This window comes from Pipra filicauda, unplaced genomic scaffold, assembly GCF_003945595.2.
Source record: "Pipra filicauda isolate LSUMZ 115617 unplaced genomic scaffold, ASM394559v2 scaffold151_size3305965_pilon, whole genome shotgun sequence".
In the NCBI taxonomy this organism is placed as follows: Eukaryota; Metazoa; Chordata; class Aves; order Passeriformes; family Pipridae; genus Pipra; species Pipra filicauda.
In genome coordinates this window covers 461,931-606,109 of record NW_024104007.1, presented here as the reverse complement: position 1 = coordinate 606,109, position 144,179 = coordinate 461,931, and the positions used below count along the sequence as shown (strand labels likewise).

The 144,179-nt window shown below is 43.8% G+C and overlaps 3 protein-coding genes across 11 annotated transcripts; 1 reads left to right on the top strand and 2 right to left on the bottom strand.

The window, feature by feature from the left end:
* The first annotated feature begins 3,506 nt into the window (after nt 1-3,506).
* Nucleotides 3,507-45,967, top strand: AHNAK2 (AHNAK nucleoprotein 2). The gene is given in 9 exon segments (XM_039378975.1): nt 3,507-3,637; nt 29,749-29,825; nt 30,576-30,665; nt 31,438-31,494; nt 32,091-32,232; nt 32,999-33,174; nt 33,983-38,637; nt 38,639-38,781; nt 38,784-45,967. Coding segments are annotated over 5 exon segments (11,292 nt in total). The 5' UTR covers nt 3,507-3,637; nt 29,749-29,825; nt 30,576-30,665; nt 31,438-31,494; nt 32,091-32,096; the 3' UTR covers nt 44,966-45,967.
* Nucleotides 45,968-51,460: 5,493 nt separating this feature from the next.
* PLD4 (phospholipase D family member 4) lies at nt 51,461-66,382 on the bottom strand. The gene is made up of 11 exons (XM_027716600.2): nt 66,308-66,382; nt 63,286-63,375; nt 61,320-61,528; nt 60,460-60,643; nt 58,972-59,092; nt 58,487-58,614; nt 58,118-58,318; nt 57,570-57,709; nt 54,492-54,657; nt 53,385-53,481; nt 51,461-52,094 (listed from the first exon to the last, which is right to left on the bottom strand). Exons 1-11 carry the CDS (start codon nt 66,308-66,310, stop codon nt 51,886-51,888), a joined length of 1,548 nt encoding a protein of 515 aa, XP_027572401.2. The 5' UTR covers nt 66,311-66,382; the 3' UTR covers nt 51,461-51,885.
* Nucleotides 66,383-71,371: 4,989 nt separating this feature from the next.
* CEP170B (centrosomal protein 170B) lies at nt 71,372-130,034 on the bottom strand. 9 transcript variants are annotated; one of them, XM_027716423.2, is made up of 21 exons: nt 129,938-130,034; nt 128,540-128,675; nt 116,607-116,696; nt 113,539-113,617; nt 111,047-111,105; nt 109,626-109,764; nt 101,124-101,225; nt 99,581-100,057; nt 97,300-97,362; nt 95,670-96,433; nt 93,471-93,659; nt 93,166-93,274; nt 89,972-91,744; nt 86,422-86,671; nt 84,037-84,196; nt 80,205-80,243; nt 79,500-79,643; nt 77,926-78,014; nt 77,274-77,367; nt 76,303-76,354; nt 71,372-75,583 (listed from the first exon to the last, which is right to left on the bottom strand). In XM_027716423.2, exons 2-21 carry the CDS (start codon nt 128,642-128,644, stop codon nt 75,348-75,350), a joined length of 5,013 nt encoding a protein of 1,670 aa, XP_027572224.1. In that variant the 5' UTR covers nt 128,645-128,675; nt 129,938-130,034; the 3' UTR covers nt 71,372-75,347. The 9 variants fall into 9 exon arrangements, with proteins under 9 accessions (XP_027572224.1, XP_039234906.1, XP_039234904.1 ...); XM_039378972.1 differs by having other exon boundaries at nt 86,422-86,566; XM_039378970.1 differs by lacking the exon at nt 129,938-130,034 and adding an exon at nt 129,605-129,620.
* Nucleotides 130,035-144,179: the final 14,145 nt, after the last annotated feature.

Below are 144,179 nucleotides of genomic sequence, written 5' to 3'. Positions count from 1 at the left end.
CTTTAGCTGGTCTTCTCTGCAACCTAGTCTTGTCTACTCGTGGAAATTTGTGGCTTCGTAATTTTCCCTCAAATATTTAAAGATTCCTAAGTGCTAAAAAGGAAAAAGAATAGCAATGATCACCCTTGCTACAATAAACTACAGAAATTTGTGTTTCAGAGCATGCTTTAGTATAATCTCAGGGAACATGTTGTCTCTCTCTCTTTAGGCCAAAGAAAACACAAGAAAATTCCTGTTGTTTTTCATCTCGTTTTTCAATTACTAGTAAAGCAGCACACCCTAATGCGTAAGTCTAACATCAGTCCATTCACAGGTCAGGGTGTGAATAACACTAATAAAAAGAAAGCTTGTGTCATTCAATTGTGTGTTCCCAGCCTTACCTGTGAACAGAGTAAAGAAAACTACGTTGTAGTTCAGGGAAGTTGGGAAATGGGGTTAGAGGTGGGATGGAGAAATTTGAGTGGTGCTCCCTGGCAAGGCAGGAGAGCAGAGAGGAACATTCAGTATTGCCGCAGCATAACTCAAAGAGATTTATCTTTTAATATTTAGATGTCTATCAAGAAGAGTAAACACGAGGGCTGTTTGGAGTATGACCACTGAATGAGTCATGTCTCTTGTGCTCCAGTCACTCAGAGAATTGGAAATTATCGTTCTGATAGCATTTTTTTTAATAGCTCAGTAGACAAACAGTGGATTTGATAAATATTTAAAAATAAACCAAGTGAGCATTATGCATTCATATCAGTCAAACAATGTTGAAATGATTTGATAATCACAGAACTGCACCATATTGGCTGACAAGAGGGGAGATTTTAGACTTGAAGCTATGTGAGAGGGTAGATCAACACAGGAGTTGTCTTCACTGGAGTTGGAGCAGCAGGGCACTGCTCAGACACTCAGGTTTACACCTCCAGTTCTGAAACTGGAAAAAAGCCAGTGACAATGAACGTAGATTTCCCAATACCATGAAAAAGAATATAGTCATTTCTTCCAGGTTTATGGAAAAAGCAGTTGGTTTCTCTCAACTTAGGCAGGATTTTGTCTCATGTGGGCTTTAAACATTCTTAAAAGATCGAAGCAACACCCATCCATATATTCAGCAAAGACAGCTGAAATACAGCATTGAATGGGGATGGAGCACACTGCTGCTGTCACCCCAGAGCCTGTGCCCTGCTGAAGTGCTGCTGCTTGGCATGGCTGGCTCTGGAGGGACGAGCCAGATTTCTGCATCCAAATGAGCTGTGTCCACATCAATCCATGATGTAGGTTGCGCTTCTTGTTTTGCATGTCTGTTTCTAAAAATATATGTTGTTTATCAGGATGTCGAAAGGTGGTTCAGAAAGGCTGGACCTTGGTATAGTCCTAAAGACTGGGGATAGACTTCTCTGGGTGGCAGCAGAGCAAGCCAAAAGCTTGCTATTAGAGAGGCCTTGTTCCTGTTCCCAGCCATCTCAGTTTACTTTACTGCTGTTGACCGCACCTCAGGAAGCCTTTATTGCTTCTGGTTGCCTCCATCCTTGAGGCAGCTGCAGGATGTCTCTCTTGAAACATAGTCATGGAGTGGTTTGGGTTGGAAGGTTGGGTTGGAACCCCCCCGACATGGGCAGAGACACCTTCCACTAGACCAGGTTGCTAAAAGCCCCATCCAACATGGTCTTGAACACTTCCTCCTGCCACCTTGAAGAGTCTCACACGCCCTGTGCTGACGCAGTCCCATTACCTCATCTTCCTCCTTTGTAGCCTTACATCCCTGCATTGGCTACAGCCAACCTATTTTTTTTATTTCTTGATGTGGATGCCACACTCACAAGGAGACAGAGGTTGCGTATGAACTGCATAGTGCTTCACAACATATTAATTATATATTATTATCTATATAATATATTGTCACACAATATATGTGATTATATATTATATATTTTATGTGGATACCCAGTAGAATCATAGAATAAATAGACACGATTTATGGTGTTATTCAGTTCATATGCTGACAAACCACATATATTAATTAGATTAAATTATGTATAGTATTTCTAAGTTGTTATATATGTGATCTTCTATAATTAATACATAATGTATAATTACACATTATATGCATACATTAATTGCTCAAATTACAGTATTTTCTTTAATATAAATACTGTAGTTCTGTGAAGACCTGGTTTCATAAAATGCCTGTGTTGAGTACCCACACAGGATGGAAACAGAGCTCTACACTCAGTTTTCCCTCTCAACTTTCCACATGACCTCTGTAGGAACCGTGTGTGCCCATTCTAAAGTTGGGTCCAGAAATCCAACATCTGCAGAATTTCAGGGCCAGCAGCATAAAAATCCCTACCACAGCATCTGCCTCAACGTGAAGTGAGGCTGATCTGTAAACACAGGAGTTTTCCTTTGGCCGGTGTTTTTTACCTGCTCTGGGGTGTTGGCAAAGCGGCCGGAGGGATTGCAGGACACTCCCAGGGCCGCTTATGTGTTGTTTGTATTTTGCACCCTCTCTCACCTCACCTCTATTTGACAGCATGCAAACGAGCAGCCAAATGCCTCTGTGACACACGGAAACCCACACTGAAATCTGTTGCTCTGATTTTTCAAAGCTTCAGGGAGGAGGAGTCAAAGGATCAGTGGAATTCCTTAGAGAGGGAGGAATCAGCTGTATTATAAATTTCTTTCCTATACATGGGGTGGAGAAATAGAAACAGGTGAGAGGAGGGGCTGGGAATTTTCATAAATCCATTTCTGCTGGCGCTAAGCAGCTTTCCTCAAGTGTAGAGTATCAGGACACACAGAGAAGGCAGCACTAAAGCACACTGGCACTCCCGCCCTGCGAGCCACCATAACGCTTCACTTGGTGTAAGGACTGTCAGCTCAGCATTCAGGGATTTTTTTCGGAAAGAATTAAACAGCTGACTGAAAGTGACAAGGAAAAACGAACTTAGAGAGGACACTAGAGCAGCCTTGAAACCCCTTTGAACCGCGCTGTTGTGACAGGCTGACAGGCTGCATCCTGTGTGTGTGCATGCTTGCATGAGAGTTTACTAATACGTATAACGTTAATTACCCGGTTATGTCCTGGAGCGAAGCTGGGAATGAATTTCAGGAAAAGAGATGTTTGTTTTGCGCGGGCGCCCACATCCCATATACTTTCAGTCCCGCGGAAGTTGCCCCGCATCTCCACCCTGTGTACACTCGTGCCTGTGGCTGTAGGCAGTGACCTGGGAGAAGACACGGAGTTTACGGAAACCCGTGTCCCCCCCCATTCCCCAGCATGGAAAGCCTGACCAGCAACAAGCCCAGGGTCTATCCACCGCTCCCGCCTCAGCTGAAGCCGTACAGCTGTTGCCTGACTAGAGAAAGGGATTGGATTTCACAGGCTGTGTAATCTGCGACAGCGCTCTTTGGCTTGAGGAGAGAGCAACGAGCCTCACCCAGGCTTAGCCATCCCCTTTCTGCCCGTAGAGGAACGCCCCGGTCGACATAGAAGGAAAATTGTTTGCTGAATTTCTGCACAGCCCTCCTTCCAATTGCTGGAGAGAGAGGGGGAGTGAGAAAGAGAGAGAGTTTAAGGCAGGCTCTGCACTGGTGTTCTGGGCTATTTCAACTTCAGGGCAACTTTAGAGAACTTCAGTTATTTTTGGTAAGTTTTTTTTTTTGTTCTTAAAAGACAAACCTCTCTCTCTTTCTTTCTTTTAAATCTCTGATGCAGATTGCACAAGTTTGCAATAGATGATGGTCTTTTAAAAATGCAGAGAGATGTGGGTGTGTGCATTTTGCGTCCTTTGATACAGAAACTGGACTTTCTGATTGTAAAGACACAATGTTCCCAGCGGCTAGACTTGATAAGGGAAACCTGAAGGTGTAATGTGTTAAACGATACCACTGGGGGAAAGTGTGCCCACAGCTTCAACCAAGGTGCATCCCACCTGGCGTAAAGCTTTGCCTCTTTCTGGTGTACGGGAAGAGGCGAGATCAGGGATCAACAACTGTGTTCAGCTTGATAAAAAGTTTCTGATCCACGTTTTTTAAAGCAGGGGTTTCAAGCTTGTGCACTAAGCCTCCCAAAGCTCTCAGAGGGATATTGGTTTTCAGTCCTATACACACCCCTCCATTCAGTAATCTCTATTCCAGATCATGCACGCTGTTTTTCTTACTTCCTCTGTCTGTATACTTAACCCATCCGACGATCTCAAAGATAGTGAAACTCTTTTGTAGTGCAAAGAGCCAGTCCTGGTTGTTGCAATGAAACGCAGGGTGCAAATAGCAATTATCTTACAGTAAAGTTGGTTTCTGACGAATATGAGCTTTCTGTTATTTGTTTTCTCCACTAGATATGTTTGGATTTTTATAGTATCTGTGCTTCTACAAGAGGAATTCTGCTTGTGTGGATATTATATCTCAATAGATACCATTCGCAATATATATATCTCAAAGTATACTGACTTGGCACTAGGATCTCTGAATGTTCATGGAATTTGAAACTAAGATTAACCTTGAAGCATTTAAAAAGCAGATCCATAACCTTGTCAGTAGAAGTTGGATCCTGTAAGTGTCCACTGTGAGGCTGCTGAGGCTAGTTCACAAAGTCCTGGGAAATACACAGGGTAAAATTATTCTGTCCACCTGTCTAGGTTCTGTGCCCCATCCATGTACCCTAATATGTTTCCGAACACATGAATACAGGTGATCAGAAGTAAAATTTGTATCTCTAGCCACCTGTAGAGAAAATGAAAAGTATGTTTTCCTAAAGCTTTGATAGAAAAGAGAGAAAACATTACTCACGTGAGAGAAAAGACCAAAAGTTGCTGCTACAACAAAAATAACCATCATTCTTTATAATTTATGACACAAAAAGCACAGAACATTGGAAGGTGACTTGTAAGAGACATAGTACTTAGCTTATGGTCACCTGTTGCATGCATGAGGGAAAACGTCTAAGTATTGACCTGCTATATCTCTTACTACAGTAAAGAGAAACTATAAGAAGTTTTGCATATCCAAGCAAATCAGAAGTAAAGCAGCTTAGAACAGCCAATTTGCTTCCAAAATCTCTCCTAACATAGGTCAAAGGTCCAATATAAAAAAGTTTGAGATGTTTAACAGCATGGTAAAACCTATAATGTCTCAGAATTTACTGGGTTTTATTAGCTATGTTTAAAAACGATAAGTGTGACTGGAACTTTTAATTGCAGAAAACCTATAACAATGGACTTAACAATAACTCTTCAGCAGTAAACTGAAAACTATAAATCCGTGCCAGGCACTCTGCAGTGCTGACATGCTCCATGATGGCTGGAGCTTTTCTGTGGAAGCATGTCGATTTGTTAGCTAAAACTGCATTTTACTATCTTTGGTGTGGCACTCTCGTAAAGTAAACTCTACTATTAGATTATGAGGCTTGTGTAAATCTCTGACTGAATTCGGTTTGACTCTAGTCAGTGCTCGTAAGCAATCCATCGAGGATGGCTGCCTTCCAACCTCCTCTGCAGCGGGTATTAATGTCTTTTCAGTCGGACGGGGCAGCGGTAACTTCTGGCAGTGCCTCGCCAGGGGTTTGGAGATGGCACGTATTCCCTGCTTTTAATTGTCTTGGATCGCTCAATCTGTATTCGCAAAACTATGAGGTCAACGTGCCTCTATTCGCTTTTGGCTGTACTTGAAGCTCATCACTGAAACAAAATCCAACAGTCTGTAATACATGGTTATGGGAATAGCTACGATCTGAGTTAACCTCCTGTTGGCTTCGGTGGGTTCAGTGCCCCGTGCTCAGAGGCACCCTTCTCCAGGAAGCCACACCACGAACTTCCCAGGCAGTTCACTCAACGTTGTCACTGTGAGTGGAGGGAGCAGGGCATACAGCAGCAGGGGTCTTACTGAAGTGTCATGTCCTGTATGAAGCCACAGGAATGTGGCTTTGAAGCTCTGAATATAGAGCTTTGGGTTGGTTTTTTTCCTGAAGCTTTCTACTAGGGCAAAGAAGTCAGTTCATCCTATGCAAATGTGAAACATTGAGGGATTTAAGTAGGATTTTTTTCCCAGGGTTCCTGACATGCGGAGACCTAAATAATCAAAATATAAGGCAGTGTATCTGAAAGGTTTGAAAGCTTATAATCTGATTAAATGTTTTAGTAAATAGATTCAATCTATTTTTTACATCTAGCTATTTTTGCATTCCATAATGTCACTTATGGAACATCAAAATATGCACTGCAGAGTTTTCACCTCTGAAAAAACATCTCACTGTGTTTCTGGGCTCTGTATTGCAGGTTCAATGCAAGCCAGTAAGGCTGCAAAAGTCCTCACCATTAGCCCTGTTCTGAGCAAGAAGGGGCCTGGCACTATGCACCAGCACAGGCAGACCCAGCAAGGGCAAGCATTTGCTTTCAGGCAGTTTGCCATGTCCCTGACCCCCAGCGCACTAAAAAACTTTCCCTGACAACATCAGCTAACAACTACTGCCTTTTCTGCTTCCCTTAGCTGTAACTTCCAGTCTGCCGAGCAGGTTTTTCCCTCCACAGCCAAGTGGTGGAGCAGCACTGAAAGATGTAGGGGATTCAGCTCTGGATGGAGCTAAGATTAAACCTTACCAAGACTAGGTTGCCATCTCTCCACATGCAACAGAAGTCAAGGCAACACTCTTGTGGCAAGAAAGGTCCTTTGGGTGACTCCAGCTGTGTCTAACCATGGTGTGGGAGGATTATGGCTGCACCAAGTGAAATTTGCTAAATCCGTGCTTTCGTTCCTCTCACGCTGGCCTTCAGAGTCAAGGCTGGAATTCCTTATTTTGTATTGGAAAACAAAACTTCAGGCTAGGAGAGGACCTTTCATATACTCAGTACTTCCTACCAACATGTTTACTTCCTGAGAGGAGACTACAGGTAGCCAAGTATCTGAAAGTAACCACTGACTCACTGCAGAGAATGGGTCTACAGTTTTCTGTCAGGGAAGGGGAACCCATGGGTTCACCATCCAAACCTGACCAAATGTGTAGTCCAGAGTGACTGGAACAAGTCAAAATATGTTAAGGTTATTATGCCATGTAAGTAATAAATAAGCCAAGATAATTGATAGAGGACTCATCGGTTAGGGACAGCAGCTCTGCAGGGAGTGAGTCCCAGGCCATGGTAACAGCCCAAATCACAGCAGAATTCCATGAAGCAGGAATGCGAGTGCCTGAAGAAGAGCAGGCACCAAGCCCACTTCATCTGCCCAATAAAGATAGCAGTGTCTTCAGAGGGCAAAGTTATCTGTTTTTCAAAAACACAAACAAGGAGATAAGGTTTATATGATTTCCAAGCCTGCCGATAAATACTCAAGACTCCAAAGTCACAGTAACTGCTCTTCACTGCTGGGCAAATGTTGTTTCTTCTCTGTAGTTAAGAGAACAAACATCACTTGATTTTGATAGTGGTGGTCTGTGCCTGACATTCACGGAGTCAGGGGAGCAGCTCTTATCCATGCAGCCCTCTGATTTTAAATACCTTTCTACCTGCCCACTGACCTCCCAGTTCTTTCCCCTTGAAGAATGGTATATTTGCAGCCTCAGCCAACTGAAAAGCAAAGGTTTCAAGCTGCACATACTTCTTCCCATTTCTACAAGTCCTAGCTAAATAGTCCAATGAGCTATTACACATATAAAATATTCCACCTTGCAATGAGTTCTGAAAGCTCACTCATTTTGTTAGTCCATATATCCCCGTTTTTCCTAAGATTCCCATACTCCATACCAGCCCTAGAAAGCTAATGTCTTTTGGGTTTCCACAGATCCCTTTTTCATTTATTTACTGCATGATTTGTCCCAGCTCTTGGACCTTTGACTGTCAGCCAGGCACAATGCTGTACTTATCCCTCAAAATAAGTACATGAAGGAGCTTTTCCTTGCCTCCTGTATTTCTCTTTTTAGAGTCAAAGAACCAACCATAGAACAATTACTTGGAGGAGTGATTTCCAAAATGGGAATTTCATCCTGAAGAAGAAACTCACAGGACATGCATGCAGGAGCAAAAATTCAATGGGATAGTAACTTTTCTATGCAGCAAGAGCGGCTTTAACCGATGTTTGAATTATATTCTGAAGGGGGGAAATATCTGAATGGGATTAGGTATTGTCACTTTGAAAATTAGAAATCAGCTTTTGGTGAACCTCAAAGAGGATAGCAGCTCTTTCCAATATTAATGATTCTATGTTTCCACATGTGTGGACTTATTGTAAGATGTATAAGATGAAGATCTGTGAAACTATCACGAGAAAGGTAGTGGCTTCAATTGCTGATGTTTCCTGATATGAGATGAGCTTTCCCTATTTCTACTTTTAAAGTCAGCCCAGAGCACATAATTTACAAGAACACAAAAATGTCATTAAGCATTCCCCAAATATTTTCACATATGTCAGAGCTGATCTGATTTATGCTTCAGTGAAAGGTTGCATTGATTTTTATATGAACTGTGTCCTCACACTACTTAAGGTTGACTTTTTCACATAATGGGCTTCATTATGAGAAAAAAATTGTTTGCACAATGAATAAATAGCTCAGACAACTTAGTGCCTAAATAATGAGTAAGGGCCCATTTTGGAGGCAAATGGGGCATTTTCACATGAGAATGATTACATGCAGCACTTGGGTTCAGGTTATGATGCCAACTTACTACTCAGGTTTTCTATGAACAGACTAGAGTGGTCATGATGGGTAATATGTTCTTAGGCTCTGCTATCAGTCCCCTTTTTGGAGCATCGACTATGTAAATGGTGTAAAACAGACTTTGAAAGTTATTTCGCATACAGGTACTTATGAGGGGACATTCCAATGATCTACAGAGCTGAATGGAGGCAGGACCCCACAGAACTGCTATGAAAGGAATAAATTTAGTAATGGCACTGTGATCTTACATCTGTATTGGGATTATATGTTTGCAGTGGATTTAACCACTGCTTCAGTCAGTCTAAGAGCAATCTGTGAATGAAAGGGTTTGGACAGAGATAGTAGGAGAAATCATGTTTTTCTTCTTAAAATTATCCTTCCTTAGAGATTAAAAGAAGCTTTTGGATAACTGTACTGGGTTATGCCAGGAGAGCTCATCATAGAGATTAGTGCATTAACTACATAATTATAATGTATACATTGCATTCCTTACCAACCAAATGTATAAACCTTATTTAGTCTAAATAAACCTTAAAGCCCAGAGAATAAGCCTAGCACTTGCAGATAAGCTCAAGCATGAATGTAATCTCTCCTAAATAGACCAGCTCTTTTCTTAGAAAGAAAACAGGGTGCTCAGTGCATGTGACAACAAATCATCCCTGGGTCTCATGGTGAGGAGATCAGAGCAGCCATCAGGAGTCTCCAAGGAGCCCAAGCAAACTGTCCACAGCACATTTTCCTCAGAGCTCTGCCCAGTGCTTCCCCCTCCTTCTCCCCCTTTCTCCCTTCTTCTTCTTTCCTACCGTGGATAAACAGCCCCAGTCCTGCAGAACCACTCACATCCCAACCACACGGTCAGCCCTAGGCCATGGGGCTCCTCCTGGAGACCTGGACCATCATTCCCCTTCTACTGCTGAGCACAGCAGTACTGAGAGCATGGCAGGTATGTGGATGCATGGAGTATCCCTGTTCAGATGTCAGACTGCTCAGAGGAGATCGGAAAACATATTCCAGACTGGCAGGATCTTAGCAGCAGTAGGTGAGGGGAATCCAGTAGCACAAATGTTGTTTGGAGGGCAACAGTGTTCTGTCATTTTGGGGCCAGCATGAATAGGTACATGTGTCAGCAGCAGTTACTGTGCATCAGTCAGTGCCTGGTAAGATGATGTCCCAACCAACCCGTGGGCTCTGGAGCACTTTGTACAAATTCAGAACTACCTCTCTCTCCTGGTTTAAAAAGTGCCGCAGTCCCTCTCTTTCAGCATAGGGAGGCTTTTCCAGAACACTGCACTGTGCAGGAGCACAGAAGGCTGTGGCAGGCAGATGGCAGAGCAGATGGGTGATGGTGCAGCAGGTTGGGTGTTTGCAGGCAAGCAAATGGTGCTCAGAGTGGCAATACAATGCTGGCAGGGTCATTCGGGGCAATTGTCACTGGGAGGACAAAAGGTGCTCTGGAAGAGAGGGGTTGAAGTAGCTGAGTCAGATTAACTTGTTGGATGTGAACCATAGCTGATGGCAAGGCTTGGGTAGGAAAACCTGTGGAAAAAACCCTGACTTCCTATTTTCAGTTTCTAGACTTTTATTCTGAAGAAAAGTTTAAATTCATGCAGCATCTGTGAGGGAAGTTTGTGACAGGCGCACCTTGAAGTCCTTTGGAGGCTGGTATCTCTGGGATCAGTCTGTTTGGCGGAGGCAGTGTTGAGGGAAGATATCTTGGCAAAAAGACAGGATTAGGAGTAGGAGAGACCACAGCACGCCCTGCTACCACAGCCTGCTACCTTGGCAAGGCTGCCTAAAGGTGCCTGCAAACCCCTGGGATGCTGTGATGGAGTCAAAGACGGCTCCAGAACAGGGGCAGAAGCAAATGGCATGGAAAGAAAACCAGTGATTCTGGATTATTTTTCAAGGGCACTGAGAGAGCAGCCAGCAGGGCCACACACAGACACGTCCAGCCAGACCAGTGAAAACCAGTGTGGGTGAGACAACCTCATGAAGCAAAACCTCCTCCTTGCCCCCTTGGGCAACCACAGCCTTTCTAGCCCAAGGAAACTCCTTTTAGGTGTTGCAGCAAACACTGGTGCTGTGGAGCTGTGTTGCACATCAGCAGACAGACGCGCCACAGTCCTTGCAGCGGTTGGTTTGGGGGGGTGTTTCTGCTGCCCCCGCCATTCTCAGCTGTGTTTTATTAATTTATTTACACTCCTTTATGTCTGGGGCTTATTGCTGGTTCACTTTCAGTCTCTGCCCTGCTTTGAAAGATGGGGATTGGAGTCAGCAGATCTCCACCCTGACGTTTGATAGGGAAGCAGTGCTTTTGCAATGCTCTCCCAAGTTGTGAAATGCACTGAAAACTGGTCTTCTGCCAGCAGTCCTTTGTATGTGGGACTGCAGGTAAGCTCAGGTGCTGCACAAACATCTCTCCACTATCACACTGTTACTTCATGACCTGGGCTGAGAAAAGTCAGGCCCCTGCAGAGCACTCACAGATACAGCCCACGGGTCTGGGGCTTTCATTTGCACCAGGGCAAAGGGAGGGCAAAAGAGGTATAAACCCCATCATGAGTGTTTCCCCTTTCCCACAAATCCTCCTCTTTTAAATGCCCAGTAAGGGATGTAGAGGGAGGGAGAACGGTCATCCTCTAATCCAAAACAGGAGCTGGCTGTCATACCAGCACAGACAGACCACGCCAACTCCTGCACTAACTCTGCTCTTGCGAGGAGACAGAGATGGACTGCGATAAGGTTTTGGCTCTCGGACACACTTGGAACTACGGGCAAGGCCAGCCAGAGCCTGTGCACTCAGGGGAAGGGAGCTGGGACTTGCTAAATCACCACTGACAGATTGCAGCAAGGAGCAATGTCCTTGACCTGACTGCAGTAGCTTTGAGGAGAAGGAGTGAGAGCTTCTTGCTCTGCACACAGCAGTGTCTCAGGCATGAGGGCAGGCTCAAATCTGTCAAACTTACTATTGTTGCACAAAAATGGCACAACCCAGCCATGTTTGTCAAGACCTATTCTTGTCATTTGTTGCTGCTGCAGACCGATGGCAGGTTAAGGTCCCCACTGTGTTAAGTGATATGTAGCCTCCTGCCCAGGTGTGCCTTGGAGGACTTAGAAGCTTTGTGTCAAGCAAGTTGAGCAAAATGGAGGTGACAGTAGTGAGGAAATAGTGGAAACAGTTCTGCAGAGAAAGAAGGGAGGCTTTTTTGGGCTGCATTTTTGTTTGTTTCATTGTCTAGAAGATCTCAGAAATTCTTGTTCATAATAAAGCCATGGTGGCGGGAGCAAAGCTGTGGATGTAGTTATCTAGCATGTGGGTTTGTGCAAAGTGCTCATGGTGGAGGCACATAGTATAAGAGCATATAGCAGGAGCAGGAGCACTGTGACCTTGCCATGTGTTGGATCTCCTGCTGCTGTTGCGCAGAGGAGCAGAGGCCTCTGGCAGGAGACTTGAATGCAAAATTTGGAGGATATTTGTTTTCTAGGCAAGAAAAATGAAGGACCTAAAGTGTTTTAGGCAACCTGCAGCTGCTAAAGTTTTTGTTTCCACTGTCATGCGCCTTGAGTATTCGGGGGAGAGGAGGATACAGTGTGAAATGCCGCGTTTCTTTTTAACTTCTGTCCAGCTCCCCTGAAGTGCCTTTGGTAGGCAGAGCAGCACATTGGCAGTGGAGTTACAGCAACAGCAGCACAATACGTACAATCCCACCTGGATTTGTATGATGACAGGTAGGAAAAATGGAATGGCATTCACCTTGAGGGCAAAAAACCAGGCAAGTAAGAATGTGTTCAACTGCTCAGAGACATGGACTCACCTTGGGCTGACAGCAGTAAGGATATTTTGCTGACAGGGCATGACATATTCCATGGAAATGGGATTTACATTGCTTTTGGAAAATATATGGATGCGGCCCACCATATACAGACACCAGAGATAGCTTAATGAGCAAATTTTAAATATTTGGACATTCTGTTCACAAAATAAATGAATGGAAAATTAATGCTAATTAGCTATCAGTCCTTCGGCAGACCTGAGTGGGTTCAGTGCAAGAAACATCCTGACAGACCTTCCTACCTTTCCACAAAGTAAAAAGGTATAGAGGCTTGTTTTAAATCTATACTTACAAAAATCATGATGCAGTATTTTACTTTTTTTTTTTTAATAATAGTTGATTAGTCTATTCACTGCTTGGCTGAGCTGCTGTCATGGTTTAATCACAAATATCAACTCAGCCCCACAGAGCCTTTTGCTCATCCCTCCCCACGTGATGGGATGGGGGGAGAATGGGAAAAGTGAGAAGACTCGTGGGCTGAGATAAGGACAGCTTAATAGATAAAACAAAAGCCACACATGCAAGCAAAGCAAAACAAGGAGTTTATTCACCACTTCCCATTGGCAGGCAGGTGTTCATCCCTCTCCTGGAAATCAGTACTCCATAACGGTGACTGGGCAAGACAAACGCCATGACTCTGAATGTGTCCTCCCCCTCCTTTTTCCCCCAGCTTTATATGCTGTGCAGACACCATATGGTCTGGAATATCCCTGTGGTCAGTTGGGGTCAGCTGTCCCAGCTGTGTCCCCTCCCAGCTCTTTGTGCACCTCCAACCTCCTTGCTGGTGGGGTGGTGTGAGGAGCAGAAAAAGCCTTGACTCTGTGGAAGCACTGCTCAGCAATAACGAAAACATCCCTGAATTATCAACACCAGCACAAATCCAAAACACAGGCCCATACCAGCTACTATGAAAAAAAATTAACTCTACCCCAGCCAAAACCAGCACAGTTACGAAAATTGTATTTTTATAATTAGTGGTTCTTTGCAAAGTCATGATATATATATATATATATTCAATACATATATATATATATACGCACAATGCATATCTGTATAAAAGCAGTATGTGCTTAAATGAGTTTTGCACTGATAGGCTACTTGGCAAAGAAATCACTTCTAGTTGTCCATTAGGGCTGGATTCAATAGAAATGTTGGCTGACTTCACTGCAAGCCTTGGAAACCATCAGAGTATTCAAGGCTTAGGCAGTCAGATGCCTGCTTTAATTTCTATTGACAAAGGAAAAGGAGGGATGAGTAAATGTAAAACATTTCCTTCCAGCATTGAGCTAAGAGAGGCAGCATGGTGCAGGGAGGAGGTGGAATCCAGGACATCTGGGTTGTATTTATTGCTGACTCTGCTGCCAACTTGCTTTGTGACTTTGAGCACGTCTTTTTTTTCACTTTGCTATCTTATTTTCTGCGAGGTGGGAAGAGTTTGCCTTGTTTTGCATGGCGCTCTGGGCAGGTGACCACGATCAAGATGCTGCAGCTGCCAAGCTGGCATATTCAGATGTGCCAGGCAGTGCTGTCTGGGTGAGAGATACCTCAGAGGGGTGTGAGGGGTAGCTGTGCCTTTTGAGAGCCCAAAGAGAAAGATGTTAATTAAATAGCACCACACCTGCTTAAACACATATCCATAAATATAAGTAACCAGTGCCTTCTGTTACTACTGATCGGAAAGTCATTTAGACCTGGAGTTGGGTTGGCAACCTCTACCTATGATCTCTTATTTCATTTGCTATAGCATTCCCAGGGAAGAGGCAATTGCTTTTGGGATAAATCACAGGGAGTGAGGTAGCTGTTTTGAAATGGTCTCTGTATTGTGCTTCCAGTACCCAAAGCTGTTTTCAGGATCTCAGCGCGAAGGAAAGAAGCCTGGCAGCTTCCTTTCTTTCTTTTCTGTATTATGTGTTTTCTGCCAAATGTGAAGAACTGAAGAAGCATGTGAAAGCAGAGAGAGTCATATATGGCCTTCTGCATGTCACCAGCAATGGCTCCATAGTCCAGCAGTGATATTTAGGCTATAGCTGGAAAACTTCTTCCTATCTCTTATTTGCCTTTGTTTCTCACTTAATACAACAGTGATGTCTTAATGCTACTTGCTGTATACATCAATAGAATTCATGGCTAATCTACAAAATGCTTGCATTCTTTTGTAAAAGTATTTACTCTTACAAGGATGCAGGCATGATTGCTGTGAGCAGTGATGTGTGCTCTGCTGGATTTTACAAGACGGAATCAAAGCTGGTCTCAGCCCATATCACAGTCTAAATTACAAGATTAATACGATGTAACGTGCCATGTATCAGCTTCATTGAGGCCAGTGGATGTCTTGCTTGAGTAAGCACAGAAAGAAATCTCGGTACTTTCAGCATTTGATCCTGTGGCACTAAATGACAAGCAGGTATCATCTGAGTCCTACTGGTTTTTGCAAGCTTCCATTTTTGGCAGTGTCCTGATTATTCTACTGATGGGTCAAGGTGTCTTTCATGAACCCTCCTGGAAATATCTGAAACACGAGAGCGTGGGCAGGCCTGCCTCTCCACAAAGCTGTACATGATCTCAAGACTCTGTGGAGTGTCAGGATAGATGATGGAAGAACTTGCCATGGGTTGTGATAATCATGTGCCTTTATGCACAGTACAAATCTGTGAATAAATATGCAATATACAGTCTAGAACCAGAGTAATTAATAAGAAAGCATTAATAGTAATCGATCTGATCTATAGACTCTACAGCAATGTTCCCCTTTATTTTTTTAACCTATGAAGGAAAGAAGTTATTAAGAATAATAGGGCAACACTAGTATAAATTTTGCCTGGCAAAATGTAGCTTTGTTGTAAGCTGTTGTAGTTTAGCTGTATTGATTTTCCCTCCTCTGCAGGGAACATAAATGTATTCTTCTTCCAACAGGAACATATTTGGCAACCTGAAACAGTCAATTGACCTGAGGTGCAAGACACCTGGGTTCAAGCTCTGAGTTGGTGGGTAATGCAGTTGCATTGCCTCTCTGCTTCCCACTCTGTCCGTCCTCCTCTCCCTTTGGCTCTCTCTGTTAGTTTGACAGAAAGCCCTCTGGGGCCAGCATTGTTCTCCATTGTGTATTTGTACAGCATAATGAGGTGTCAGTCTTGGGACAGGCTCTTGGAAACTACCAAGGTATAAATGGTAATAGAAATTAATTAAGTGAATACCAATGTCCTAGGTGTCAAGGCAGAGTGTAAAAATGATCTCAAGTGAAGTGGTCTGAATGTTTTAAAGTGTGATACAAAGCTTCTCCAGAGTTCAGAGGCTTAAATCCATGCCTTAACATGCAGCCAGGACTTCCTGCAACATTCTGTTGTCCTGCACAGGCAACTTTGTGTTGTGAAGTAAAAGCTCTGTTTGAATCACCGTGGGTTAAAGGCGGTTATTCCCACAGTTCCCATTTGCTAATGTTTTCTACTCATGATGTTCTCCTCTTTTAATGTTCATAGTAACTCATGCCAAAAAAGGTGTTTCCTATCATGTTCTCCTCACATTGTGTGTTGTGGTTTTGGGATTTTTTTTATTCCCTATTTTAAATCCCCAGAGAGCTAAGGTTAGTCATAAACACACTTTTGGCTATCAGATTCATGTGTGGTTTGCTATAGCAACAAACAAAAGCATTAGTCAGAAACTGGCATGAAGCTATAAACACATATTTTTTTGTGATATTACCCAGAGTGAGCTTAATTTATCTGGTACACTGTTGCCACACAACTGCATCATATTTAGACTATTATCCTTGTTGAATAGGAACTTAATAGAAAACCCAAATAATGTGTTACAGAGAAATAAGCAAGTCTGTTAACTGATGTTGTCTGAAGATGACAGCCAGATTCTCTTACTGCACTGCTGTTAATTCAGCTGAACACCTTCAGAACACAAATTTAGGTCAGAGAACAAAGTCTGAATCGATGTCTATGAAATAAGAGGAAGATTATAATCAAAAAATAAAATCTTGCTTTGCCTTTGCTGTTTTCACCCCCATAATTCTACTGCAGCAAAATGATTAGAGGTAGGTATTATCAGATTGTGGTAGATGATTTAAGTTTGCTGCCAGCACACTTGGAACACGTTATCTGCAGCATGGCAGGGAAAGCAAGGCTTGGGTAGAGATAGTCTCCCTCTGGTTGTGCCTACGCAGCACCAGGAAGGTGCCATTTGTGCAGAGCCAGTGTCAATCCAGCCCGTCTGGGGACAGGAGGAGTGGCTTGTGTAGCAAGCACTGGCTTCCCTGGGGAGTTGGTTGGGTTTGTGCAGCGTTCACTGAAATCCCACAGCTAGAGAGCTACTAGTCCCTGAGCCAGCTAGTTTAAAGGTTGCCCTGAAGGCTCTACAGAAGTGGTGATTTTTTTGCCTAGGCAGAGTAGGTACATTCCTGCTTTATTCCAACCATTTGTCTTCTCTTCCCTGCACCTTTTCAGGAACATGAGCCCTGCTCTGTTTTGACAGCTGCATTTAATAAAAAACATATGCATGAAAAATGTGTTTTCCAGTATTCCTGAGCTGGCACTGCTCTGCAAGGAGAGCTTAAACTTCCCTAGAAATTGTTCAGACACATTTTCAGATCCCCCTCTTCGAACACGGAGCTGTGAAGTGTTCGTGACCTCCCTTCTGCAGAGGTGTGCAGAGTAACATAGATGTAATACCCACACCTACCCAAGTGATACGAGTAACATAACCATCAGAGCCTCCTTGTACCAGCCAATCCAGAAGTTGTTAACTGGGCCAGTGGTTCCAGCTGCAGGGGATAAACCTGCAGTAACATGTTACTTTGCACGTGTGCTGAAGCCCTCTGAGAATGGGCCTTCGAAGTCCAGGAATCAAGAACCAGACCTAGCACCAAGCATTGGCCAAGCTGTGTTTAAAAACAAAGAGCTCTTTTCCCAAATCAAACTCATAACAGGAGAACATGCCCCAGGAGATCCTGCATTTTAGCCCTGACCCTGTTCACTGTGCTTTGCTTAATGCTGTTGATCTGGGTCCTACACACTTGAGACCCTGGCCCAGGTGTCTTTTCTAAACCTTTTGAAATAGTTTTTCCATGGTAGATTTACCTGTTGTAGAAGTGCAAAAGGACATGTTTTTCACTTAGCAGCTCCTGAAGCAGGACTTCAGGAGGCTTTGAGCAACTTGGTCTGGTGGAAAGTGTCCCTGTCCATGGCAGGGGGGTTGGAATGAGATAATCTTTAAGGTCTCTTCCAAGACACTCCATGATTCTATGATTCCATAATTTACTCTGGTCTATGTGTTGGTTGTCTTTGCCCTTGTCACATCTGTGCCCATTGCACCAAGCCCTGCACTTGATTTCTCTGAAAAAAGGAGAGTTCTGGCTGTTTGTCTTCTAAGATCAGCAGAGCACTTTTCGGTTTCCTTTATTCTCTTTGGGGACAGACCTTCTCCACAAGTGTTCAAACTGTGATTAAGTAGTGTTCAAAGTAGTTGCAGTGAAGAAACAAATTCTGCTCTCAGTGTAGTTGCAGAATTCTGTCAAAACTGGCCCCAACACCACTATATAAAGCAAATATTTCAGTCACCGCCAAAATGTTATTGAAATCTCAGTCCATGGAGGGCTTTTGGACTGCAGTATTTAAAAATGGCACAGTAAGACGGTGGTGGAACTTTTTGTTTTAGACAGGATAATTTCATGGTAGCAATTGTTCTCCTTTTCTGGCTTTACTGACTACAATCTGTGCACAGTGTGCATAAGTTGTGCAGAGTGCAAGGAAATATGCTGAGTTGGAAGGGACCCACAAGAGTCCAACCCTTAGTCCTGCATAGGACCATCCCTGAGAGTATGTCCCCCCATGTGTCCAAGAGTATCGTCCAAATTCTTCTCGAACTCAGGCAGGCCTGGTGCTGTGACCCTTGGCAGCCTGTTCCAGTGCCCAGCCACCCTCTGGGTGAAGAACATTTTTCTAATATGCAACCTAAACCTCCCCTGACACAAATTCAGGCTGTTCCCTCGGGTCCTGTCGCTCGTTACCACAAAGAAGAGATCGGTGTCTGTCCCTCTTCTCCTCACGAGGAAGTTGTAACTGCAATGAGGTCTCCTCTCAGTCTCCTCTTCCACCTTCCTTAGGAGAAAGCAGTAGTCTCTCTGCTGCACACAGTGAACTGCAGCTCACAGAGAGCAGAGTCCTCACTAGGGCCATTGGATCAGGCAGGGTGCAAAAGAGCTAAGTAGTAGAACACCATTGGTTTAAAAATACTCTTTGCAAGGATGTCCAGCAAACCCTACAGATGGACTTAAGGGCATCTCTAGGTGCCTCCCATTCTTTCCTCTTGCACTCAGACTCTTCACAGTTCCTCAGATCAAGGTGGTCATTGCTATTCTTCAAAGAGGAGACAAGCCACTGGATTTAAATGCACAGATTTAAATGACTCTCAGATCTGCCACAAATAGGTGGATCTGATTCTTCTCTCTGGAGGCTTCTTCAAAGACTATAACTGAAGTCCCTGGAGTCTTCATTTTGCTTATACTGGCTTTGTATTGGTACAAGGCTATTTTATTTCAGTGGAGCCTTTGATTCAGCTGAATAGCAAAATGTAATTTACTTTCCTTTATATATTAGTCTGAACCTAGCACAGCTGTTCATTGAGAAAAACCTTACCATGTGCCTTTAAAAAGAATGAGTGCTTTTTTTAACAGAGTCAAAAAATACTTAAACCTGAGCGTGAACAGACCATTATGATAAAGAAACAATCATTTTCATAAGGTATCATGATTTTTGTAATACAGAGAGGCTCTGAATCTTTGGAATCAGATTTAGGGTTGATAATCAAATCCAAGAAATATTTCTCTTAGTGCTTTCAAACAACTCCACCCTTCTCAATTCATTCACCAGTTACTACATGGATGAACCACAGTGTAGTTACTTTCTTGCTATTCTAGTCTCTAACCAAAAAGAAATCCAGAACTGCAGTAATGAGTCTTTGAACAAATGGTTTCTCCCTATTGTTTATACTACTCTGTGTGAAACACAAAACTGAAATCTATTTCTTTAACTAAACTGTGTTTTTCTCTAATCTATTAGGCAAGCATGCTGGTTTGTTATTTTTGGGTGCTAGAAGGCACAGAAATAGAAAATCAGTACTGAATTATTTAAAAACCACATGCAAAGATTAATTTTTTTTTTTGCAAAAATATAATGCACTGACAGTTTGTCATCATCATCAATTTTTCCTTCTATAACTAAATATGCACTTAAAATTCCAGTGCTTTTCAGTCCTACATAATTATTTTTAATTTCAAAAAGTAAAGATTAAGTTCACAGATTTTATTTGGAGAAGACAGTTATCAAAAGACATGTTTAGAAAATGTTGGGGCAAGGTATACATATGTTAGGGAAAGATGTTCAAAAAAGAGGTACAACCCAGTGGACCAAAATCAAGAGACAACATTTTTAAAAAGAATTTGGTAGGTGACCTATTCAACTCTTTTGAAATCTGACCTTTTTGTGACTGAAAACCAAGTTTATAATCCATTTATTCAGATTTGAATTACACTGATGTGGACAGAGCTATACTAATTTACTTATTTATCTGACTCAGTTTATCTGTAAATGAACTTTTATCCTTCTGTAAACCCACAGTCCAGAAATTCTCTCTAATTCTGAAGAGAATGTCCTACTACACAAAACTGAGGAAAAGTGAGCTGTGCCAAATGCTGTTTTGCTGCCACCACTGTTTATTGACAGAAAAGATTTTTATCTTAACAAAGCGAGGGAACTGTTAACTTTATCTTTGATGTAAAATATTTTCCCATAATAATTTTCTGTCACCTTTATCCCATATCTCTTGTATTACATATACATTAAGGAATTTAAAAGCTTAAAAGATATTTTTTCCCTGTGGTGATTTACATCCAAACAAGTTGCACAGGGAATTTGCTCTCAAACTGAAAACCTGTTTCCAAGGGCAGATATTTATATAAAAGCCCCCATAAAAGGTTGTGGAAAAACTACACTTTTTTTTTTTTACTGCATTCCTGTTTTGAGAGGGGCTATGCCCAGCATACCAAAGAGATGGCCAAAGTGACATCACTCCATTAATATTACTGTATCTGGGCACCTAATTGTGCACTGAATTTTATCAGTGGAGTAAAAGTCTTCCTAGATCTTCAGACCATAAGGATCATTATATGTACTTTCTCTGTATATATGTATGTATGTATATGTTTATATTTATCTCTAAATACAAAAATTTTTACTGGGCATTGATTCTGATGAGGATATTTTTTAAGCAGTGGTTTTGAAGAGCGTTTTTCAGCAGTTTGGGCTAAAATGTCTGTTTCTAATTTGGAGTGGTAAGTGCCATTTATATAAAGCCTGCATCAGTCGCTTTGGGCTTTTTGCATAATGTTAGTAGATCCTCTATTCTTATTCTTCTCATGAGACTATTCTTAGGGAACAAACGTGCTTTCTACCAAAACCACCAAAAATTAGCATCTTCCTTTAATGTGTCAGAGAGAGGACAAAGAATGGTCAGCTTCCCTTGCTACCTCTCCTGGTCAGTACTGGGCTACCTTAAGAGACAGCTTTGGGTTACAGCCACTGCTTCTGAAGAAATACTGACTGAGGAATTGAGTCTCAAGGGCTGCCAATCAAGCCTACACAGGCAGAACGATAGTTTTCCATAAATGTATTCATTTGATTCATTTATAAATCTGAGCAGGGCTGTGCTTTGGCAGTAGAACAGGCAATCTGCTCTGGGAGAAGCCTGGATTCTTGGAGGGGTGAATCAGCGAGGAGAAGGAATGTGGAAAAGTTAATTTGTGTGAGCTTTATGGGCCTTATCTGCAATAGGCACCCACCTGCCTCCGCTTCTAGGCAAGTCATGGTAAGAGCTGAATTCACAGCTATCTAACAGGGAGGACAGTGGGAGTCAACTCCTCACTCTGAGAGGAAGGCAGCTGTGCTTTGCTTTCCAAGTCTAGTTTGTTGTATAGGTGAAGGAGTTTCCTTCTGCGGGAAGAAAACTGTAGTGTGCCTAATCAATATATTGGATAACCAAATGGCTGCAGAGTAGTTCCCACTAGGGTTTCTGAAGCTGGTAAGCAAGTGAAAGCTCTTCATTTGCAACATGTCCCTGAAGCCCTTCTTAAAACCCAGACCATCCAGATGGACAGTGACACCCCAGGAAATTCTAGCTGGATATCCGTGCAACTAACTATTTACAGCGTGATAGAGACTCAATTACAAGTAAAACCAGTATATCCCAAGAGATAAACTGTTAAGAGTCCCAGGAGATAAAATTGTTGAGGATTACAGTGGATTAGACAAGTCTTTATTTCTTTATTTGGCTATGAATTGCTAACTTGCTTTTGCCCCGTCCAAAAGGGTGGTAAGCAATTTTGGTTCAGTCCAGGAATTAGAGCATACATAAAAAAATTGCTAAAAAGTGATTCCCTTCTCATACCAAATTTTTGAGAATAGAAGCCCTGCAATCCTGGAAAAATCAGAATTGATAATTATCAGAGAGGGTGATAATTCACTCCATGTGATAATTTACTCCATTATCACAATAATTATGCAAGGGAACACTGTAGGAATTCATGCAGGAAGTAAAACACAAATTGGAAACCCATTCTGTCACGTAAAACCTGAGAGAGAGGAAAATTCCTGCCTAAGACAAGCAAACACAGAGACCCAGGGTAGGATGTTACACCTACCCTCCAGGCAATCAGACAAACTATGGAGATGATAGAAAACTTGAGCTTCTGAGTCAAAACCATGGCACAGGAGAAACAGCACTGAACCTCAGGTTGTTTGCTGGGTGCCATGAGCGTTTTCTCTAGCTGTCCTTTTCACTCTGCCACTTGTAGCTTTCATCTAGCAAGAGGGTAGATAGACTGGGAGAGACAAATTCAGGTATCAACCACTGCTGACTGCTTTTGCTGTTGCTTTTGGACATCGCTCTATTCATGTTCTTGCAAGAAAATTTGGTTAAGAGCTTGTTTTCAAACTCTATGAAACGTTATTCTGTTTTAGTTAGAGGTGAAATATCAGACTAATGAAATACTTTTGTAAATATCTTATTTTTGTACCAGAAGAATTATGTAGATCTGGCCAAACTACACTTCCTATATAGCCAAGTAACCAATAAATGGTGATAGCTAGATGAAAGTCATTAACCCAGGATCTGGGAAATTTCAATTTGACAATTGAAGAAAAAAAAATTCCCTTGTGCTTTTCAGGTTTAAATATGACTCATTCTGAGAAAGTCTGTGCAGAGCTTCACCAGAGTGATTTATTCTCATGCTCTGAACTGTCCTATGTATTCTATTAAGTTTATCTTTGCCATCAGAGGAAAGGTGGACCAGTGTAAGAATCAAGAGGTCCTTTCTGATCAGTCTTCCTGAAGGTTTTGCTCCTGTTGTGAAGTTCGAGCAGGAATGCTTTTAATAGTTTCAAATCTGTGGGCAGAGCTTATCAATAAACACACACTCACAGGAAAGCCATTCACTCTTCTTTTCATCTGGGGGCTGTTAGTTTCTCTTTTTATGGTAGTGTTTATATCTGTTCTTAGTTGCCAGTGCTGTTCCACATCTTTCCTGATATTAGTCAACCTGTAGAAAATGCTCTATAAAATCCTACAGTGTTCAGTATGGTCTGTAAGGAACCTTAATTCCCGAGTCATTCCTCTACTTGGATGTACTTGGCAGAGCAGAGTACTGTTCCTTTTGATAAAAGCAGGCGCTAACTTCATGGACAAGCCTCTGGCTGGGCAAGGAGGCTCATGATTGTAACTTACATATATATTCTTTTTTCAAAAGGTTTTCAGATGAAATGATTTGAAGGCTTTTAATGAAGTACTCTAACAGCCAACAAGGGCAGCTTAACATACCAAGGCATTGAATCAAAACATCTTGTTCATGCCTTGAATGGAAGGAAACTATTCACACGTTGGTTATTTGGGAGTAGCTGCTCCTTCAGCACAACTGTGCCACAAGCCTCTGCTTTCAGCTCCGAAGGCTGAGCTACATTCATCACAGCACAAGTATGCAGCCCAGGGACAGAGTGCAGCCAAGGGGCATTACCAAACCAGTGCAAAACAAAGGCAGGAGTATAGCTTAAACACCGGCCCAGCTGGTTCTGATAGCATCCCGCTGATAATAAGGCCTGTTAAACCCCTTCAGCAGCAAAATCTTTATCTTCATTCCACAGACTAGCCCTTTGTCTTCATCCCACAGAAATTTCAGGGCTTGGTGGGGAGGGTTCCACTCCCAGCACAGGGCAGAGGGGAAACACTAAAGGGGAGGTGCTGATCCTCACTTTATCACCTTTTCTGAGGCAGAACGGTTGCTTTTTCCACTGTGTCAGTCGTTCATTTCAGAGCTGACAAGCTGGTTCTTCTAGGAGGAGCTACTGGGTGCCCCCGCTGTCTCCCTGGCAGTGGTTCAAGTGAAGTAACATGACATTCCTGCGATGGAGGGCTGGGAGAGGCAGCCTCCTCCGTGACATTGCGCCCGCGTCTCCCCCTTGCCATGTATCCTGCCCAGATAGAGTGACAGCCGCGGCATTCCCGCTGCGGTCCTGCCATGCCCCGGAGCCCTGCCCAGCAGTTGTTGTAACTCAGTCCGTGGGATCTTGCAGGACAATGGAATGAATCCAGGTCTCTGGAATGCACTAGGAAAGCTCAGTAGAGGATGGCTGTCTTGATTTTTTTTCCTGACGGTTTTCCCCAGCACAGTTGGAGCTGCTTACTGGGAATGCCATGAGCCTGCTGGAGCTCATGGTCAAGCCTACACAGACTGTGCAAAAGCCTGTGCCATAAACTGTGCTTTAAACCTCATGGCAGCTTCCTCTAGGAACACAGTACATGCGTAACAAGGTTTATTTGCAGACACTTTCAGATTCTTATCTTTGCAACTGATGCTTGCAGGATCATTTTCCTCCATCATTGCTTGCTTGAAAGTCAGGTGAACTTACCTATCTGAAAAAGTGCTCTTGAGAGGCCAAGATGAATGCCAGGCATGTGCATAGTGTTCCTGTTATCAAGTGCTTTCCTGAACTGGGACCCACAATTTTAAATATTCTAACTATTCTAAGTATTCCTTATTTCAAATATAAGAAGTGAATCAGAATGGGCTGCGGGACTTCACAGCAGCACTGCTCAGGCGACTGTGAGAGCTCTGAGGGAGGAAAAGGAATCCCAGTAATTCCGATACCTGCAAGAGAAGGAGAACAAGCTGTGGGGGAAAAAAATCAGACACACCACCCCTCTTGAGAAAGGGATGCAATTTTAAAACGAGAAGAGATTCTGAAGCAATTAGCAGTTACTAGCCATTCATGCAGGAGAAATAGCAGACCCATGACGGGGTGCCTGAGGGCAGAGGGACAGACAGACTTGCTGGTACAGGGAGTGATGGTTGCAGGAAGAGAGGTCTGATACAGGAGCCCGCTGAAACTGTCCATGACAGCAGCCATGCACGTCTTTGTTTACAACAAGATATAAGCACACGAGGGAGCCCCGTGAAAACTGCTGACCTACATGTACGAATTCTTCAGTGGGTCAAACACAGTGCCAACAGTGACAATGACATTAAATTATTACTGCTGTTGTTTGTCTTGCAATTACTCACTCCTCCTTCTCCTTGTTAATAATACAAATCAGGTTAGGTGCCTGGAGTACTTTGCACTGTCAGAAAAGAGCTGATCTAAAGATGTCCCAGCCTTGCCCACATGCCAAGGCACAAGTCTTCTCGTGCTATGGACTCACAGCTATTAATTTTCACAGTACTGCACAATCAGGACTTTTAGTTTCTTGTCATAGCTGAGAAATGGTAACTAACATACACCAAAATCCTGATAAAGAAAAGGCACAGGTTGTGAGCTCAAGTAACAATAAATGAGTGAGCAAAGCATAAAACTTTTCACCTGTGGACAGATATTTATCATGGATCAGATTTCTATCTGTTAAGAGAAGCTGCTTGTTGAAGTAAAGTTGAAGTTGATGCAAGGAAAAGTAATATACTTAAAGATAAGAGCAGGTTACTTCAATTCACTATTCGTATGCAAACGTAACTTTGGTATAAAATCTTAAAAAGCAGAAACCCAAATCTAAGAATTGCAGAGAAAGGGATATAGTTTGTAAGCAAAGCTGGGATGATCAGCAAAGAACATTTTTGTTTCTTTTATTAACAGCTCTGGTATTCTCATTTGCTGTTTTATTTTATTTTAAAGTGTACAGATTACAGTGATTTTGTATGCCAGTGTTCCAATTAAAGCTAGGTTTCTCTTTATACAATACATTAAAGTGCAGTTGATTTGAATTCAATGACACTGTCCTACTTGAAATTTATTATATTGTCTCAAATGTGGTTTTGGAGACTGTTACTCTCTGAATGTGAATACCGAAAAAATAACCTGTTTTTATTTTTTCTTTGTGGTTTTACCCAGAACAGTCCATCTGGGTTGCTAGGCTAAAGATAAAATATTTTTTAAAAATTGCATTTCGAACAGCAAATACAAATTTCAGTCATATGATATGAAAACGATCCAGCCTATATAACTCCTACTGCTTACTTTCAAAAAATTCCCTTGTTCTGAAGTCAGTTCAGTGGTTATTAGAAGTAGTCACTGATGTAAATTCCATCTTGTTTATGAAAACCTTTTGAACAAAGCATTGATTGTCCAGGGATCATAAAAAAGTTAAAATCTATAAAATGTTGGCATTGCTACTATTTGGGGCATGAGAATGACATGCATATAAATCATAGTTTATTGGCACAGACTTTTATACTCAGAAAGAAGGCTTTGCTGAAAAGGTACTGTAATTCCTCTCTTTTATAGATTTGTTTCTAAAGTATTCTGAATCAGGAGAAAAATCAGAAGCAAATTCTGGTCTGCGGTAGGAATCAAGGGCACAACAGGTCTTTTATGGCATGGGTTAACAACTGTAGATGGGCAGTTTAGGCAGAGTTTGGGGAAATCAGGGTGTCTGGAAAGGCCTTGGTGTGAAGCTTTGGGAGGGAAAGTCATCCATGTAGCTGATGTCCCTCCATGCAATCTCAACCACATCTCTGTTATCCTGGGGACAGTAATCTGTTGCTCCATTTTTGTAGGAGAGGGTCCTACTATCATCATTTAGGAGAGGTAATGGTTTATTAAAGGCTTTCAGAGGAGTACTCTGTCCCATTCTACCCATCATGAGGTGGGTGAAAGAGGGCTTTTATGCTGACAGATTTTCCTCTTAACAGGAGGGGATTTTTCCAGGGACATTTTTGCAAACCTTGATCTGTAGCCCCTCCAACAAGGACAAGGAGAGCAATCTCCTGCCAATACTTGACTAAGCACATGAAGGCCCCTTTGTGCCTCATACACCACTGCTTTTCTTGATCCATGGCTGGTGAAACTCCTCTCCTGGTGCAGTCCCAGATGAGACGTCATCCTGGCGAGGTCTATCTCTCTATATCCACACTGAACAAGAACTGGCAGTGTTATTTGTTGGTTTAAAATGGCATCATGGTGGAAAATAAATGTTCAGGTCTCACTGCACAAAGTGATCTAATTCTCTTGGATTTTATGCAGGAAGATTTTAAAGGTGTTGGTCACCTAATCGTTCTAAGAATGACTTAGTTTTAGAAGCTTCAACTCAGCTAAACTTGTAGGATAGCTGCAGAATCCCAGTCTCAAAGGGCATGCCCCACTGGATGGTGTAAAATCAACAGCACAGACTGTACAGGACCATTCACGTCCTGAGATCAGAGCACCCCGTTCTGGCATTGCTCCAGTTCCAGACAACAGAACTGTCTCTGAAGTTACACCAGAGTAAAACTAGAGAAACAGCAGTGAACCAACCTAAGAAACCTCACAGCTAAGTCTTTCCTGTTTCTTTTCCAGTAGCAAAATTATTGGCAGCCACCAGGGATCAATGCTGTTGTTAGCATTGAAGTGCTGCACCGAAGAGCAAACACTCCAGCGATCCAAGCAATTTTCTGTTAAGTCATTCTACTGGACTGCAGGGCTTGTGGGTGGGATTATCCCAAGTGAAAAATATGGCAATGCCGCAAGACTAAGTCCTTACTATTTCTTGGAATTTTAGTAAGAGCCATAAAATTCGTTGTTGGCACCTGAATCTTTAGAAGCACTAAGCAAATTAAACAATCAAGCCTCAATCCTGCAGCTCTTCTCCTCATATGATGCTTATTAAAATTCATGCGGTGAAGTGCTCCTTGAATGGATTCCAAAATTTTCAGGCAGAAATGCCTAAAATCAGGTTCATAAATCCATATCTAAATTTTTTAACAAGGTTATGCTCATTTTCCAATTTTCTTGAGCTTCTGAAGATTGCAAATTCTAGACCTTTTGGAAAAAAAAAGAAAGCCAAATTTTAAGAAGGTTTTTAAACTGAATTAGAGTCTGCATTAAGACCATTTTCTGGCATTTTCTGGAACTGTCCATCGTACATGTCAGGACTAGTCCTGTGAAGGCTAAAGGAGGCATGATCTAGCAGCTCTGTTGTGTTCTGGGTTGATTCTAGTTCTCTGGAGCTAAGATACCACAGGAGAGCTGATTAAGATGCTGTACATATGGCTAATGAGGATAACTTCTGTCAAGTCTGAGACTTGACCCACAGACAGTTATGGGATATTCCCACTGGAAGCACAATATTTCTATTCCCCTTAACAAAGTGGCCCATCACTGATCACAGGCCATGACTATTCCATAACTCTGCCTGTAATAAATAAGTTCATCCTCAAAAAAAGTCAAGGAAAAAGTAAATGTAGGAGATCAGAAAACTGTGAAGAATGGCTAGTAAAATCACAGCCAAAATTTTACAAGAGCTTGACCATGTGTGTAAGTCAGAGCCATGGCATACATGCCTAAGTCGTGCCAGCTTGTCTGCACACACAGCATGTAATAACCACATCCAGAAATGTTGTGTTACAGCCCAAGGAATCTCCATTTAAAGGAGACAATTAATGAGTTGCACAGTTCTTCTTGTAATTGTCTTCTGTAGTGTTTGATCATATTTTTAAGCCAGAGGGTCTGTTCAGGAGAGCCAAAACTGTGTATAAATCAAACAGAATCACAGGATATGTTGAGTTGGAAGAGACCCACAAGGATCATCGAGTCCAACTCTGAGGCCTGCACAGGACCATCCCCAAGAGTCACACCATGTGAGTGCCTGAGAGTTGCAGAACTGGGTGTGAGGGAGCTAGACAGCCTGCTGGCCTGGCAAAAACAACGTTGAGACAGGAAAGACATAGTTATCAGGACAAGGACTTGTGCATGTGTTAGAATAGCTGGTGTATCAGGGAACGTGTAGCTCAGCCACACTGTCCTCTACTGGCTCTCTGAAAACCGTGTTTTCATTCATGCTGTTTTCATTCTTTGGTGCCCAATTTAAAGCATTTCAACAGAATCATACTTTCAGAGAGCCCATCTCCTTCATCTCATCTCTCTCTGCCCTCAGTACTTCTGAAAACCAGGAAAGCAGAGTCTTTATGACTATGAAAGCTTCATGATGTTTACTCTCCAGCTTTTAAGACCTTTGTCAGAAACAAGGAAGAGTTTCAATATGCTCTGGTGTAGTCTTCTCTTTCTTCCTGGTGTTTATCACTCTTTCTTACACACATTTTCACAGAAGTGATGGAAACTCCTCCAATCGCTTCAGCAAAGTGGAGCTGTCTGCAAACACCGCATGTGGCACAGGGTGGTCTGTGACCTCCTCCCACAGAGACCACCCCACAGCCACCCTACTGCCAAAGCCCTTCAAATTCTGCCCAATACACAGCTCAAGCCCCCCTTGGTAATAATAACACAAAAATACGGCAAACTTACAATTGTACACGTTCTCCAATCTGGGGATTTTTTCCTTCACAAAAGCCTTCCTTCCCATGTTTCATTCCTTACCCGGATATGAATATTCCTGGTATCTTTGGAAAGATTGACCTGACAAGATCTAAGATAAGGAAAGTGGTGAGGCACCGGCACAGGTTGCCCAGAGAAGCTGTGGATGCCCCATCCCTGGAAGTGTTCAAGGCCAGGTTGGATGGGGCTTTAAACAACCTGGTGTAGTGGAAGGTGTCCCCGCTCATGGCAGGGGGTTGGAACCAGGTGGTCTTGACGATTCCTTCCAACCCAAATCCTTCGGTGATGCTGGGAATCTAAATGAAAGCAGGCCTTTCTACCGCTGGCCCATGCATGTCCACTGGCATGCTGCTCCAGAGGTTTTCAGCTTGCAAGCTGACTGCTCTGTGCCCTGTGGGGATCCTGCAGACACCAACAACCTGTGTGCTGCTTTCAGGTTCTGGACGACAGCTGAGACCAGCTGAGCCCCCCGGAGATGCTGATGCCGATGTGGATGCAGAGGATGAAGATTCTGTGAGTCTTTTAAAGTTTTTCTGTGATGAGAGTTTGGCAAAATGAGATCTTAAATATTTTGTTTATAGCTGGATCTTGCTGGTGATTTTCCTCCCCATTAAAAATCCCCGCTTGGGATTGTTCTGCCAGCTCAAAAGTGAGAAAGTTGCTTCAGTAAAAAGGCTTCTGCTCTTTGCCATGATTCACCAGCATAAGTTCACTACCAAGACTTAGGAAACTATTACATGGCTGTTAACTACAGTAATTTTTCTTTAAAGATTTAGATGGTTTAGGTTCCCTGTTGTCTGACTCCAGAAGGAAGCATGCCAAGCGCTTGTCAGCAGAAATTCCTGCTGGGACTTTTCCATGGTTTGCTTGGTTATACAGGGCAATAAAGCTTGAAGCCACAGGATGCAAATAAAGCAGGGGAGGGATTTTTTTTTGCCTTTTTCAATTATTACTTATTGATCTGTCAGTATTTTCAGTCTGTTCCATCTGTAGATGCAAACAATACATAAAGAAAACCAGAATCAGTGTACTGCTGTTTTTGTCTCTCAGGTCTCTGTCCCTTGTGTTTTTGAGTGCTTTAACATGAGAATTTTATTTGGTATTGACCTAAGAAAAGAGTTATTGGTTATTTTTCATCCAACATACTAATGAAAGATTTATACTCAGAATGAGACTATGAGTAACTAGAGAAACTCTCCTAAGAAAATGAGTCACTGTTAATTGGTTGATGTTTCTTTACCACCACTCATTTCTGTTCCACAGGTTAATGAAGTGGCAGTAGAAGACATTCGTCCAAGGCCACAGGGATCCTCTCCAGTTTATGAGTATCCCACAGAAGAAGAACATTTAAAGGCAAGACACTGAGTTTTTCATGCAGGCATGGCTTTACCAAGTTGATTCAAGAGGCTTTAACTCCTACAACTTGCAGAGACTCATATGTGGTATAATGGGATGTTGTTGCAGCCATATTGTCTTCCTGTCCGCACCAAAATCTGGTCCATGTTCATTGATGGTTTTATTTTGTACTGGATTTGCTGGCCATGTTCTTGTTTCTTGGCAAAAAAAAAAATTTGACTCCATTCCTTAAAGGACACGGGAGAGAGCGTGTAAAGAAATCACAGTGTTTTTCCTGTTAGAATATATAAGTGACTTGAATCTAGCAAATAAGTGTTTCAAAATTACCTGTACCTCTTGGTTATTCAGTGTTAGGGATTTAATTAGTACAGCCATGTTAAGATAAGTAGGCAGCAGTTTGAAATTCATACTGAAGTTGAATAGGTAAAAAAATAATGCACATTTACAAAAATAAAAGCATGGGCAATGTGCTACATTAAGACACAGAAAAGCTCCCCATGTCTTAAGACATTTGGTCTCTGGCATTCAAATGAATTAAATAATGCAAATTTTGGTACAATGAAGGGAGGCCTTGGCATCTAATTTACTACTGGGAATAGCATATTTAAATCATTCATGTTGTACATTGCACTTACAGATCTCAATTTTGCTCTGTTGCCATTAAAGTCAGCCTCAGTTCTTAGTCTAAACCAGGACTTTTAGCTGACTTTTGTTGTACCTGACAACAGCATGACTTCTGAACACTAAATAATTGAAAATTATTTTTCAGCTTCAAGAAGAAAACAAAAAACATTCTGCAGACAAATCAAAACAGAGTCATCCACAGGTCAGTCTAAAAGCACTTATAGGCATGAGCCTTGCAAAATAAAGTTTATTATTACACACAGACATGAAGGATGGATAGAAGGAAGGACAAATGGGTGAAGAATCGCTTTAGACTTGGTTTGACCAGGAACTTCACAAATTGCCTAGTTATGGCACAGGCATAAGCACCTACTTGTTCTATTCAGGGTCCTTCCATAATTCTTTTTAGCATTCTTCCTTTATCCTTCTTTGGTTTGAATACAGTAGACCATTAGCTCTTAGTCTGCCTTTTTTGGCCCACTGACTTTAATTCAAGTGTTAACCATCTTAACAGAAAATCTTTCAACCCTAAAAGATTCCATGTGTTCCACATTTTAAAATTATAACATGTTTTTCCCTGTGGCCTTGATCCAGCATAACCCTAACACGTGCTTAATTCTAATTTAGAACAGAATTGAATCCACACTGAACGTGAGTGGGTTATCTGCATTTTAGATAACCTTTCCTGAGCTATTGAAAATATACCTCATCAGGCTCAACTTTTTATTGTAGAGTAATGTAGAACTCTTTGATACAAATGAATAAAAATGATAAATTCACACCTTTTTCAATCTCTAGGAGACAATGGAAGTAACCCTGAAAACAGAAGCGGAAGCTGGTGCTAGTGGTTTTAGTGTGAAAGGTGGAGGAGATGAAGGAATATTTATTAAAAAAGTACTTAAGGAATCTCCTGCTTCAAAAATATTTAGTCTTAAAGAAGGTACAGTCTGATTTTTTGTTTTGTTTTGATTTTATTCTATATCTTTAAATAATGAGATATATAGCTGTGTGTGCACATAGATACCTGCCTGATCTGTCATCTCTTTAGGTAACAAAAATAGTAGATTGCAAACCAACTAATGTTTATGTGAGCACTTAAGCTGTCTGTATTAATAAATTCAAAGATCACTTGCTTGAACAATAATGAAATATGATTTTTTAGTATGTGATAAAAAAAATTTTCACTGGAACAGTGAAAAAGACACATAGAAAGTGGTATATACACAACTAAAATAAAAAAAGGCACAACTCATGACATGCACGAAGAACCTTCCTTTGATTCTTTCGCAAAATATAGCATGCCACAGAACTGCAATAAATAATGGTTTAAACAAGAACAAAAGTCCAAAGTCTAAACACTGGAAAATGTAAGAAAAAACTTTGTTACTGTCAGGGTGGTCAGATATTGGAACGGGTTTTTCAGCGAGATAGTGGTGTCACCATCCTTAGAAATCTTCAAAACCTGACTGCACACAGACCTGAGCAACTGCCTGTGGCTGACCCTTCACTCAGCAGGGCAGTTGGACTAGATGATATCCAGAGGTCCTTTCTAGCCTTACCTATTCCATGATTCTATTATGTGAACGTAATTTCATATTTTAAATAAAAGGATGTGATAATTATTTTTTTTGTCATTGTTTCAACAGAATTTGAAAAACTGTAAGAATACACAAAGTAATTAAAGTGATCCATGATTCCACTTGCAGGTGATCAGCTTCTAAGTGCTACAATATTTTTTGATAACATCAAATATGAAGATGCACTCAAGATTCTCCAGTATTCCGAACCGTACAGAGTCCAGTTCAGCCTCAAAAGAAAAATTGCTGTGAAAGAAGAGCTGGAACATTCTACAGCTCAATACAAGAAGGAAAGAATAAGCCAGGTAACTTTTGATTAGTTTACAAAGTTTGGATAAAATAGTGTAGCAACGTGGAAATAGATCAGAAAACACACTTGTGTCTTCTTAAGACTGAGGTGTGTGTTTAAACTTATTGGTATGACTATTCATGACCAAAAAAAAAAAAATCCCACACAGTATTTACAGCTTTTTAAATCCTGAGTGAGACCACAGATTTTATATAAATACACAATTTTGTGTTAGGGTACAAAAGTATTCTTTAGTGAGTCAGTCTTTTTTTGTTCTTTATTGTCGACTGATAGAACAGACTCAGGTAATCTCTGTAATAATTATATGCAATATTTTCAAAAATGTAAAATATCAGTAAACATTTTTCTCCAAAGGTCATCCATGAGATTTTTTTTTTCTTAAAAATATGTGTTTAATCACTGATATCTTGATAGACATGATCTGTTCATAGGTTTCCATCACCTTAAAAATTGTTTTTTCTTCATATACATCTATATAAATAATATATATTATATATATTTGTACATATATAGAGAGAAATATATATAGAAACCTCAGTTTAGTGCAGTGTTTTGCAAAGAATGTAAACCTTCAGAAATCAATATATTACAGCCATAGAATCCATTTGCTTTGTGTAATTTCTTCCTGACACTATATACATATATACATATATATATAAAATTTTCATTATTTTTTTATATAAGAAGTAGATACTATTAATAAAAAGAACTTTTTTCTACACATTTTACAGTATGTCTTTTATTTTCTCTTACACCTATATTTAGGTTACTTCTAATCTTCTGTCTACTATTTATTCTTTCAGGAGAAAGAACTCAGTGAGAGCATTCCTGAAGAAACGCTTCATGTTTCAGGAAAAGCCATTTCAGAAGAAGACAGGGAAACATTAATTGCAAGCCAAAGAGTAGGAAGAAGCAAGAGACCTAAAAAAGACAGATTATCATGGCCAAAATTCCAGTCAATCAAAAATAAAAAGATATTGAGGCACAGAAGATCTCATAGTACATCAGATGCATATGAGCCTGCTGTACAGGATATTTCTCCTACAAGCACAGACACAGAGTCTCAATTTCCACAAGAAGTCCATACCAAAGAAAAAAAAGGAAACCAAAGGAAGCTGAAGTTCCCTAGCATTGGATTCAGAATGCACAGGTCCAAAACAGACCTACAAGAGAAACAAAAAAAAGAAATAAAAACTACACTGATCTCTGAAAGAGAAAAAATACATGAAGAAGATATTAGCCTGGAAAATCCTGAAATCCTGACTGTTGAATATACCACATCTCCTGCTTACAAAATGAAAATAGGGGAGGTACAGGAAACTTTAACAAAAGACTTAAAAGAAATGAAAAATGGTATCCCATCTCACGTAAAACAATGCCCTGAAGTTGAAATAAGCATTAAAAAAGACAAGGAATCAACATCAAAATTTAGTTTGCCTGAGGTACCAGACATAACAACAGAGATACCAAAGCCCAGTTTAGAAACACCTGATCTGAAAGCAAGTCCAACTGAAAAAACATCACAAGCATCATCAAAATCCCGAAAAAAGAAACAGAAAGGAACACCAGTTAAAAAAGAAGGAGAAAGTGAAATTAACATAGACGTGATGAGTCACACAGCTAAAGGATCTACACAGGTAAAAGGCCTAGAAATAGGAACTGCAAAAGCAGAATTAAACACATCCGACACACTGGAAGCAGGAGAAATTCAAGCAGAAGAAGACACGAAGATACTAACAATTCAGAAAACAAAATTTGGGATTTCAGTGCCCAAGAGAAAAGAGACAGAGACTGAAACCACCAAACTGGGAGGTGATGTTCCACATTCAGAACCAGAAAAAACAATGGATGCGACTTCAGAGGATGGCAGGAATTTGGATGTGAAAACACACATACCTGATGCAGAACCAGAAGTATCTTCTTGGAAAATACAAATACCATCATTCAAAATGACCAAAACGCCTAAAACTGACATGAAAATAGCAAGACAAGAAAGCACAGGTGAATCAGAAGATACTGTAAAAAAGGAATGGATAGAAGAAGATGGCATGCCCACAAGTGACAAAACCTTAAAGTTAGAAATTGAAATGAAGACAGGTGAGAAAGATATAGAGGGAAAAGAAAGCAAATTCCGACTCCCAAAGTTAAAATTTCCTACATTTACTTGGTCAAATACCAAGGATGAAACAGGGAAAACTGAAGGACAGATAAGTGAAATGGAAGGAAAAATGGCAACAATAAAAGAAGGAGCAGAAGCAGAGATATGTGGATCAGCAGAAGAAATTAAGGTACCAAGTGTTGAAGTGAAAACTGAGATATCAAAAGGAAAAATAAAAGAAAATGACATCAAAGAAAAGACAAAGGTCCACCTGCCAAGTCCGAAAAAAATAACAATAAAACCTTGCAAGGTAGAAAATGCCTTTCAAAAAACTACTGGAGAAATATTGATGTCAACAACTGATATTGAAATAAAAAATGGTGAAGAACAATCAAAAATTGACATGAAGGCTCCCAAGGTGGACGTCAGCGTGCCCTCCGTTGACGTCACCCTTCCCAAGGCCAGCGTTGACGTGCAGGCGCCCGAGGCGACCCTCAGCCTGGAAGGGGAAGCAAAAGCCCCAGAGAAGGAGGCCGCCAAGACCAAGGACGGCAAGTTCAAGATGCCCAAGTTCGGCATGCCTTCCTTTGGCTGGTCCAGCAGCAGAGAGGCCAAGGGCAGCGTGGCCGCCGAGGTGGACGTCAGCCTCAAGGAGCCCCAAGTGACGGTGCCCTCGGGAGCCGCCGAGGTGGACATCAGCCTCAAGGAGCCCCATGTGACGCTGCCCTCGGGAGCCGCCGAAGTGGAGGTGAGCCTGCCCGGCGCCGAGATCCAAGCGCCCGGCGTGGAGGTGACGCTGGAGGCGGCCGCCACGGGAGAGGGCGAGAAGGGTCGATTCAAGATGCCCGACATCAAGATGCCCGACGTCAAGATGCCCAGCGTCAAGCTGCCCAAGGTCAAAGCTCCCCACGCGCAGGTCAGCCTGCCAAAGGCCGAGGTCTCGCTGCCCAAAGGCCAGGAGGGCGAAGTCGCCCTGCAGGGCCCCGAGGCCGACGGCGGCCTGGAGGTGGCAGCCGGCAAAGCTGAGGGCGGCGGCATGAAAATACACATGCCCAAAGTCAAGGTGCCCAGCGTGGTCTTCTCCAAGCCCACCGTCAAGGCTCCCAAAGTGGAGGCAGACGTCAGCCTCCCGCAGGCAGAGCTCAAGGCCGGCGCCGCCGACGTCAGCATCGCGGCCCCCGACATCAAGTTGCCCTCCGTCGAAGGCTCCCTCGAGCTCCAGGCGCCCGAGATAGACCTCAAAGCACCCTCCGCTGAAGTCTCGCTCGACGGGGCCAAACTGGAAGCCTCGGGCCTGAAAGGAAAGCTTAAGATGCCCAAGTTCGACAAGCCCAAATTTGGAGTGTCCTCCCCCAAAGCGGAAGGGCCCGAGGTCAGCCTGCCCAGCGCAGAGGTCGAGCTCCCCTCCGCCACCGTGACGGCCGCAGGGGAGGGCCCCGGCCTGAGCCTCAAAGCCGACGTCCCCGGCGCCAAAGCCGAAGGGGCCGGCTGGAAGCTGGAGAAACCCTCCCTGAAAATGCCCAAAGCTGACATCAAGGCTCCCAAGGTGGACATCAGCGTGCCCTCCGTCGACGTCACCCTTCCCAAGGCCAGCGTTGACGTGCAGGCGCCCGAGGCGACCCTCAGCCTGGAAGGGGAAGCAAAAGCCCCAGAGAAGGAGGCCGCCAAGACCAAGGACGGCAAGTTCAAGATGCCCAAGTTCGGCATGCCTTCCTTTGGCTGGTCCAGCAGCAGAGAGGCCAAGGGCAGCGTGGCCGCCGAGGTGGACGTCAGCCTCAAGGAGCCCCAAGTGACGGTGCCCTCGGGAGCCGCCGAGGTGGACATCAGCCTCAAGGAGCCCCATGTGACGCTGCCCTCGGGAGCCGCCGAAGTGGAGGTGAGCCTGCCCGGCGCCGAGATCCAAGCGCCCGGCGTGGAGGTGACGCTGGAGGCGGCCGCCACGGGAGAGGGCGAGAAGGGTCGATTCAAGATGCCCGACATCAAGATGCCCGACGTCAAGATGCCCAGCGTCAAGCTGCCCAAGGTCAAAGCTCCCCACGTGCAGGTCAGCCTGCCAAAGGCCGAGGTCTCGCTGCCCAAAGGCCAGGAGGGCGAAGTCGCCCTGCAGGGCCCCGAGGCCGACGGCGGCCTGGAGGTGGCAGCCGGCAAAGCTGAGGGCGGCGGCATGAAAATACACATGCCCAAAGTCAAGGTGCCCAGCGTGGTCTTCTCCAAGCCCACCGTCAAGGCTCCCAAAGTGGAGGCAGACGTCAGCCTCCCGCAGGCAGAGCTCAAGGCCGGCGCCGCCGACGTCAGCATCGCGGCCCCCGACATCAAGTTGCCCTCCGTCGAAGGCTCCCTCGAGCTCCAGGCGCCCGAGATAGACCTCAAAGCACCCTCCGCTGAAGTCTCGCTCGACGGGGCCAAACTGGAAGCCTCGGGCCTGAAAGGAAAGCTTAAGATGCCCAAGTTCGACAAGCCCAAATTTGGAGTGTCCTCCCCCAAAGCGGAAGGGCCCGAGGTCAGCCTGCCCAGCGCAGAGGTCGAGCTCCCCTCCGCCACCGTGACGGCCGCAGGGGAGGGCCCCGGCCTGAGCCTCAAAGCCGACGTCCCCGGCGCCAAAGCCGAAGGGGCCGGCTGGAAGCTGGAGAAGCCCTCCCTGAAAATGCCCAAAGCTGACATCAAGGCTCCCAAGGTGGACATCAGCGTGCCCTCCGTCGACGTCACCCTTCCCAAGGCCAGCGTTGACGTGCAGGCGCCCGAGGCGACCCTCAGCCTGGAAGGGGAAGCAAAAGCCCCAGAGAAGGAGGCCGCCAAGACCAAGGACGGCAAGTTCAAGATGCCCAAGTTCGGCATGCCTTCCTTTGGCTGGTCCAGCAGCAGAGAGGCCAAGGGCAGCGTGGCCGCCGAGGTGGACGTCAGCCTCAAGGAGCCCCAAGTGACGGTGCCCTCGGGAGCCGCCGAGGTGGACATCAGCCTCAAGGAGCCCCATGTGACGCTGCCCTCGGGAGCCGCCGAAGTGGAGGTGAGCCTGCCCGGCGCCGAGATCCAAGCGCCCGGCGTGGAGGTGACGCTGGAGGCGGCCGCCACGGGAGAGGGCGAGAAGGGTCGATTCAAGATGCCCGACATCAAGATGCCCGACGTCAAGATGCCCAGCGTCAAGCTGCCCAAGGTCAAAGCTCCCCACGCGCAGGTCAGCCTGCCAAAGGCCGAGGTCTCGCTGCCCAAAGGCCAGGAGGGCGAAGTCGCCCTGCAGGGCCCCGAGGCCGACGGCGGCCTGGAGGTGGCAGCCGGCAAAGCTGAGGGCGGCGGCATGAAAATACACCTGCCCAAAGTCAAGGTGCCCCGCATGGTCTTCTCCAAGCCACCGTTCAAGGCTCCAAGTGGAGGCAGACGTCAGCCTCCCGCCGGCAGAGCTCAAGGCCGGCGCCGCCGACGTCAGCATCGCGGCCCCCGACATCCAGTTGCCCTCCGTCGAAGGCTCCCTCGAGCTCCAGGCGCCCGACCGAAGAAGGATAGACATAAAGCACCCTCCGCTGAAGTCTCGCTCGACGGGGCCAAACTGGAAGCCTCGGGCCTGAAAGGAAAGCTTAAGATGCCCAAGTTCGACAAGCCCAAATTTGGAGTGTCCTCCCCCAAAGCGGAAGGGCCCGAGGTCAGCCTGCCCAGCGCAGAGGTCGAGCTCCCCTCCGCCACCGTGACGGCCGCAGGGGAGGGCCCCGGCCTGAGCCTCAAAGCCGACGTCCCCGGCGCCAAAGCCGAAGGGGCCGGCTGGAAGCTGGAGAAGCCCTCCCTGAAAATGCCCAAAGCTGACATCAAGGCTCCCAAGGTGGACATCAGCGTGCCCTCCGTCGACGTCACCCTTCCCAAGGCAAGCGTTGACGTGCAGGCGCCCGAGGCGACCCTCAGCCTGGAAGGGGAAGCAAAAGCCCCAGAGAAGGAGGCCGCCAAGACCAAGGACGGCAAGTTCAAGATGCCCAAGTTCGGCATGCCTTCCTTTGGCTGGTCCAGCAGCAGAGAGGCCAAGGGCAGCGTGGCCGCCGAGGTGGACGTCAGCCTCAAGGAGCCCCAAGTGACGGTGCCCTCGGGAGCCGCCGAGGTGGACATCAGCCTCAAGGAACCCCAAGTTACAATGCCCTCAAGAGCCGCTGAGGTGGATGTTACCCTGCCTGGGGCCGAGATCCAGGTGCCTACTTCTGAAGTTCCTGTAGATTCCTTGTCTTTTATAGAGGACGAGATGGGTAAATCTCGAAGTTCTCTATTTAGAATGCCTAAAGTTTCTCTTTCTAAAATTTCCAAATCTCATGGAGAAAGTAAATCCAGAGCTGATGTTTCAATGTCAGAATCTCTTAGTTGTTCTGTAACAGAGGATACTCCTGCTGTTCTTTCGGGTAGTGTCACATCGAAGCCTTTGCCTGACTTAAAGGGAGATCATGTATCTAAAAGTACTAAGTTCAGAATTCCTAGCTTGGGTTTCTCCAAGGTTGGTTTGAGTTCATCTGGAATTGACCCTGAGTCCTCATTTCAAAAAAAGGATATTACGCTTACTAAATACCAAATTAATCTAACAGAATCTGAATCAAAAATACCATCTCTTGCAGACGAAAATCTTTCAGATTTTGAAATTTTAAATGAAGATGGTTCTGTGGAGCAAGAAGGTCTTAAGTCAGAAGTTAAAACAAGGGATGGTGAAATATCTTTGGGTGACACAGATGTTACAGTTAAAATTCCTAAGTTCCGAAAACCAAAATTTGGAATTCGATCTAAGGGTAAAGCATCAGAAAGTGACATTGGTTTCAAAGTGGAATCTGAAATTTCCAGGGAAAGGATAACATCTGATATGACTGATCCTGATACTGGAAAACCAACTGAGATCTCTGATGTCAAGTTAGGTGTAAAGTTGCACAAGCCTTCACTTGAAGTTGTTCTGGATGCACCAATACTGGATCCCGATCTCTCACCAATGGAAGTTACCTTGCCAAAATCAGAAGGAGAAATCCATAGCACAGATTTAGACTGCAAGGCAGACCAGGAAATAATTTCAGGAGAGAAGGATGCTGAGGAGAAAGAAAACAAATCTAAATCATCAAAGTTCAAACTGCCTTCATTTCGTTGGTCTCCAAAGAAAGAAGCTATTGTTCCATCTCAGGTTGAGAAACATCTGGAAGAACCGCCTTTGTCTATTTTATCTGGAGACACAGACTCTGAATTAACTTTTCGTACTTCTGAGAATCAATACGTTCATGTAGAACTTGACACATCTATAGAAAAAGATGGTGAAAAGATCAGAAACAAGAAGTCCCAATTTACCATGCCAAAGATCTCATTCCCTAAAATTAAGGGTCAGAAAGTCCAAGTCTCTCTGCCTGTACTAGAAACTGATATTTGTGGTCCCAAACAAGAAAAAGAAGGTGTTTCAGTACAGAAATCTGAAAAAGAGATTAGTGGGGAAGGGGCTGGAATGAGCATAAAAATGCCAAAAGTTACGGTCCCAACTTTGGAATTTTCTAAACCAGAAGTCAAAGCTCCCGAAATAGACGTGGATATTAGCAGGCCTACAGGTGAAGTCATACTTAGTATGCGTGAAGAAGATGATCTAAAATTGAAATCAGCTGCTGCTAACGCCAGCCTCTCCACCTCAGATATTAGGACGACAACTGAAGGTTCACTTAAGATGAAGAGTCCTGACGCAAGTATTGAAAGAACATCAAGTGAAATTGCTGTGAGTGATGTAGAAATAAAAGCTGAAGGTCCTGAAGGGAAAACAAAAATGTCTAAATTCCAGATGCCGAAGTTAGGAATTACACTTTCTAAAGGGAAAGGGCCAGAAAAGGAGGTCAGCCAATCCAAATCAGAAGTCAAGGTTCCCCAGCTAAAAGCAACAGTAGAAATATCTGACATTGTTGTCGAAGGACCAAACTTGGAGGTGGAATGTGGCACAGGAACAGAGACTTACAGCCCTCAACTCAAAATGACCAAAACTGACAGTAAGGCATCAGAGGCTGATGTTCACCTCCCTTCAGCTGACATTTCTATTCCAAAACCAGACAGTGATATTCAAGATTCAGATGCAGCACTAAAAATCAAAGGGGAAATAAAGCCAGATGGAGATGGAGAAGAGAAAGAAGGACATTTCAAAATGCCAAAATTCAAACTTCCATCCTTCAGTTGGTCACCAAAGAAGGAAACAAGTGTTAAACCTGATTCTGGAGCAAATCTGGAAGACCAAAAGCTTGGTGTAATGTCAAGCAGAATAGATACAGAAGTGAGAGGAACTGGAATGGATGATGAAGGTAGTGGGACAGCCCTTGATCTGGAAATATCTACAGGAAAAGTTGAACAAAAAAGTCCAATTAAAAAGCCTCAATTTGTCATGCCTAAAATTTCACTGTCCAAGATCAAGGTTCCAAAATCTCAGTCTCATTTGTCAAAAGTTGAACTTGATGCTACTCTTCTTAAAACGGAAAGAGAGGGTGATGATTCAATTCAGATACCTGATATAGAAAGAAGTCATTCTGAAAGGACTGAAGAAGGGGCACAAATAAGCATAAAAGTGGCTGATCTTAAGTTCCACACTTTGGAGTTTTCTAAAATAGAAACTGAAGCCTCTCAAAATGAAATGGGAATCAGCTCAGCAAAGATTGATGCTGCTCTGACTCCCTCAGAGGGGAGTTTTCAACAGGTTGACCTAAAGTCAAGTTCTACCGATGAATGTAACATTCAAAAAACAAGTATTAAGTTCCCCAAACGAGAAGCTTCAGTTGAACTGAAGAGCCCTGATATAGTAATAGAAAGATCATCAGTTGTGGATGGAAGAAAAGTGAAATTAGAAGGTCCTGAAGGGAAGATTAAAATGCCCAAATTCCAGAAACCAAAGTTTGGAATCTCCCTAACAAAAGGGAAATGCCCAGAGGCAGAGATCAGCTCTCCAAAAATAGAAGCTGAGCAACCCCAGCTAAAAATTGCTGACATTGCTGTGGGAGTTCCAGCATCAGAACTTATATCTGATATATCAGATCCTGGAGTAGTTGTTTGTAAAGTAAAAACACCCCAAGATCTGACTGGTGGCATTGAAGCTCCAAAAGTAGACATAAGCCTCCACTCAGTGTCTAAACCAAGGACAGAGGGAGCTATTGAGAGTCTTGAGGACAAAGAAATCAAATTAAAAGAAGAACATGAAATAAAAGCTGAAGAAGTTCGGACTGAAGAACATCAGGGATGGTTTAAAATGCCAAAATTCAGAATACCTGCATTTGGCAGGACATCCTTAAAGGAAAAAAAATGTGATGCTGATATTGAAAGTATGGAAAAAGCTCAGGCGAGCATTCCCTCTGCAAAAGTACAAACTGAAACAAGTATTCCTGAAAATACCTTCTCATTACCTCATGCAGTTGCTGAAATTACTATTGGAAAAGAAGGGATTAAAAAAATTGAAGATTCTGTGAGGACTTCTGATGTTAGCTTGTCGAAGATGGAAGGAGATATTTCGTTGTCCACAGAAAGAACAGATAGTAGAGTGAATATTCCAAAAACTGAAACTTATGCAGACATAGTTAAGCGTGGTGCTGAAGGACAAAAAATGCATACTTCAGAATTCACAGTGTCTGCAGCAGAATTGCCTAAATCATACCTAAGTGCTTCAGAAACTGACAAAGACAACAGTTTAACAAATAGGTTTTCTACAGGTACTCTGACTTTTCAAGAGCATAAAGTCAAACCACAGGATATGGAAGTTCCAAAGGTAGAAAGTTCCACTAAGTTAGAGACTTCAGGAGTAGGATGCAAACCGTCATCAGCTGAAATTACTCTGGATGCAACACAGGAGAAAACAGATGTTAGACTTCCAAAGGAAGAGCTTGATATTCAAAATAAAGAGGCAGCAATTAAAAAAGGAAAGATAAAGGGTGAGGTGAAAATTATAGGAAAAGACAGTGAAGAAAGTCAGTTAAAAAGGACTATGTGTGAATGGTCTACAACAAAGGGATCAGAAGATGGTACTTATGTTACTGCTAAGCTGGAAGATCTAAAAGTAGAAGTTCCAGGAGTGAAGACGAATGTTAAAATTACTAGAGTAGATCCTGAAATGAAATTTCAAGTGAAAAGTGTTGAAAAGGATGTGTCTGCAGGAATGGAAGTGCAAGTAGAAGATAGAGCAGAAATAAGTAAAACTAAAGCATACAAGTTTAAGATTCCGAAATTTGGAATGTTTCATTCGGAAATCAAGGGTTTTGAAGGTGATATCAATGTTACAAAGTCAGAAGCTGATTCAATATCTAAAAGTGAAATAGGCACAGCAGAAATGCAGTTACAGAAACCAGAAGGATCTGTTGGCCTGAAAAATCCAGCTCTGGATTATATGGAAGCATCTGCCAGAATAACAGGGGAAACAGTGGACCAATCAGAAAGTGGCCCAGAAGTAATTGTAAGAATTCCCAGACTAAAAATACCAAGATTCACTTTTAAAACTCTCCCAATTGAAGCTGATGTTTTAGTGTCAAAAGTGGCAACAGATCCAAAGGGATCTAGTACTGATATTGAAATAGTGCAACTGGAAGCAAGCTCTGCTATCTCTGATGAAACACCAGGGGCTTTAGAGGGGAGTATTCAAAAAGCAAAAAGCAAAATTGTGATGCTGACTGAACCTGACATTAAAACAGCACAAATGACAACTACCATAGAGTCCTCCCTTTCAAATACAGGGCAGGATATTCATTGGTCTTACATAGAAGGCCAAGAAGTGAGTGAGAAAGTAGAACCTGAACACGTTGCTATTGAAAGGTGTGAGATTTACACTACTGAAATACTGAAAGAATCAGAGATTCTGTCATCAAAAGTCAAAACTGCTACATTGGGATTCTCATTGCTCAAGGCAAAGTTGCCTGAATCACACAGTGACTTAGAAGTGCTAGTCCAGCAGCCATCTCCGACGGAAGGTGGATCAGTGAAAAAATCTACATGTGCTGGGGAAAGCTTTGGAGAAGCAGCACAGAGAACTGGCAGTGCTGAGCTTAAACTATCTGACAAACCACATCACGAGTCTGAAAAATTTAGTGGAGAAATAAGTTTGCCAAAGTTAAAAACATATGCTGCTGAAGCAAAGCCTTCCAGTAAACTTGAAGAGGGTCTTCCTGATAAATCACCAGAGCGAATAACTTCAGGTCCTCTCTCTAAAGATGAGGATGTAGCTGAAGCCATGGAAGGTGAAGAAAAAGACAAAAGCAATGAGAAAGAAAAGACTGATAGCAAAAGATCTCCTGGAAGATTCAAGTTTTGGCTTCCAGGGATTGGCTTTTCATCTTCTGGTGATGAAGCAAGCACAGATGTAAAAACAGAAGTAAAAAAATCAGATCCAGAAGATATGAAATCTGCTGACACATCAGATGATTTCTCTAAGCAAACTGAAAAAACTGGATGGTTTAGATTTCCCAAGCTTGGTTTCACATCTCCTTCCAAAAAGGCTAAGTCTGTTGAAAAAGAAGAGATGGGACATAAAGAGGGAAGAATCTCAGATGAAGATAGCCCATCAGATAAACCTGATGTATTTTTTGATGCACAAGAAAGCTTATCACCTAAAGAAACAACAAGGGATGAAAAAGTTGAAATTGATGGAGCCTCATCTATTGTGACATCTTTGGCAAGAACTGAACTAATCTTGTTGGAGGAAGAAAAAGATAGTAAATCTAATATTGATAGAGATATAACCAAATGAAGGTTGTATTTTCTCAGTACTCAATGAAAACAAAATCATCTACATGCACAGAAAAAAATGTTTTTTTTTTTAATTTTCTGGTAACTGAAAATTAAAACCCAAAGCTGATGTTAATAAAAAGAGTTTAACAGAATTTACCACATGTAAATTTTCAAGTACATGGATGTACTATATTGTGTACTAATAAAAATAATGATTTCTTCAAATCTGCCCCAAAGGCAAGAATTATGACAAGTACAGAGGAGCCCATAGTTTGATCAAAGTCTGAAAAAATATACCTGAATCATGAAAGTAAACCATTGAAAGGCTCAGTTATAGCAAAAGGCTTTTTAAATAGGCTTCTCAAAACACACAATGTAATTACGTTTGGATAACAGTTTATTTCCGGAATGGGTTATAAACTAGTACTATAAGAACTATATTTACCTCTTTAGATTTTGGACCTTTCTGACCTACTTTTGCTTTCTTATTAAAATGTTTTTCTTTATTTCAGCTAAAGTAGTATGTATATTCCACGAACATTTTAAAATATAAAATAAAAATTAAATATTAGTGTAGAGAGACTAACGCTTTACCTCTTCCTCTCTTCTGATTTTTTTATTATTGTGGTGGGTCATATTTAGCCTTAAAAGATTTTAAAAATACCAAAACAAAACCCAACAGAATAATATCAAGACCAAAAACTTGTAACTAATTCAGATTTTTAAGATACCAGAATAAAACATGCTTACAAAGAATAATTATATGAATGTGGATAAATAAATTTTAATGTATATATTTATGGGATAGTTAAATGCTTAGAATGATCTGCCACACTGGTGGAATTGCTTCAAAGATTTTCTGGGAAAGGAGGTGTATATAATTATTTGCTTCTTTGTTTATATCAATGCTTCTCTCGAGGGCACAATGGAAACCAGAGTGCATATGTGACAGCCTTCACATGTACCATTAAAACACTGTCTGTATTATTAAGTCACAATAAACTCACCATATGGATAATAACTAGTGTGAGTTACTGACGTTTCTGATTCTGAAAATCCCAGCTTAAATTTGCAACAGGTCTCGTTACAGTAGTTTTCTAATCCCCTCTATTTCCTTTCTCCATGTTCTATTTAGTACAGGGAAAGCAGACACAGCAAAACATTTAGCAACTGGATTTTCAATGAAGTGTACTTGATCTAACCATCTGTAAGTTGAGATGCTCTTCATTTCTAGGTTTCTTCATAGAATCATACGATGTTAAGGGTTTGAAGAGACCTCAAAGATTGTCTAGTTCCAATCCCCCTGCCATGGGCAGGAACACATTCCACTAGACCACATTGCTCAAGGCCTTATCCAACCTGGCCTTCAATAGTGGTTGGGGCACCTGCAACTTCTCTGGGCAACCTGTTCCAGTATTTCACCACCCTCATAGTAAAGAATTTCCTCCTAATATCTAACCTAAATTTCCATCTTTTCAGTTGGTACCCATTACTCCTTGTCCTACCAGTAGACTATTCCTGATGAAGGGCCCCTCTCAAGCTTCCCTGTAGGCCCCCTTCAGATACTGGAAGGTTGCTATGAGGTCTTCACACAACCTTCTCCACTCCAGGCTGAACAGCCCCAACTGTCTCAGCCTGTCTTCTTAGAGGAGATGTTCCAGTCCTCTTATCAACTTTGTGGCCCTCCTCTGGACTTACTCCAACAGTTCCATGTCCTTCTTATGCTGGTGGCACCAGAGCTGGATGCAATACTCTGGGCGGTTCTCACAAGAGCAGAGTAGAAGGGGAGAGTCACCCCCCTCGACCTGCTGGCCACACTGCTTTTGGTGCAGCCCGGGACATGGTTGGCTTTCTGGGCTGTGAGCGCACAGTGCTGGCTCATGGTGAGTTTTTTGTCAACCATCAGCCCAAATCTTTCTCCACAGGGCTGCTCTCAATCATTTCTCCACCCAATCCCTAGGTGTGTCTGGGATTGCCATGACCCAGGGCCTTGCACTTCACTTTGTTAAACTTCATAAGGTTTGCATTGGCCCACCTCTCAAGCATATCTTTGAGGTACACTTAAATTTCTGAAGAGAACTGCAGGCAGTTATTTTAGAGAAAACTCCAGTTATGTCTGAAGAGACTCGTATCATAAGTGTTAAGCATTGTATTATTTATTAGGATCATACAGAATTTCCCTGAAGTTTCCCTGAGTATACACATCATTGTTGAATAGACCCAAAATTACCACATCAGGCAACAACAGCACATACCAAGACTGAGGAAAACATTGCAAAGTAGACAGAAAAATTGAGTCCAGAAAAAGGTGATGTATACAATAAAGGACATGCTATTCTAACAGCAGCTCACATCTGCCTGCAAAGCAGCCTTCACACAAGACATTTCTCAGGTAGTGTCCATTACTTGGGACCACAAATAAGAATCCATGTGGGCAGCACTGACCATGAGTGTGGCAGCAGGTGACAGAATCAAGTCAATTGAACTCTGAGACAGCAGTGGCCACAGAGCAATGATGTTTTCTGTGATGTTTTCAAAGGATGAATGAAATAGTTAAGGGAAGAGCAGTAGAGAAAGGAAGCAACAATAAAACCTTCCTCCATGGAAGGTTTTGTCAGTTTGACCTTCTGTCAGTTTTGGAAAAAGTGGAGGGTAGCAAAACAGGAACCAGGTTAACAAGGTATTACCCAAGGGTCTGACCACAGGAATAGCTAAGAACAGAGCTCAAAAGAGTGCAAGAAGCACAGTAACAAACCTGCAGCACGTAGATATCTTTTCTGCAGGCTGATTCTGAACACACCTGCACACCTTGTTTGAGATGCTCGGGTCATTCTTTTAGCTGTGGTAGGTCTCCTTGATTACTGCTACTTATTTTTTAACATCTGAAAAGGTGGGCTGTTCAGTTAAATATCTACGTTCAGTCCCCAGTCAAAAAACCCTGCAGCTGTGATTTGACATGCAAAAGAAGGTATAAATGCATTAAAAAGACAGACACTCTGACCGTGGTGATTTTTTGCATTGTTAAGAGCTGAATATTGGTTGGTTATTGTTTGTTCTTTGAAGCAGGACCTCTCATATATCCCAAAGGCAAGACAGCCAAAATTAATCCTGAATGAGATAATATATATATGAAGAAGCATAGAGCAGAATAATCACAGGATGGTTTGGATTGGAAGGGATCTTAAACACCATCTAGTTCCGATCTCCCTGTGATGGCAGGGACACCTTTCACTAGACCAGATCGCTCAGTGACCCATCCAACCTGGCCTTAAACCCCTCGAGGGATGGGGCAGCCACAGCTTCTCTGGGCAACTTGTTCTAGTGCCTAACCACCCTTACAGTAAAGAATTTTTTCATAATATCTGATCTAAACTATCCTCTTTCAGTTTAAAGCCATTTAGAATAGAATAGAACAGAATAGAATACTTAATTGGAAGGAAACAACAACAATCATTCAGTCCAATTGCCTGACCACTTCAGAGATGACCCAAACATTGTCAAAATGTTAGAGTTGTTAAGGGAATTGTCTAAATGTCTCTTGAACACTGACAGGCTTGGGGCATCAAACATTGCTTGAGACAAGCATGTTTTGGTGTTTGACAACCATCTTGGTAAGGAAATGTTTCCTAATGTCAAGTCTGAACGTCCCCTGATGCAGCTTTGAACGATTCCCACACATCCTATCACTGGATACCAGAGAGAAGGGATCAGCACCTTCCTCTCTACTTCCCCTCCTTGGAAAGCTGCAGAGAGCAGTGGTCTGTGAATCAGTGAGGACTCAGGAGCTGTCTTCTAGGGATTAGGGAGATATTTACAACTGTCAAGAAATTAAGTGTACCTTGATACAGCATAAATGGCAGATGAAATGTTTTCTCAGTACCTGGATGAAAACAATGAATGTATGTTTTATCTGGAACACTTGGTAAAAGAAAATCCTAGGTAACAGCAGGAAAAAATGAAAGCAGACAATACTAAAGCTTTTGGGACAAGCTGGTGTCCAACATGTGAAGCCAGGTGGCTTTGCAGTCCTGTCAGTACTCATAGCCTGTGGAGCCAGCCAGGTCCTGTCTTGCTGTCATCTGCATTGCTGTCAGCAGTGCTGTAGCCACAAGGCACTGCACCAAAACAAGGGCTCTCAGAAATGAGCCTACTGGGAGAGCAGTGCAGCAGCTCCACGTGAAAGGCACTGAGATAAAGCAGAGGGCTGGTTCACTCATGTTGTAATCATAACACAGGTACATGAGATGAGCTGATCAGAGAAGAGCATCCTTGCTCAAGATCCAAGCCAGCAACTCTTTGTAGACATAAATAAACCAATACTGGCAAAAATCTGAACAGCCTGCAATCAAACTAGAAACTCATAGAATATTCTGAGTCAGAAGGGACCCACGATGCCCAGCTCCTGGCTCTACACATGACATCCTCATGAATCATGCCACATGTCCAGGAGTGTCATCCAAATGCTTCTTGAACTCTATCAGGCTCAGTACCATGACAACTTCCCTGAGGAGCCTTTTCCAGTGCCCAACCATCCTCTGGATGAAGAACCTTTTCCTAGTATCTAATCCATTCAAGGATAATAAATAAATGCTAATGAATACCACTGGAGGCCCCAGCTTACATTTGGTGCAGTCCTCAGAAATCACAATCTAAATGAAAGAGATAAGTAACATATGCATGCATAGGGATTAGTATTAACTCTTTTCCATAAATGGAAAAGAAAAGAACTGAAACTCAGCCTGGTTATAATTTACGTGATACTCTACTTTTTTAATAGAGAACAAGTAAATAAGAATCAAGTTTTGAAAGGGCCTAAAAAGTCTCACAAGAAACCAGGAAAATAAACTCAAGTTCATCTTAGATCTCATCAATTGTCTTAATTGTAAACCACCCCTTCATATGTAGAGGAAAACCAGCAATGGTTTCAGTAGAGAAAATAAAAGAGTACTCCCATAAATGTCAATTTTTCCTCTATAAACTGAACCTTAAACCACATGAGTCTTGTATGGCCATAAGACAATTCTGCCAGCTTGTCCAAAAACTCTGTCCCACTGAATAATTAATCCAGCACTGTCAGATTTGAGCTCACGAGAGGAGGAGAAAAGTTTTCCTTTTGGTCCTGCAATATCTGCCTGCTCCAAAACAGGGAAAACACAGCTTCGAGTGCCATCTAGAGGAGTGCACACCTCTACAGAAAACTGTTCTGTTGGTTAAGGATGTAACTTCTCACAAAGATTTTCAAGCTGACTCTAGTAAGGAAATAGGAAATGAGAATGCTAAAAGCACCTGCATCTTCCTCAATATTTTTGCATGTATGTGAATACTCAGAAAATTTCAGTGATATCTGTAAATGTAACTACATGTCTTAAAAAATTCTGCCTCAGTAACAAGATGTATTGATTTGTAATGATCCAAGGAATCCAGGGAATCTTAGAAGTGTCTGGAAAAGATAGCTAAGGAGCAGCCTGGGAACCAAAAAATGAAAAATCTGTTGGGATCATTTCCAGAAGTCCTTACTTGTGTGGGGATTTGTGTGTATTCGCAGAGGTATACATCAGTCCACACACAGAGGATCACAAAAGGTCCCTTTGTCATTCTCAGCACAGGGCAGGGATTCAAAAGCACATCCTCTGGAGGATGGAGAGGTTGCACCGTGGTGGGAAGGCCTGTACTTCCCCTACCCAGTGCTGTGTCTGTGGCAAGTGAGGGACCTCCGAGCCAAAATGCAACTGAGTGAGCCCTGCCAGGCCAAGAGTGAAGCCATGCATTGCCACACACATTTGAGGGCTGGAAAGGTCTGCTGCATTTTTAGGGCTCAGAGATGGAGTGACAGGACAGGCTTTTCCCCAGTCCTGTGGAATCCTGCTCTGGACCTCAGTCTCTCTCCCCTCTGCTGTACATCAGTCCCCAAGCGAAAAGTTCACTTTATGACTCCAATTCCAGTGTCAGGCAGAGGTGCACAGCCCTGCTAAGGCTCATGGAGCCCCAGCCACGTGTCAGTCACACCACTCCACAGCTGGAGCACATGCCCTGCTCTCCTTTCCTGTCACTTCAGAGAGTCACCCAGGGCAGAGACCACGCAGTGGTGGATATGGATGTAAGGCACCAGATGGCTCAGGGTTATGGCCCCTGTGTGACTGCAGAAGAAAAGGCAGCCAAGAGACATAACACTGGTCAGGGCCAGCACCTGGGCAGCCCAAAAAGAGCGAAGAGGCTCTCCAAGCACTGCCCCCAGTGCAGGTGGGATGTCTTTGCCAAAACAGCACCCATGCAGCAGCTTTGCTCTGCTCCCCCATCCTGTTTGCTGCACAAGACCAACACACAGACATCCAAAAATCCCCAGGCACTCAGGGCTCCAGGGCAGGAAGCTGGAAGCTGCCCCAAGGTTTAAATCCCAGGCATTTATCTCCAGCAAGTAGCCTGAACACTTAAAAATAGGTATTTCCCTAATTCCCTAATTCCTGAATGTTTTTAAAAATCTGCCCTCGCTATTGTAGGTGACCATATACATGGCTCAAATCTTAAAGTGGCCAGGAGTTTATTAAAAATATGCTTAAACACATGTAAGCAAACATTGTTAATGGAGCATTTAGGTTGAAATATATAATCTCTTAAGATAGAATAGCACAGCAGTAGTGGTCTCTGGTATATTAAGGTCTTCCGCGTCTACATTAGTATCAGACAGCTTGTCATACAACACTGTATGCATTTTATTAACTCTGGGATAAGGTAATCACACAAAAAATTAAACATCACACACTGACTAATGGTTTTACGGGTATAGTCAGCTATCAGAAATTCTCGTATTATCAATGTGGACACCATGAGGAAGCGATTTCTCTGACAAAGACAAAAAGAAGAACGTTCCTTGATTTGCACAGGAACAAGGTTCAAATGTATTTTTTTTGTTCTTATTTTAAGTGCACTTTTCAATTCACTTCAGAGTCGGCCTTGCCAGTTACAGTCTTTCTGTCCCTGCACATCTTCCAGATTCACTGCATATTTGGAATTCCAGTCTCGCTCAAAAAGGTTTTTTACCTGTTCCTGGACAGGCAGTTGCCTTCTTTGCAGATTGGTCCAATTCTGTTTGATAATTAGTCCCACGCCAGCTGTATTAGTGAAGTAATCTTCTGACCAATTGGATGTCCCTGTGCAATGGAAAAGTAGCTGATCAGAAAACATTCATTTCCCAGTGTTCTGTTGGATCTCCAGGCTTTGTTGATTTGCTGTATGACTGCAAATCTCATTAGAACCAATGAGGCAGCAAAAATCAGGTCACCTCCTTCTTATGCCAGACCTCAGGTTTCGGAAAGTAGGTATTAACTACAACCCTGAAAATTCATAACCTTCTGCTTCCTTAGAGCCTGTGACAGAATGCACAAATCTACTAATTATAAATATGGGAATAGAGTGCAACACTTGATTATTAAGAGGGGTAAAAGCCACTGTTTGTCATGGGTTTCTCTGTTTAAAGAAAAGAGTCCTTAATGGACTTAATTCTCTTTACTTGTTGAAAGAAAACAAGAGAAGAAACTAGACCCTTGATCAATAAACCCTCAGGAGTTGTTCTGAGCTCAGCATGCAACGCCTGCTTCTAAACCAGGCAAAGCTGGGAATCCAGCTGCAGGCATTGTCTAGTCTCTCCCCAAAGCTACCTCAATTCAGAAAATCAAACACTGTGAAAAAAAACAAATGTTTTGTCACTTAGCACTTCCCCTTGTGATTGCCTGAGTCAGAAAAATCTACTGTCAATTCCAGAAGGTGCTTAGGCATGAAAACAAATTATCTGCGTATCTGCCTTCAAAAGACAACTCAGTATGAAACAAGTTATTAAAGTATTAAAGGCAAATGGAGCTGCAAACCCTCAGCCAGTTGGAAAGATGGGCTATTTGCTGGTGTGCATTGCTTGGAGGATGAGCTGACTGAAATGACAGAGCCCTCCCACATCCCCTTTTTTGAGGGATCCTAATAAAAGAGTGAAACGTAAACACCATCCCGACTTTCAGGAACTGAGCAGCAATTGACATTACTGTTTTCTCATTTCCTTTCCTAGAGTTCTGTTCAACAAACTGTGCGTGGAATTAATTCCTCCCAGTAATTTCTTGTTATTAAAGCACGATAATGTTATACACTAGAGCACCAGCTATCACTGCGTCATTCTGAGCACACAGGCTGTGAAACTCCCACTGTGCTTGTCACAGGCTGTGCACTCAGCCTTGTCATGCTCTGTTCCTAATGGTTCACAATCATATGAAATAATCTCTTACTGAACTTGACCTACATTATCATCTCCCCTTCACATCTGTACTTCTTTACCCAGGACAGACTGCTTTATATGGCAAAATGAGATATTTTCTGATATTGCAGCCCATCCTGTCTCAGTCTCAGTCCAATAGATCTGGAGACACTGTAAGTATTTGAAAGACTGGAATACATACCAATGTAGGCTACTTTATCAGTGACCATGTATTTGTTGTGATTCACTCTCCCATAAGGAATGTTTGTGTGATTCAGAACTGGAACAATGAAGAGTTTCTGGAGGGAGAGAAATTAAAAATATAAACAGAAATACTAGAGTGAGGAACACACTTCATGATTGGACAGTGCATGCTTTCTATAGTTTCAAAGAATAGAATAATATGGGGAGAAAAGAACATTCCACACTCTATTATTAAATACACGATAAAAGAAATTTTACTCTTATCCAAGAAAACTAACAAATAGTACTTCCACTATACATAAAATTGGATAAGCAATTGCGATCAGATACAGATAATGTTTGCCTCACAATGTTCCATTAGTGGCACAGCTATTATCATTACAGGGCAGACAATTAAATGCAGTTTTAGACAGCTGTTTAATAGATCTGCATTTACCACTGATTGCTGCTCTTATTTTGTGCTAAAATGGGCTGATCACAGACACGAGGGGTACTGCAGGAAACAATGATGCATAACTTTTTGTGTTAACTCTTACCAAAATCTTCATTTCTGTCCCTTTTTTTTTTGACTAAAACCCTTTCTTTCTTCTGTGACATCTCTCTGCTGTGGTAACTGCATCATGTTGGGAGTGTCCACACCATCCCCACTCTACTTGATACATTCCAGCCTAGTGCCTGTGGCCTGTGCGTAATATTTAGTGTTCAAAAACAAGTCTATTTGTACAGATATAGCAGATCTCTCAATTGTAAAAAACTGATAGCAATTAGACCAATTTAAAATGCTCCATGCAGGAAGAGGTCTCTGAGAGGAGCACTAAGTTATCATATGAACTGTCACTGTCACGGTGCTCAGCAAAAGCAACTGCCTGGATAATGTCTCAAGTGCCACAGCCAGGCACATTCCTGATATCACTAGTGGCTTGGAAATAGCTGCTTCCTCAAAGATTTTATCTTGGGCCTTATTTTCACAAGGATGTGAAACAGTCACTACAAAAACAGACAACCTGCTTCTCTAAAAGCACATGCAAACGGCAGCTTAGACTCAAAAATCAGTGTGGGGCCATATTCTCAAGCTGTCTTTCCAACACCAGGTTTCTTATCATACCACGTCGACCCTGATGTGGGCATGTGGGTTGTTGAGAGCACGCAGGGACCTCAGATAGTTGAGCATGGCTGGGTCAGAGTGTGTCCAGCAGCTGGCCAGGAGCCGGACTTGCACTCTGTGGTTGAAAGCTGCACGTCTCAGAGCATTGTCAATGGCTGGCCAGTATCTGCAGAAAAGGAGGTTTGTGGAAAAAGGGATACTTTTTAAACAGTTCAGCAAAAAGCCATGACAACAAATTGAGACTACAAGTGACGCCGTGCACAGATGGGATCTCTGATATCTCGTAAGTGGAGCACTTGTGCCTTCCCTGGAGGGGATTTCGGCCTTTTACCGAGTCCGTTCTTTCCCAACTCTGCCAAATTAGGTTGGAACTGATCAAAAAGTTTAAAGCTTAGTAAAGTGCACGTACACAGATACATACACAGCATGATGCCATCATGCCCATTTCCTTAGGAAACTAAAAATAACGACAGTAACTCCAGTGTAAAGCCAGATCATGCAGCAGAGAATAAAAAGGACAGTGCAGAGCCCAGAGGAAAGTCTAAGAACCGTTTTGCAGAATATGGCCTTTTCAGAGACCTGGAGACTGTTTCAAGTGTCCACAGGGGTCCTGTGCCATGAACCTGCGTGGGCAGGCTCCATCCCTCCCCACCCCTCTTTGCCCTCTTTAGCATGCTGTGTGCCCCTAAGGTAACAGACACAGCTGTGCTCTCCTGAACACGGGAAAATCCATTTTCCTGACACTTGTGTTGGCAGTAGCTTAGGAAAAAATTTTTAACATCCTTCACCCAGCTACACAACACTAAGAGCTGGACAATGCACATCCCAGGGCTCGTAACTCCAAACACCCACACAGCATTTTCATTCTATAGATCGTAAGAAGTGTTGCATGGAGGAAGACAAGCATCTTTAGTACAGATTGGAGGGCTGATACAGAGAGAGGACTGGCACTGGCTCACAGTCCCATGAGCAATGATGAATTAATTTGCCTAACTTAATCCTTTTGGTCTTACGTACAAAGGCCTGAATTCTCTAATCCTCCCTCGTGCATCATCCTATTGCAATCAATGGACTGGCCCTGTGCTCTCAGGCTCAGCTGACTTATAGATCCTGAAAAACTTTGAAAAACATGCTGTTTGAAATGCTATTTTTGAACAGTTTTAATTTTTTAAATATATCAGTTTCTAGTTGATTAACACTCAGGCATTAGACAGCAGCTTTGTTTCCTCTGCCTCAGCTGCTGGAGGAACTTAACCTGAACTAATCAGCCTCAATTCATGGCACTACAGCTGGTTGCTGTGGAGATAGCCCCAGGCCCTGCACCGCTTTCCCTGGGCCTTTCAAACTCTTGTTTGCATCTGATCAGCCCTAGATGTCACAAATGGTGGATTAAGCCTTCAGATGAAGAAAAGGGAGTATTAACACAATCCTAAGGGGGGAAAGAGACTTTCTGTGAACCTATTCGTGGCTAAAAGCAGGAGGTGAGAAGTCCAGAGACTCAACTGTATGACACAGAAACTGAAAATGCTCTAAGGTGTTTGATTTATTAAAAATATCCTCCAAGTGGAAGTTAGTCTTGAGATTTTGTTTCTTCCTGCTAACGCACACATGCCCCAGCCAAACAACAGAGGCTTTACACCACCATGACACAGGACATAATGCATGGTATCATTCCGGCTTAATGGCAACCCAGAGCTTACCCTATTCTTTGCAAGCCACGTTGTACATAATTATTTCTCTTGAACTTCTTTCTGAGGTTATTTAGCTGTTTGGAAAACTCAGAAATGTTATAAGCAGATAATTCAGAGCACTTGGTTGCATGTAAAAGTCCTAATTCAAGCATATCTAAGAAGATTTGGAGTCTTAGTGCTGCCCCATGACTGACTAACTTTCTGTGTTACTCAGATTTGAGTTGATGTGCAGTCTGTATAATTCTGCTGTGACCTTGGGCAGCCCACCGGGACCGTGGCAGTGGTTCACCACACGCACGCTCAAGGCCAGGTTAGGTGGGGCTTTGAGCAACCTGATCTAGTGGAAGGTGTCCCTGCCCATGGTGGGGTGGGGGGAGGAACTAGATGATCTTTAACCCAAACCATTCTATGATTACTCCAGATCACCACTACCACCCTCTCTCTGAGAGCATGCTGCTGTTCATATCCAGAACTTGGATGTCCTTAGATGGAATTATTAGAAAGAAAAAAAACAGCACACCCCCAAAAAATCACCACAGAATTTTCTTTTAGAGACTGTTTCAGCTCTCATTGCAGAGGTCAGCAAGGACAGCTAATTACCATTCTCTAAACTATGGGTCAAATACATCAAACAGGCAGCAGAGCTGGAAGTCAAGACTCCTCAGAAGTAAAGGACAGAAAAGAAGAAAAAAAGGAGCAGAAAAGGAGACCAAAGCAATATTTTCTCTGAAAAGTCTGACGTCAGATATAGATCTCTCGTATTCCCTTTCCTCTCTCTGCTCTGTTGAACTCTCTCATGAAGCTCCTCTGTTGAACTTTGAAGGAAGATGTACCTGACTGTCCCTAGTCTGGCACTTCACAGTTTTCTTGCCGTGTGAAGAATACAGGAGGCTGCTTTAAAACACTAGCAAAGCACATGGGCAGTATTGGATACCATCCTTCCTGTAGCATCAGTATTAGAATCATAGAATCCCAGAATCATTAAATTAGGAAAAAACCTTTAGGATCATCAAGTCTAACTGTCAACCCAGCAGCACCACCGTGTTCACCACTAAAACTTGTACTCAAGTGCCATGTGCATACCTATTTTGAACACTTCCAGAGATGGTGACTCCACCACTTCCCTGGGTGTCTAATGCTTGACAACCCTTTCTGTGAAATTTTTTTTCCTAATATCTAGTCTAAAACCCCCCTGGCACAACTTGAGGCCGTTTCCCTCATCCTGTCCCTTGGTACCTGGAAGGCACAGTCCACGGGACAGTTGTAAGTGCAGAGCAAAGCCTCAGTTCTCTCCACTCTGAATGTTTTCATTGCAGAAAGGGGACAATAGTATATTTTTCCCTTAAATAGTTCAAGTCAACTTATTCGCTCAAGGTTAAAATTGTACCTTCTTGGATGAGTAAAACGGCTGGTGGGAAAATATTCCATAACAGAAACGTACACAAACTTCTGTGCCTGACTGATAATACTGATTATAGAATAGAGGTCATGGGTGCGACCTTTTGGACAAAATGCTGGAGGAGAAGCCTGTAAAGAAGAAAACACACGGATCAGTGATTTAAGTGTTTTTGGTTTTTTTCCTTGGTCAGACTGTGACTCATTTATATTCAGATCTGTCCAGTTTTCATTAAAATAGCACAAAACACTTGAGGTGGACTACTATCATTCCTCATGCCTTCCATGTCCTGATGGGTGAGATATTTATTGATTTATTGAGCCAAGGGGTGATTAAAAGAGACCTGCACACTGTTCCTGCCATAGTACCTGACAGCTGATGCTCGGTCGATCCTTATTCTTTGAGTAGGTCCAGAGAAACCTGATGAAAAAATTATTATCCAACTGGAACACAAGTAACTGAGGAATGCTGAAGAAACTTTTCTGACCATTCCTTAAACATAGTTTACAGTCTATTATTTTATTTTCAAACATACTTACAGAAAAATAGGCTTTTGTCAAGATTCCATTAAATTCTACTTCCAGAGGCCGACGGTTGTTAATGTGGGTAGAATAATTAAGAGGCCAAGGGAATGGGATGGTAGCATTAGCATATCCAAGATCCCAGTAAGTACTAAATGTTTTCCAGAGGTCTTTGGCCAAGCAGCTGCAGTTGTATATCACAGCACCAAACTCCTTCACCTGCAAAGAGAGCAAGATATGTCACAGACCCAGAAGGAGCCATCTCCAGGGGTTTCTTTGCTGCTCCTTCCACTCAGTCAATATTTAATATCATTATGATTTTTCTCTGTTGTGTGCTAGAACACGAATTTTCCCCCAGATTTTTGAATATGCAGCAGCAGAGCTTACCTGAGATAAAGACCTCCAGTCCATGTTTGCACTACCAATATATATGTGTTTCATGTCTACTATCCAGAATTTGCTATGCAACACTCCTCCTGTCAAATGTCCAAAATCAATTTTTTTCACATGAGCCCCTGAAGAAAAATTGGGAGGGGGGAAAAAAGAGTTCAGATAAAGCATGGAGATGGTTCCTCAACAGCCAGAACATGTCTGCATATCTAACTCTTGCAGCCAGTAATAACTACCAAAATTCACAGGCTCTCATTCCTGAGAACACAGTGATTTGAAAAAAATATGCAAAACGTGAACTTTCAGAAAAATCCTTAAGGGTGTGACAACATACAAAGAAACCATGAACTAGTAAACAGATAGTGCTTATCCTGTGAACCTGTGTAAGCACCATGATGGGACAGGCCCTGCAGACCAGTTTCCCTCACGTGTCTTTTTGCAGTGCTGAAGTTCTGAGTGTGTCACTGAAGGGAAATAATTACCTTTTTCCTCTAAAAGTTCAAGGTCTGTTGACTTTGTAGCCAAAGTTGGCACACTTGCTGCAACATACACAGAGACATTCTCTGCGAGTAATCTCTCAAACCTCTTCAGAATATCTTCACCCTGTGTAGTACATTGTTATTTTTTATATTTTGTTATAAAACATTTAGTAAGATATATGTAAGTACAGTGTTACTGATGGGCACTTCCTTTGAAGAACCCCAAGGCAAGGAAGGCCAGAAATTTCACCTATTTCAGGAGTGTTTCAAGTAAAGAAAAAAGGGAACAAAGATTCTGATCCAACGTATGAATCAAAGTTTGTTTTCTGTCATTTAATGCTATTAGATATAATGTTTAAAACTATAACCACAAACATCCCAGATTTCAAAGATTAATGTCCCAGTGCAGATCAACTGCTAGATCCTGATGCTCAACAGATACCTGGGGTCATCTCTCCCTGAGGATAAAGTTGACAGAGACTGTCCTACACTGAGCTGTCCCTGAGCAGAGACGGGGCTCGATCTTATGTCTGTCACTTTCACTTCTTCTCATGTGGAGTAAGTGACTCATTTTATACCACCAGAGATACCTGGGGAGGAAGACAAGAAGAGCAGTCCCAGAGAGTCCATATGGACAGTGAGGAAGGTGTGCCAGGAGGGAGGCAGAGGCTGAGGCCACAGTAATAACCAACCCAGCAGCTGGTCCATCAGCAAACAACACGATTCCCAACACAGCTCAGCTCCATACCTGCCTGAAACAGGGTGGTCTTATCCTTTCTATTTTCAGAACAGTCCCCCAGACCCTGCTCAGGATTGCCTGGGAGGTTGCTAGCTGCCACAGGCCAAAGTGGAGCCAAGGGAAAATTAAGCATGATGGACAGTTGCAAGGTGAGTCTGGGCCGTGGCCTCTGTCATTTATTTCTGGTAGTAGAGTCAGAGAGGCCCCACAGGAAGCCTGGTCACTCAGGGTGCCCAGGAGGACAGCCCTGCGAAGTAGAATGAACCTCCTTAGGTGCTGTCCAATGGCAGGAGTCAGGGACAGCTGCACAATGGGCAGATGCAGGTGCTGTGAGAGAAGCAGCCTCTGAAGCAGTCAAAAGTCCAGCAGACTTTGCTTCCTGACCCTTCCAACTAACCAGTGGGAACTGGCACACTCACTTGTGTACATGGGATCCTGTGGGCTTCTCAGCTCTGCCACTGGCAGCCCCTAACACAGGTGGACCATCCACAGGGTAAGCAAGTGTGGGTTTGAGGCTGATCTCTGCTTGCTCTTAAAATACAGCATAAAAGTACTCAGAGCCATGGACAGAGCCCAGATGGAGTGTAACTTTACTGAAGAAGGAAGGCTGGAGTGTTGCTTCAGACCGGCATGGAAAACTTTCCTGGGTTTGCAGGAAGAGTCAAGCAATGTCCCTGAGAGACAGACTTCACAGCCAATCTGCCAAATGTACACAAGAAATACAACCACAGATGTGCTTGATTTTATCTTACCTGCTTGGAAGATGAGTCATTGACACTGATATCCTTCCCGGTAAGAGACCAATAGTAAGAAGCCACATGAATTTTTTCCTGGGCTAGATCAAGCAACCTCATCCAAGCTTGATACAAGGGTTTGGCTGCAGTGCTATTTATCTCAAAGGGTAAGTCATAAGGAACATTTTCCACCAGGTCAAAGCTGCAATGGCAATTGGACATTATGAAGCAAGAGACAGTGACCCAAGCAGGACACCTGTCAGGCCATACAATTGGCCATTTCAGAAGTCAACCTCAAAATCAAATAAGCTGAGCTGGATAAACAAGCTGGGAGTACTCTCTATTCCTAGTTTTTATAGCCAGGCTTAGACTGTACATGCTGCAGAATGACTTCTCAGTAGCTGTTCCAAGCTTTTCGTTTTACCGTCCTTAAGATGAGGAGAAAAGTAACCTTGTGGGGCTGTCTGTCACTTCAATACCCTCTCCACCCTCTCGCAGGGCAGACAGCTCCTGCCATTCCAGCCTCTGAGAGGAGGTGAGACCAGCAGAGGTTGATTTGCCAGCTGGTCTCCTTGCTGCCTCCCACCATTGTCACAAAGGGAGGGTGGCTGGAGGTGGCACAGGAGCAACAGAGCTGTGCTGAACATACAAGCACAGGACTGGGAGTGGAGCTCTGATACTGCCCCTACTGCTTCTCATAGCAGGCAACTACTAATTACCCAGTGCCTAAACAACAGCCACACTCTTCCCAAATTAATGTTACTTTATCAACTTATAATACAACAGGAAGAGAACAAATTGCATACTGAAATTATCAGTATTGTAACCAGTTCTCCACCTGGTGACTGCTTCTCCACATGCCATCAAACCTGACTCACCTGCAGGAGTCATTGGATTTAATGGTGTCCTCCTCAGCTATTGTGGTTCTTGGGAGATCTCCGTAGAGTCCTTCTTCCTCCTCCAGCTCTTTGTAAATGCTGACAACTGTTTCTTCTCCATTAGGATCAATTGTGCTGTCCACTCTCAGGAAGTAAACAGTCATCGCGACAACAACGCCAAGCATCAAAATTGCCCCTAAGATTTGAAACTAGAACAGAACCCATACAGGAGAAGATTTAAGTGATCACCAAGTCACTGATACGCCGGTGAATGGATGACTACCTCTTCAGGTGAATAAATCACAATCTTTGAATAGTAGTTCTGCTTTCAGCTACTGCCAGTGTTCTTAGATGCACCACTGAAAGTGAGGACCACTTGTTCAAGGTCAGCTTGGATAGGACTTTGAGAAACCCGATCTAGTTGATGTCCCTGCTCATTGGAGGAGGGTTGGACTAGATGACCTTTAAAAGGTCCCTTCCAACTCATACTGTTCTGTGATTCTATGACCACAAACTAGGTGAGGGTTGCTTAGTTTTGATTTATTTTTTTCTGTGCCAACATATCAACCCCCTTTTTTTTTCCTAAACCTTTGATTAGTTTGACATTGATTAGTTTTATTTTAGCACAGGACCAGTGGATGTTCAACAAAATTTCTACCAAAATCAAAACAAGGAAATCCCTAACACAAGATTACCTGTGGGATCAAGCCCACCACTACCATAAAGAGAAAGTTCATGAAGTCAGGGGAGAAAAATCAGGTCACAAGCAGAGGGAAGTTTTGTGGTTTCTGAACATGTTCTGCTTTTGACTTCTAACTTAAACTCACTTAAGTGAAACTATAGAAATCTCATTTATCCATGTCAACAGTATTCCCTTGTCATTCTAGTGTTGTGAGTTAGCTTCATTTCCCTTTTGCTGTACTTTCAGGGGTTTTTTCCTGATTGTGGATTAAAAAAAAAATACCCTGGCTACACTGCATATCCAGGTCTGGAATCCAGCCACTCACTTGCTGGAAAGTATAGCACCAGGCTCTAAATGCTGCCCTATACTGAGGAGGAAAAGACAACCACCAGTGCAGATCCATTTCCCCCCAACAATTATGATGTCTGGCTCCCTGTGGCAATTCTTGGGAGCTGGGAACATCCCCCAGCCTGTGATAGGCAATGTGCACTTCAGAGCTGAGCTTTTGAACTTCTAGGCAGGAGAACCAAGTCTGGGGTGGTTGTGAGGCTGTAGCCATAAATCTGAGCTCCCAGAAGGCCACATGGGAAAAACCACACAGGAACCGGTGGCCTCTGAAAGTTTCTATTTTGATTTCTATGCGGATAAATCTTCTTTTAATTTTCTCTGCTTTTCTCATAACCTACAGTGCTGCCATTGATTTCAGGCAGTGACTTGAATGAGAAAAACATTTTAAAACTATCTACTTAAAATTTTGCCCTCTGCCTTGTCCTCCATCTCATCAAGGGCAAAAAAACCCAAACCCACCAATTTTTGACAGTTCTGCATTTCATCCCATGAACACACTGGCAAGACTTAAACATTGCCCAGGTTTTAGAAGACATTCCTAAGGTAAGAAATCTATTTTGAAGTCACATCCTGGCTGTCACCATGCTACGCACTGTGATGTCCAGGTGCTCCAGGCATGCTGAATAAATGAATAAATGAATAAATTAATAAATGCTATGTTAATGGTGGAAGTGAAGCTCTTTGTATGAGCGTGGTTTACTTCCTGAGCCAGACAGAGCTGCAGGATTTAGCTCCACATTACTCTCTCTCGGCAAGGTTTGATCAGTCTACCAGATAAATCAATGAGGGTTTTGTCACTCACTTGTTTACAAATAGGATTGAAACCTACATGGATTTCTAAAATGGGCAATAAAATCATTCCTCTTAATCTGTTATTTCTTTTCAGAAATGTAATCTCAGCTCTTGTAAGCAAATGTAGTATATCCCCATAATTACCGTTTTGATGTCTTTTTGATTGTTCACGCCTAATTTCATGTTGGAGGACTCATTAAACCTCAGGGATGTTTTTAATGCCTTTTTCACAATCTGAAAAACAGAAATGTATGCAAGGGGAAAAATAAAGCTTTATGACATTTGTGTACAGCCAGTCACAGACAAAAAAATGCAGGTTACTGCCATTGCTTTATATAGTGCTCTGAAATTTAAGTACAGATCTGTGCAACATCCTCCCTGTATTATATGGATCTTGAGTGACATTAACAGATTCCAAAGTGAGAGAGAGAGACAGGTCCCTGCAGTTTTTCCCTGGTGCTGTCTACACACAAAAATCCCTGCAGTAATTGATGTGTAAACAACTGTATCGCTGCCTCTTCCAGCCATCCTTCAACACCCACTTTTGTCCTGTTACAAGTGAACATATTTGCCAACAAGCGGTAATTAAAGTGCAGAAGCTGTGGGTGATAGTGTACAGCATCAGTGTCATCCTCGTCTGACTCAGGCTCCTGCTCTCTTCCTGTGCCTGTGAGTTGCCTTCAATGCCAGTGTCTCTTCCAGAAGGGAGTCTGTTAAGAGGACAGGGACGAGGCTGAAATAAAAATTCCCCCTCTGCCCTGTTGCAGCCATGACTAGAAAATAAGTTGTCTTCTTTTCCTCCTCAGGCAATATTGCTCCAATCTTGTGTTACCACCAGTAGAGGCAACTGTAAGAGCAACTACCAAAACATGCCGGAATTCATAGCAGATGGTCAGGCAAGGGGAGTTGGCACTTGCCTGTTTTGCCTTCTCAAAAACTTGACAGATGCCCAGTGGGTCACTCATCATCCCTGCATTGGCAGAGGTGAATTTACCCCATAGGAGTCAGCTGTCATTTTTCGTGCTCAGAGGCAAGAAGCACATCCTGGGATGTGGTAGATTTCAGAAAGTGCTACCAGATGATATCACCACCTGCCCAGTCCCCAAATTACCACTTCCAACCCCTGAGCCACTGGGTGTTTGTATCCTGGAGGATGGTATCGGATACGCAGTTGCTCTGTGGGTGGTCACTCTCAAGCTTTAGGTAGGAAGGATCCTGCCAGACTTGTCCCATCCATCTTGCCATATGTTCACAGCTACTGTCACCTGAACTGGATGGGCTTATGGTGTCTGCCCTGCCCCACCAGTAAGGCAGCATGGCCATACACATTCATGCTGCATCCAGCTCCTGCCCACTCCATCTTTCTGTACGGATGCTGTGACTGCATGGACCAGGCAGGAGTTGGACACAGTACAGATACAGCCCCAAAGGCTTCTTGTGGTACCCAACTCACAAGAACTGGTGGAGCTGAAGCAAAAGGGTGGAGGATGTCTTGGAAGAGAAGGGAGGTGAGTCTGAAACAGTAACTTGGGAAATGCAGAGAGGGATGTGAAAAGAGCAGATGAGAAAGAATGACAAAGATGGGAAAGGTAGAGACGGAAGAAAATGTACAAACACTCATGCTTAAAAGCATACTAGAGCTGCAGAGAGGAAAGCTATGTTTCCATTTCAGGGTCTGTTTGTTGCTATCATCTGTAATCACTATAGCAGTGTCCACCTCCCAAGGCAATTTTACTCACAATTTTCACTGTCACTTCCTTTTGCTGCCCCCAGGTTCAGCTGCAAGCTTTTACACTAGAAATAGTTATAAATGCTGGCAAGTAAACATCCGTTCTCCCAGCCCCAGAGAAATGGGGTGGCTGCCAGCAGTGAAGGACACTTGGCCATTCCCTGGTTAATGTCAGGTCCCCATGCCCCCGAGATCCCAGTTGATGTTTTAAGCACAGTATGAAGACCCAATGTCTTACCCCAGAGAGCTGACAGTCCAAGCAGACTGGGGGGGCATATAGCACACCATGCAGAGAGAGCTGTGTGACAGCAACACATATCAATCCCCACCCTCAGAGAAAGTGGTCACATACCAACCCAGAAAACTTAGTGGGAAGAAAGGGAAGAGAGAGCAAGAGAGAAGATCCTAAAGAGTTGGGTAGGAAACTGAGGCAAAGGGATTTTAAAGGAGGAGGAGAAAGGCAGCTGACAAACAGTAGCAGCTGCCCTTCAGCCTGGACCAGGAGAGCCCACTGAGGCTGCAGGTCACACTCCACAGCTCGTGGCTTTGGCACAGCTGTCCCAGTCAGCTGGGCTGGCCAGGAACAAACAGCTACTGCATGTGCTTCTCGGCACAGAACCAGAGCTGAGAGGTGACACCTTGTCCCTCTGGCCCCCAAAGTCACATTTGGTGACCCAGGCAGTGTCTTGGTAAGGAACTGCAGCTGTCAGCACACTTACAGACATGTGATGACCGCAGGAGGATAGAGCTTACCAGAAACTTGTTTCAGTTCTCTTTTTCAGCAACAGTTACAAGATGGTTTAAAATAGCAGCATTTTTCTTAAAATATGAAAGTGAACAGATCTTATACGTGCTGTCATAGAATCATCTATCATTTGGTTCAAACAAAGCCCTTCTTGACCCTGTCTTTGACTGGTGATAGGTTAGAGTCCCACCTGCTGTACAGAAGTCATGAGAACTACACTAAAATAGGCAGTCTGATTTTCAAGAAGGAAAACATCAGAGATTCAGACAGAATTCTTAAGAATAATATTGTAGTTGGTCAGCAATTAACTATGGCTCCCTTGAAGCTTTCAGGGCTTTACCAGCTGCCAATTTCAATGACTGAAGTTCATCCAAGAGTAATAAATACAAATGCTACTTAGCATTGCTTCACAGGCTGGAACACCAGCTAATACCAGGCTGCTGAGTATACACAGGAGATTGCTGTTTATAACATTAAGCCTGCTTTCTCCCTTCCCCCAAAATAACTTTTCATACTTCTTTTCTCCACCAGTAACACACTGTATGAAATTTTGGATTTTAAACACAAGGATGCGCTTTTTCACTACACAAAATCCTCCACAGGAGCTGTTTGAAGCTCCCCAGATGAACAAGGTGCGTTTATCTCTCCATGTCTAACCCCAGCTCTCTCAAGATGATGGCAAATGTTCTTACCATCCTGGAAGATCTCCTTCTGTGTGGATGTCCTGCTGCACTCTGATGTTACTCCCAACTCCATGTACGAGGGGCAGCGCGCATGTTTTCGTCAGCAGATTTGTTTGGGGCTCTTCTGGTTTTTTGCCCTCCTCCTCTAGATCACTTCCTCTTAAACACCAAGTTTCACAACATGCACTGACAGAGTCCCAAGTTATCACCTAGTTGTTGTGACCCAGTTCTTAGACACCAAGTCCTGATCTTCTTATGTCAAAGTCCTGATCTTTGACTTATGTCAAAGTCCTCTTTGACATAACTTTCTGCAGTGTCTGAGTTTGCCTGGTTCGAACTCTGTTGGATGGCCAAGTTCCCGCTCAGTGGTGTGAAGTCAGAGTCTACATCAGCACGAGAAAACACTGGTTGTGGTTGGAAGGGCTGCTCAGCTTTGGTGCTGTTTGCATCCTGGACATGGCAATATTCTCACTGCATCACTCTTAACCCACCAGAAGCTTCATTTTAAACAAACAAACCCTTCAAACCCACCTCTCTGCCCAGTTCCTCTTGCAAGCACTCTCCTGCTCAATCATCCTTGGACAAATATAAGGAAGTAAATTAGCTCCTTTGAAATAATACAGCTTTTGTCTTAAACACATGGCATTTGGAATTTGCAGTGATGTTGTTGAGGGGTAAGGTTACATCTGACATTGAGTTTGGGGCAACTTCTAAGAAATTATGTCTTCTGTAAAAATCCAAAGGCTGCACCTCAGCTGACACAACTCACTGTGGCAACACTGGTGTTACTCTGCAGGCAGCCCCTCATTCCTCCTGAACCCAAGAATGCAGTTCCCTAGTTCAGTATCAGAGGAAGGATGCAGTAAGGAATCAATGGAGAGACAACTTGGCACACGAGGCTTTATCGTACCTTGTATTAAGCTGCTGAAGACAGAAAAGCTAAGAGGAGCCAGCAGATATGCTCAACAGAAAGAGGCCTTTCTCTGGGAAGCTGAAGGTGTTGTGAGTTCTCTGCTTCCCCTGGGACCAAAACACAAGCACTGACTCCAAAAAGGTCAAAAGTTGGAGAAAAGAAGATGGTGGAGTAGATAGGACACCTGTCTGACCAGCCAGCTCTCTCCTGAATTTACTGCTATCCACAGATCACTTGTCACTGAGGCCCCAAATCTCTATTGAAAGAGCTTAAAAACAAGGCAAAGGCTGCTGCCGTCCCTGTAGACTTGGGTTACCAGAAAGCTGGAGGCAGGATCTGCAGCCAAGGAAAAGAGACAGCTCCAGAGAGCCAGCACACTGAAGTCCAAATCGCCCCCAGAAGTGTCCCTGTCCCTCCGCTGATTTCAGAGGCTGAGCATCCCAACTAAATATTTCAGCTAAGAGCCTGCTTGTGTGCAGGACTGAAATCCTGGCATGAACTATGCCAACATAAATCACAAAAGCTCCCACTGACTTCATGATCGTACCACACAGGCAGCAGCGTGAACTTTGTATGAAGTTCAGGACTTATCATTTATTGCTCCAATATCATCAGTTTAGGTCAAACTGGAGAGGCTGGGTTATATCAGGGGAACAGCAGCTTCCAGAAAAAGGGCCTGTATTTCTACTTCTTGGCAGCTCTCTAACCACTTGCAGCACTGATACATTCCATCCTCGTCCTCTCCAGTTTGCAAAATCCTGCTTTCCTTCCGCTCACCTGATCTCACATACCAGCCCAACAGCAGTTGTACATTTCTATCTTACTAGCAGCATTGTAGTTTTAAGAGGTTAAGTGTGGAATATGTGGAGAGAATATGATTCTATTTGATCAACTCATGCAACTGAAAGGAGGAAAAAAGCGAGCGGCAAGTTTCAGGGCAAAGAAGCAATCTCCTCTGTTCTGCCTCTTCCCCATCTCTCAGAGAAGGCTCTTTCTAGTTGCTCTGGCTGACTTGCCACCATCCCCCAGACAGAGTATGTACATCTCTGGTTGTATGGTTGGATTGCACTCTGTGGTTAACATACTCCCTCTAAAAAAGCATGCTTGGACTCCAGTTTGTCAGAAGGGTGCATTAAAAGACAAGCGAAAAGAGCTTTTTCTGCCTGTGTGGGAGATTTGTGAAGAAGAAACTGCCAGTTTAACACATTCCCATCTCCGAGAGCTAATTATAGATGAAAACATCACTACCACTGCAGAGATTACTACAAAACTACATTTTTTGTTGCACGAGAACAAGGCGGCTGGGCTCCAAACACCAACAGCCAACAGAAGGATGGGAGGCAGGAACAGCCAGGGTCCTTACACTTGAAAAGAAAAATTATTTATACTTTGTGCCAGAAGATTGTATACTCAAATGAGCTGGGGGAGGAAGGGGGGGAACCCAAAAGAAGTCATTTCAGGTCAGGAATTTGGAAGTGATTCAGCTGACAAGCCTAGAGAAAATTTCAATAAAATTGTGATTTGTTCAGAAATGTTTTTTAAGATTTACTCAATTTACACTTTTTAAAAAATTCAATAAATTCACTAACATATCTGACCATGGACTTGAAAAATTTAAGTTGAAATATTTAACTTATTTGGAATCATCTTATAAAATCTAAAATTAAATACTAAATACTTATGAAACATGTTTTGTTTGGAAAAATATTTCAATTGAAAAAAAAATAAAAAACGCAGTGATTCGTGTAGCTCAAGGGATTACAGAGAGTCCTCTGCTGTATCAGTGCTGTCACTTGTGTGGCACTCACTCTCCAGTGACACCTAGGAAAGAGGACTTGCAAGTATTAGGAAAAGCTTCAGTGTGTGCTGTCTTGAATATATCTGGCTTTGTATTACAAAAATTATACTCCTTCTCTTTTATTTGCAAAGTACCTGCCAACCCAGGACACCACTGGCCTGATGCAGTCACACTCCTCATGTCCTCCTGGACATAGAGAGTAATTTTTTGCTTACAGAGAGGTTGCTTTCCCTGAGATGAAGGTGTGTCATGAGCTGTGTTATAATCCATCCTCTTCGAGCCTGCCCAGCTGTCAGCAGCTGGGAGGGAGATCCATTCCCTGGGAGAAACAATGCCCAAAAGTGACCTGCTCTCTGTGGTAACTGCTCTTGCTAAAGCCACAGGTCCTCTTGCTGCAACTGAATCTCACCCATGCCTCTGGATCCTTTCTTGTCTATGAAGTGTTCCCAGGTGCCAGGTGGATGCTGAATATTTTTTGTGTGTGTGTTTGTATTATATTTTTTTCCTTCTTATGGTTCCTGCAAGTTGAATGTTGACAGAAATGTCAATGTTGAACAAACCATTTCTGGCACCAGCTCCTTTGGCAAGTACAGTGTTTTCAGTAATTTCTGCTCAGAGGAGGAAAAAAGGCTTAATCAGGGTAGAGTCCTAGTGAGTAATATTTTCTTGGGTTCGTTTTTCTCAGCCAGAGACCTAAGCAGCTGTTCCACTAAATTAACACACTTTTTCTAGGTAACTGCATAGGTTGTGCTCCCATGCACGGGTTCTCCGAGTCTTTGCAGGGTTGCATCCAAATGGTTTTACCCTGTTAAGGAAAACAACACACCCCCCAGCCAAACTGCCCACTGCTGCCCCACCTCAGCAGAGAAAGCTGAAACCAGCAGGGCTTTGCTCTTCAACAGTCCACAGGTGTCCTTACTGAAAAAAAAGCACGGTCCTCTCCCACCATCTCATGGGCAGGACCCAACAGACGAGGGTCTCCTGATGGATTTTCACGCAACATCAAAAAATAAAAACCTGTCCCCTCCGACGACTTAAAAGTTTTGCTCTAAGGAAGGATCCTGCAAACCCTGCTCAAGGCAAAGCCTTTCTGGTGTTCCCTGCTATGCACACGTGGAAAAACAGGCTCTACTTCCCAAAGCAAATGAGGACGCTGGAGAGCCAGGCAGGCTTGCAGCTGAAGGCTCAGCAGGAAGATGCACAGAGGAGATCATTACTTTTCCCATCTATCCTTTATTTTTAAACTCTGCCAGATAGCAGCTTTCATTATGTTGCAAATAGTTTTGGCCACAGTTCCAGTCCCTCTTATGTTTATTCAGTCTGTTAAAAATTAATGAAGTGGGTGCACTATTGATTTCAAAAGGGCACTTTGCACAGCATCCTGACTCAAACATGGCTCTGGATGCCAGGGGAGCCTGTGGAGAGGCAGTGTCGTGTGTAACCCAGCCCTGTATTCCAGAGAACACCGAAAACCTTCTCTGCAGACACAGCACATGCAAACTAAGCTTCAGAAAGCTTATTAAGAAAGGCAGAATTTTTTTTCTTTTGGACACAAAATCCCTCCCTAAAACTTTTAAATAGAAAAGGTCTCCTGTTCAAGTATCTAATGGAAAGGTCACCAGGGGCTGGAAAGTCTCCCACTGATTCTAGTTAGGGACTAATATTTTCTTCCCTTTTCCGTTTTAGTTATTGCTGGCAAAGAATGCCATGTTTTTATCAGCTGCTTCCTATAGGAGCTGTGCTAATGCGGAGTCTCACACGGCACCAAGCAGGGTGGAGGAGGCTGGAGGCTGTGCAGGGAATTAATGCCATTTCAAAAGTGCCAGGAAGGATGCAAAGCTCAGACAGAACCACAGGAGGGAAGGAGGACACTGGCAGAATGAAGGGAAAAGTAAAAAAAATACTTCATAGACACATAAACTCCAATATATATATATGTGTGTCTGTGTGTGTGTATGTAAGGTGAGAGCAAAAGAGTTAAGTCTAATAATGTTTTCCTGTAATCACATACCTCCTGCGGAATGATCATATCCAGGCTGGATTCAACCACCACTGTACTAAAAATTGAATCAAGTATCACCATACCATACTCAGATGTACCACCCTCAGGTGACAGGGACTTTGGGACTTCAACCCTGTAACTGCAGAGAGGGGAAAGGGGACTCTTGTTCTTTTGGAGAGGGATCTGCCCCAGCCATATGTTGGGTGTCACCAGGACTTACCCAGTTGCAGTGTGAGTCTTCAGTTCCTGACAATTCTCTCATTGCACCACATTTAACACACCAGTGTAAAGAGGCAGTTGGAAAAGTTAGTCCACCAAACACATAATCCCCTCCAAATTAACACACAAAATCCATAATCATTGTCACATGATAAAAGAATGATTTATTAGAGCAACTTTATGATAAAATTATATAAAATAACAATTTGTTTTTTTAAAGACGTCCACAATATCACCTTGAAACAAAATGTACAGATACTGCCTATAATCCAAACAAAAATAAATTACCATTCAAAAAAAAAAAAAAAAAAAAGAAAACAAACCAAAAGCAGAAAGAAATCAGGGCAGGAGAAACAAATCAAAATTATACACAGCATTTCAAGAGGGTGTGGAAAAGAGAAAGTCATTAATTGATTCAAGTTATACAAATGTGTTTCAGCTTTACTCTCAGACAGCTCAGCTTGCATTTGTGTTGCATGCAAATGGAATGATCCAGTGAACAGTTGAGAACAGCAGAATCAGCAGCATAACAACAGCAGAGAGCGAAATAGGCACAATTCAGCATGGGGCACATTGAAAGTGAACAGGTAGTTCTGTCTGGTCTTTGCAAAAGTTATACACATTTACCAACTTCAAAAATAGCTAGTGCGATCTGCAAAACAAGAAAAAACTAGTAGAGTCTTGCACTCAAATACTTTACACTTTTTCATCTATTTTTTTTTCTGTCTCCTTTCTCGTCAGTAGGCTGTATGTAAACATTCCACTAGTTAGTTGTACCTTTACTGAAATACTCAAAGATGATGCAGACGTTCTTTTCCCCTGGAGCACGACCACGACGTGACATCACTGCAGATACAGCCACGTCCTCGCTCACAAAGCTCGTACACATCCTTGCAGGAATTTACATTCACGCCATCGAAACAGAATAACAGGATTTTACATCCGAAAGCATCAAACTCAGAACACGGTTTTCAAGTATAGTGGAAGAGCTGAGGGCTGGGATTTTGAAAGGTGCTCAGGGCATCAGGCGCCCAAAGCATACGACCCGAAAGAACCCGAGCACTTGCTTCCCTAAGACTTTGAAAATCCCACCCTCTGTTACATTTCTTTAGTCAGACACAAAACACATGAAAGCAATATGGTGTGAGAGTGACCCACAGGTCAGTGTCACCCCTGCCAAGCTCAGTGCAAGGCCCATCCGCAGCTCATGGAAGCCAATGGGAATCTCGTACACTGATCCTGGGCCACCAGGATACACCACTACATATCAGTCAGGTTCACACTGGAGTCACACAGGCATGTTTTCATGGTTGCATACAGTACTGCTTGTAAGAATGAACAATCAGCAGAGGAGTGGATAGCTCTTTGGCTTATCTGGAGCAGACAAGTGCAATGGGAGTACTTCAGAAGCAGTGAATACAAGAAAAAATATGTTGTGCTTCATCCTTGACTAGCAAAACCATTTTAAATGCAAAGATCCAAGGATGAACACTGTGTCAGGACACAGAAGCGTTTTATAGTTTGGCTGAGTCACAAATAAAACAAATCAAGCTGTACATCCTCCCTGCCTTCACACACACATTTCCAAATTATCAACAGACACCGATTATTGCATCCTTATTACTCACTTGAAGAGGTACCATATTTTGCAGGTTGATTTAATTGATGCAAGGTGTCTGCGGGCTTGCTCTCAAGTTCAGAACAGAGCAACCAAGGAAGAAAATCCCTCCCTGATGTGTTCATGAATCAAAGAAGAATCAAGCAATTTTCAAGTGAAAGTAAACAGAAGTCCCATCAAGGGCATGTTGTAGAAAAACAGAATCCACTAGCACACAGGCAGGAAGATGTGGAAACAACAAATGATGACAGATGTCTTAGTAATTCACTTGTCTCTACAGCAAAACTGAAACTAACAGCAACACCTTATCTGTGAAGGTCCTTCAACTCCTAGTGAGTTGGGGTAGCACCTGGTAAGTTCAAACCCTAACTAAGAAGGGCTTGAAAAATTGTGTCTCATATGTCAGGAATGATACCACCACTTATGATATTCACCAAGGACACAGTCAGGTATTTCAAGAAAAGACAGATCAGAATAAACGACTGAATTAACACATTCAGATAGTGCGTATATTACAGGCAGAACAACATCAAGGGCAAATTCTTTTTCTATTCTGCATTCATCTACGTGAAATCCAGCAGATTTCCTCATGGAAGAGCATCTCCACACAAGTAGATGAGTCTTATAACCTACTGGAGATCTCAGAAGGATATTTGCACCTATTATTCACCAGCCAGCATCTTGCATGCTCAAAAAGAAACTAATGGCCTGTTGGCATACTCCCATTTTTGGGACCAATCCTCTCTCTGCTGAAATCAATGGAAAGCTCCCACTGGCTGCACCAGGAAAGCAATCACGGTCTTCACTAGTAAGGTTAAACACTTTGTGAGCATCCCTATTTATTTAAATTATTTTAACAGGTTCCCACAGTTACAACATTCCAGCAGAAAAGCTCAGGTAACTACTGAAGCTAACTAAGGAATCCACTACTCACCCCAAAATATAAAGTCAGCACACAAGACGCAGTCAAGCTTGGGAAACCATTTTCACTGGTTAAACTACATACTGTATGAGGGCAAAGTGGAACTCATCTGCTCACCTTTCCCCGTAAATGTATCCTCCACAGCTACAAAAGAATTTCTTTACCCGATTACTGTTTATTGACCTGGAAGAATGAAAAAGGAATCGATACAAGACAGAAAAAACTGGGAGCAAACACGTCTGGAAGAGATCCCCTCAAAAACAAAACTTTTGTTCTTAGAGCAACAAAAATTGCTTAGTGTTTTGCAGTTAAATACAAAGACAGAATACAAACCCCAACTTTTTTTAAATAAGAAACTGCTCAGTGCAAATGCGCACAATCCTTAATGGTTTTGGGATTTTAACAGACCAAAAACTGAACGCAGACAAAAGTCCCAAACGTACCAAGTGCTTGACACTGCTGAACAGTTTCTGAAGAACACCATAGAATGGTGGTCTTTGCAAGCACTTTTGCATTGAAAAAAAAATTCATAACAGAACTAGCCATGAAGGTGGAGCTACATTGAAGCCAGTATTTTTTCAGTGCTGTCAAGTGAACACACTAGTTCACAGCAACTGTGCAATTAAGTTTATTTCATGAGCCATTGGAACAGCTGTTTTTCTTTGCAATTAGCTAACTGCAAACATCTTAATCTTTGGCCCAGCCAAGAGTATTTGTAGCTCAGTGTAAAAATCTGTATACTTAAATTAAAAAAAAAAAAAAGCTGCTTAAAGACAACGTTTGTACCAAAATCATGAAAATTTGGCAAGCTAAACTGTAAAATATAACTTTTTGTACCTACCCCAAACTTTGGGTCTGAAATATCATCAAAAATAGTAACTGTATTAGTCTTCTTTACAGTTGTACCATTATTAACTGTTACCCTTTCCCAAGAGAGGAACAAAGGGTTCTTTCTGTCTTGTTTTGGTTTTTGCACTGAAAAAAGGGATGCACGACTTCAGTGTGGTTGCCTTTTTATGACTGCTGGAAAGGAATTCTTACACAACTGCAGTAAGAGTTTCTCTCAGAAACTCATGATATTTATTGCACGATCATTCTGTTGGATTTGCGCGCTGATTCCAACAGTTGTAATGCTTCACTTGTACACTTAAAAAAAAAACCCTCAAACAAGTAAATCCCAAACAAATATAGTACCAAAAAAGGTGTCTTTTTATCTTTTTAAAATTGCGCCTCATTACAACTGAATAATTATAAACAGGCCAATGCAAGAACACTTTAGCCTCGGCAGTACTGAATGGAAAATATGCAAAGCCTGTTTTCTTATGGCACACTGGAAGAGTGAGTAATTTTGTAAAAATCAGTTTGCCTCTATGCTGAATATGTGCTGCTCCACAGTGCTAGTCTTGTTTAAAAGGCATACACAGACTTTCCATTCACCCTCACAGCATAGATTTTTCTTTTTTGTGCAACGTGTTAGCAATCTAAACAACTGCTCCACACAAACTGTCCACAAACCACTCATACACGATACTAATGCGACAGTAGATTACAATATGACAGCAATACAAAATATTGTATCAGATCACGTATTTCTCTCCATCTGGAATGAAATTCGAATCTTGCAAGCTAGAAGACCCACAGTTCGATTTCTGAGTGTAGTTTCTCATCTGTGCTGGGGACAAAGTCTCCAGTGTGGACCCAGAATTGTTAGCAGTCCTGACTTTAGTGGCTGTAGACTGTTTAGCAGCAGAAGATGCTTTGTTACTGGCAACTATATCCAAGTTTCCAGTGGGGTCAATGATAGCGTTTATGACTGGGAAAAAAAGAAGAGACATACACAGACATATTAGCAGCACTCAGCAAAGTTTCCAAACAGAAGGTTGCTGCCTTCATTTTGAAGGCAGTAGAAATGTAGGTAGTACTTTTCTTCATTTAATCATGTTATTTTCCTCATTAGTACCTTCAGGCCCAAACAGCTTTAACAAGCAAAACCTCTCCCAAACCGAAGCTACGTGGACACTCAACTTTCTGGTTAAATTGGAAAAGACAAACTACAGCAGCCAAATGACAACCTTTTAGCAGGAGCCTAAAATGATGCCTGGATGTTTTCATGTCTTTATTAAGCTTTTAGATGATGCAAGAGCTTGTCTTGCTTTTCCTATTGCAGAGCTATATGTGCAAAATTCAAGTCCAAAAAGTATAGCACAGCTTATTGGCTTAAAGAGCTGCTAAATATTATTTCATCAGAACAGACCTGTCCCAGTTTATCCTTTGGGAATATCTAATTATCACAAACAAAGCGCTTCCACAGCAACAGGGTCCACATTTCAAAAGTCAACCATTTTCTTAAAAATTGCCAGCACAAGATAAATCTACCGTTCATTCCATATGCACTCATCAGGGAGCACTGTGCTAACAAACTAAACTTCTGCATCCTTTCCCAGCTTTCAATGGAAAATCAGGTCACATTATCTTATTTTGTGCAAGTTTACTGACATTTGAGAGACAAAAGGAACATTTTAGATGACCAACCTTCAAGCTGTTTTTGAACTCGCCTGAGCTCCTTCAGGATAGAACTGATTTCCTAGAAACAAAAGCATCAGAATGGAAAATTAAGCAAGAAAGTACTCAACTGACAAAGGAATCTAAGTCTTACTCCTTCTGCCTTATCTGATTAAGGAGAGTCAAAGTCAGCCCCAGCCTTGCTTGTTTAACAGACATGACATGCTTTTGGTCAGTGCACAGGGAACCTTGCTCTGCAGCATGTCACTAAGTGCTAAAACACCACCCAGTTCACAGCCACAGTGGTTTTTAGATATGAAATGCTAATCAGGTTAACTGTATAAAGGCTCCTCCTTAATATTAAATACACAAAGATATTTGTAAACTCAACTCCTAGATCAGACAAAGCATTTGGCCACATTTATACTGCTGTAGCACTGAGCTACACAGGTCTTGCACAATGTTGCTTAGCATTAATCATATTTTCTGGGTCCACTACTGTACTTAAATCCTTACTGACAATCTCCATCAAGGACAATTAAAAGTCATGAGAACATAAACACCACCCTGAGGCTGAATCACTTGAGTGAATTCAGCCTGAGGTGAATTTTTACTGCCCCAGTATCAAACTGTTACAGGTGAAGAAAACAAACATTCAAGAGAAACACCTGTCTGAAGCTGTGGCAACCACATGGTAGGTGATCTTTTGGTAAATGTTTAAATGAGGCCTAATGACCCTCAGCTTCAGCATTTGTTAAGGAACTGGGTCTTTGAAGATGAATCTCAAACTGACAAGGGAACGAGTCTGGTGAAACACAACAGCTGAAGGAACTCACTTTGTCACACTTCAAACAGTAACAAAACTCTGCAGTTCAACACATGAAAATGAACCATAAATTTCAGAAATGGATTTGAGAAGGGCCAGAGATTGATGTTTTGGTTTCTTACAAAGCTTTCATGGACGAAAGTCTTTAGTATTTCCCTTGTTTGCATGGTCTTACCTTGTTTGAGGTCTTCAGAATTGGCACTTCATTTTCTGAATTGATTTTGGCCTCCATCTCCTCCCAGGTGCTTTCTGAGTTTTGAAACAGAATCCTGTACCATAAAAAGTAGAGCGGGTCTTAAAATTGCCATCCAAAAGCTCCTTGTTTAAAATACTTAATTATCACAAGATGCAGCAACAAAAGAGATTAGTGGATTAGCAACCGGACAAAGCCCTTTTCAGCTGATTTAGGAACAATCCAAAGTCCTTCCCTAATTGATGTCTTCTGAAGCAACAACAAACTTTGAAAAGATTTCACAAGCTTGGTGATCTGCAGGTTTTTACAAGAGCCTTTGTACAGAGAAGGAAAGAGGAAACAATCCACCAATTTTCTGCTGCATCTTTGCACAGGCAACATTTCAAAGTTAAGGCATCACCAGGCTTTACAAATCCAGCATTACAATTCCAAAGGCCAAACGTATGAGGAAAAGAGATAGTAAATAATCATATTACCCCTGGTCCACTACACACAGAGAGTTTCCTACATCTAGATTCCCTGCATCTTGATAACAAAACTTTCCAAGACAACAATGCAATATCTTCCACAAGCAGCAAATCAACAAACTCACCGGCAAGTCAGCATTTCAGGCCAGGGACAAAAAGTTACTTACTTCATTTTTTCAGCTAGGTTTTCTGTATTTTCACGTATTGTATGTGATAACTGGGACACTGGGTTCAACATCAGATTGTCGAAGATTACCTAAAATATGAGGACAAATCAGAGAACTTTTAGCAAAATGGCATTTTACAAAACTGGAATTTTTTGTACAGTAAATGATCTTCACTGAAGCATCATCATCTGTGTGGATGATATCTCAAGTTCAAGGGAGATTATGATGATGTGCAGCTTTGTTTCAGCACTTTGGCAAAAAGGTTAATACTAACTCGTTCAGACTTTATTTTCTAGAGACAGAGAGACAGTTGTCTGCAGTAACATAACTATTTAAGCACTTAAGACTTTCCAAGCCTCACAGATACCTCCTCTCCAAAAGAAAAAAAAAAACAAACCCAAAAGCCAAATCATAACACAAGAAGCCACACAAGCAGTATCACTGAAACTGTCTAATGTGATTTACATGAGTTCAAACCACCTTCACAGCCAGGTATCCCACCATGTTACATGGTGCTTGCAAAAAGCAAGCCCACCAAACCCCAAATATTCAAGTCCTGTGGCTCAGCAAAGCCTCCAGGCTTCTGCCAGGAATGCCCACATCAGCTGGGGGCACTCTGAACCTGCACCTTTTATCCAGCCTTGGCACCTCTCTACAGGAGAGTGAGGGATTGCTTCAAGTCAGACACAGGATAGGAGCAGCACTAGTGGCTCAGCCCGCAGTCACTCTTCATCTGCTCATGTGAGTCACCTCCAGAGCAGCAGACTGACTGTGCTGGAGCCCAGCTCTCCCCTCCTGCCTGCACTGCCTCCCTGAAGCCTCTGCCCCAGCTCTTCCCTCCAACCAGAGCTGGCAGGCAGATAGCAAGCAGAAGAGACAGCTGAGTGCTGCACTAGCAGATTGCTCCTCCTCTCTCTGGCATCCTCACCCCACTACTGCCCTCACCCCAATACCATCCCCAGCCTCAAGTTCAGGCCAGGCCTCCTCATCCTTTAGCATCATCCCAGTGATTTCCAGGTTACCCTGTACTCTCAGCCCAGAAGAATTGCATCACATGGCATACTTTGGAGGGAGCAGTGCAGAACAAGTGGCTTGGAAGCTGTGCCACAGCACTCTAGCCCAGCTGCAGAAACCACTCCTAAGGTCCAGATTCTGCCACTGCTACCCCATGGGCAGCTCTAACCAGGATGCCAGTTGCAGAACAGTAAGGTACCACTAAACTATCAGTGCTGCAGATTTCAAAGTTGAGATGTTTGTGTTTTTTCTCTAAAATAGCAGTCAAATAGCCTAAGCAGGCTCTGACACTGAATGCCTCCTCCCAAACAAGTGACCAAGCCTCAGGTTTTAGTGGTGTTTTACACAAGAGAGGAAACTTCCAGTAAGTATTGGCAAAAGGGGTGATTCTGTTCCTCTTTTTTTTTCTTTTTTTAAAACATTGTTTCTATACCCACAAGTCAGGACTCTTGAGCAGTGAGGGGGTTTGTTTTGAGTAGCCTCCTTTGGCAGAAAGAACAAGTACACATACTGCAGCTTAAAGCAATGTCATATACAAAGTAAAGAAAAAGGTGGCCTGCCTCCTCACGGTTTCTTGTCCTTGTTTTTCTTGAGGGATCCTCTTCTCTATTATCGTTCATATTTTGGTCAAAATCCTTCAGTTCCACTGATCCCGGAGGCACTTTCTGGTAGTTCAGACTTGCTTCTGGAATGTGCTGCACCAACTTGGAAATAATGAGTAACGAGTCATTAAATATTAGTAGGGAAAGGAGGCTCACAGGCGCTCACTGCAGGTATTGCAGATTTTTCAGGCAAGCCCGAGAGGAACACTGAGTCATTTAAGTCTTGTTCAGACAGGTATGGGCTCATAAGCAAATTACTAGACCCCAATCCTGCAAGTGTCTACCCACTGGAGTCATACCACAAAACTCTGCAGGGCTATTCTGCTTTATAATTTTGAGTCTTGAGCATATATTTGAAAAGTACATCTTTATCTTTTTTGAATTTAGCTAATATTCAAAAAGGCCCTGTTTCCCCATATCTTGTGTTTTAATATCTCAATGCAACATTAAAGACACACTAAAATTAATCAGAAACCATTTAGTAACACATGAAAGAGATGAAAAAGCAATACAAAACCACTTATAATGCACATAATTAACAGGAAGAACAGAAAAGACAAGACAGCTACTCCTGTTTGGTTTACTGACAAAAACTCTAAAACAAGGGGAAGAAAATAACAGTGACAAGACAGAGGTACAAAAATAATGGGATGGAAAGTGCACCTGAGATGGATATGCCAGCCGAAAAGATCTACGAGCAATCTGTGTTAAAACAGAAACAAAGAGGTCAATGCTAGTGAATGACTGTGACAGCAAGTATCAAAGAGAACACGTGGTTTGGAGTTATTTTGAGTTGACACTCCCAAAAGCGCATTCCTGAGGGCCAGCACTTGGTGCCCACCCCCATCATGCATGGAAGCCCAAGGAGGTCCTGGTCACCAACCAGTTCTGCAGAGGTGGTCTTGGGCAGCTCCCCAATTACTTCAAAATGGACTGTGCTGAGTGCAATCCAGAGCCCTCGGAGGACAGAGAAAGGGCCAAACTTACAGCCCAGGAGGCTCTTTGGTTGGCAGAGCACACGGCTCTTGTGAGGAAACCATGTGCCATCCAAGGTCCAGGCTCCCCACACTGTACACGGTAGCACTCGGGTTATACGCAGGCAGAAAGTATGAGATATTATGGTGCAGGGGCACAGCAGCCAAAATGTTTAGCTAATAAGCTTATCTTCTCTAAGCAGAAACAAGAAGTTAGGCTGCTTGCAGCAGTGAAAACAGTGTCAGAAGGGAATGAGGTTTCTGCAGGGAACGGTTCTCAGCACAACCAGCTGAAAACATGGTAAGGACAGCACCTGCTTCACCATCACCAGGAGATTTTTGTACATGACCTGGCCTCTTCTCATGCTTTCTGTTCTGTAATACCTGTAAGCACTTCCTCTTGTCATACCAACACTCACACCGAGTATGTTAAACAACAGCTTAACGAAGATAATTGGGCTCTTTAGTTTTTCCTACATCATTATCAACTCTAAAGAAAAACAACAAAAAGAATTTTACTAAAGGGCTAAAATATGCTGAATTGGTGGGTGATTTGGGATGACCCGACTTGACTACGTTTCCAGCAGCTGAGATTTCAGTTTGATGGCTCAGCTCTGCAGAAAGCTGGGTCCTGTAAAACCTACACATCCACAAGCCAAGGCTTCACAAACAACCCATAGCTTTGGTAAACAGGAATCATGAAGGTTTCACCCTTGTTGAACTCTTTTTTGTTGTTGCTGTTCTGCTTGGGGTTGTTTGTTTTTTGATTAATTTGTAGTAGTATTCAGCTCTGTATGCCAAGAATCTAGGTTGTTATAAACTATACAGCTGAGGCTACAAAACCAAACAAGAACACCCCAAACATGCACTGGGGAAACCGACAACCTCCCTGGCAAACATCCAAGCCAACACTGGACCTGAAAAGACAGAACATGAAGAATAAAGTTTAAATCTAAGGCCCCACCTTAATTTTTAAGAGGACACTCGTGATTTTAATCTTTAACCAAGTTTCTTAATAAAAGCAATTTAAAAAGCAGTTCATTTGAGGCTGAGAAATGCTGTGCCACACACTGGTCTGAAGTGAAGCTTCTGATACAGCTTTAAACACTCAAAAGTGATTCCAGTATCAGTGCTTATTTTTCCTGCATTTCCCCCCTCTTTATTGGAATAGGTATAAATATTTAGTAGTAGAAAATCAAGAGCTAGCAGAATGGCATACAACATGAGCCAGAGCCAGAGCAGGATAAGAGACAATCTTACACAGTAAACTTTTCTTATTCGCATCCTTCCTTTTATCAGATGTTTCAATATATTACTATTATAACCATAGTAGCTATTTCTCATCACTACATCCTTTCCTAGAATATTTAATATAAAGCTATTTAATAAAAACTCACAAAATTCACAGTGCTTCCTATCGCACACACTGATTCTCAGATATTTCCTAACAACTTCCCTGCATTAAGCCAAAATAATCATTTTAGCACAGATTCAGCAGCACTTAGACTGTGGGAAGCAGGTCTGCTGATTTTGGTCTAGTTCCAAAGATGAGAAGTCTGTTTATTAAACCTACATCAGTTTATACTGCTCCCATTCATAACATGACCCCCAAGCTGCAATACTCAGGATCCCAAGCTATTCAGGAATCCAGCTCCAAATCTCAGCATTGCCAGCACAAAGTCCTGCTGATTTAACCTGTTACTGGCTATCACTAACATAAGGCAGCAAAACTTACTGGGGCATTTTGGGTGTAACTCAATCACGGTGCAATCCAATCCTATTTGGAGTGAGTCTCATTAGAAGCCCTCAAAGTGTTTTTAGCCACTGCTGCCTGAACATACCAAAGGTTGTGGCTCCTGATCTGTCTTCAAAGGCTCACACCAGTGCTTCTTTGTCCTTTACATCACTGTAAGACCTCAAAAACTGCTCTAGCAGTGGGTTCGACTCAGAGCATTCCCTACAGCACAACACAGCCCTACATCTGCTCTCCTCACTATTGTGAGGGACTGACTGGCACGTCCCACACGGCAGCGCTGCAAAGCCACAGAAGAACCCTCAATTCACCCAGATCCAAGCAATCCTAGATTTGTGATTCTGCCATTCAGCATCACAACCATACACTTTGTAGCCCATCATTTTGCACAAAGCAGAAACACTGTGTTTTGCAGGTGTCTTCCTCTAGCAGCTGAGGACATATCCCTGTGCCTGAGCTGACTTATGGTGGTACCCTTCAGTGGCACTCGACAAAAAAAGTAGGTACACTACTTTTCCTTCCCTGCTTTTCTGGAAGCAAGCAGGTGCTGAGCAAAACGTTTCATTTGCAAGTCAGGAGTACAGTAGATTTGTCACCTTTACTGCTCAAAAAGAATAATACAAAAGGCAGTTTTGCAGGCGTGGCACTTGCAAGGAAACAAAGCAATATAACACTTTTATCTCAGAGCCCGAAGTTATTGCAAAACATTTGTGCACTGTGGCTCCAGAAGGCCCCAGGAAAAACCCCTCCCTGAGCAGGCTGCAGCTGACCTCGGTTTAGCACAACCACAGCCACACTCGCCTGATCTGGGTACCTCCTTAAACGTCTGCTTTGCACCTTCAGTGATGATCACAGCACGGTCACAGGGCCGCCAAGGACTCTCTTGGCAGAGTAACAGGTTTGCTCTTGAGCTTTGAACCCTGCTTAGGATGGGGGTCTGCAGACCTCACAATAGAGGGCCATCTGAACAACAGAGAGCTGTGTATTTTTTTCAGCCCACACTGTTGGTAGACAAGAGGGAATTTGGATTTAAACACTAGCAAAGGCAATTTTGCTTTAGCAGCTGGACTCCTGGTGACCTTGCAGCCAAATCTGAGCTGAGCTGGTCCCTGCGCTGTGGCACCAGTAAACCAAATGAAGAAATTGCCTCTCTCCTCCCCAGCCCAGTGCAGACAAACTGTGCTACACAGTTTGGGAGGAAGCCACAGCTTCACTGAAGAGCTGGTGGACAGCACTTCCCAAGCTACCTGCCTGCCTTCCTGCCCAACTCCCTGGCTGGAGAGCGGAGTCCCTGCCCTCACCCACCAATACACAGATGGAGGGAAGGGATCCGAACAACACCTGCACAGCATTTCAACAGTTCTGGCAGAGAGGATACAGCAGAGGTACAAAACACACAGCTGACACGGAGCGTGCATCCAGAGCACGTGATCAGTGCCTTGTCTGAAACAAAGAGGAAGGCTCTGGCTCCCTGCACAGCAGCACAACACGTGCCCTCCATCCTGTTCCTCAGATGCAAATTTCAGGGACCAAAGTCTGACCAGAAGCCTTGAGAGCCTTAGAAAACAATATGATTCCCACCCCTTGCAAGGCTGGCTGTGGCACAGAGGACAAAATAAAGAGCACCTGGTGTTTTTCAGGAGGATGGGTGATGAGGGTTTTTCCATATTGCAGCAACTGGGGATGGTGCCCTGGTCTCCCACCATTACCATGCTCCACGTACTTGCTAGAATTCAGAGGCAGAGATTTCTGTCATTTGGGATCTTACCTCTTCTCTTGCTGATATGGTGGAAGCAGGAGTGTTGGGCACAGAGCTGAGGGAGGTGCTTGGTCCCGTCCCCGATGAGCTCTGTGAGTCCCCATCTCCAGCAACATCGTGAATCTCTCGAGCCAGGATGGCCACATCCTTCACCAAGGTCTGGCTGAGCCTAAAGCACAGGCAGTGAAGCAGAACCATTAGGACATGTGATGCAACACGACACATTCGTAAAATATAAAAAGAGGAGCCACAAAAGGTTTGTGGGAACGATGACCTCTGCAGAGGCTAGGGAAAGCAAAGGGTTTTGGGGTGCCTTGGCAGGGTGCTGAGAAACACTATGTCTGTATATAAAATAAACCTGCTCCTCTCCTGAACCTAGCTTCAAAGTAGAGATTTGATACAAAGCAAATTCTAGTGAGTATACCCTACCAGAAAGTATTGGAGACAGTCCATGAAGAAGTGTTATGTTATTGTTCTCCCTCACCCATTCACTCACTGCCTTCTTTTTTCTTCCTTTTTAAAATTTTTTTTAAACACAATACAGTTAATTTTTCTTCTTGGGAGTTCCTTTTTTTTTTTTCATTAAAAAGTCCATACAGTGGAAAAAAACTTTTTTTTTTTTACTTAAAGAATAAAAGCTCAAATTTGCTTTCCTTCTTCCTTGTGGTTTATAGACTGAAAATCACAATATGCCTCCACATACTCCAGAAGAGCTGAGGGATTACCAGGGTAAGCACAGCATACCTTAGAGGGATCTGGTTTTCAGAAACCAAGTCTTGGAACTTCAAGCCCCTTGACAGGTGTCCAATTAACACTCAGTAATGGTAGCACTTTGCTCTACCTGCTCTAGATCTTAAAAACAGTTTCTAAGTCTCTGGATTGTTGAAAGCAGAGCTTTAAAAAAACCCTCCAGATCAGAAGCAGCCGTTGTGGTAATTTTAAAGGAAAACTTTCAAGAGAAAAAATAATCTTGCAGCTAGTCAGCTTCATCTGAAAGACACTTTCTTCTTTAAATTAAAAAAAAAACACCCTTATCACAGAATCACAGAATATTCTGAGTTGGAAGGGGCCCACAAGGAAAACAAGCAATGTGATAAAACTGTCAGTTAATCAAAACATTTCCTTGGAAAGAAAACGCATAATTGAACTAATAAAAACCAGTTTGAGCTTCCTGCCTAAGGTACCCCCCTCTCTGTGCTGGTGGGGATAGACCTGTCAGGGAACACTTCCATTATGTGATTCACTTACTGTAAACAAGTGGCATTTTCCCTTTTAACTCTCTGACTCCTCCAAACCCCTCCCAGTTAATTCGGGAGCAGCAAGGGAAATCAGAACTGCAATTACCAAGCAGACTCTGTGACCGAGCCCTGCAACGTGCAGCGCCAGACAAGTCTGACGCAACCGTTTATTTATAGCTGCTGCGAGCCGGAGCTCTCCGGCACTGGGAACGCTGGTGGGAGGGAAGCCAGCATCTCCCACACCCACACTTCATGCAGCACAGGTAATGCAGCCTGGTTTGAAGGCTGACACACTTTCTAGCAGCTTGACAGAAATTTTCAGGCAAGAAAAGCCTTTTTGAGGTCAGTGCGGCAGCGCTGAGGGTGATGTGGAGATGTTGGCCAAAAGCAGACAGAAGACAGCTTCCTCAGTCAAAAGTATTTCAAGTATGGCCAGTACAATGGAAGACCAGTATTTCTGGAAAGCTGGCATAACACAGTTGCATATTAGGGATGTCAAACCTCAAATGCCACTGTTTAAAAAAAGGAATCTATTTGCTTTACTGCTGAGGTCCTCCAGGCAACTGTCGGACCACCAGTACACAGTAAGTCCCGTATCCAGGGACATCAAGCTAAGCAACAACTCATTTATATACAAGGTCTAGACAGATTTGGATTCAGTTGTGCTAAGCAAAGAGGTTTCTGCCCTGCAGCAATTACTTACTGCTCCCTCACCAGCTTCAGGCAAAGCAGCTACAACAGTTTACATATTCAGTCTTTGCTAACCCATTTGACTTCCTCTGCAGAGAATTAGGACAGTTCACACCAACCACACTGTGACTTCCAGCAGAAAGTAGAGATAAGCAGGTATAAACAGTTAGATCTTCTGACAGACTTCCCACAGCTTGATCAAGAAACAAACCAAGATACAATGCCCTGCACCTTGGCATTAACTACAGAGAAGGTACAACCAGCACATCCTAGCCCAGGCTGCAAAGGTTTATTGAAACCTTCTGAGTCTGAACAAATTGATGTTCAGATGTAAAGGAGATAGGGGGGGGGCACACAAACAGGAGAGAGCCTCTCCTTCTACCTCCACACCTGGGTTTGTTTTGAACACCAAAGAAAACTCAACCCATTTTCAACACATGGGTCAACACATAAAGCCCCACCTCACCTGGCTATTTCGGCTATCTCTGCTGTTTGTGCCATGAAGTTGTAGGGGTCAGGGTGGTCATCAAAATCTTCATCATCATCTGTTTCTCTGCTGTTGTGCTTCTGCTTGCCCAGCCCAGAGCCACGTATCCTCGGTGTTTGTGTGGCTGTTGAAGTATGGGAGCGTTTGTGTTTAGGGGAGCTGTGATTTGAGCCATATTCCTCCTCCGAAGTAGAAGTGTAATCTGAACCCTGTGGTCTCCGCCTTGATGCTTATAAAAAATGAATTGGTTTCAGACCAAGGACAGTAGTAAGGAGTAACTACAAAAGGGCAAAAAGGTAACACAAAACTAGCCCAAGAGCACAAGGAAAGGAGAGTTTCTGTGCAGATTTTAAGTTTAAACAGCACATTCTCAGAGTTTATTTCCGAGTTGAGCCCCTGTACGGCTCCCATTCACTATAAAAATTTGGAGGGGGAAATGCCAATGGAAAATCAAAATGACTGTGTTAACGACTCCAATGTAGTAAATTATTACCACAGACTTGGCTTTCCATGCACAGAAGCTCTGTGTATAAGTAGCACACATTTCAGACTCCTCATAGTCCCACAGAAGTCCCTGTCTAAAGAAAGCCCAATTTTCAAGCCTGAAGACACCTTTCCAATTAGCTGCAAGTACAAGCAGAAGGAGGGGTTTTTGAGTGAAGAGTAGACTATGGTGCTTGGTGTTATTTGCAAGAGTCCACACCCCCGTGTTCACCTCCTGCCTCGCAATCCCCCATTAATGACACTCTACAAGAGTGTTCACACAGTCAGGCCTGGCTCCAACCCCCGGAGCCAAGTGGAAGCTGCCTACTTATCCCAACCAGTTCCGCAGATCTGTAGACACCCAAGTCCCTCCTTGCATGGGAAGTATCAAGGTGTCCTTATTTGAAAACTGGGCTCCCAGTGTTTGCTGCCTTGCTACACTCTCTACAGATACCGTTTCATTCCCTGCTGTCTCTCCCTGGAGCATGAAGACCCACCAAACACAGAACCAGCAGACTTATTTAAAATTACAACAGCTAAAAGCTTCACTGTGTTACCAAGACTATCGTAACACTGAAAAAGTGCAAGTGAATTAAGCCAGCATCATAGATCATACAAGCAAACCCAACAAATTTGGCATATAAGATGCAGGTAGAAACTACAGATAACTGCTGTAGAGTGAAAGAAGTATTCCCAGACACTGGCTATCTCATCTACAGCTATAAAAATGCCTTGGTTTAGAATTTTTATATATATATATATATATATATATATATGGAAAAAGTAAATTTAGTAGAGTTGTATCTTTTTTTTTTTTAAACACAGTTTTAGAATCAAGAGGTCACCCTGTCACTGAACAGCAATTTTAAAATGAGGAGACTGATTTTCCAACCCTGTATGCCAAGGGAAATCAGAATCAGCACCCTCAGTATCATTTAAATTACACTGAGTAAACAAATCGTGTATACAGAGGAGGAGGGGAGACAGGCCCTTAGCTTTCAGAATTGGTAACTTGGGTTACTCTGATGTTATCTGTGCATTTCACAGAAAGTTACTTCAGGTGGCCCAACAATATATGGGCATTTCTTGTCTCATGGCTAGATAGTTCATGCTGTTTCTCCGCTAGTATGACTAACTTTCCCCCAACTGGGAGAGTTGGGAACTACTGTGGTTAGCTAAACACTTAAAGAACTCCTGGAATAAATCAGCCACGTCTGCCTCCTTACCCCCAAGGCTTGACACTCAGTGCTCTCAAGGGTTGTTGTACCATGCTAAAAAACATCTTGATGGCACAGTGAGTAGTCCAGTTTATCAACATTTCACTTTTGTTCCAGGAGGGGAGTTCTAGGTGTTGATTTACTGTATCTACAACAGCATTAGTATAGGAACATGCATCACAGGACAGTAAGCACAATGAAGCATGAAACACACCAGTGTGTATTTAGAGCTTGCACAAGGTCCACAATCCTATCAAGGAATTAGGAGGTTAGTATTTTAAGAGTAACTAATTCAGTGGAAGGATTAGCATCATCTGCTACAACTACAGGCAAGGAGAGGTGTTAGCATGCTGCTACGGAGCTCTGGAAATCAAAAACCAATTCATTTGAATAAAGAACTGGCCAACACTTATCATTTCTCTCCGAATGATTTGAAGTCTGTGGTCCAAAGGCAGAGGGAGTGCAAAGACCGCCTCCTGTTTGGAAAACTCTGACCACATTATTTTGCTTTAAATTTGTTACTGTTTAACAAGAAGTTAATAATAGCATCATCTCAAAAAAGGCAAGAGAAGAGACTGCACATACTCTTTTAGCTTAATCACATTCTGATTTACATGCATATACAAATGTGTAAGAAAAAAATCATTACAATTAAAGGGGAAGCTGGATGCACTAAAACAATCCCAATCAAAACAAGCAGCAAATAACATTTTTAGCATGCAATAAAAATGAATAATGCAAGAAGGATAATTACTTCAGCTGTATGAAAATATATTAAAGGACACATCAAGAACTCCAAGACCCCCTACAAAATCACAGAACTGCTGAAAATAGCATCCCTCTCAACAGGACTCAGAAATCCAGCCGAAGGGGTTCTTCTTGTCCCTTTGGCTACCTAAGCCAAAAACCTAAGCAAACAGATTCCTAAAAACCTAAGCAAAGAGATCTGCTTTGCCACATCCATGGCAGGTCAAAGACTACAGGCACAGACCTGGAACTTAGACCAAAGTTGTCGGGGACAAATCTCCCAATAACAATTACCATTTCGGAGTTGTCATCTGAATTGGGCCCATCTCTTAATTAAAGGCTGATTTCAGTATGACAAATGTTGATATTGCAAGGGTTTGTTGAGTGCTCAGCTACAGGGCAAGATAGATCCCAAACCTCTGCCTCATGAAAAACAGGACTGCACACCTGCCTTACCTGTGGCAGAAGTGAGTGAAAATACACAGAAGTGAGAATTTCTTGGGGCAATCAACATGCAGTGTCCAGCCCCATATTCACATTTACAGGAAGAACAAGGGAACAGCTTTCACAACACAGGGATGTTTATTTCTTGTTCTCCTGTTTCAGATGCCTTCAAACCTGCCACCTTGGACATCATCTGTCACCAACACCATTATAAGCTCTCTGGAAGCAAACTTTTAATCTTAGAAGTTAAACAGGAACAGAACAGAATTCCTTGCAGAATTTCCAGCTGTAGTTCTGGAAAGGCATTAAATTCTATTTGTTTAATAGAAAAATGGCCAACGTGCCATGGTCAAATGGCAACTGGTTGTTCAAGAAACAAAGTCACTGAAGGAAAAAAAAGTAGCTGTTTGCAATATTCTCACAGACACCACCACAATATCATCTCACTGGGTATGAGAGATGCTCTGCTGTCTCCAAACCCACAGGAAATCTGCATTAATGAGCAGCATGGATGTTGAGACTTTTGTACTCACCAATGCAGCTCCTGTACTACTGAGATACCAATCCTTGGCAACCATGTGCAGCCTGTAAGTCAGAAAGAGGGGAATATGGGAGAAACGTAAAGCAAGAGCACTTACTGGATGAGGAGGAATACTTGACACTGCTTGAACGGGTCCTGCTGAAAGGTTGCTTGGCAGAGGCAGCAGCTGCTGTTTTCCTCGCCGCGGCTCTGACCTCCGAAACGCCCGTCTTCCGATAGGAATCCGCACTGCGGCCTGAAAACCCCGTCCTCGACTGTGCTGTCTCGGAGTCACTGGGCACTGTAAATGAACCTGCCCGTTTCCTTGGCATGGCGAGGATGTCCAGCCGGGAGAGCTTCTTTGTCTCCGTGGGCTGCTTGGGGCCCTGAGCAGCGGCGTCAGGGTTGGAGGCCGTTTTCTCAGCATCGACACATTCGTTGTCCGAAGCATCTCCCAGCCGTGCACGGCGTAGCTTGGAGGCCCGTGTGGGACGTGGGGTGGATAAACTGTTGGAGCGGGTGAGAACCTGCTGGATTTTCTGCACATTGGAGGTCGTTTTGCTCTGGTCCTCCTTGGTGGCCTGAGTGTAAGGTTTCCTTCTGGGAACCGGTCGGGTTACTGAGTGCTCTTGGTCAGACACGACCGCGTCAGGGACTGACAAGTAGGGTGAGCTCGAACCTCGCTCATCATCCGTGAAGTCAAGAGACCCTCGAGTCCCGGCGCTCCGCTTCATCTGGAAGCGTTTGGCGGCCTCTGCACGGTTTGATGCCTCTGGTGCTTGCGTTTTCCGCTTCTCCGTCAGCCTGTCCCGAGCGCTGGGCTGCCCGCACTGGTCCTGGATGGAAGGTGTGGAGGAAGATTTCTCCTTCTGCAAGCTTGCAACCGCTTTGCGTTTTGGGGCACTCGTCGGGACGTTCTTGCCGCTCACCAAGCTGACTGTGCTGGCAGTGTCTACGTCTGAGTCCCCTGACAAGGAGTCCTCCAGCTGACCAGCAGTTTCCGAGGGCTCCAGCTGTTGGTTTTGACTAAGCAATTTGGCTTCCAATGCTGCCAAGGCAGTTTCAGTGTCCTTAAGAAGAAGATGAGTCTCCTGACTAAAGTCCATACGACTTGACCGAACAGCCTCTAAATCTTTAAGCAGAGGGTGACTTGAAATATGTGGGAGTTTATTTTGAGGAACACCACTGCTTGATTTATCTTTGGTAAAACTTTCCTGTCTAACAAAAGATGCTGTTTCCTTTCCTGACGCGTTTTCTTGATCTTGAGGAAGACTCTGATGAAGGGAAATAACAACTTTTCCAGCCGCATTTATATAAGCGCTAACATCTTTGACCGGTGGCTTTCCAGCAACTGGTGTGCCAGCACACTTGAAGGAAAACTCCTGATCCTTAACATCTTTGTCTGCTTGAGCATGGGACATGCTCAGAGAGAGCTTGGAGGGAACTCCCACATCATTGCTGTCATCGCCAATGTAGAATGAAGTAGAAACTGGCTCACTCACAGCTCTCACATGTGAGATCCGTGAGGCTCCTGGCTGCCGGCTCTCTGATCTATTGTCTTCCCCCATCTGCTCTGGCATTTTATTGTTCTCTTTATATTTCTTGCCTTTTTCCATGCTGAAGCCATCGTCAGATCTGCTGGCATCACTGAGGCTATCTGGATCCAAGTCTTCTTGGATGAAGAGGCGACTGCTGGGATCTCCATAGGCTTCCGTGCAGTGGTCCTTCACGATGGTTCTCTTGGTAACCTCAGAATAGGACTCCTGGCAAACCAGGACCGTGGGCGTGGGGCTGTCTGATTTATCGCTGGGTGGGAGTTGGGGAAGAAGGCGCCTTGTTCTCGAGGGCACAGAGTTTTCTGGTTCCCCAGGTTTTGGGGCTACACCGCTTTCTGAAGAGGATTAAGTGGACAACAATCAACTATTGCACAACTATGCCACTTATTTACTTACTTATTTAGTCCACAAAAGCAGTCCCAAGATGCACTTAGAACTAAGCTTTTACGTAGTATGAACATCAACAGGGCCTGGTTGCTCCTTGCTCCCTCAGGCTTATCAATACAGACAATATACCTAATTCCTTTGCTGAATCACACTGCTCAACACCACTCCTCTCTCAAGGTTGGATTTCAGATTCATTCTCCCATAATATACCTCTCAGTACAAGCACATACTTTAGAGGCTAACTGCATAGCTGGCACCTATCTGCCAACAATCAGGCCACAGGAATGAGTTGAAAAGCCATCAGACATCAGTGATCCAGTGTTTTAAGCACCATTCTAGACAATATCACCCATTTGACTAAATAGGTGGTGTTTTTCACACTACGAGTTCTCCTACAATCACACCCCACAGCAAATTCCCAGGAGAAAGACCCTGTAACATTTAAGAGGCTCTGAATTAGAGCTCACTGCCCCAGTGTGGGTGGGCTTATCTGCAAGGACACACTTCATAGAAAGAGCACTCCTATTTCTCTCATGCCGCTGGCCAGGACTCCATATCTGACACCACCTTTAAATACCAGGATAACTGGTTATTTGGCTATGGTAATATTTCAAGGACTCCAGGAGTCAGGTTCTCACACGGTGTGAAAACAGTAGCAATGACCCCTGAAACAATAGTTTCTTCTAATCTTTATTGGATCTACCTATAGGTGTTGATGTCAAGAAGGTTAATGACAGTACTTCTAAACAAAAAAAGTTGAAAACATTTATAAAACCCAACAAAGTGTTTTTGTCCTTTCCTCACACACCAAGAAGACCAACAGGGTCTGTCAGCTGTCTTCCCAGTTATGATGGGAGTCTGATCTCCTCCCACTCCTCTTCTCCCCTCCATACATACTTTTCTGTGCTGATCTCCATGCTTCAAAGCTGCCACTCAACAGCAAATCCCAGAACAGCCGAAATTTTCAACACAGCCAGACACAGGAGAAACACACCAAAAAAAAGCACAAGCCAGCAACTAACTCCAAGGAAACTTGCAAAGGGTTTTCATTTGGGATCATAAGCCAATCTAAAGAATCACAACTTGGGGCTAGTTAACCCCCAAAGCCTCTCTCCTTCCCAGGTGCCCTTCAGTCATGTCAAACCTAACATTTAAGAACCTCTTGGATGACTCCAAAATGCAAACCAGAGGCTCCTTCTGTCTTCAATCCACTGGGAACAATTCACTCTGTCCCTCCCATCCCCAACTACACTACCTAAAACAAAAAATAAGTCACAGCCAGATGCACAGAAGCCCTTAATTTCTGCTTTTTGTATCATCCTGGCCTAGATTCAGCTTCCTTCAAACATCAATGCTGAATGAGACTTACCTGCACTTCCATCACCCTGCCCAGAGACAGATCCAGGCTCAGAGTAACTGTCCGCAAGGCTCGCCCATCTGGACACCCACTTCTGACTCCCTTGAGATGCTGCAGACATCTATAACAAGGTGGGGAAGACAATGCCAGAAAGAGGGTTTGTAAACAAAATCCTAGCCACAAAAACCTCTCCTCTCATACACATATCACTCGGTCTGCTCAAAATGGGAAACCAAGCTACACGTCACATTTACATCCAGACAGAAAACCCATCGACACCTCCACCATCCCAGCAAATCCACCTGGACTGCCCGTACCTGCGCTTCAGCCTGGGACCCACTCACAGCTTTTGAGGAAAATGCCTGGAGCAGGGGTGACTTCTGACTAGTGCCATTTTCACTGATTAGATGCTGATGAGAACCGGAGTCGTCTTTTTCACCTTTAATTATTGGTCTAAAGGCTGAAGAGATTCTGGAAAATTCAGGTGACTCAAGAACGCCAAAAACCTGAAAAGGTGTTTGCATGGGAAAGATTAAACACAAGAAAACAGAAAAATATTATCCCAAAATCCAAATCCATGAAGCATTAGTCACGCACAAACTATGATCCCAAAGGGCCGAAAACACTTGCCAATGCTTCCATACCAACTAAGTAAATCATTGTCTTCTGTACTCCACAGCAGCAGCTTTAAATATACTTATTCATAGAATTCCATTCACACCCACCTTTCCTCTCTCCTTCATTATTTAGGTGCGTTGCCTTTAACAGTAGCAACTTTCACTGAAAAGGAGTCCTTTTTCATCCCTGAGAAATTTGGGATAAGTGTCAGGAAAGCTATTTACCAGCTCATTTGTGGAGAATTAGAAAGAAAAAAATAGGAAAGCTCCAACCCCAGGGTCTTTCATAGACTGTAGCAGCGAGTGGGCTGAGCAAAGCAGCCTTGCACTGCCACATGAGGACCTGGGAAAGGATCCTCTGAGATGAGTGAGTGTTTGAGCTACTTGGATAGATTCCCTTTGGAGATAAGCGGGCCTTCCTAAGGGGGTGAACAAGATCTATGCCTTAGCAGGGCTTGTTTCTTTTCCCTGACTACAAGAAGTTCAGAGGAAGATACAACCATGGAGGTGCCTTGGCTGGGCAAAGACTGCCATAAAGGTCTCCACTCTCACCTCTGTTAAAAAGTGTGTGGGCAATGGTGGGGGGGATAAAAAGCACCTCAGAACCTAAGCAAGTCTAGAACTCATATTTTCCATCTTCCTGACAGAAACTCTGACGTGCAGCTGTCAACTGCACCAAGTCCATGGCACAGACCAGAAGTGTGTGGCGCAGGACAAGAATTGTGCCAGTTTGCCTGCCCAAGTCACATGGCTGCCAACACTACTCCCCAGAAATATTTGTATTTTTGTGGCATTTTCTCGACCAGAACAATTAGTCATCTAATGTCAGGACTAGGACCTTGCTGTGGCTTTAAATACCCTGCCCTGAGAGCTTCCGATCACATTTCAAACAAGATGTAAGGAACGAATGGAATAAACAAAGAGGGAAGCTAGATCCAGGCTCACAAAACACTGTATACAAAGCTCTAAAACCAGGTTCAATTAAGGTTTGCTTTAAACCTCACCATCCTCCTGACTACACTTCTCTAAATCTTCATAGCAACTTGCCAGTTTTGTTTTCATAATAGACCGCAGATGAAAGTTAAACCTGAAAATCAGCCAAACTTTGGTTTGCCCTGCGGTTGCTTAGTTGGGTGGGTTGTTTTTAAGCTTCTCCCTCATCTCTGAGGTTTTGTTTTTAGGCTATCACTCACTCTGAAAAATCCAAACATGTATAGATCCATCTAGGATTGCCTCTGCCCTAGATCACACCCTTTTCTATCTTATCTAGCTGCCACTTGCCCTGCCAGCAAGCATGGCCTTCCTAATCAGGCACAGCCAAGTACAGAAACACCTATCACTAAGGTCTATGAAGGATGAAGAGTACCAGCCCTTGGCATTTCCTTTGGACTACCACAGGATGCTCCCATCTTCCTAACAGTGGGCAGGAGGTGATGCAACATCGAGGCAGAGGCTTGGGAGCAGTCCTAGAGAGCAGAGCTGCTCCCAGCCAAAGCTGTCAGCAGGATCAGCCTGATCTTTATTCAGGTGCTGCCTTTCCTCTAAACACATGGCAAGCCCACTCTTTCACTTTTGCATCCAAATCCCATTTTGGAAGCAAAGGCAGTTCTTTGCTGTGGGTTTATCTTGCCTTCTTTTACTCTGTGGATTTTTTTCATTTGTTTGTAATTCTGTTGTTTTGATGGGATTTTTTTGAAGACCAGCCTCACAGTTTGTTGGGGCCTATCCTTAACACAGGTTACTCAGGATGATTTTCTACCCATTTCTTACCAGAACCACCTGCTGCACCCAATTACATCCCTTCATGGCAAGAGCTAATTTAGGTTCCCAGCACAAGGCCTGGAAGCCCAAGCCTTCAGCCCTCAGCATACTGGTCAAGCACAAAAAGGCAGCATTTACCTGATCTATCATTTTCCGTGCTTCCTCCACCTCTTTATCCTGCGACTCCGTCTCAATGGTGTATGTGCCTGTTTCGCTTATACTGTCTTCCTCATCATTCCTCCTGCCCTGGGCAGACTTCACCTCCAGAGGTGGGGCAGAGGCAGACTCTGGTTCCGATGATATAACCACACGTGGAGCCACTGGCATGGGCAGAGGGGCTGGTTTCTCAGCACTCGGCTTCCCAGATTGAGCAGTCTCACGCAAGTACTCAGCCATGAAATCCTGAGCCATTTTAGACTTCCTCCCAACGCTCCCATAAGTTTTGGCTGATGCTCTGGAAGCAGAGGACGACGAAGAGTTGATCCGATCCTCAGTCTTCTCCCTCTTGAAGGAGCTGGTTCTTTGAGTCCCACAGGAGTTGCTATTGGGTTTGCCTGCCTGGGCTGTGAGGTGGGATGGCGGCACTGAATTTCCCACTTTCTCCGCCGGCAACGCATTCTTGCGCTTTTCAACCTTGGTCTTCATCCCTGGGTCGGTGTCGCTCTGGGAGGAGTGAGCGCTGTGCGTGAAGGACTGCGACCGCTTCTTCCGCGGCGTGTCCTCGAAGAACTCGATGACGAAGGCCTGCTTGTTGTGCAGCATCTCGTGGGGATCCCGCCTCATCTGGCGCTGCAGCCGGGTTTGCTCTGTCGGACGTTCGCTGCCCGCCGGTGTCTCCTTCTCCGCCTTGGGCGCCACGGGGTCTTCGGAGTCGCTCTGCGTCCCGTCCTCGTGCCTATTGCCTGGAAACAAGGCATGCAGATTTGACTTTCATATTCTCAGTTGCTGCGGCTCTCTCATTACCTCCCAGCTGAAATTTATAATTTCAGTTAAAATAAAAGCATCCTATAGGATTAAACAACTCTAAAGACATCTGCGTGGTACAGAGATTGTATCCCAACAGGAGAAATAAAAAGAGAAGGCAGCTCTCTCCTGACCCCACTTTTTACCACTCGTTGGCTATCATTTATTTATTTAAAAACAATTCAAGAAGTAATTTCAACCACATGGGTTTCTGATTTTGTAATGCTGGTTGGTTTAGATACCTATGCTTTGTTTCTTTCTTTTTTCAATTTAAATAAAAATGATGACATTATTTTGCCGTTCCGCCCAATTACTGTAGTCTAAGATCACTTCATTAGGTTTTCTCTGCAGGATCAGCAAATAAAACTCTCAGAATGCATCCCATGAAACCAAATCCCCACGATCAAAGACCAGATCAGTGCATTATAAGCAGATACATCTCTGAGCACCCACATTACCCTCCTCTACAAGGGGAAAATAAACCAGAGGGTAACAGAAAAGTAAATTTGCAGGATTCTTTACTTTTCCTGGAGATCTAAGAATCACACCATGACACCCCCACGAGTTACACCATCCTATCACCAGCCAAGCAAAGGTTAAATCATTACTTAAGAGTTTACTAAGCTTAAACTAAGTTTATAATTATTTTCACTTATGTTAGCAACAACCATCTTCACAACCACCCCTACATATCAGTGCCTGCCTGACCCTCAGCACCTTAGCTCAGCACTGTCAGAAAGTAAGCTGAAGTAAAACAGAAACTTAAAATTAAAACAAAAAATTAAAAGTAAAACAAAAAACAAACCTTTTTTTGGAGAAGGAAACGGGTGTGAAGGCACAGAACACGATTCAGTCAACGACCAGGAACCTGTCATCGGGAGAACGGGGAAAGAGGTCTCTGCGCTCTAGACTGTAATATGTAGCAAGATATACTGGCTAAAATACCACGTGTTTGAAAGGAAAACTGCTCAAACCTACTTTGCAAGTTCTCCAGACTCATGGGTGAAGACCATTTATTACATCAAGTTAACTGTGAAAGATTAGAATTTAATGTAAGATCCATTCAACCCAGGAGTCAGTTCTGTGAAGAGTCTCCTAACACCCTCATGAAGGAAGCCAGCAAACTTTGCATTGTGCCCCGAGGGCTGATAAGCTTCACCCTTGGAAGGGAAAGTTCCTAAATTAAAGGTCTTGGCTAAGAACTCTGCTGAATGCCAAATGTTGAGGACACAAGGAAAACATCCACCACGCACACAGATGCCCCAGCAGAACACAGTGCACATCCTCTCAAGCTGCAAAAACCTGACCTCTCTAGCTTTGATACCAGGCTTTACATTCACCACATTGTTCCTGGAAGTGAACAGTTGTTACTAATTACCCCCAATGGTGGCACCTCTGATACTGAAGACCTAAACCCGGTAGGCAGTCAGTGGTAGCCTCCAAGATATCTTCCAAATTAGCCCTGCCAGAAGAACATGTTAGGCAGCTATCGCAGACAAATGACACCCTGTCCTCTGCCAAAGCAGAGGTGGATAAACTCCTCAGGCCACCAACATTGTATGCCTTAATCAAATGTCCAAAGGTTGATTTCTTGATATGCAAATTATGCATTAAATTAGTTCAGCTTCTCTCCATGCCTTATGGACTGTAGAGAGGCAAGTGTCATCAGTCTAGTGTTCCCATGCATCGCTCATGAAAACCCTAGGACAAGCAACAGCTGCCCAACTCTCTAGTTTTCTCCAAGAGGAAAGAGCAAAACTACTGAAGCACATTTCTATCCATATTTCTATCCCTGACAATGTCCTCCAGTAAGACAACAAAATCCAACATGACAATAACAAAAAATCCCCAGCCCAAACCCCTCTATCATACAAGTCACAGTAGACTGAAAATAAGACCCTAAATAACCAAACAGGGCACCTCAACACCGTCCCTTATTGGGAAGGACTAGAAACAAGCAGTGGCAACAAAACAGTTCCATTTCCATGCCATGCCCAACCCCATGGATGAATATGAGACCTTTCAAAAATATGTATCCATAAAAGCAAGTTGGAGGTGTAATATGTAAAACTCTTCATATTACGATTAGTTTTTTTATAACAAGGCCCAAGTAAATATTCCTTCACGGGAAAACAAGGTATTCCTCTCATTTAAGTAGGACCTTGAGCACAAATAGGTCTTCAATATGACTTCATCAGTTAAAGCTGCAAAACAATAGCTTCTCCAGAGGCAAGGCAGTGAAAATGCGGGAATCTGTGGTCTCCTGCTAGCTGTTCAGTGCACAGTCCAAGAGAGACACCCAAGCAAGCCTAAATCACGTAAAATATATTCAAATTTGCATGAAAATCATGAGTCCCACAAGCTGCACTAAGAACTGGGCTCCAAACTACACTTCAGACCTTTGAAAATCCTCAAAGAACTCCTCACAGTAACACACTTAACAGAACACAGGTCCACCAAATCTGATGTTTTTGAACAGAGAAGAATTACAGAGAAGCTTTAAGAGAAGTTTAAGAGAAGAAACCTTCTCTTATAAGCAAAACAATTTCCTTTATTTGGGATCATGTACATCTCAACTCTATCCATACTCTCTTTGTCAGGACCTCTTGTCATCCAACCAACTGGCTCTGGACATTACAGCCATCAGGATGATCACACTTAAGACTCTTCTGGACTACAGCTACAACGAAAAGTCATTCCATCAGCTAGGAGAAGACAAGAGAACAAAATTCACTGAAAGACCAGTGTTTATCAGTCTGCCTGATCACATGGAAATTACTTTAGACATTTAAAAATCAAACCAGTTTTTTTTCAACCAACTGCTGAGCTGGCATTATAGATGTAGAGCAGTCACATTAGAGTGTCCCCAGGCCAACATCACACATGACTTCAGGGTCAGGTGAAGAGCTTGCTAGCCAGATTCAACACATTAACAGTCATTAAAGTAATACTCTTCATCTTGCAAATTTGGAGCAGAGATAATAAAGTCCAGTTCTCCCTGAAAGGAGAAGGGTTCTCCTCTTTTATTATGCAGCATTTGCACGGCCAACAGAGAGCTATGTCCACGTGACAAGATATTCACTCACCTTTAAGTGTCCTCACATGAACTGGCAGGTCACTCTTAGTACTGTAAACATCATCTCCCGCAGACTGACGTCTCATCAAGCTTGGGTCATTCTGGACAAGCCAGTCAGCCACTTTGCTCTCTGCCGACATCACTTCTGTGTGAGCTGGTTCCTTACTATATGGTCTTCTCTGTCTGAGTGAAAATTTAGTTACGTGGTCTTTTATCTTTATTTTACCCGGGGTACCATCATCAAATTCAATGGTGAAAGAGGCATGACTCTGTACAACAGGGGCTACCACAGTATCAACATCCTTTGTTGGGATCTCATGGACCTGTGTTTCTGGAGATTTGGATGGCTGCTGAAATTCTTTAGTTGGAATCTCAAAATAACTCGGCTCTCTCCGGAAGGGAAACACAGATTGTTCCTGGGCATCTCTGTAAGTAGAAATATTCCCATTCAGTTCCTCTTCATGTTGGGTTATCTCTTTGGATCTCTCTGCAAAAGGAGAAAAAAGAGGCAATAAAACCTTAAATTCACAAACATTAGCTGAAATGGAATAAAGAAAAAACCACAAGTTCTGTATTTGTTAGCTTTGTACTCTGGCCTCATCATTGAAATTGGTGCTTTATGGTCTGACCACCAGTTGTTATATTCACTTTGTTCTTTCTTCCACTGCTCCCAAAAGAGAGAGCTGAGCTTGCACACACACACAGAGTTCTATGTTTTGACAGAACCTATGTGACTGGCACCATTTTAAGGTTTCTGTATGCCTGAGCTGATATGGAAGGAAGATCCCATTTCACTCTGCTGGATTCACTTACACACGCGCAGACACACACACACACACACACACACACATACATACACACAGACCCCCATTCAACTTCCAGAGCTCAAAGGAAAAGCCTGAGTGTGTAAAGCTAATCACAGGTATGATTCTGCTGGATCAACACCTAAATCTCTAACATCACTAAGGATAAAACCATATTTTTTCAGTACTACTCAAACTTCTTGGCTAGAAGGTCACTCACTTATTTTAACCTCCTGGAAGGGCTATTAATCATAACCCCTCTCTGCTAGAGAACAGATACACGGTATGTGCACTGAAATATAACACTTATTTGTGCAGTAGAGCACTGTGCTTGACAGAAACATCAGGTTTACTGCACAAGCTGAAAAAGATGCATCTTCCATACATACAGATTCACAAGAATAGGAGTGGTAAGACAAAATGGCTTCCAAGTATGATGAGATGAGAAACAGATGCAGCACTGCTAAGTAACTAGGTCACAAAAAAGCTTAGTAAGGCCTTTCTCATCCACACTGAATTATTCCACAACTGCTGTTTCTAATGTTCAAATATTTTAGGGAAAACATTTTAATTCTCCCTTATTCCAGTTTCATCAGCAGCAACCTACACGTAGGAACGTGCAAACACAAGCACAAAAAAAAAGAGTGGTAATTAAAGCCTTGAGACGGGATGGCTTCACACAGTAAACACCAAAAGTGTGCAGAAATTTTGTGTCCCCCATCTTCTCCCACCCCACATCGCCTCCATTACCTGAGTAATGTTCCTCTTGCCTTCTGTCGTCCTTGTTATTTGCATCATCTTCCCCCCACCAGGAGGGCTGCCCATAGAGAGGGGTGCGGTAAGTGTTCGTTTCTAGGAAGAAAACAAGCAAATACTTTGACACAGAAAATATCAATTTACCAGGTTCACAGAAGTCAACCACATGCCAAAAAGGGAAAAACAGCAGGGCCAGATGAGACCATGAACCTGTTGTACTGCAGTTTTAACAACAGCAAATTATACATAATAATATGTTCAGGCTTTTCTCTTTTTTTGCCCTTTTTTCTTCTTTACATTCTACTGCAAGATGGTGACTTCACCTCCCTTTGCTGTCTTTCATAGCTGTGTTTCCCAAATAGTGGCTCTTCTCCCTTTCTAGCCTCATTATTCACAGGAAGTGTAAGATTTTCGGCAGGACAGACTACAAAACACTAACCGTAAAATTGTCTGCATCTCATTAGCAATTTAGGTGAAAATCAGACTTTTCTCCACATTTTAATTGGGAAGACTTCAGTTTTGGCCCTTTCTTGCCCCACCATGTCCTTGGGTGTTTCGAGGTTAGAGATTTTTTCCACTATTTACCACTCCCACTCTAAGTGACACACATTCCACAACGGGAAATTCTTGAAGCATTACAAATTTAGGAAAAATGGTGAAACCATCTCCTTACACGTTCATAAAGAAGTAGAAAACTCTTGCTCTCTAAAGTTTAAAGTAAACCAAGTGGATTCCAGAGTGGATTCCAGAGTCACTGCAGGACAGAGGGTTTTTTTCTTGGAGAGGCTTCCCCTAGAAGAGCCAGTCTTGTATAATCTTCTCTGCTCAGTGAGCACTGACTGAAACATCAGGGCTTTCCTGCAACAACTGGTACCCAAAGGAGCTGACCCACTGCTTCTCGTTTTGTACTCCACAAAATGAGATTGCATTTTGGCAGTGCCTTAGGCTGCTGCTATTTATGCAACAAATAAGAAGAATACACCCCAATTTACCTGTGGTATAGTTATATTATGGTTTTTTAATAGTTTAAGAGAAGCAAATAAAGTAGCTTTTGTTCTTTCATCTAGAGGTGATAGAAACACCAGGACAGGTCAGGGGCTGAAGTTAAGCTCTATCTTTGTTAGCTGCTTCTGCCTCTACCCGTAACAGCCATCAGCACGGGCTTTACCAGCCACATCTTAGCCCTGGCTCTGGCTCCAGAGCCAAAGCCGGGCTTCTACTGCCAGCTGCTGCTCGGCTTGTGGTTTTCAAACCACACACTGCTCTGTGTAAAGCAGCTCTCAAACAGTCCTGCAACTTTGCATTCCCTGCTTTAATAGGGACATGGCAGAAAGCAATCGGTAGCATAAGGGAAGTCAGGAGAGGAAGGGGGATTAAATAAGTCGAAGAAAAAAAAAAGCAAGCCTAATGTTATGCTGCTGTTTCTAAAGCTACACAGAGCCAGTGGCCACTACTTCAGAATATTTTTTTTCTAGAATCATTCTAGAGATATATAAGCTCATACACTGACAGTCCATAGGAAAAAATTTTGCTTTACAGATGCAGCCCACAGGTCCTCTTCAAGAGATCTTCTTCGTGTTTCGAAATGAACCATGCAGCCTCCCTTCACACTGAGGATCAAAAGAGGCTGAAGGTATTACTCTCCTCTCTGCCTAGAGTGTGTGGAAGATAAACCATGTTCCTATTATGTAGGCAGCCTGTGAAAGTTCAAAGGACGAAGCATTTCTCACCATGATAAATTGGAACTGCCAAGCAGTATGTTTCATAACTGAGGATGGGTAAACCACTCATGGGAGAGGGGGGTTAAAAAAGAAAAAAACAATTCACAAGGTTGTCAATGAACAGAGGCACTTCAGTGTAAGGTTTGGCTTCTGCTAGACTGAGACCTTCTGTCACACAGTCCAGTAGAAACCTACCACTCTCTCTCTTTATGTTATAACTTGCTCACTAGACCCCAGATCCAACCATGTAGGATCTGCTCTACCAACATCAGCCACTTCTTTTGGGCACACAATGAATTATCACCCTCTGACTTGCAGTACAGACCTTAGGGTTGATGCCCTAGAGGCAAATTGGGCCAGGAGAAGGAGAACAACACTTTAACACAAATCAACTAACAACAGCCAGTTATGTCTGAGCTAATTCGTGCATAAAGATCAATGGGGCTCAACAGTAATGGGTTCAACTACCCTCTACATGAAATACAAAGACCACCTGCACTCTTGCACAAGTAGCATCTTCCCCAAGGGTGGGTGCTGTAACCACTTGCATCTTGCAAAGAGTTGCCTCATCACATCCCAGCCCCTCACAAGATCACAAAGGCATCCTAGTCTAGAAGTTGCCAATGATCTATTCCAAGAAAATTATGTGCCCAAAGAGGCAGAAGTGTGTTAAGAGAGCTCACACCCATGCTGCAGCACAGACATCTTCCCAGAAACTGCTGCAAGATCTGTGTCCCACCTGTGTACTGAACACAGGAGCCTTTGTCCCCCAGGAGCTTTTCTACTACAGGGAAAACACAGTCAGGGGAGCTAGTCAGACTTTTGGTCAGACATTTTCTCTTGATGGGGAATTTGGGGATTGCAAAGGAAAAAAAAAAGTATTTATAAATAATAATGAGCCAGCTCCTCTGCTGTCTCAAATTTCCCTGAGCCCTAATAGGTGCTTGGAAATTCCCCGAACTTCCCCTCTGACAAAAGCTAGCACAAAGACAAAACCCCTGAGCAGCCAAGCAGCACCTAAAAAGCGTGCATCAGGTTGGCCAGAATGCACAGATCTGGATCTGCCAGGGTGGGAGACATGAGAGACACTCCACTGCACTCACTGCATGGGAGAAGGCTCCTCCTGCCCCACAACACAGAGCTCATGTGGCCCCACCTGAAATGCCTGTTACAGCATCTGTGACAAAGCTGCACATTTGTGCATGTGTGGAGTTTCATTCCTTTCCTCTCCCAGCCTCCACAATAAACTGGAACTTCATTTTAAAGCTGCAAAAAGCTCAGATGGAAAGCCGAGGAGTCAGCAATTTGCTATTTGGGGGCAGTTTTAATATTTTAAGAGCAATTAATGTCTCCACTGAGCATTCATATTAATTTGTATTTTGAAAAACATTATCAAGTGACACAGACACCATTATTCTTGGCTACTGCTGAAAAGTGTTGTGGTTTAACCCCAGCCAGCAGCCAAGCCCCACACAGCCACTCGCTCACTCTCCCACCAGCAGGTCTGGGGAGAGAAATGCAAAGATAAAAGGTAAAAAACTCACGGGTTGAGATAAAGACAGTATAATAGGGAAAACAAAAGCCATGCAAGCAAAGCAAAACAGGGAATTAATTCACTGCTTCCCATGGGCAGGCAGGTGTTCAGGCATCTCCAGGAGAGCAGGGCCCTATCACACACAACAGTGACAAACATTGTCACTCCAAATATCCCCACCTTCCTCCTTATTTCCGACACTTTATATACTGAGCATGATGTCATATGGTCTGGAATATCCCTTTGGTCAGTTTGGGTCACCTGTCCTGGCTGTGTCTCCTCCCAGCCTCCCAGGCACCCCCAAATTCCTTGCCAGTGTGGCCATACAAAAAGCACAAAAGACCTTGGCTCTGCGTAAGCTCTGCTCAGCAATAACAAAAACATCTCTATATTATCAACCCTGTGCTCAGCACAAATCCAAAACATAGCCATACTAGCCACTGGGAAGAAAATTAACTCTACCCCAGCCAAAACCAGCACAAAGAGCTACATGAATTTGCTGCCCTGCTCATGTCAGAAGCTTCTGTCCCTTCTAATTTGCCAGTACAACAGACCTGACACCTCCCCCTGCTCCAGCTCTAACACAACAATATTGTAGAAAAAGGGGAGGGGGTTAAAAAAGAAGCATGATAGGAACACAGCTAAAACAGATGGCTGTGACAGAAGTGGGCCAGGGAGCAGCTACACATGCAGTTGTGCCAGGGGGGGCTTTGCTCTTCACCAGCTGGGATGCATTTTGGGTAGCGACCTCAACCTGGACCTGCAGCATGTCTGCCTGTGTCCTGACACATGCAAACCACCCTGAAGCCACCACCTGTCTGCTGTGTTTTAGTGTAAGATGGATGCTCTTGCAAGAGCAGAGGGACTCAGGCCTTGCTCGGGTGAAGCAAGGAGCACCAATGAAAACAAACTGCTCAGTCATTTTAATGGTATGAGACTCCCTCCAATTGATGGCAGCTCGTTACCACCTCTCTCCACTCCGTGCCAGGCTGCCCAGATGGTGCCAATTCATTTAGACATATTTCTTGGCTCATCAATTCAGGCAGACAGCCCGAAAACCATCCTTTTAGATAACTGAATTGAGGTCAGCACAAGCATTCAGCCAGATAAATACTGAGCTACCAGTCATGGTGTAATACAGGGAAGGCCACTGACACACACATGTTCTGCTCCTGGATTTCCATCTTTGGGGCAGTCACTCAGAAGAAAAAATTAAGGCTCTTTTAGCACAGAACAAGGGAGGTCCATTTGTTTAACAGTCTGACAAAAAAGTGGCCTGTTAAATTAATACAGAACTATCAGTCACCTGAAGGAGAGGCACCACAACAAGAGAAAATGAGACCTTTGAGTACAAGAGGCATGTTTATGGAAAAGTGAATCACACAGAACAACACAAGGGCAGGACCAAAAATACAGCCCAGGTGACAAAAGGGAAAGGAGAAAGACTGTGTTGATGCTGCTTTCCAGCAGTGAGTGGCTAGAGGAGCTTTCAGGACAAGCATTCCAGCTCCTATTACAGAGGGGTCTGATTTCCCTTGAAGGTGTCTGTCCCCTGTGGTGAGGATAGGACTGAGGGGCTGTGCTTTCATCCAGGTCCTCACAAAGCTTCACACCATCAGGAGAGAGAGAGAGTCAGCAACAGCAAATTTCTTTGCTTACAGAAGCACATACGGCTTTGAAGCTGTCTACTGCAAGTCATAACAAAAGCATGAGAAATCCAGCTTGCTTTAAGTCAAACTGTTTTTGATTCATTATTAATAACAATAATGTCCATCTTCAGAAGATGCAGAGAAGGCTTCATATGGCAGAGGCCTTGGGGAAAAAAAAAGTCGATCTAGCTATAACATTTTAAAATTAATTCCTTACATCTCTGCTTTTTAACTCCTCTCCAAAATAGAGAATTCAGACTTAGTAAGAATAACCAGAAACCAAAATTCTTTGCTGTAGTATTTATTTCACATGTGCATGGCTAATCTAAGCCCCAGTCTTTTGTACCTGCTGTGAACATACACAGATCCCAGGTGCTTTCAAATCAGGCTGATAATCAAATTTATTTGTATCAGTGGCATGGTCAAATTTTTAATATACTGCAGTTACCACCATCACAGCTCAGGCAAAAAGCAGATACACCACCAACATTCCCCTAAATTAAAGGCTAGGGCAGAGCTGTGTGTCTAAATAGCTATTGCCATGATCTCATGGGGAAAGCAGCCAAAGACCATGGAAACCACTTGACAACTAGGCACAACTCCCGCTGCCTCCATCCACGCTGCCTGCTGACCTCAGCCCTGGACATCAACAAGACTTTCAAGTCGTTCACTCTGTTGAGAAGACTCCCTAATCACACCGATGCTAACCTGGTGAGCAAGCCCATTTCACAGATCCTGGGAGAAGCTCAAGTCCTACTCCTGCAATTTGTGATGCCCATTTCAGCTGGACACTGCAAGCAGCCTCCACCCCTGGAAACTCAGGCCTGCAGCAGTTATTCAGAGTTAGTCATCAGGTTCAGGATTACCTAGTCCCATCAGCCTGTGAGAGCTTTGAAAAAAGCAAAAAATTAAGATCAGCCCGAGGATTAACTGTGTTGAGAACAGAAGACCACAAACTAGCTTATCTCATCAAGTACCTCAACTCAGGTAGCAACAGATGGGGATAGGGATTGTGACCGTCTTGAAATCTGCTCAGTTCAAGGCTCTACCTGGCTTCCTGATTGCTTAAGGTTTTAAACATGAAAGCTGATGGCTATTTTTAGCATTAACTAGCTGAACTGTGGACACTCATATTCATATCTATATCCAACCCATAGGATTTGCCAAGCTCCTTGCCTCAAACATTTCACAAAGACCGATGATTTTCTGCTTACAGGCAACATACACCCGAAAGCTGCAAGTTCAACAGCATAAAGACTAAATTGGCTGTTTCCCATTCACTCCCCTGGATTTCTTTATCCTCAACCCCTCACCTCCTCCCATTTCTAAGCAGCTCTAATTGTTCACATTGTTTTGTTAAACCTCTTTGAAAGCTTGCATTCCCTCCGCCTCTTTTCCACTCGGGCCCTGGGAAGCAATCCTTCAAAAGGCTTTTGTCACCCCAGACCTTGCTTTAATTAGTCAATGCAAATTCCTAAATACCTACAGGCTTAGCAAAGCAGCTCTTTCCCTAAAGCCTCTTTCTGCTGCCACTGAGCAAGCCCACTCCTGGTAAGAACACTACATTCTTCTTTCCACTGATCATTTTAAATTGCTGCCACTCCTCCGAGCAGCCAAGGAGAAACCGTGCACGTGTGCAGCTGAAGACAAGGTGAATTAGTCACATCGCAGATGAAAAAGGGACCCACTGATCACTCTGCTCACGTGACAGAGACGCTTTTTGGAGAGCGAGGGACTGGTTTAATGCTCAGGCTCCCTCCTTGCTTACGCAGGCTTCAGTCCAATCCAGCAAAATACTTCCAACAAAAAGTCCTACTTTCCTCCATCGTTCAGTAGGGTGAGCAGCAGTTCACAGATTTTTTTAGCTCTTCCCATCAGTCCCACTGCACGTGACACACTTCAGCACTGGTACCCAATAAGAACTCACAGCCCTTTTTGCCTTAGACTGGGCCCACTAAGGATGACAGAAACATAATGCTGGTCTGCAAATCACAGGCTAGAGAAATGGGTCACCTTGCTGAAGAGTCACCTAACATCCTGACTTTGAAGGTGCTCCAAATATCAACTGCTTATGCTATGTAGGTTAAAACCAACCAGAGCGTATTTTGGAAGGTGGAAAGAATAAAAATGAGAATGTTCATGGAACCAGGCAGCAGCAGACACACACTGGCAATGCTTTTCAAGAACCTCCTGCCCCTTGAAAGACAGCTGGAGAGCTCTTCCCACAGTGGGGTTCACCTCTTCTCACCCTCCACAGTGTCACAGTTAATCATCACCAATTTGATCCCTTTAGCTGCACACTTGTCAGGCAAAGTCCCAAACACAGTCACACAACACACAGACACAGCTAAAGCAACACAAAGAAAGGTCTTCTGGTGCAAAAAAATGGGAGTTGGGCACATGGGTGCATGTGCTTCCACACAGAGCTGGAGGAAACGAGGAGATCAGGGAGAAACATTACCCTGCTTCAGTACAGTATGTCAGCTTAGAGGGGTTTTTGTAAAGACAATACAAGGGAGATTAAGGTCAACTAACCCACTCCAATTAGCTATCATGAAGTCTTAACAGATTTGCCCAAAGTTGTACACTTTTCTAGAAAGCTGCTGTATCTATCTCTAGGTAACCTCACCCAAGACGCTCACCTCACTCTTCTACTTGCCCATCCTCTTCCATCCATTCACCTCCCTCATTCTTCCTCCAACAGACCCAGTGAGCAGTCTCTCTACTACCCCAAAAGCTTTTCAATCACTCTGCCATCCTGAGGCCACAGACCACCACTGGCAGTCATCTGTCACCATGCTTTAAAACCGTATTTGTTCCTCCCATGTACCAGCAAGCTCTAGAAGGCCACCAACTGATACCTGTGCAGAACTGGGGAGAGACCTGTCAGGGCAGTACACACAGGAGGTAGGAAGTTGGGTGAGACAAGACTGCTGGGGAGGTCCTGGCACACCATGATAGGGAACAGGGAGGAAGTAAGTTTGACAAAGGGTCTTTCTTTAAAGGAAGGCAGAAGTTGGTAACAAAATGGAGAACAGAAGGGATTTCTCAAATGGAAAAAGTATGCAGCTGGGGAACAGTGAACATGAAGCAAACACCTCCCAGTTTGGCAGTTGGTTTCAATCCCACATACTGGCACATTAGGAAGTACAGCCACTTGAGACCATACAGGGCTTTTTGAAAGAAATGGCTTGTTGCTTCTTTGCCTGCCTGCCTGCCAGCACCATGCCACAGCAGCCATACATTTTCTGCTCTGAGTCACCGTCTCTGTTCAAACACCAGCTCACGATTAGGAAATTAAAAATAGACCAGACATGTGCCAGAGAACTTACCAAACCTGCTCAGCCCACAGGTTTTCCAGAACACCCACAGTGACAAGGCACACATGAGCCATCACACCAGCTGATATTTTTTGGAGGCTGAATCTCCAAAAGCCAAGAGTGTGGAATAATCAAGGGGTTTAGAAAGATGACCCTTCCAGAACTGCTCTCAGATGCAACCCACAACACTCCATTGTCAGAATCATGACCCAGCGCAGGGCTCAAGCTGCACTTTGTTCAGAATCTTGATTAACTGGTTCCTGAGCAGGTACCTGTAATTGCTTTCCTCTCTCCTTTCTCCAGCTTTGCTTGCGGGGACTCAGCGTAGACGCCGTGCTCCATGGGCTGCTCCGCCCTCTTCATCGCTGTGCCTTTGTAATTCATCTGGAGCTGGCTGGTGTACTTCTCATGCTGCAGAGACACAAGCAACAGTGAACCCCTCTTCCCCGCCAGCAGATCGCTCGCAGGCAAATACTGCAGCTCTGTTCTGCAACAAAAATCATGCACACCTGAGTAGGTGCCACCGAAGAGCAGAAACGCCAGCCAAGAGGCTTTCAAACACCCCATTTGGAAGCCATTAAGTGGCAATTCTAGTCCAGAGAAGGTCACTGTGACTTAGCTATGCAAAAAAACTAATTAGGAAATCCTTTAAAGAATAAACTGAGAAGAATCAGAACTCAGGCCATTTTCCATTCAGGACTCAAATCCTGAAATCCCCTTTGTTCTTAAAGGAACATTGTAATTTATTTCAGGGCGTTCATCTGCATTATCTCAGTTTTTCGGCAAAGGCAATTGGAATCTATTTTTATTATTTTTCTCCCGACCCTCTCACCAGCTAGGAAAGTGATTCTGCCTTAAAACAGGTTCCATATTAACATAGTAAATGAGCTATTTAGAAGTTGATTTATTACAAGTAAATTAATAAAAGGGTGTACTCATCCAGATTACCCGAGTAAGTTCAATGAATCATCTGCCCAATTCTAGCTGCTACATTATGACCTTCTCCAAGTCCTAAACATGGAACCAGGGCTAAGAAGACAGTAGATGCTACTGAGCTATGTGTGGCACTGATATCCCAGTCCCAGAACTGAACATGACAGCTTTCTTGCCTAGAGGGGGTTAACTTTTCTGACTTAGGTAAGAGGATGCTTGAATAGTTCTTACCTGCTAGTGAACTGTGTTTAAAAAACACCTCACTCATAAGAGGACTGACTACTGAGTAAGTAAAAATTGGGAGCTTGAAGGCAAAAACGAGATGATACACATGTATAAATTAAGCAAACTTTAGCCTGCTGGAGAAGTGTGATGCAGTCGGTCAAAGTCCCCATGCTCAGAAAAAGACACCTGCGCTCCTCCTCTTCTGGGGAGGAACAAGGTCTGCTGGGCTTTACCCACAAGCTCATGTGCTGACTCTTCCTTGATATGTTACAGCTTTAAGAAACCTTTTATTTTGTTGGCAGTCACGAAATCAGAAGTAACTTCATCTACCTGTTAGCACAGGTTAAGAGAGATCGGCGCTGAGATAACTGGGAAATGTATCTCTCCTCAAAGGAGGGTTTTTACTAAGTCCGAGCCCAAGGAGAGCCTCATTTCACTGCCATCAGAAGTATTTTAATATTTCCCTCTGCTTGACCATCACTAGTGTACTTAAACCATTTGTTTTAAAAATACACCTGCACCCAGCCACCCTTACCTTTAATGCCTCTTCCGGGACTTTGTGTTGAATTTGTTCCAGGACGTACATGTTCGAATGTACAGAACTCGTTAAGGAAATGACAAAGGAAGTGTAGCATTTAGTCACAGAACGAAAACAGGATCATAAAACCAGAGAATCTTAAAATACACAGGGTACTAAAAGTTGCCTGGGCTGCATCCCACCATGGTCTTTGTCTTGCATGGTTTGCAAGAGTGTGTGCAATCACATTTCCTGGTCAGACCTGTGCCAACTGAGGGGCAGCAGACAAGGGGAGCTGGGCAGAAGCCTGGGGGAGCACTAGCAACTCTGTGCAGGACCTAGGGGAGCAACCAGAGCCCTGACTCAACTCACACCCTGCTCCTCTCCACCTGGCTGGCACCTTCAGGCAGACTACTCACAGTATCCTGGCCAAGACAGTCCAATCTCACATACTCTGGATAAGGGAGCAGTAGAGTTCAGCTCCCTGCCTGGATGCCTGGGACTTCGGTGCTCTCTTGCCCTGACAAGGCTTTCAGCCACTGCAATTTCCTAGATGAAAAGTAAATCAGGTCACGGGCTGTTGTGACCTCTTAGGAAGGGAGGTATTCACATAGCTGAGCCCAGGCAATAATCCTCAGCAACACTGTAAAAAAAAAAAAAAAAAAAAAAAAAAAAAAAAAAAAAAAAAAAAAGAGTAAGCATCTGGAATGTCATCATGGACAACCCAATCAAAGGGGAGGAAAAAGAAAGGATGGAAAATGTTAGACTAAAAATAAACCAAGTGATACTGGCCTAGCAGGGAAAACTCTGCACAGTCTGTAAGTGAAACTGTAAATGGAAAAGAGAAATGCTCTTGTGCAACAGAACTCAGCTGACTTGAGACCTCAGGAGATGTTGCCATACACACTGAGCTGACTGCAGTGTGCACAGGAAGCAATGCTAAAGAGAGTGGCTCCAAAGCAGCAAAGGAGAGGAAAACATTGTAACTGCCATAGCAACTACACTGGAGTAGAAAGATGACTAAAACCTACGTTCTTTAAATTTTTCCTGTTGAGGGCAATAAATTCTACAATTCATAAGTGCAATCACTCATTTTACATGAATATCCATGTAAGGGCTGCAGGATTAAACACTTCAACTCAGCTGCTCAGAATTGCTTTCTATAAAAAGTTTAAACCTGTATTGCAGCCATTAAAACCCACCCACACTCCAGGCACTGGCTAATGCTTTCCTAGGACTACAGTTCACAGCAAGTCTTCTGTGAGTTTCTCCATATATAGAGAGACCAGAAGACACGTGACCAGCTATATAAAAAAAACTCATTTGTAAAGTCAAGAAAAACTACAACTGAGGTCGCTTATGGGACTGTAATGGGCTTCATTGAGGCTCAGCCTCTCCTCACTGCTTCAGCTCTCTGGGCTCCAGCAAAGCTTAGAGTATTCCAAGGGCTACAGCACGGCCAAGCACAAACTGGGGTCAATAAAAGGCAGAAGAATGTGGCCTTGAGGTCAAGGATGCAGAAGAGTCTTCCAGCCAAACATTTCACACCAACAAATGGTAAAACTTAGTCTCTGCCTCTATTCTCAGAAACGTCTGGGCTGTTTTAACTGACATTTCCCCAGAAAAGAAAAAAGAAACCTGAAGAAGACACTTGCTACTTCTAAATTCAGCTTGAGTGGGCAAAGTTTGGCAGATAGAAGCAACTGAAAAAAAGTGAAGAAAGTATTAGATTACATGAAAAGGCAGCAAAAGGAGCCTCTACTTACCACTGTTGCTCTGCAGAGCAAGAAAGGCAACATCTATGCTTAAAGCCTGTCATACAGTCACATCAGGATAAAAAGGAAAGGGATGAAGGCAAAGGTGTTTTAGCAGACAACAGCAGGATTTGTGGCTCTGTAAACAAAGCAGTAACTGCAGCCTAGCTTCCCTTGATAGAGGTGAAACTTGCTATTGCTAAAGAGAGATTTACTCTTGCATTTTGTGGCAGAAGCAATTTGCACAGGCAAACTTTAATCAATACAGAGTCAAGGGTCTGACCACAAGCCCCACAGCCAAATGTTTAAGGCTGAAGGCCTGAAAATTGTCTGAAAGCAAGCATCTGGGTGAAATGACTGACAAAACCATTCAAGTTGGATGAAAAATAAGAAGGAAGATGTTAGTTCATACAAAAACATATGAACCATGTTTCCTCCCCTGCTGGTACCAGCTACAGTTGCCACACAAATAAAAAGAAAAAAATGCAACCCTTCCTAGGAGGAGACTGAAGAGGCACCTCCACAGTGCAGGGCCTGATTCAAAGTCCCATGAAGGCAGCAGGCACCACGAATCTGCTCTGCATCAGGTTCATGGTGGAGAAACGCAAGTTTATAATCCATCCAAAGGCTCCAGGAGACAAAACAAACATCCTTATTCAGCAGTCATGATTAGCCCTGGTAACTCTTCACGCAGTAAACAGCACAAAACCCAGACAAAGACTTGAGTCCCACTCCCTCTTCAGACAGGAAGGATATCATAGCCAAAGCGAATGACATCGTTCAGTTTGAGGGTGATGTACTTCTGGTCAGGAATCCTCACATCATTGACGAACGTCTGCAGGAGAGAAGCACAGGAATGGGGTTTGACTGAGGGTATCAAGGATCTCAGAGGGATGGGGCTCCTGGAGGGCACCCATGCCCATCTGCCAATGGCACTGCACACGTTCAGGGTGCGCTAGCACAAAGCCAGCCAGGTGAGGAGCTAAGTTCCCTGGAAAAACCAATGCCAGCAAGCAGCTCCCACGGGCAAGTCAGAGCACCCCAATTACGCTTCAAAGCACGGCGCTGTGAAGGGACCTCCAGGGAGATTTACCTTTCCACCAACTGCAAATGCAAGTTGAGTCCCCGACTTGAACACGTAAATGAGGTGCCTGAAGTTAAGAACTTCAAATGCTCTCGGCTCTCCTACACCCTTCACAACCAGCAAGAGCAAACGGTGCAACTCATACTCTTAATTACTGAGCTGGGAATCAGCTTTCCGCTGGATGTCAAACAAGACCGGTGTCAGCCCCAAGGCCTGATAATTTAACAAGCAAAGCCTATCACAGAAGAAGGGGAAAAATATTTGCAGAGCCATCACCATGATATCTGAGGCCACATTGCCCATGACACCAAACTCCTCGCACTAAAAATTCACATACTCCTTTTTCCCATGCTCCAGGCAGTTAATTGAGGCCTAAAGAAACTAACACCTTTATAAAAGTGCAAGAAATGTACTTCACAGCTGTGAACAAACACCTTTGATGTCTCTGCTTTCTGAGCGGACCCACTGTGAAGCAATTCTCTCAGAACAACGGAGGATCACATCAAGAAGTCATGGACATATTTCACAAATAAATCCATGTACTTTTGTAATAACCTGGGCCAAATAAATAAGAATCTCAGCTGAAGAAGCTCCAGGGTGCTGATGGGGATTAGGCACGGAGTTGGATCCAGGGCAGCCCCAGACACACACCTGACTTGGTAAGGTGGGATTCACCCAGCCTCTCGGACCAGGAATGGCTGCTGGGTCTTTGTATCCTCAGTACAACTGCAGCTACGGTCTGAGGAATCAAAATCATGCTAGAAAATGAATTTACATGCTTTCGTCACTGAGGCACAGTCTGCCTTCTCCTCTTGTCCTTCTGCCTTCTCCCCTCAGCCAAGCCAAACATGCATGATCAGCCCTATTATTAACCACAGAGGAAAAATAAATGCTTGAGCAGGAAACTAGAACCTCAGCAGACAACAGCCCCCAGCTTCCTGGCAATTTACAGAAGAGCTGGGAAACAGGCCTGTAATTTCAGAATAAAAAACACTGTAGTTAGTTAAAAGGCACGGAATTCCAATTTATGTGCAAGTTTTAATATTTAAAAAACCCACAATAATCACATCTGAAACAGGAATAATTATTTGCTGAATTTTCTGCAAAGCAAAAGTCTGCAAGAAAACCCATTTTGATAGTTACCTATTTGTCCATGGTTACTTCAGATAAAATAACTCAAGGAAAATGCTTACTGCAGATAGAAACACTACCTTCAAAAACAAAAAGCTCTGAATAGAGAACTGAAGAATCACCTGAACATTATAACAAAAACAATACATCTTGACAATTAATATGAACCAGATTATCCAGCAAAGCCATATAATGCATTGTTGACAACTCAAAGTTAAATACAAAATAAAAGGAAATTCTGAAATTGGCTTTAAAATCAAAAAAAGTCCTCAAAAGTGATTTCTTTAGTTTCAGGGGAGAAAACAAGTTTTTAATGACAATTTTCAAATAAGGACATATATTTCTTTCCTGCAAAGTGAATTTGGTTTGGCCACAGTCTTCTTCAACAGAAATGTGTTTGATCAGCTGCAGAAGACAGACACTGCTGTAACTCCTTTTACTCCACTCGCCCTCTGAGAACAAGTCTATTATTAAAATGTTGTAAATTCATATGCTTTAGCATGTGAAGATATAAAAGAATTAATGGTACAAGCCTTCCCTCTCTTGTAAACACAATTTTTAGCTGCTATTTTGCCACCATGTGTTAAATACCACAGATTTTAAACCCAGGGCCCAGCTAGAGCCCAGACCAGTTACTGGAAATATTCCCATTTCAGCAGGGCTCTGTGCCTTCAGCTATTAGGCCGAGAAGGATTAACACTCATTCGTGCTGTGTTCAGATGCCAGAAGAGGCAGAACAGTTGAGGGCTGCTTTTGCCACTGTTTTTGTACAAGTTTCTGGGCTCCTCTTGTGGTTTAGTGGTTGTGATGGTGGAGGGCTTCTGTTTCTAAGTCCAAAACAATGACTGCAGTAAAACTCCCACTGGGAAGACAATTATGTGAATCGAGCTTAGACCTGCTCCAGCAGAGGAATAGCTCCACTGGTATGAAGAAGCTGCCAAAATAGAGGCATGCTATGACATTAGGACAGTTTAAACTGCAATGGTGTATTTAAGTATCACAGAATTCAGGTGGGCAAACAAAACCATCACTGAGCTGCCTAACACCACTGCATGACTCAGGAGCAGAGCAAGGGTTAAGATGGAGGCAGGTTCAGTTCCCTGTTCTGGGCTCACATTATTCCTTGGTCTTCACACAAACCAGGGGCAAGGCAGGCAAAAGAGAAAAAAAGTAGTTTCTCCCCAAAGAAATTAAATGTCTCATCATCCCATAAATCACTCCATGCACTGACAAATGACTTGCCAGAAGGTCACCCTGCTCATGCTGAACAGCTGCTCCAGAATCTTCATCGCCAGTTTAAAGTTAACATCCCCAACATGAAACTGAATTTATTTATTTCCTCCTCTTTTGCAAGGGGCTTTATGATTTGGGGAGCCCTGAAGCATTCTGCAAGGACACTGGGAGAAAGAAATACAATATTCACCAAGACGAGATGCCACATGACCTCCATCTCGGGCCTTGCAAATAATTATGTATGTTTAGCTTAACTCGTGCCAACAGCTGCAGTGACCCAAAAGGGCCTGACAGCAGAATTTAGAGAGCACAGGAGCACTTGCAGACTCAGCACACCCCGAGTCTGCCTCTGCCAGCCAGGAGGTTTGATACTTACGCCATTTAAGCTCCCGAGATCCTTCACCCAGTGCTCATCCTTCTCCTTGTCGTAGTTGATCACGGCGTGCTGCTTATCGACACTGCGGGACTGCCAATGGAAGCACAGTGAGCGTGAGACCGGTCAGGCATAAGAGACATGGTTAATCAAAGCAACATTTAGACATTAAACTAACTTGATACAGGGTAGGGGGAGAGGGGGGAAAAGCAGGAAGGATTAAATGTTATTTACTACTGCAGATAATTGAAGGATAAGAAGTAAACGCTTCCACGGTTGTTTAAACAGTTCACTGAAGACAATACACTGTTTGCATGGAGAGGGGGGAAAAAAAATTAAAAAAAAAAAAAATCACTGAAGGCTGTTAAGACTATGCCATTATTTCAATAAATTATATCAATACACACTGAACAAAACCAGTCAAACTGAAAGCCTGGGGGGCAGGATCTCAGCCAGTGCGAACTAGAAGAGCTACATTTTTCAACTGCTGAAGCCAGCGGCCTCATCACTAGGGATGCTCCTATATGGGATCATTTCTTCCTATTTTTCAAAGAGAAAAAAATAATTTTTTAAATTACAAACCAAACTCATTCCCAACAATGTATACTGTTCCCAGGATTATGTCCTGGAGTTGATTTAAATTCTAGGATGTGTTCCAAGTTGGGAGACAGGTTAGTAGACCTGGAATGAGAAAGAAAGCAATGCCAGGAAAATTCAAATTTTAAGCTAGGTTTGAGAACATTGAACTTGACGGTGACCTGGTGCCACTGGCTTTGCCACAATGCACAAGTATCACATGCACCTTATCTTCAAAACAGAGTATGACACTTCAGCAAGAATCGTGTCAGACAGCAAGAATCGTGTCAGACTTCTGAGGAAGAATGAGATCTGCGAATTATTTTGAAATATGGTGTGTTACAGCTATAAAGACATCAGACTGTCAGTATTTAGACCTACTGACTCTTGTAACTTGAATTCTGGCTGCAGTTGACCTCAGCCAGACACTGGAACTGGTCGCTCCACCAGCATGCACAAAGCACTGGTATCCCAGGCCAGAGGAGGGGAGGGCATGTTACCAGAGCAGGGAGACAAGCCAGGCCTCAAGTCAGCTAATCCTCATCTTCCTGGGCATCAACAAACAAGTTCTTGGTGAAAAATCCTTCCCTTTTCCCAAGTATAAACATGCTGGTTTCCACAGCACCGCTCTCAGCAGGCCATTATCTGCTTCCTTGCAAGCATGCAGAGGCAAAGATTGTTTCAGGGCATTCCTGGTGAAAACACAGAGGCTTTTTTCAGACAAACTGCTGCTATTTGCAGGAATTTCTTCTGGCCCTGCCAATGTCAAGCACATTGGTAATACTGCAACAGCTGACAAATGGCACCTCCTTTCCCTGCAGAGCACACATCAGCCCAGGAGATGTGTCCTCCAGAATAATCCTGAAGTACCAAAATGAAGCAAGCGCGTACCTGGCCAGAAGATTGCCCTTCCACCTTGCTATGTCCCTCACACCATTCGTGACATGACACTCCAAGCAGAGGCAGTGAGGAGAGGGGCAGTTTGAGTCCATGCCTCCAGCTCCTTTTCTAACAGTTATCCATACACTACTGAACTTACAAGGCAGCACTTCATGCTTTGCTCTCCAGCTGGTGCTGCTCAGACATCAATCACCCCCCAAAGATACCAATAAGAACTGGTGGGACAGGTAGAGACAAGGTGGTTGGGAACATCCCACCTATGTTTCCTGCCTTCCTGAGCACTAAACATGGGAATCAACTCACAGCAATGTCCTCCCAGAAGGGGCACATGCAAATCCCTCGCTCCCATGCCATCCTCACGCTTGGTGTCTGACCTGTGACCTCAAGGCTGGGCAGGGCTTAAGCATTTGCAGTGTGAAGCTGCTGGTTCTCCGTTACTACTCACATGAGATGCAGCCCCTCAGTCCATTTTGCAGTTGCCTGAGTTGCTATGGCATGGTGTGCAGTGTAAGGTAAGGATGGTCCAGGTAAGGACAGTTGAGAGATGCTGCCAGGCCCTGCCCCTCAGCACATGGCAGGAGGACAGGAATGTCTCCTGTCACAGCCTCAGGTATCACAGCAGCTCATGCTACGCAAGCTGGGGTTCTTCCTGACCTGCCACGTGGTCCCTCCCATGCTTTGAGGGGATGTGAGCCCAGGGTCTGTCCCCACAACAATCTGGCTGTGTGGGCACTTCACCTGGGCTGGGGCTCCTACAGGGTTCACCACAGCTCTCCTACAAAGCAGAGGGGGAAGACCATCCCTTCCCCTCATCCATGGTCATTTAAGTACTTCATCCTGCTGGACTCAGAGACAATTGAGTACAGGGCCTGCAAAGGTGTGGTCATCCCTGGTCCCTCTGCAACTTGAAATTGTGGACATCACTGTTCCCAATGAGATGTGAGGGAACATTGATTAACTAGTGCAGCAATGTTTGCTTTACCTTTTTACAGCACATCATAGAGACTCATTTAAAGATTAACAGACTTTAAAGGCAGAACAAACCCTCTAGTCCCCCTCCAAGTACAGAAATGCTTCCACCCCAAAAAGGTAACCCAGAAAAAAAATGGGGTAGATTTCATTTGGTATCTGATTTTAAAGGAATCCACAGGTCATCTAAATAAAAGTTTATTTCTGGGAACCAGCTGTCTCTCAAAAATTCTGTTCGCCCTGCATCTGACCCTGATGTAGGTCAGCACAGCCTTTGGTCTGCTTTGTTTTACAACAGCTGACTACGGCCACTCAGGGGTCCCAAATCAGATGAGGGTCATCTCAGGGGAGCAGGCATGTATTCCAGCAACATGATATTACCCTACATAAATGTAGGAAGAGGTCACCAAAGGAACCAATTTATGCCAAAACTTCCTGTTTTCCAAGGAAGTTTCAGCTGTGTTTAAGAAAGCCCATAACAAAAGGAGTAAAAACAATATGCAAAATCTGACCCACAGTCTTCATACAACCTCTCAGCACCTCTTTAAAGAGCACATCAGGAACGCAGCAAACTGTTACCCAGATTGCACCTCTGTGAAATTTCATGCTTTTGTGGAGAAGAGAGGGATTTTCTTAGTTTTGTTTATGTTAAACCAGCAAACATCACAGGAACTGGCAGCAGGAGTTCCTAAGGGCTGTCTCCAAGGAAACTCAACTTAAAATAACTAAATTCACACCTTATTTATTTCGATGCAGACTTGCCAAAGGTCACTCTTACTTGAGAACTGAGGTGTGGTTTATTTCAACATCAGTCACATTTAACATAAACTGCTCTTGTGTGCAGTTGACAGCAGCAACCCAGAGGCTGGTGGTGCCTTTGCTCCCAGACAGAGGAGCAAAGTGCCTCAATCCCACTTCCCAAGAAGAGACTAACCAGTGTCCAGACTGCTAACAACCGAGAGCCCGAGAACAGTCCTGCAGAAGTCCCTTCAGCCTAGCAGGCCAGTGGTTTATAATATGTGACCCACTGAATCACAGAAAGTGATTTAGGAAACCTGAGTCAACATGTTATAGAGCTGCCTATGGGTGCAGAGCTGCAACTCCACTGTAAAGATTTTAGGCATTTATAAATTGAAAAACTGCAATTAAGTTGACTGAATCACAAACATAAGAAGACTCCCTAGCCTAAATGCACACTTGCACTAAATATTGAGACCTGCTTAATGATCAACCACTACCTCCACAACAAAAGGCAAGACTGATCCATATGTCAGGAGAGGACACAGAGGTCCAAGAAAAAAAAAATCACAACAGAATTTCCAATAAAGTGTTGAAAAACCCTGAACTGCCTATATCCAGATGTCAAAATCAGCAAAGAATCAGTACATCCTTGCAGTTAGTCTATTTAACCAGAAAAGCACTTGTGATGAAGCCAGAAGCACTCCTGAACTATGGGCAAGGATCACTGAGGTTTTGCTTGGATCCAAACCACAAAACCAGAGCTGGAGAGGAAGAGGAAAAGAAGGCAAGCAAGGGAGGTGTCCTCCTAAACAGCAGTGATCTGCAGGCAAGAAAGAAGGGTACATTCTGAGAGGCGGGGAATGAAGGAAGAGTACAGGGTTCTCACCATGTCCCAACACTGGACCTGTTATCAAATGAAAACAACTCTCAGGAAAACACGTGTGCTTTTCTGATTAAGTACATTTACACTTCTCTGCAGGGAAAACATTGGACACTGATTTGTTACTACACTAGGCACATCCAGGGCTGGCATTTCCAGACATTCAAATCACTTCCTAATATAAGGTTGTGCCGCTTCTCCGTCATGCCATCTACAATGCCTCATGTTTTAAATACCTAGTAGACAAAACGCACACGCAGCATGTAACTGAGGACAGAGGTACTTTATAGCTCTTCTTTCTCTCAAGATCATATTAAGCAAATAGTCCAAAACATACACAGGAATGGCACCTGTGGTCTGCCAGTCCCATACCAGTACTAAGATCTTGGATCACCAGTCTCCAATCAGTCATGCAACCAGGCAGCTTGCTTGTGATTCTCAAAACTGCACACATCAAATCAACAAAAGCCCCAGCTTGGCACGGGAGCAGCAAAAGCAGCTTCAGAAGCGCGCAGGAGTCTCCATGGAGGCACAAATCACGCTGGCTACCTGCGCTGCAGACACCCCACAGCTTTCTGTTTTTGGTGAAGGGTCTGATACATAGAAGAGGGCACTCAGGATGAAAGCAAAAGCAGAGACGCCAAGCAAAGCCCACAAGGAAACAAGACCTGCTTAGGAAGGCAGGAGGAGAAATACAGCCAGACAGCCTGCGTTTCCCCACAGGGCCGGGGAGCAGACGCAGCTCAGCTGTCTACGCGGATACAGATGCTACTTTTTTTCTCAGGAGAATTACCATGGGCGAAAGCCTCCTGCTCAGGGTTGAGATTTGGACCTCAGCCCTGCCGGTGCTGTGAGGCACCGTGGTATTGGAGATAAAATAAACAAACGAGAGCAGTTTCCCTGTTCCTCACTGCAGTCTGTTGTGCACGTCTGGCAGTTCTGGTGGCAGCATGCAATAAACAGTTGCTCAAATATTTTCCATAGTGAACAGGTTACATTTCTGCCAGTACTGTGCTCTGCACAAGTGTCCCAGTAAGGGAATACAAACCTCTGTTGGTGTCCCACTTTAGAACAGAGACAGGCAAAGCCAAATAAAAAAAAAAATAAATAAAAAAAAATCCCTTGCATTCTGACCCAAAATGTGAATTTTGCTTCTCAAAAGTAAAAAGCCGGATAACATTTAATGATCCACAATGCATTTCACAGCGCTGTGTGTATTGGCTGCTTCAGTACTTTTCCAGAATATCACTGAATGCTCTGTCCTGCCCCAGGCTGGTTGCAAATGTGCCACCCCCACGAGAGGCAGCCTGATCGCTCCCAGGGGCAGGAGCTGACAGCTTCTAATGACTCTGCCTAGGCAGACAAATGTCTCTTCAGCAAGTGTAGCCACCTTATCCCAGGGCTGGACTTGCTTTACAGTTCTCAAGCTGCAGAGGCTCCTGCCTTCAGCTTTGCTGCAGCCAAGATCGTGGGCTTTGTGGATCGATGGCAGGACCAGGGCCTGAGTATTCATGAAAAAATAAGGCACTGAACAAAAGAGAGAAATCCCCCAGGAAAATGAAACTGTAATCCCCACAGCTTGGCAAAGGGATTTGGAGGCTGGCATGGTTCCTGTAAAAACTTAACCCCTTATTTTGGGGTAAAATGTGTTTTTGCTTGCTGGTTCCCCTATTCCCAAAGTGAAGCACTGGTTCAAGTGATCCAGGGTCAGATCCTGACCACAGGCAGGGAACATACTGCCCACAGACACACTGGCTTTCCCTTTGTTTTACGCAGCCACCCAGGAGGCATGGAAAAGCATCATTTTAGGCGGGACAGAAGCCTGACTTTTTCTAGTCCTGGATCGGGATCTCATACAGGAAAGGGGTCCCCTTTTTCTCTGCCCACTCCAGAGGGACAAACCCTCCCTACACAAGCCCAGCTTCCAGTACCTTGCCAGCCCCGTGGAGCCCTCTCACTCCTAATAACCACCTGCCTCCAGTGCCACCATCACCTCTCTCCTTACCCTGCCTCCAGCAATGAACTCCCCTCCCAGGTTTGCCTGTCCTGCCATGCCTCTGGCCTCTTACGCCCACACTTCATCAGCCCACACTTCATCAGCCATCTTAATCCTCCCGTCAACTGCACATTAACAGAACACAATGGGAGAAGGAAGAGCCAAAAAAACAACTCTAGGCCTGGAAATACGGGACATGCATCCTTCCTCCCACAGCTGCTGCCCCAGCACCCGGAAACACTACCTGTCAAAAAGAAGCACCTTCCCAAGGCTAGATCCATTCCCTTCTGGCTGTAAGACACCTACTTCATTTTTAACACCTAACAAATTACTCTCGGCAATTCCCAACATGCAGGGACTAACTTAGGTGCTTGTTTACACCCTCTGGATAAATGCAGCAAAACAGCACAAGTGGGGCATTTCTCTGTCCCAACTACAGTTTCCCTCTTCAGCCCTACAATTCCATGGGGAAGGAGGTCGGGATACGAAAACCAGCAGAGATTCCCCATGGCCTCTTCTGGGAGCTCCCAATGCAGGAAACCCGTGATCAGTGGAGGGATATAACATGTGCACTGTGGTGAATTCATCTAAGAAATACCAGGTAGAAGATAATCTACCAAGTTCACACCATCTGCCTCTCCCCAGCATAATCTGCAGACAAACTAAGCCACACCTATTCGCACTTGTTTATGTATGCACTCACTTAACTACACAGGAGAGACATGGTATTATCAAGTACGGACAAGGGAAGGCAGGATACATCAGGTCAACAAAACCCTAATTTGACCAGATGTCACACACACGCAGGGCTCATCTTCGCACCGTGTTATTTGCGGAGCGTGCCGTGCGCCCTGCACACCAAACACAGAACAGATCCTGAGGGGGAAAATGCCCGGTAACGACACAATAACAGATTGCATCTTCATGCCTGTGTACACAGGGGCAGAAGCAGGATTACACAGGCAGCCTTCGCATTAGTAATGTTGTAACTGCTCCGCAGTTATAAACACTTGACTTAGCAGCCATAGGAATATTCCTCCTATGCCTAGAATGCTTGTAATTCCCTAGCTTTCTAACAAAGCAAGCTAAAAAGAGGAAAACGTAGTATTATTACCTTTTATCTGACTCACCGGAAGAACGAGCTTGTATGTTCCGCTCACAAGCCCCTACCACTTGAACTTATTGATATCATAAGCAGCATGTGATGTCCCATATGGACCAGTGACAGATGCTTGGCTAGTAGCTTTCATAGATATCTGCTGACACTAGAATAATACCACATCTTGACCCATCTCAGGCCTAAGGGTGATGCTGCTCGGCAGTCACATCCTGCAATTCCCACTTGGCGCACACTGAACACCTTCTGCCCTATGTGCACCACCCTTCACTTTTCCAAGTCCTGCTGTTCCACCTCTCACTCTGCACAAATAACAGAATCCTTGTTGTACTTCCTCACTTGGCCAAATCTTAATCTCTTGGTGAAGTTTTATAGGAATCCAACCACTAGATGCAAAGATCTGGCCTCTGGCTTCCTGAAACACAGTCCAAGAGGTTGAACAAGCACTCTGGAAGTATTACACTCTTGGCTTGTCTTCACACTTTCCTCGACAGCTGCTTTGACCACTGTCTGAGTCAGGATACTGAGCTAGATGCATCTTGATCTAATCTAGTGCAGATGCTCTTACATCTATACCTCAGCCTTAAGAATCCCTGTACCCAGTTCCTCTTTGCCCAACTCGAAACAGTTCTCCAATCCATCTCTTTGCCAACCTCACTCCAAGATGAAATCACTAAAGACAATAGTATCAAACAAGGCCCTGCTGACCACATGCAAACTCCAGCTTTTCTTCAAAGGTTTGGAACTTGGTCAAACACATTTAGATTATTGATTGGGGAGGCGGGGGGGAGAAAATCAACCACCTCCAACATAAGCATTTACTCTTGAAAAGCTTCAGTGCCCCAGCTCTATAATGCCAGAACTTCAAAGAACAGGTTAAATATATTTTTAAATAACTGACATGAAGAAAACAGCATTTTTCTCAGAGCTGCTCACAGCAAAGACCAAAGACGGGAGATGATCACGTCCAGAACACGCTGCCTAAAACAGACACCTGGAAAATAAACTCTCATCCCAAACAGTTACAAAGTTTAGCAGAATTATAAGCAATTGCAAACAGTGTCTCCTGATAGGAAATGTCAAGTTGTCTCAAAAGGCACACAGGACAAAGGCATAAAACAGAAAGCATCATGCTGTCTGCACCTACTCCTGCCATAGCTCACACTCGTGTACAAACTCATCCACGGTAGGACAACTGCACACCCAGACCATCACTTTAAAGGGAGTAAAATGCTCAAGGGAGCATTGGTTAAACATTTTTCTTTCTTAATTTTTCCAGTAAACACCACTCTCAAACAAAAACAGGGAAATCATGACCCCGCTTTCCATTCTGCTAAATATTTACATTTAGGAAAAAAAAAAAGGGCAAAAAAAAATGTTTTGCTTAGGAGCAGAGGGTAATGTTTTAATGTTTTAACTGTTAAGTGAAAATTTTGAGTTTGCAGAATGTTTGTCCCCTGAGTAAATACCCATCACATTAAGCAAGTGATCAAAGCCGGTAAAAATGGCAACTAAGAAGGATGTTGGGGGGAGGGGAGAATTACTTTCTCCAAGATGCTCCAAAAACTCTTTTAATTCTGGTTTTAAAAAAAAAAAAAAAGATCAAACCTTTTCAGAGCATTACTTCCTACTACCACCACCCTTCACATTAAAAACCACACTAGTGCAAGTTAGAGGTCCAGATTTCCATACTCCTGCAGTTTGTTGACTGTTACCTGAAGGGACCAGTGAGACTGCTGAAATCAAGCATTGTTCTCCAGAAAAAGGGCAGAATTGAGCCCTTGGCTTTGGTAACAACAGTGCATGCCAAGCTACAGCTACGCTACACGGCATTTTCACCCATGCATTAACATTCGAACCCAATGTAAATCTCGCATTTACTCGTACAAGAAGCTTTAGAGTGCTGCAAAAACATTTAAAATATTTCTAATCCTCTTAGTAGGTACGGAAGATATCAAGGTAGATTATGTGTCCCTGCTATCAGACCTACTTAATTTTAAGCTTAAAGACTCTGAGTTTCTTCACCTCTTTATAAATCGGAAAGTAAATCCAACACCTGTATGAATTAAGTAAATCAAGCAAAACTAAAGCTTGATTATTCGGTGACAAAGCCATCATTTTTTTCTGTTTAGGGATCCGATACCTTGAGACAACATGTTCCAAGAAAATATCAAAAGACAAGACACTCCTAAAACAGTAAAATGAGAAAGGCAAGACTGCAGGACAAAGATCATCTCTGTGTCGTGTGTTTGTGCACCGTGTTATACACATGGTCTCAACAGGGAAACACAAACTATATCACGGTGAAATCACTAAGCAGTAACAGTCTTAGAGATGAAAAAACACCAACCAGGTCATCAGTCACTGCCAGTCTGTGCCCAGCTGTGCACTTTAAAGGATTAAATGCCAGAATCTTGAAATATATATGCAAAATAGCTGTGCAGCAAATATACAGTTTCAGGGTCAGTACCACAGAAATACTACAAGGTGCAAACAACTGTCACAAGAGCTATGTCCATCTGCTCTGATAACTGCCCTGCTTCTTAAGCTTCCCCCAAGACAAATGATTGTGCCAGTCTGCACAATGATTTTGTGACATGGACAGTCACAGTAGGGGAAAAGTCTATTTTTAGATCTCATCCTCCATCTGCTCAGATATCAAGTCTCTGTTCACAATCTCTGTTCTGCACTGAGTCTTACTACAATCATCTCATTTGGAGCCCCAGGTAGCTCTGGAAAACATCTTTGTAAGCAAATGACTAGGAAAGTACTGTGCTATGCTGTTCAAAACAAGACCTTAAATGTGATACTAGAAAAAGCTTTATCACTGGAGATAGTAAACTAGTTTATAAAGGGTCACATGTAGCTCACTCTGTGAACACAAACTGCTGGCTTTTACAGACAATCCAGAACCTTCACTCTGGTGAAATAAAGGAAACTTCTTTTCATACTACCCAGCACCACCTGTGAGCCCCCAAATACAACTGTTTTAAGGATACTGCTGTCTCCTCAGGGAATCTCAATTCATTTACCTTGTAGAAAAGCACATGGCAAATGTTGAGTGCCACAAGGTTGCTAGTCCACAAGCAACATTGACAAGCCAGCTCAGACTTTCAAAGCAGCATGAAATACTCTGGTTGGTACGAAGTGACTCAAAATCCACAACATCCAGTCAACCCCATAAACAAACAGAGAAACAAGCAATGCATTTTAAGCATAACTGGTATTTGGGTACTTGTATTTTAGGATGCACAGCTTCAGACACGTGACTGTCAGAGTACTGAAATCTGACAGTAAAAAAAATAACACTCAATACCTTCAAAAGATATTAAGATGGGCAGCCTAAAACTCAGGCCATTTCTGGAAACCAAGGCCACTATGTGTTTTCTCCCTTCAAGTCATGAGACAACACAGCATTCAGGTTTCTGAGCAGCCAAATGCAGACTTACAGAAAATATCAGGACATTCTTAATGTCTCACCTTTACATGCCTCACCAGTCAGACATGTAGAAACATGAAATAAAAGATAGTCTGATTCATGGGAGAACCCAAACAAACGATCTGCTGTGGAACAGGAGCTTCAGACTCTACCACTGCAGCACAGCCATGCCATTCACTGCCAGACAGCAGAGCAGTACAAACACTGCAAGCTCTCCTTTTGCGGGCACTAACATTTTATTACAGCTAGACAGCACCTTGCCTTCCAAGTACACCTTGTACAAGAACTTCTACCTCCCTAAACAGACCTCCTGATACAAAATCTCTGCAGTAATAACAAATACAGTATGCTCAGTAGATCATCAGCACAGCATTTAGGACGTATCTGTGATAGCAGTGGAAATTATGAGGGAGACCTTGCTGTGCAGGAAGCTTCCTAATTTTGCGACCAACAGACATGTGTGCCACCTTTGTAAAGGGGCAAAAGGGGGACAGGCTGGTGCAATCAAACATTTTTTGTGCATTTAAGTACTTGTGGCATGGGTCTAGCAGAAGCACTAATTTAATTCTGAGCTTCTATAAATTCCTGAGCTAAACTGCTCACGTCAAAAGCTCTTTGCAAGATTCCAGCTCCATTTGTTAGGAGTGACATCCACTACACGATACTGTCAAACATCAGACCACAGTCAACACTTCAGACAACGCTGGATTAGGTCCAGCAGAGACACATGCTGGTATGGAAAGCACTGACAGAAGCTGCAAGTTTACCCAAGTAACACAATTACTTTGGGAAGAGGCCACAACGCTACTCACCCCACCAGCTAGAGTTTCTCTGCTAAACATCAGTATTTCCTACCATGATAAAAACAGCTCAGTGAGAGATATAAGTGCTAACAATTTAATCAAACTTAAAGGGAAAAACTGGTAAACAAAAAACCCTCCTTGCATTCAAATCACATGTAAACGGCACATGTATTAAAGGCTAAAAAACCCAGCAGCATAATCGCAAATCAGGACAGAATGGTATGTCTTTGTTTACTGCTTCTAGTAGCATCAAGACAGTTAATCTATTTGATTAATCTCCCACCACTACAGATCCTATCCATCTGATGACACGGCAATTTGAAAGAAACCCCACTTGAACTGTCACAAACATATGAAGTCTTCGTGGGAAACACAGACTCGGGATAAAAAAAGGAAGTTCCTTTTAAAAGATGTCACTTGAAGAAAGCATGGAACATCTCTACAGATCCCCAGCATTACATTCGTATCTACTGAATCTTCAGGAGAAACAACAACAAGAAAAAGAGGCATGTTACCTGGAGCATCAGTTCACAGTCATCTCTGCCAACAAATATCATCTCCCGAGGGAGCCGATGGCGAATGCCAGTGCTGCTCACCAAGAACCACGAAGTCACGCTCATTTTGGCGCTTGGCACTTAACCTTTATACATCCTAAACACAAAAAAACACAACACACAATGAGCTATCAATGAAGGGCGCAAGCGCACCAGTGCATAGCCACAGTGCCCAAATTTCCCTCTGCCATGGGACCCAGTGCTGCCTCTTTCACTCTGTGTTCATGTCTTAAATTTCTGGCGGCAACAAGAAGCTGTGAAGTGTGTCCCAGGACCTGCTGCCCATGTGTCATGTGTAGCAGCTCTGCAGCCCTGGAAATATTCCCACAGCAAAGTAAGACTAAGGGTCTGAAGAAAGGATTGTTTAAAAAAATGAAGCATCCAGCTGAATCCAATCAATGAAATGATGAAATATAGTGGGGGGGGGAAGAAAAAACAACAAAGATCTCTCTTCCAGAACACTTTCTCATCGCTACCGCTGTGCACGGACCACAGCCTGAGCTTCCACCACCATCAAAAATCTGGACCAGCACATCAGTGAGGTGACATAACCTGGCTCCTCTAACCCTTCCCAGCGCACTCCCAGGAGTGGTTACACCAGTGCTGGGAGGGAGGAGACCAGCCTCCCTATTGCTCATCCCACTTCCACACTGATGTAAGTTGGGAGCCCGCAAATCCTTCCTTCCTTCCTCCCCCGCTGCATGAGCTGGTCCAAGCACCAGACCGCTCTGCCACCCCAGGACTGGAAGCACAGGCTGCGATTCCCACCGGGGGGGTTCGGAGCACACCGGGCGGGGGAGCGGCGGCCGCGACCTGCGTGCGGCACTTCCCGAGGACTCTCCCTGCCACACCTGTTTGTTGTCGCTGCCACAGCCCGGCTGCGGGCAGCCCGTTCCTGCGGCCTCTCCCACAACATCCCATTTTGCCCTCCCCGGCTGAAGGGAGGGAGATCCAGCGGCACACGCCAGGCTCTCGCCCTCCCCTCACCCGCCTCCCGGTGGATCCAAGTTGCATTCCTAAGCGCACCGGGGGAAGGAGATCTCCATTTTCCCCGTGTTGCGCGGCGCTCCCGGCCCCACCGCCGCCTCCCCGGCGCCGGGCAGCGCAGGTGGGGACGGGCGAGCGACGGCCCCGGGCGGGGTGGGGGGTGACGGACACGCCGCGCCCGCCGCGCTCCCTCCGCCGCTCCGGGAGCCCGGGCCGGTCGCCGCGCCCGTGTCGCGACAACACGCGAGCGGCCGCGACGCACCGCGGCCCCCGACAAAGCGCCCCGGGGGAGGGGGAGGCGGGAGCCGCCGGCCGAGCCCCTTTGTGCGGCGGCCCCGCAGCCCCCCGGCCCCCGCCCGCCGCCCGCCCTACCTGGTGCGGCCCTGGCGCGGTGGCAGCGGCGCCGCGCCCCGCCAGCCGGCTGTGCCTGCCCCGCGGGCCGCTCCCGGCGCCCGCCCCGCTCCGCCCCCGCGCCGCAGGTTCCCGACGTCAGGAGGCGGCTCCAGCCCTGCCGGGCCCGGCCGCGGCACCGTCGCCTTCACCCCCGGACGGACCCGCTGGGGGCTCGCCGGTGCTGCCGGGGCGCCTGAGCGGCAGGTGCCCGCGGGGGTTCTGGGCCGCGTGTCATCGGTGCGGTGTTATAGAACCGTGGGATGGCTTGGGTTGGAGGGGCTCTTGAAGATCAGCTAGTTCCAGCCCACCGCATGGATGCCAGCCTCTAGACCAGGTTGCTCAAAGACCCATCCAGCCTGGCCTTGAGCGTCTCCAAGGATGGAGCATCCACATTTTCTCTGGGCAACCTGTGCCAGTGCAGTGCCCTGGTTCAGCATCCCTCATTTCAGACTCTCAGAAGGACTTAGCGAATACCAGCAGAGCCTCCGACTGGAATGCAGCTGTCCCTGACTTGGGAAGGCCTAACATGTAAGCTTGATGCCATGGGACCGGAGATGCTGCCTGCACTAGACACTGGAGCCAGCCCGAATGGCAGCCTCTTCTCCCACCCAAGTGAGCCCCAACACAGCCTCTTCTCCCACCCAAGTCTGCAACACAGCCTTTTCTCCTACCAAAGTCCCAACACAGCCTACTCTCCCACCCAAGCGAGCCCTAGCACCAGCCTCTCTCACTCTCTGCCAGGGAGCGAGTTGGCATCCATCTCCACATACACTCCTCGTGTCCTCTTGCGGGGCAGTACCTAAATGCAGTTGGCAGGACAGAGTTAATCTTGAGCATCTGACCATGGAATGAGAGCCTGAAATGGGTGCTGTGAAAGAACATGCCATTTTATGGGTTCTTTTCAGCTGTGGGTAACTAGAAAATCCTGAAGAGCAGTAAGTGCAGGGAGCGATGACCGCTTTTTTTCCCATTTTGAGGAACATTGAGTATTATGGCAATGGATCCAACTATATGCTGATACAAAGGCTTTTTCAAGAGAGCCCCAACTCCCGCAGATGTCAGTGGAGCTGCAAACAGCAGCAGCTTTGCACTGGCGCTCTGGCTCCAGCTGACACAGGCGGCTAAGAAAAGACTTCAGGAAGACATCAAGTTCATAGTGATGTTTCCCCAGGCTCGTATTCCAGCTAGAAAGGCAGCTTTGCGTTTGTACACTGCACCTTTGGATTTGAGTATCATTTCTCTCAGTCACATGCAAGAGCTTCCCTTGGTGTCTTCAGTGGTGTTCTTTAAAGCCTGATGGCATGGAAACCACAGGTCCAGCACACCACTCGCTGGTGGCAGCCCTACAGCCACATCACTCCATGGGCTTACTCCTGGTTTTCAGCTTTGCTGCAAGGCTGAGGAGCCAGGGAGGGCAAAATAAGCTGCAGCAGGACTGTGAGGTGGGAAGGAAAACAGCATTTCCTCCTTTTCCTCCTCTTTCTGAAGAGCAGTAGGACTTTGTCATTATTTAATTAATAGTATTATTGCCTTCTTTAATCAACATTTGACTTCTTCCTTGGCAAATACGTCCTGCCCCAGGGTGATTTCAAGGTATGATTATCTTCAAAGTCTTTGAAGCTGGCTGAGGCTGCAGCATCTGTGTTTTATTGGAGTGCTCTAGGTCTCTCCTTGGAGTGGAGCACCACACCCTTGCAGCATGCCATATCCCTTGGACTTTTGTCAGGAGGATGGAGGAGCAGCTGCCACTTCCAGGCACTTTGAAGGCTTTTGCATTGAGTGCTGCCATGAGATAATAGAAATACTTTATAAATAAAAATGGACTTCCACCATATTTGCCAGCTTATCCTATCATTGAGTGATGTTTTATTATCGATTTAACTGATCTATAGCTTAATTTTTTTATAAATATTATTTGCTTCTTTCTGAACTACATCCGTTTACTGGAGAGGCTTTTCTATGAACCAATCTGTAGAGCATCTTTATACTGCTATAAGGGAGTAGGATAATTTACTTCTTTATACAAGCCTGCCATCTAGGCAAATCTTTGTTATAAGTTACTATAAAAGGGTTAGTGTTTGCTTTAGTTGCTCTTTAAGCCCAGTTTTACCGTTCATTTATCCCTGTGTATTTATTTGAGCAGTCAGTCAGTACTTCAGCATTTATAGAGAAGAAAAACAGTCCCTGTTCCCACCACGTGTCTTTTGACCTGATTGAAGATGCAGTTTAGGCCAATACCCTGGGCCTGGCTGAATGCTGCATTACAGCCTCTTTATTTTACTCCAGTGATATGAAAGGAAAAATAAGTTAATAAGTGGACTGTTTCCTTCTCCTTTCTCCTCAGCCCACACCCCTCCAAAAAGAGGGGCTGCATGCAGCGTATTCTGGTGCTACACTGTCATCTTTAAATTCCAGGCAGAGCAATGTCTGTGGGGAAGAGAAGCTGTTGCACTGCTGTACTTTGAGTTTTACATTTTTTCCCAATTGAAACAAGCTCTTTTGGCAGCCAGTGCAACCCCTGGCTGCTCAAACCCCCAGGCTGACCAAACGCACAACTGTCTTTGAAAATACAGTACTATAAAAGTGTCTTAAAACCACCTCTTCCTGCTGGGAGGAGGAAGGACCTGCAAAAGACCTCAAGAAGTCGGGTGCAGCAGCAGCACCATGCAGCTCATGCTAAGTTTGGAGCAGAAGGTGTTTATCATGCAAATCTGTCCACATTCATCTACAGCACTGTCACCTTCAACTACAAGGGACATGCAGTGGCTGTATTAACCTGTATGACCCAGACAGCAGGAGGTTCACTGTCCTGTACATTGTGCAGATGCAGAGTAATGACCAGTCCCTGTCCCAGAGCACTCATATTCCCAGTAAACAAGGAGATTGAAGGTGAAGTAAAATGTCCAGGCAGAAGAATTAACAAATCACCGGGCAATTTGTATCCAGAGCTGTTGAATCAGGTCATCTGCTCTACTGAAATACCTTCTGTCTGACACCCTGAACCCACAGCTATCACGACTTTGAGCAGGACCATTTTAGATCCCTGCTTCAAAACAAAGATCCCACCATCCCCAGAGGAGCTGAACTAAATCAAGCTCTTTCTGGCAGGCTCTGATGTGAAGGAGATTTTTGACAGAGTTCCCAAATGAGAACTGCATCTTGCTGCAGAGTAGGCTTCTGTTTCAGACTGATCATGGCCTGATCCAGATATGCTGTGTGGCTTCCCCTGTGAAGGGCAGTTTTCCCTGTGCATGATCCAAGAGAAAGAAATAATTCTGGTTATTGCTTAGATATTGACATGATGGGTAGCTTATAAGTAAAGGTGTAGGACTGCTAAGGCAACTCAGCCTGATTAACTCGTCGCAGGCTGGATGAGATCCAGTATGTGCAGCTGCGTGCACATATATTCACAGGCACGTGTGCAGCACATGAATTCCTGACTGATTTGCATCAAAGAGCTGTAGAAGCAGTTGTCAGGCGCTGTTCCCCAAGATTATTTTATTTTCTCTTTGATAACTTACCTTGAGATGCATCAGGAGAGGTTCACAAGTAGGTCACGCAAGGGCTTCTTAACCACTTCTTCACTCGGATGGATTCTGCTCCTCAGTGATAACTTTCATTCCCAAAAAGCCAAAATTGGACCCAGGCCAATTCTTTGGGCCCTGCTGCAGGGAGATGTGCGCTCCTGGTGTGTGCCTGCAGCATTCTCACTTCAGATGAGGATTTCTGCCTTGGTTTTTAATATGAGCAGGAAAGATCTGTGGACTTTTGCAAGAGCATGCTGCAGGTCTGGACCTGTGTCCCTCGTACAGCTAATGGTACTGTTGGCTGCCAACAGAAAGGGCAGGATTGAGCCCTTTCCTATGGAGCCTGAGACCAAAGCTTTTCATCACTGGTTCTGGGTATCAGCATGAGCTAGATCATCATAAAATGCAAATAACCCCCCTTCTGAATATGCATCTTAAAGGGCCATTTTGAAAATCTTTACCCTTTCTTTTTTTTTTTTTTGGTTGTTTGTTTCTTGCTGTTTGATGATTTTTAAATGACCAAAAATATTTTAAATTATTTTTAAATTGATATTTATCTTAATTTTAGCCGGCCTGGTGTAGCAACCTTGCTGAACTGAGTTCAGCCCAGCAAAAGCAATCTGCCCCTCCTCTCTGTCTAAGCACCAATCTTTCGCTCTGCCCAGTACCTCAGCCGTGCTGGTTGCCAACATTCCCGTCTCCTGTACAGCCAGGAACAGGCCCCAACCCTGTCCAGTCAACTGGAAAACAATAAGACTATTCATGTGCATGGTTATTCCCTGGCATAGATGTTTGCAGATACAGTCTGAGTGGGACAGGCCTCTGTCAGTTTAGATGGTTCTACAAGATGGCTTTTTACAATCCTACTGTTTTTAACCCGTTTATTAACCAGTTATAGGGACAGATCATTAGCTGGAGCGTGGTAGCATCGCTCAAAAGGGCTTCAGTTTGGCATCCTTGTTTTATACCAGCTGGAGAATTTTTCTTGTACTTTTCTTACCCACAACATAGTCCTGTGTACCAACATGAAACTTAATTTTGCTACTATGGAATTTACTGAAATAGAACCCTATATACATTAACACTTCTTTTCAGAATGTGCAGTATGGCCTTCTCCAGTATCCTCTTCTATTCCCCAGCTATCCTGCAAAAAGTATTGTATTTTTATTACGGAGAGGAATTTGTTCAACTATTTTTTATTTATGACCCTCATAACTTGGAAGGGGTGAGGCAGGAAGAAATATCAGTGCAATAAAAGAGTGGAGCTGGTGTAGTGTGAACATTGTCAGAATGTCTCATCTAGGATCTGTGTGGCATAAAACTTCGCTGAGAGAATTAAAACATACGCTTAAGTGATCTCGTTTTTGGGGGCTTTAATTAGTAAAAGCTCGGCAATGATGATGTCGTGCTGTCTGATGAGATTAGGTCAGATGATACATAGTTGTATGGTGTGGCATCTTAAATGGGAATCACCTTATGGCAAGTCGGAGCCATTTCAGTATCACATTTAAAGAAATAGCTTCTCGGGGAAAGTTGATTGGTTTCATAAGAGAAGCAGCAGGGTTTTGAGGCCTCCTGTGTGGGAGAATGGGAACAACAGGCAGCTTGAGATAGTCTCTATTTCAAGGTTTTTTCCCCTCTTATTCGTTCAATTAATTTTCATGTGTGTGCGTATTTCTTACGGAACAGGTTGCGAGCCTGCTTAAACAGAAAAATGATTTCACATGGCCCAGAGAACCCAACACAACACACGTGGCCAGAGGGCTGTACTTTACCCTCTCAACCATGAAAAAATTCTTTCTCGTCTTCCTCTGTGGTTGTTGTTATGATGCTAAGGCAGGAATATTTGATTGTATACCAGAAATTCAGGACTTCTTTCAGCAGTTTTGCTCCAGTAACAACCTCTTTTCCTTTCTTTCCCCTGGTACTCAGCTCAAGCACTTGCACATTTTCAGCCCCAGCCCAATGTATTTTGGAAGTACATTCACTGCAGGGTCTATTCCATGCATGTGATCCTGTTACCCTATTCCAAGGGTCTGCTTAGTCAGAAGATGCTTTATAGAACTTCTCTCATTGGATCAATTTTGTGCATTTCTAGGAAAATCCTCTTGGTATTTAGTTCACTGGGGCCATTTAATTGATATTCATGAAGAAGATAAAAATCCTAGTTCAAAAGTAAACATCAGTTTACAGTAAAGAAAACCAAGATTGTCATTCAACGGGATCTCACTGATTTATGAACTGCATAAAGTTGCTCCTTGCCTAAGAGACTTATTAAGACAAGACTTAGCGACTCAGCAAGGGGTGAATGAGAACTTGTGGAAGAGAATCCATTCCTGTATGTTTTGGTGAAATTCATGCATTTTACTGGAAATCCAAGACTGATAAACTTTTTTTGCTGGCCTTATAAAGAAGGCAAATAAAGAAGAAGATTTTAGGTTACAGTACAGTTGCATCTTTAGAGCAATCTTTACTCTGTAGACAAGTGTTTGCTCTGCTGACTGACACTAGATCATACCACTCTGGTTTAATGAAAATGTCAGTTCTGCTTGAAACTATCCTCTTAGTTTCTTACATTATCATTTTTGCCTGCAAGATGAAAAGTTTTGATGAAATATTTAATAGGTACATGTAAAAATATATATATATATATACTTCCCTTTCAATTGCAGAATATGTCTACAATAATATCCAATGCAGCAGCAGAGGCCTTACAGGAAGAGAAGGTTCATAATTTGCTGCCCTGCAGGGAATAATTTATTGCATCACTTGGAGATTCACATATTTTCTGCCATGTGAAGTTAAAACCATACTCCACTGTGTTTAACTTCAGTAATGCTCTTTCTTCAGCTGAGACTGGTGGAAGAATGTTATGAATATGGATGAAAGGTCAGCGTTGTCAGGAGGAGCCAGCCTGCTTTGCTGGGGTCAACTGTAAGGGCAGCTTGAGTAATTTATAGCATACAAGCCATCAGTTGGAGATTTATACGCTTGCCAGGCATTTTATGAGGACTCATCAGAGTAATATTTATTTCTTTGGGGAAAACAGTTGGATTAGCAGCACCATAGGAGAATAAAAGCCACAAGAAGGAGACCAGCAGAGCGGTATTTTCGAGTGGTAGTAGTGGTGTCATTACATGGTGACTCTTAAAGGCTTCAGTATACTTTAGAGTAATCTTCTTTAGTCAGCAGGTGCATGGGAGTCCATGTGTTCCACATTCATTGAATCATCTTAAAACCCCGCAAAATGTGCATGTTTGCTGCCTGCACATACATGCTCAGGGCTGTCCTTCTCACCACAAGAGTTTTGTAAGTAGAAGCTCCATCCATTTCAGGGAAACAGAGTGATCATGACTGAAAGAAGCTCTCAGGTAAGCTGGGCACAGATCATTGCAACACTCCTGGCAAGAATCAAGTTCCAGGGTATTTCCATGCTGGTGAAATTAATCCCCAAAAATGAGTTGTGAGTGGGTGAGATAGTTGATTGAAGAAGGCTAAGTGACATCTGAAATAAAAACGGATGTACCACAGTCTTGGTTATCTGCCAAGCATGAAGCAACTGTACACTTCCTACACACACAGGCTTTGTTTAAATTTTTCAGAAGAGACTCAGAATGCCTCTCACCTTTACTAAGTTTCACTATCTTGCACAATTTTTTTGAGATTAATAAAATTTTGGGCCCTTTCAATATTTACACCTTCAGGATGGATGCCTACTGGGAGATAACAGTACCATCCAACTGCCTTTGTTAATTATCACCTTCAGTGCTTGGGGTTGAACTGCATTTTCTGCAGGAAAAGCTGAAACAACTCTGAACTGATTGCATCAGGCCACTGCAGGCAGAAGGACCATGTTGTAGCTCACTGGCCAGATCTAATATCAGAGGGCACAGAAGCTCTCAGGAGGGTCCAGTCATCAGCTTTGACTGATGCCTCTCCTTTTCCTGGGGCAGTACAGGTTTCTTCTGTTTTCAAAGACTCATGCTCCTCCATGGCACTGGTTCCAGAGAGAAAAGGAGGTAGATAACACCAGCAAGCAGTGTCTCTAAGCAAAAACAGGGACTGATTACTAGTCAGTGCTGGTCACACCTGCCCAACGGCTGAGTACTTAGGGATGAGAATGGATTATACTGCTAAATCTCAGTAAGGGATTTTAGCCATCCTTTTCTGTCCTGGGACATGCAGAATAGGTTCTGCATCACATCAGTGATCAGTGCAGCCTTCCCCACAGCACATCTCCATCTCAGTCATGCCTAGCTCCATTTTGCCACTGGCTGCTACAGGTCAAATTTCTTCTCCTGGGATCTTGAAGTAACATCCTAGAGCTTTCCGCCCACTCACCATGAATTAACTTCGAATACAGAGACGTTCATTAACACTGTATTTTATCATAATCTCTCATTCATTCCCGAGGGTTATTTTCCTCACTCTATGTGAGACATTTCTCAGTACCTGGTCCTGCATATGCATCAGCTCAAACACATAGTGGAGAACAGAGGAGCCACAGAGAGATGCCATGCATAGGTTCTCCAAGTGGTGTGGTTGAGACTGGATGATCAGGAAAAAACAAGAGCAAAAGAAGATGCAAGGAGAGCAAGAAGAAGGTTGAGGACAGTACACCTAGGTCTTGTACAAAACTGAGAGGCAGCAACAGCAGGTGGGACATGAGAATTGTCCCACTTTAAGCTTTGTCCATCATCTTTGGTTCTCAAGTATACTGCAAGCATTTTGAATCAGGGACTCTATGAAATACTGGGTTTTATACTATGCATTGGGCTTTTCAGCACCCATCTAATACTAATATCTTTCAACAGAATCTAATGTGTACTTGGTAAGGCTGTAAATCAGATCCCTTTAAGACCTCAGGTAAACTGGAGATAATGTCTTTATAGAAATTTAACTATGAAGACAATAAAGTGAGGAGGGGAGAGAGCTGGTGATATAGTTAACATTGATGACATCGTCTATGATTTCTTTATTTGTTGGACTGCTAATGGGTGAGTAGAAAAAGGATCACAACAAGTCATCCTCTGAGCACAAGGAGAAGATTAATAGGAAATTCTCCAGTGTGTAGTTCGACTGGTCCTATGAGCTGTTGTTCAGCCAGAAGCTGATTGCTTGGGACACGTCTGGACAAGGAGAGGAACTGAGGTTAACCTCTCTCTGCGGAGAGCTCGCTGTGCTCTTTCCCAGTGAGCTCAGCAAACTCCATGCAAATGTCTTTTGCACGTATTTGAAGGGAGGAAAGTAAGCAATACAATGGCACAACATAAGCAATACTGGTGGCACAAAAGGATTTTTTAAACTTCCAGTTAATACTTGAAAGCATTTTGAACTCTGCCTGGAGCATTGGCCAATGATTTGCCAGGTTTCTTTGTTCCACCCTGCAGGGTAAAAAAATCACGCAGAGGTATGGCTTAGGCTTCCTTGCCTACAGATCTGCCTTTGCAAACAGAAATGGGCACAACAGCTTTCAAAGAGATGGCATTTCCTGCTTTAAAGCAAAAAAAAATCTCTCCAGACCAACCAACCATCCAACCAAAAAAACCTCCCAAAATACCCAAACCCCAACTCAACCCCCTACATAACTGGCCTTTAAAACAATCTGTATTTCCTTATAGAAAAGGGGGATGGAGGACAGGAGCGACTGTATCATTTCTAGAGCCCACAGAGCCCCCCACACAGTGAATAAGAGGAGAGATTTTGTGCTGGTGGGGCTGGGGAGCACTCACAGCAGCACAAATCTTGAGCCCAGGAATGCCCAGGAGAAGACAAGTCTACCTGATGTAACATAACCCCCATGAAGGGGTGTCAGTGCCTTCACAGCCCTAGTCACAAGTTGGGTCACAGACTGTAGATGTCAGCAGTGGCAGCGATGATGTCGTTGGCCATCGGGCAGTTCTGGCGGTGCACTTTTGTAGCACTCTGCCATTTCTGTGCTGTGCTATCAGAGTTAAGCCATTTTCTTCCATCTCTGGGCTACAGCTGGTTAATTTTTTACATCAGAAGCTCTTAGAGAGGATGGTGCACAGAAAACAGCTTTTAAAAACATTATATGAAAGATGCCTGCTGTTGGGAAATAAATGTAAGAACGCCATTGGCTTAAGAAAAGTGCCGTGCTGCCTTTCAGACCAATTTAAAACTTGAATTGCAGCCATTTTTAGCTTTAACAAAATTGATAAGACCGTATGCTGTGTCAGTCATTGCCCATTTTAATTTTTGAAGTAATTTTGGCAGCCAGTAGCAACGATTATCAACATCTGGGAGGTTGAGTTCACCCCTGAAGATCCTCTGGGATTTCAGTGGGATTTTCATATTGCTGCAGTCTTGAACGATCAGTTTCTAAATTGGTCACAAGTGCATTACAAAGAACAGGGCAATAAGCTGGCATTTGTTTCTAGTTTACATTAAAGATGATGCTCACTTCAAAAACACTTCCATCACGAGGTGGAAATGGTAAAATTGATGATGATGATGTGAAAAGGACTGAGGTGTTCAATAAATATTTTTGTTCTGAATTTGGAAACAAGAAGAATCATGTACAAATGTCATGAGGACAATGCACTTTCCATCCCATTAGTAACCAAGGAGGCTATTAAACAGCATTACTAGAGATAAACATTATTACCTTAACAGGTCCAGACAACTGTCATCCTCACAATCAAAATGAATTGGCTCAAGGGATCTCTGACCCACTCCCACTTAATCTTGGAGGACTGCAAAGGTTTTGGAGGACTGGCAGAATGCTGCATTTTGGGTAAATCATTTAGAAAAATCACCAGGGCAATGTAAGTAATTCTAAGCCAGCCATCTTAAACATTCTGGGCAAAGTACTGAAATACTGGTATAGAAGTCAGCAATAATGTCAGTGGAAATAACAGAGGTCAACACAATTTACAGGGAAAAAGTCTTGTGAAAGAAACTTGGCTTTCTCTTTTCCTTAAATTACTGGCCTGGTTGATAACAGCTACTAAGTAGATATAAGATAGTTGTCTTTTGTAGACTGCTTTATTGTTTGCAATACTCTCATGAATTATGACAATAACATTCAGGTAGGTGAATGAAGAACTGACAACCTGGCAAACCCTGAGTAAAATACAGACTTCAGGAAAAACTCGGTGAGAAACAGAGTGTAACCAGGTCCTGCTACTGCAGCCAGCATGACCCTGCTGCTTCTTCTGAGGTGGTTGGTTTATGCAGTTTGTGTAAAACTGACTCCGGTTAAAAAAAGCATGAATGTCATGGTTTGCAGGACTGCCAGCTGAAGCCCGTTTTGTACCACTGCCTTCTCTGCTACTGGCTATGAAAAAAATCATTGTATAGCTGGTTTGCTGCTGGTCCCTCTGGGTATAAGAAATCCAGAGTGGTGTGGCACAGGAGCTCAGTCCTGCAGCCTCTTTCCCGCAGAAGGGACAAGTGCTGGTTGGACAAAGAAACAAGTCAATCTGAACTGCTCCACTTCTGTACCCATGAGGAGCCCCCAGACACCCCTCTGACCCTCTTGGCTCAGGAGATCACCTGCTGGCTGGAGATGGGCCATATCCTCTCATCATTCCCAGAAACCTCCCAGTCCCTTGTGCCACTGTCCAGCTTCACGGACCCACTGGAGTGCAAGAGGCTCAGAGTTCAAGATTCTGGTTTTCAGTCACCAAAGCAGTTGTGTTGGGAGTATTTAGCACAGCTGAGCACTTCATCTGTGCTCTGACTGCTTTTGCTAGACAGCATACAGTTACAAAGTTGAGCAGTAAACATGAAGATGCTGACATCTTTGCACAGCACGATTTCGCATCCCTGAGGACTCACGGTCCAAATGCCTCTTCTGGGGAGGAAGAAGGGCAGAAAAGGCTTTGGACACCCTCCTCTAGTAGGAACAGATCCCTCAAAATCTATATACATTAGCAGAGGTTCCCACCATGGGCATTTATTCAGCTCTGCATAATTACTGCTCTTGCCTTTTGGTAATTATTTTACTATCCATGAAGAATTATAAAGCCATTAACCTGGAAGAGAAAAAGACAAAAGCCTGGGCATGTGAGTAAGACTTTGAACACCAAATTCATTCAGTAGTTAGAAACGAAAGTGCATGTTAATTAACAAAAACTCTGTCTCAAGGCAACTTCTGCTTACTACTAATGGATATCATGAAAATTCATAAACTCAGGGCTCCCAACGGGAGGATTTGCTGACTGCAGACTGCTGTGTGGACCCACATCTCTCTGCTCCTTGCAATTGAAAGGTGGGGGATGGCCAGAAAAGCCCCTCATTTGAGTGAAGGGATAAACTCCTGATGACTTCAGCAAGGCAAGTTTTTACATGCTGTGTCCTTGTCTGTCAGGGACACTCATCACCCCATGCTCAGGGAAAGGTTTAAACTGCAGCCTTTGCTATTTGAAGAGAAACTTAAAGCTCTTGACCTAAAATTAGCACTGCCAGCTGCATTTTGGGCAGTACACCAGATTTTGCTTTGCTCTTGATACGAGCCAGGAACGTCCAGACCACAAAAGCTCCAAATACCCCAGGGACCTGCTCCTACTGAGGGCAGCCACACACAGCCAGAGCCTCTGTGTGATGGCTTGTGCTCTTGGAAGTGATGGCTTCCCTGGGAATGGCCATGTACCATCAAGTAAAGGGCCACCTAGGCAGCAGTGCCTCTATGGCCACAGTCAGAGTAGATTCCTGGAGAAAAATGCAAAAATAATTCCTTGCCCTGGGTATTGCCCGGCGGCCAGCCATTCACAGCTCAGGGCCTTCCTGAGGTCTGTGTGGTTTCCCTCTGCTAAACAGCCTTTTGTGAATCTCCCCAGGCTCTCCTTGAACTCCTTATCATTTTTATCATTTGCAATATAATATTGCACCAGAGAGGTGTAAGGCACATGGGGTCTGCCTTCCTTTAGAAGGGCACAGTGGGCTCCCCGATACTGGTGGAGGCAGAGGGGATTTAGGACATCTGTATTGGAAGGGCTCAGTGCATTTGAAAGCTGTTATAGATCAGCTTACACTGAGTTTTACTTCAGGCCTCTATGCAATTACTGTGATTTCTTGGCAGTGAGCTTTAGTGATTCACCTGAGTTGAGTCATGCACAAGGCAATGTGGCTCTGGAAGGTTTCCCACAGCAATCACTTTGCTCAGCAAGTCCATGAGGTGAATACAAAGGATCTTGCAACTGCTAAGCCTTCTAGGGAAGGGTTAGGGTTCTTAAAAGAAGTTCAGCCTGCACTGATCAGAAGCATAGGCTTCATAAATCAATCTTAGCTCCTTTGCTGGAGAAAAGCAGCTTCTGAACTTGAAGAAAGATGGCATAGGTAGAAGGCTGGGTTTGGGAGACAGGGAAGGTAGGATAGATTTCCACAGAAATGACAGAAGCCAAGGAGGCAAAGAGCAACACTGAAGTGACTCCAGAGCCCACCTTCCTGCAGCAGGCATGGGGCAAATAGTACAGGCTGCGTGGATGGGTAAAAACCTGGTTAGAAAGACAGAAGGCAGAGAGATACCAAGAATGCACCAGAGGCAACAGCACTCCATATCTAGGGAGGAGCCTGGCAGTCAGTGCTGCAGCTGGCATTACCGGTTAAAACAGAGTGGAAGAATATATGGCATTCCCCAGCACCCCAATCCAACACCCATTCCAATCAGCAGTTAAGCTGCTGCTCTTTTCAGCAGGGCATGATGGAACAAGGCAGGGGGTTGAGAGATTTTGCATAAGGTGATGAATAATTCCAGCAACACCTCCCCTCACCACTACTCTGCAGCAGCTCCACAGTCTAGATCAAGTATTATTAAGAGGCTTTCTATTGACCAAATGACACATCATCTGGCCCCACCTGTGTCTATTCATGATATCTGTTTGTTGCAATGCTTTGACTGTCCATACCATCCCTCTGAAGCCACTGCCAGTATAAACTAAATGCTGCCGGTGTGCTCTCAAGGTGGGATTGCAGTAGGTTACTCAGAGGACACAGGATCAAAGCAGGGCAGGAGGTGAGTAATCAGCCCTGCAAGTCCATGTGCAAATATTCACACACACTTACATTCCCAATGCACAGAACCACCCCAGCTGCAGAAGGGAGGGCATCAGCAAAACTCAGCAACCTGTGATTCAGCGTCTTGAGCAGTCAAAACCCAGAGTGGCCTTGGTGACATTAACATTTTGATTTTCAAGATCTGTGTTGCTTGAACCTGTTTACCTTGTGTTTAGCTCCATAACCTGATTAAATCATGTCAGCAAAAGACGTAAGCTCAAAATTATAGTGTATGCCCAGAAGTTCTCTTTAAGGTATTACAATAGAATAAGATAGTTCCAGTTGGAAGGGATCTACAGGGATCATCTAGTCCAACTGCAATATTTGTTTATGCATGTTCTCCTCAGAGCTACTTGCCTTGTCTAGTAGATATCCCCAATACCTCCCAGTAGATTCAGCTTTACTCAGTTATTCGTAGTTTTATCACAAGAAGCATTTATTTTAAAATTTGACATGCCAAGCACATGCCTTAGATTAAGTTTACTTAATTTCCTTGATGCCAGTGAAGATGGCTTTCTGGAAATCCTGTTTTGTCATGGCTTAAAATGGTGTAAAAGTACACACAGATGGGAAGCCTGAGTGTAAGAACTGGGCCATATTCAGGTGCTCTGGGTTCATCCAGGTGCTCTTTGCACCTTAGTAATCACAGGATCATTTAGGTTGGGAAAAAAAAA

Bases quoted from the DNA above. Each gene is read 5' to 3' on its own strand.
- PLD4 (XM_027716600.2), bottom strand. The intron at 59,093-60,459 runs GTAAGATAAAAT...TGTACTACACAG, and splicing joins ATGACTCATCTTCCAAGCAG to GGTGAAGATATTCTGAAGAG. The intron at 54,658-57,569 runs GTACAATTTTAA...CCTTTTCTGCAG, and splicing joins CGTTTTACTCATCCAAGAAG to ATACTGGCCAGCCATTGACA.
- CEP170B (XM_027716423.2), bottom strand. From the start codon at position 128,644: ATGAGCGTGACTTCGTGGTTCTTGGTGAGCAGCACTGGCATTCGCCAT. The intron at 96,434-97,299 runs GTTTGTTTTTTG...CCTTGTTTCCAG, and splicing joins GTTTCCTTCTCCAAAAAAAG to GCAATAGGCACGAGGACGGG. The intron at 78,015-79,499 runs GCAGGCCACCTT...CTCATATTTTAG, and splicing joins GGACAAGAAACCGTGAGGAG to GTAATCTTCGACAATCTGAT.